This window comes from Mercenaria mercenaria, chromosome 3, assembly GCF_021730395.1.
Source record: "Mercenaria mercenaria strain notata chromosome 3, MADL_Memer_1, whole genome shotgun sequence".
NCBI lineage: Eukaryota > Metazoa > Mollusca > Bivalvia > Venerida > Veneridae > Mercenaria > Mercenaria mercenaria.
In genome coordinates, this window is record NC_069363.1 from 78,825,408 (window position 1) to 78,969,586 (window position 144,179).

The 144,179-nt window shown below is 34.5% G+C and overlaps 3 protein-coding genes across 6 annotated transcripts in view; all 3 read right to left on the bottom strand.

Annotated features, from left to right (window-relative positions):
* Positions 1-6,766: 6,766 nt before the first annotated feature.
* Positions 6,767-115,396, bottom strand: LOC123524233 (ATP-binding cassette sub-family C member 4-like). Of its 3 annotated transcripts, none has more exons than XM_053539009.1 (28): positions 114,141-115,396; positions 63,705-63,819; positions 60,400-60,510; positions 55,889-56,009; positions 54,179-54,394; positions 53,103-53,192; positions 47,826-47,989; positions 41,040-41,165; positions 40,356-40,605; positions 40,024-40,137; positions 39,638-39,727; positions 38,510-38,701; positions 37,073-37,254; positions 36,432-36,528; positions 35,677-35,789; positions 34,491-34,593; positions 32,973-33,148; positions 30,384-30,661; positions 29,555-29,634; positions 28,086-28,236; positions 23,256-23,486; positions 22,041-22,141; positions 20,993-21,178; positions 20,703-20,858; positions 17,443-17,532; positions 15,282-15,454; positions 12,649-12,754; positions 6,767-11,753 (listed from the first exon to the last, which is right to left on the bottom strand). In XM_053539009.1, exons 2-28 carry the CDS (start codon positions 63,776-63,778, stop codon positions 11,484-11,486), a joined length of 4,041 nt encoding a protein of 1,346 aa, XP_053394984.1. In that variant the 5' UTR covers positions 63,779-63,819; positions 114,141-115,396; the 3' UTR covers positions 6,767-11,483. The 3 variants fall into 3 exon arrangements, with proteins under 3 accessions (XP_053394984.1, XP_045158220.2, XP_053394983.1); XM_045302285.2 differs by lacking the exon at positions 114,141-115,396 and adding an exon at positions 85,587-85,736; XM_053539008.1 differs by lacking the exon at positions 114,141-115,396 and adding an exon at positions 75,281-75,924.
* LOC123525646 (uncharacterized) lies at positions 104,608-105,333 on the bottom strand. Its single transcript, XM_053539784.1, has 2 exons — positions 105,191-105,333; positions 104,608-105,067 (listed from the first exon to the last, which is right to left on the bottom strand). Exons 1-2 carry the CDS (start codon positions 105,331-105,333, stop codon positions 104,608-104,610), a joined length of 603 nt encoding a protein of 200 aa, XP_053395759.1.
* Positions 115,397-139,333: 23,937 nt separating the features above from the next.
* LOC123523390 (toll-like receptor 4) overlaps positions 139,334-144,179 on the bottom strand; it is a 10,923-nt gene continuing 6,077 nt past the window's right edge. For both annotated transcript variants that reach the window (XM_045301071.2, XM_045301070.2), the window contains one exon: positions 139,334-144,179. This exon is cut by the window's right edge and continues 597 nt beyond it. In XM_045301071.2, coding sequence (XP_045157006.2) covers positions 142,542-144,179 — 1,638 coding nt within the window. In that variant the 3' untranslated portion in view covers positions 139,334-142,541.

Here is a 144,179-nt window from a genome sequence, read left to right on the forward strand (position 1 = left end):
ACATTCTGACCAAATTTCATTAAGATTTGAACAAAAGTTTGACCTCTCAGTTTTAACAGTCAAATTGTTGACAACGGACGACAACGACGGACGACGGACACAGGGTGATCACAAAAGCTCACCTTGAGCACTTCTTGCTCAAGTGAGTTAATTAACCCTCATTTTTTCCTCTAATGGCATTTCTGCTTGTAAAATGGGGACTTATTTCATTCGCAGAATGTATTTTCAGTAAAATAAGTCAAGTTTCATGTTAAAGTTCATGTGTTTATGGCAAATACAAAGACAAAACTAAAAAAGAGCTGTTTACTGTGCGACGCTCTCAAGAAAGCAATCCACAAAGGATTAGTGGATTCAATCTGGCGCCGTTTCACTCCAAAGACCCCATTTACTCACAACGGTTCATATTTTCACACCTTATTAATTGCAGTAGCGATTATATATTGGTTTCAATGGTTTGAAATTCTAGAAAATATAGTCTTGTATGCGACATTACGGTCTCATGATGGTGAACATTTGTGCCAAGTTATTTCAAAATTCCTTAATGCATAAAGAAATTATGGCACTGACACGAAAAACAGACCGTTTCACCTTTAAGTGTCACTTTAAAAAGAAAAAGGAAAATGATAAGATGGACATTAACAACATATGGCCGATGTTTGTATGTAAACTTTGAGAGAGGTGGGTGCAATAGCATCAAAGTAATTGCACGACCAAATATATGAGGACACATATACAAACAGACCCAACAGACGGACCGCCTGGTGACTGTTTTATACCACCCTCCTTCAAACTTTGTTTGCGGTTTCTAAATATGAAGAAATACTACAGGAGCATAGGAAACGCCGATATTTTATAAATAAGTCACTCACAAACAGGCATACAGTCTTTTTACCAAACTCGCAAGCACTTGTACAGTAATTAAGCAAGTGTGCATACAGTCAGGAAATAACACCGAATCTTCTTTCATTTACGGTTATAAACAAATTGGAGAATTTATCAATGGTTTTATTTTATTTTACCAAACTAGTATTGTTTCTTTATCCATGAAACAGTGGAATTTACATGTAGGTCATTCTTCAAGCAAGAAAATAAGTACTTTTGACGCCGACAATGTACAATTTCTGGACAAAATCAGTGATCAATCGAGTTTTTTGCTATAATTCTATCTGTCATCAGGCTAACACATTATACACAGAAACAAATCATGTTTAGCTTCCAATAAAATGTAAATATATATACCTTCAAAGCAAATCTGTCACTTTAAAATGCTGTTTTTCAAATTTTCGCTGTCAGTTTATTGTTTTGATCACTCGCAAGAGGAAGAGGGGAAATACAGTCGTTTATAGGGTGTGGTTAGGTTAACTGCCCGCCGTTAAATGACTAAAATACTGTTGAAAAACGGCGTTAAACCCAAAACAAACGAACAAACATTGGGTTAAAATCATACGTTCCCCATCAGGGTTTTTTTATTGCAGCTACAAATTCTGGAAAAAAACAAGTTGCAGTTTTAATATATTTCGAAACTTTCGAATTTCATAGGCTGATGTATTCACACCTCTCAACGTACAAGGTTATTACTATACCTGTCCATTATTAACCTGTACTTGTCCATTCTTAAAGTATCCATTATTTTAAGAATTGACTCGTACAGGTTAATAATGGACAGGTATAGTAAAATAATCGTGTGTATAGAGTGGTATCGGTACAATAACCTATATAATGGACAAAACTAACAAAGGATTACATCACAACCGTGTTTTAAATCCAATTATACTAAAATTACCTCATATTTCAGGCCCAATATTGAATAATATTCCAAAAATTGGTTTACCACCATTACCAATGCCTTCTAACACTATACCATGATGCTGAAATGAAATAAATGGAACTAATTTAAATCAATTCTTATGTTAACTGAGATAAAATGTTACAAAGACATCAAGAAATATCATTTAATACGATTTAAAGCATTGAATATGCTTTTGTTTTGAAGAAATAGATTTACGAATTTTTTGTCGAGTTTTGTTCCTTATGCGCTTCCTTAAAAAAAGAAATTGAAAATGCGTCACCCATTTTCGCGATTTTTTTGCAATTTCCGACTTAAATTAGGATAAAATCATGCATATCCTTATTTTTATGGCTTACTTTTGCTCTTCTTAACAAAATTACATACCGTTGAAGTGTAATTACCACAAATACATACATTTGTTTGAATAATTTTTCACTACCGGTCACGATCACCTCTACCGTGATGATTGTAAACTTGTAAAATCAAGTGAAAATCGCGTTAGTTTTAGATGAATAAACTCTATTTCTTGTTTACTCCGACAATTCAATTTTAAGGTTAAAACATGTTTCTTCTCGAATGACAGCCTGTAGGTCTTTTCTCACTGTTGCTATGTAACGACTGTTCACATGTGGTTGTTTACATACATAAACCTGTTTAAACCAAGAAATTTACTAGGAATTGAAAAATCAGAAACAAATATTAATAAGTTCCTACCTTTTCAAAGAATGTCTGATGCTAAGTCCTAGAATATTAATAAATATCGTTCACGATTTTGCAGCCGAATTTTTAGATTCTTTTACCTTGACACCGGTTGTAGTATGGTGAACGATAGGGTACATAATTTATTTTTGGAAAATCGTCGAATTTTGAAATTATATTTTCTACATGTTGAATGAAAATTTCTTTGAAGACTTTTTGTATGTTGTACCTACATGCATATACTATTGTTGGTGTAGACAAAGTTTCTGTTGGATAAAGTTGAACGTATTTCTCTTAGTCTAAAGGGGCCTCCGTGGCCGAGTGGTTAGAGTCGTTGACTTCAAACCATTTGCCCCTCATCGATGTGGGTTCGAAACCTCATTTGGGGCGTAGAATTCTTCACGTGAGGAAGCCATCCAGCTGGCTTACGGAAGGTCGGTGGTTCTACCCAGGTGTCCGCTCGTGATGAAATAGTGCATGGAGGGGCATCTGGGGTCTTCCTCCACCATTAAAGCTGGAAAGTCGCCATATGACCTAAAATTGTGTCGTTGCGACGTTAAACCCAACAAAATAAATAAATAAATTCTCTTAGCCTAAAGTAGCGTGTGTCAGTTTTAATGTCGTGAAAGAGGAGTTAAAATTCAATTTTGCGGTCTTTGATCTATATGATAAACCAGATTTTTCACTAAATCAAATACAGTAACTTTTGTTCATTATGATATTAAGATAATCTTATATATATTTGAATATTATAATGAATATGGTAATATAAAGGACCTCGGACATTTTCCTATTCAGATTGCCTATCAAATGAAGTAAAAACTGACCTAGGGCTAGACTTCTGAAATAGCATAATAAAGATAGTCAAATACCCTTTCTTGATATATTCGAATGAATTTTACAAGTTTGTTAACAAAAAAGATGATTTTGTAGACATTTCGTATTTTCATTTCTATTGAAATATGAACATTAATCATATTTATGTTTTAAACATCTTTCCCACCAGTGACGCAACAAAATATTTCACATGCCTTTGTAAATGATTATCATGTACGTATGTTGCAAAAATGGTACTTGGTCACAGGGGGGAAAATGTTAAAAATTGAAAAAAATACATACAGGGTGTCAGCAAATTAATTTTACACAAGATATTTTGACTCTTATTGCATGTGTATCCTACATCTTAAATATCTACAGCCTTATTGGTTTTTGTCAATATTTCAAGCATAGAAAAACACAATAGTAAATAAAAAGTGACATAGAACTTCAAGACTGAAAGCAGACTGATCTTGGTATGTACATCTTATGAATTTTTCAATCAGGTCTGCTGCCTCTTGACAGTCGAAGTCCGTCGATTGAGTGTCATGAGGATTGCGGCAACTGCGTCTGTCGCAAGTCATGAACAAAGCAAGTTTCTTAGACATATATAATTAAATGTATGTGTCTTCAACCTAAACATGACAAAGAGATATAGACGAACTTCTGTGGCTGTGGAAACAGTGCCACTGTGGTGCAAATGCCTTTTACTCATTGTAGGATACAATTATGGCACACTTAGAATGCATTTTAAGAACAACTTTTGCTTTGATTCGAACCAAAGAAGCACTGTTTCCAGAATCCTCAACTCTTAACAAAACTACACTAGACACCGACTCCTGAACTTACCCGAGTGCCTTCAGAACTAAAACGGACGCCCCCATAACTAACACTGGCGCCTTCAGAAGTAACACTTGACACCCCAGAACTAACACTGACGCCTTCAGAACTAACACTGACCCCACCAGAACTAACACTGACACCCCTAGAATTAACACCAATTTAGCCACAGTCTGAACTGAAACTTATTCCGAATCCGACAGAAATATTGAATGCATTTTAAGAACAACTTTTGCTTTAATTCGAACCAAAGAAGCACTGTTTCCAGCATCCTCAACTCTTAACAAAACTACACTAAACACCGACTCCTGAACTGACCCGAGTGCCTTCAGATCTAACACTGACGCCCCCATAACTAACACTGGCGCCTTCAGAAGTAACACTTGACACCCCAGAATAACACTGAGGCCTTCAGAACTAACACTGACCCCACCAGAACTAAAACTGACACCCCTAGAATTAACACCAATTTAGCCACAGTCTGAACTGAAACTTATTCCGAATCCGACAGAAATATTAGTAACGACCCCAAAGGAATATCGACATTAATGTTGATACTAGCTAATGAAGTTCTGTTCCATTGATATATTGTATCAGGCGGTATTTGGTTACTACATTTTATTAGTATGTTGTTTTGTTTTTGCATTAGAGTAACAGAAAGCACATTTAAATGTTTGCTAGGCATTAAAAATATAGGCTAAATGTGCATGACTCTATGGTGAAACCGCCATTATTTAAGCACAACAGGACTGTGCCTGCAGATAATTTCGGAAAATGAAAAACCAAACACACTAAAAATGCGATACTAAGGAACCTTGAAAAGAGCAAACGATGCATCTAGATTGTATCCAAATGTGTCATAAAATGCTAAAACCCAGGCACACCTGAACCCTCAGTGGCCTAGGCAGTCTCCTACACCCCTCCGCTATAACTGCAAAAGGCCAGCTACGCCAATGTATGTAAAACAATTTATGTATGCTAACCCTGCCTATAACGCCCAGACAGTATTGTACATGTGTACCGCAAGTGTCATTATACAGTATAGTAATAGATGTATAGAAAACTTTTTTTTTTTATTATTTTTTGCTTTTCAGTTATTTTTAAAAATGTTAATAAGACTGATAATTTGCATAGTAAAACTTTATTTTTTGTTCTAAAACACTTTATAATAGATATACCTTAAATGCATATGCTTATTTCACTAAAGATACACATTTTACATTTTTCAAAAAATATGACCCTCAGTCACAAACTACTGAAATTTCAAGACAACGAATATGAAATAAAATTATTTTTTGTGACAGTTTGATAGGTATATTACTAATTTATGCGTAACTGAAGCCATTAAATAAAATTATCAGCTATTGAAGTCATGAAATGGCATTGAAATTTGGGCAAAATCCATAGCATAATGTCCGATTTCCTTTTGTGTCTGCAAGTAGAGACACGAATTATGGAATGTTTTCTTTTATATCAATATTCATGTTTGTAGAATATACGGTTACTTACAAGTAATATGAATAACGTTTTGATCAATTCACCCCGAGTGGTAGGATTGTTTTCTTGCGGGGTTTTTCTTGCATGAAAATGAAATATTTTATTATTTTGTTTACCACAACCATTATGATATTTATAATAAATACTGAGACTGTTGCAGGTAAAAATCTTTGTTACGAGATTTTTGCAGTAACAAAAATTACCTAATCGCTTTAAGGTTTACATCACGATTAAAACTTTGAAATATACTGGCTAGACAGTCCCGGGGTATTTTCGCAGAATATATCTTTGAAAGCTTGATAAAATATTCATTAAAATTAAATCCACCAAGAAAATAACACAGAGTTTTCATCAGACAGCGACAATCAGTTTTTACCAGGAAGTAGACCAAAGAAACTGGGCTTCAACAAAATATATTTGTACATGGACTTAATCTTATGTTATTCTGTTGTTAATATCATATTAATACTGTGCGATATCTATACTTAGTGACAATACATTTTGAAACATTTAATTGCGCACCACTCGTAAGGTACAATGTACATAGGAGGGAAAGTGTCAAGCCTTTGTCGACCGCATCGGTAGCCTTGTGGGAGAACACCCGCTTGGAGTGCCGGATGTCGCATATTCGCTCCCTGATCGGGCCTTACCAAAGAAGTAGAAATGGTACTATTGGATCCCAAATATAGCATCCTTGTTTTGCACGCAACATTGAAAAGGAAACTGGTTTTACTTTTGTCATACCTTTAGAATTGAGGTGTAGGTGTTGGCAGTGATCAACAGATGTTGTAGAACCTGCTTCACAATCGACCGAAAACTAAAATGCATGTACCGGCTTATGTGGAAATGTAATCTCCATTTGGACCATGCTTTTTGTTCATATATCCAAGAGTAACAACATCATTCTAGCCATTGTAAGGGACGAAATCTATTTTTGTTAGTGTACCTTCAAGTAGTTTTTTTACCAAAATAAATTCAGCCGTACATACAGACAAACATTTTACCTTCAAGAGTCTATCTCGAATAATGAACCTACTAGGAATAACTATACTTTCTGTACAGAATAATTTACACCTCAAAGCAACGTAACTAAAAAAGTAATAAAATATGTTGAACATACTGAAATAGAATGTCTGATTTTATTTATACATAAAACTTACCATCTAAAATCTAAACATACATTTTCATAATGCAACAAGTCATTTCCGGCTTTTCAAATCACTATAAGTGTTAGAGTCAAATTCATATGAAAATGACCAGAACATTGACATATAAGCAAAGCGTTGTTTATATCAAAATTGAACGGTATAACCATGTTTATTTCGTTATTAAAGAATTGCCATTTTACAGGATTATGCCTCAGAGTAGCCATATACTATGAAATCATTAATATTCGTTGGGGACTAATTTTCGTGGATTTCGTGGTTGAGTCAATCCACGAAATTTAACCCCAACGAACAAGTAAAATTCCCACTCATTTTATGTTCAAAAGTTGAAATCCACGAATTCATATCCCCACGAAATTGCCGTTTTGACCAAATCCACGAAATTTCATGCCCACGAAATTAAATGATCTCACAGTAGTCTAGACTGTCCATCCAGAGGTCTGGGGTTCGAATCCTGGTGCAGGCATTTGAAATTTCTGAGATTTTCTTGTGTGTCTCCCTCTCAACTAGGAGGAAAAACGTGTATCGGTGCTTTACAATAAACACATGTCTTTTCAGTGAAAGCTAGGCTAAATTACTCGGACATGCCTTATTTAAACGATTTCTCTCTCTGTTCTGGGGACTTTCTCCCGCTTTTGTCCGCCGGTCAGATTGCTCTGCATTTGTACTGGTAGAAGATTAATTTAAAATCGCTGCCTTTGTTGTATGCAAGGCACCTTGAAAAGGTGTGCTATGAAACTTTGGTATGAAATAAAAGTACTCCAGGAAGGGGTCACACTTCTAGGTAGTTCAAAGTTTTTTAACACGATACTATTGTCTTATAATTGTAAATTGTATATATTTTTATTTGTTTGAAATAATGTCAAAACATTAAATTTGAAAAACATATAAGATTTCCGTTGATTTAGTATTTTTTATTATATCATAAAAAGTTGTTCCTTTTAAAATGACATTTATAAAGAATTAAAAAAATAATATTTTTTCAAAATTGCTAAAACTGGTGTTGACTTTCTGCAAATGAACATTTTTGCAAATGCAGCAAAACGGATTTGTGTAACAGTTCTTTCAAAATGGTGTTTTAAATATTGAACTGTCAAGAAGATGTTGCCCCTTCATGCATACATTTTACAGAATTCACGAAATCAGTAAATTGATAATCGTTTTGCAGAGTAAAATACTTGTTTTATACGATGTTCAAATGTCATGTAAAACAACCATTTCTTCTATGATTTTGTAAAGTTAGAACTTGCTGAAAGCAAATTTCTACCCAATCGTTATATAACTTGATGCATATATCGTCAAAGTTGCCATAAAAAACAACAGCTTCCTATACCAGTTAGTATACATTGATTAAAACTACTCACAATATAAATTATTAACGACTTATAGGTTCACAATATGTTGTAATGGTTATAATTCATTTTCAACATTAAATATCTGGACTCAAGGTTCTATGGTTACAGATTTAGAAATAAAACCAATTTTATTCTCACCACACAGTAATAAAATTAAACAGAACATGTTGTACCATACGAAATATTATATTTATGCATCTAAAATTTCATAATGCTCCAATTTTACAATTGTGTCAGCTGAATGCGATCGCGCTTATTCGAGCATAAACAATTACTCTGTTCAATACTATTCTACTGTACGGTACAGGGATTAGGAATAACACTGCAATCTATGTAGCCTATGTAGCAAGACGCTCACAATGTAAGTTTTCAAAACCAAAATCATAAAATGTTGCTACAGCTACCAATAATAATACACATGCAATTTTTAAAGACTGTTGATGAAATTATCTAAAGACATATTATATAACAATAGACTCAATAAATTGTACTTCTCCACTCAACAAAATTCACGCACGAAACTATATGCTTTAATAAAACGTTCAAACTCACTAACACACTCCATACAATTAGGTAAATTATGAAATCGTATTTTAAAACGTTTTATTCTATATTTTTACAGAAAATTACTTTGAAACTAAAAGTCTGAATAGTAGCTACATCGTAGAGTAAATTAATACCACCCCACCCTTCATGATTAAAAATGTATCATTACCTTCACTGCACTTGAGCTATTACTAAATGTGTTTCATATCACCACTCAAATCTTGATTTGAGAAAGGTTAATATTGACAGTACTAAATAATACCCACAATCAAAATACCACTCACTGTAACTTTTATTTCAGTCCTGGAGATACATGTACTTTAAAATCTATTCAAGAAAATAATTGCTTTTCTTTTAATTTCATTTTATTTATCAATTATCAAGTTACACGGAACTTCTTTTCTTGTCATCGACGTTATAGTGTTAAATAGAAAAGTGAAAAAATAAATGCAAACAGTTTAATTTACACAACAATAACAATAACAGTTATACGATAAATATTCATGACAGAGTTATGGTTTTTCTGTTCATCCTTTCTGTGTATTCTAATCTTTTTACTGTGTAAGTTCACAATCAGTTTTCTTTTTATAGTCACTGTTATAACTAATAAATTAAAAGATGTATAAAAAGCAAATATGTTTAACATTATTCAATGGAGATTTATGGTTTTTGTGTCTTTAAAATCTATGTTAATACACGGAAGAGCGATGCCTTTGAGTGATAACAGCCTTGGCAAAGTGATGATAGTCCAAAGGCTACATATCACATGTTTATCTATAATGCAGTTATAAAGCTAAGTATTCCATTTTTATTTACACTAGCCTTTACTGACTGATAATGTTCAATCTTTAAATGCTTGTAGACCCGAGTATTCTAGTTTTTGCAATTCTTATTTTACATGCATCTGTATAAAACTCAAATGCTTCACAGTTGTATTCTGTGGCTTAAGGTTAAGTACTGGATTGAATATAAATTATTTCACGTAAAAATACATGGCGTTACAATTCAGATAATAAAACTAAAACTGAAATGTACCCGTACCTTTCACTGTACTATGTAAAGTCACATTAAAATACACAATTTATATAAATTTTGATATAATAGGATAAAGGTCCCAGGTTTGCATGTTCAATCAAATGCATGCATAGGTTTTATTGAAGAAATTTGTAATTTATGACTTTTTCCAAGTAAAAAATAATTATTAGACCCTTTATGGAATCCTTACAACACGTTTTAAAACTCAGTGCAAAACCATATTAATTTCAGAAAAGATTAAAGAAATCGACAACTTTGATTAACTTTGTAAGTAAAAAAGGCGAAATAATTTGTCAAAATAAGTGGCAGACTTACGGAACTTGATGATATGTAAACTATTTAAAGGTTTCTCTGAAGTTTCAGTCAAAAGCATAAATAGGTTTCAGAACTAATAAAGGAGATATTAATTGTAGCACATTTACAAAGTGGAAAGGGGGAACAATTTCGTAAAAACAGAAAAGAGGGTAAAGCGGTTACGTATATAAACCTGTTTTATGCGTCGTCTAAACTCTTTTGCAATTTTGAAAATAATATCTATACGATTTCCGTAGAACGGACTGATCATGCTACTCTAAAGGATATAACCTATTATGGGAAATTGTCTCTTGATCCATAAAGCCTGTTTTAAGTTTAAATACTGTATATTATTTTCAGTTCTAGAGACATTTAAGTGGCAAAACTCGGAAGGGACGGCATAAAATAATTCCTTTATTTCACTTCCCCGAAATTTGTTTAGTGGTGATATAACTTAACCAGCAATATATGTAACATTGTGATTTGTTCTTATTGGTGCTGTATGCTGAGAACAGGTTCTCCGGTAGCAGTGGTTAGGTTAATTGCCCATGTAACGTAAGTAAAATTATGTTGAAGTCCTCTCATTTGCAAAAATAAATCTGGATGCTGTAATTTTTATGGACCATTTTACACAAAGTTTGAAACATTTTGAAGAAGTGTGGTTATACTAATGCCATAACAATTAGTTTTATTTTTTATTTTAGTAACCGATTATTCCCATCTCTTTAAATAAGAAGTTCCATAAAAAAGTGAAAAAAATTGTAATATAAAACTGTCATGAAATCTTAATTCATAGACCACCATTAGAATTTTGAGCCTAATATTTGAGCTAATTTTGAAGTGTCTGTTTGACTGTAAATATTTTTCATGCATTCAGCACTGATAATGTTCTTCAAGAAAAGATAAGTTACAATTATTTAAAAAGAAGTCTTAGTGTATACTGCAGTCATTTGAAATAATGCCGTCCGAGTAATTTCTGTTTGCGGATATTAAATGCTGTGGTGTACTCAGATACCAACCGGATAATGTGTACCGTAAGTTGGAAAACTTTATATTTTGACTTTTACAATTTGTATGCATTTTCTATCTCTTCAAACGGATCAAATATAGTTCTAGAAAACAACTGAAAAATATAAAAAATATGTTTCACTGCGGTGAAAATACAGATATCTTTTTCACAGCAGTACAAACTAAATACATTAAGAATATGAGTTCTTTTTCATCAATATTTTTAAATATTTGATTACAAGGTATATCACTAAGAGTGTTTTAGTGTTAACTTTGTTTCCGCTCTTTTTCAGCTATAAGAAATGACAGAAAAAGTGTTTGACTGGTACATTTTGTCTTCAATGGCTCTTTGTCGAACATAATTATTGGCAAACATTTTATTTTCCTCTCACTGGCAAAAACTTGGCTTCATGCATTATTTCTTTATTAAGTTTTCATTCAAAGAAGACTAGTATTTTCGTCCACTTCTTGACTTGTCTCTAAAACGATGTTTTCCTCTGTTGAACGTTGAAAGAGGACATCATCGGATTCTTGGTCTTCATCTGCATGAGCAGGTTCGTTTCTGTCATATGCAGATTTAGCAGTCTTGAACAGATATGAGGCCATTTTCTCTCCGGTCTCTGCAACCATCTTCCTCAATAAACTATTAGTGTTTTGGAGAAGGAGGAACGGTACATCAAACTCAACAACATTTCCGTCGTCTAGAACCTAATAAACAAAAACATAAATGAGTTTCGTTCACTATAATTGTTATAGTATTGTATTATTATGTATCTATTACAATGGAAGTAAATGTGAATACATTTAATGTTTTTCAGAATCCTTATAAGTACAAGGTGAGGTTAAAAATGGCGGTAGCATTGAAAAATCCAAGGCAGACAATCCCCCACATAATCTACCCCAAACCTTGTCAACATTATGCAGCGCAGACATATTGGAAAATACAGAAGTCATACGACTTAAAAAGTCATCAACAAAATATTTTAAAAAGAAAGGATGAAATACAAGAGGGTCAGTATAACCATGCAACATAGCATACACCAAACATATAACTCCAATCAGGCCTCGCTTTTAGAATAAATGGGAAAGAAATCTTTAAACAACATAAATGTCATACAGGAAACAATTATTTGTAATATTCTTTCAAACAGAATGCAAAAATGGGTTTCATTTCTTAATTACAAACGCAACATTTCCCGTGCCATTTTATTCATGTTCAGCAAGGTGTGATGAAAAAAACTTGAAGTAGTCGTTTCAATCGACATTTTACTCAGCAGCGTGAAAATGACATCAAAGTGTACTGCAGTTTCTGTTTTCTTCTTTATTTCTATGCAAGATGGCTATATACGTATTAACAAATGTAATGATTTTTCTTTAACTTTGTCTGCACTTTCAGAATTGAAATCAAACCTATGTAAGCAATGATAATACCTACAATTTTATGATTTCTACATATGCATGTATATTTCACGCTCTAATTTCCAATACTGATTACTGGCAAAAGAACTGCATAAAGAATTTTAGCAGAATAAAGGATTAGGGAAGAACATGTATACATATACATTCATGAACAAGTGTTCAAGTGACATACCACGCGACCTACCAAAATTCTGTCACAATCCATGACTGTAAGAAGTCGATGAGCAATAGTCAGAACTGTGCATCCACGGAACTTCAATCGAATCACATGCTGAATCACTTCATCTGTGCTAGAAAATACATGTAAACAAGTGTTTATTCAAATAATTTAAGACTATAAAAATAACAATACGAACCTTTTGCAAGAATCAAAATTACAACAGTAGTTACAATTAGCGTAGTAAGAAAGAATTGAACTAGGACTGTATTTTATGAAAACCGCATGTCCTCTCATAAATGATCATTGTTTCTGATAGTCAAAATATTAATATACACTTCTGGATGAACCAGAGGGGCTTATAAGATTGAGGTCAGTAGAGTAACCCACAGTGAGCGCTATTGAAATAAATAGTTAACAATGCTACTAGCTGATCATCGTTTACTTTCGAAGTATGATAGTAAGGCTTATTTATTCAATGTTTTCAAATGTTGCAACCTAACTATTGCACAAATATATATACTATAAAGTGCAGAAGAAGTGCAGCTAAATTTCATTTCTATCATCAAGTTCACCAAACCAAAGTTAATACATTGAAAAAACCTTGTGTCAATTAGACAAGGACTATAATATGTATCTTCCCTTTAGAGTGGTCTTACAGAATATCATACAGAATATTTGTAACATTTACTAAAAAATATCATTGTTCTAATAATAGAATCAAAGTATGATTTGTTGAGTTTGCTGCCTTCACACATAAAACTGATAACAAAAACAAAAATAATATATATATCTAGCTACATCTAAGAAGAGCATAAAATACTTGTCTAATATTTCAACATATTTTGGTGTAAAGATATCTGTAGCCCAGTTTATTGACAGTTTTTACAACAACAAAATTTATACATATGTTTTATGTATAGATGAAGCATAATAATTTGATTTTATCAAATTATTTTATGTTCCAATATCAGTTAATCAAAATTACAGGATTTTTAAGTAAAATGCGTTATTTTATAAAAACATGAAGAAATGATCACATTCCCTTGATTGAACTTTTTGATACTGATTTGTGATACTGGCAGCAAAATCAAATTATCGAGTTTTCGGTATAGTTAGGACGTTCAATGGATAACTTATAGTTGTAATAGACATTTTCGGCGTACATGTGTTAAGTACTTCGGTCAGAAGTTCGGGGTTTTCTCAAGACACCAACGAATAACATATCACCAGTTAAATTATTATATAATCACCAAATAACCCACTACTTTTAATTCAATTCTTACTTAAACCATTCCGTAATTGCCGATGAAAATAAAAAATACAAGGTAGTTCTCACGGCGGATAGTGAAGACAGCTATATTACCACCGGCAGAGTACCTGCGCTTATATCAAGGAATATTGCATGTAGATTTGAATGTTATTGAATCAAATCGCCGAGGAAATGGTTTTCTATCTTTTTTGTCAAGCGGATTTATAATTTAAAGTACGGCCTAAAATGTGCTTATTGAGAATAGGTATCCGACTACCAACTGCACTTCGGTTGAAACCTTCACTTGTCAGCAACTTAAAATTAGTCGTTCATGTTCAGCAGGTCACAAAAGTCGGGTATAAAAGACTTTTAGCCTTTGTTTTCCCACTTTATTTTATAATGTTTGAGATTTTAAGTGCTATTTTTATGCAGGTTGTGTATATAATTTGAAGGAGGCGTATTGACTTTTAAACTGTAACTTACTAACTTTTACTCAGGCAAACACATGCCTATTTTGTCGGAAATTTCAATTAAGGAAAGAATTTAGATCAGAAGCTAGGATGATTGGCATATTAGGTTACTGACTTTATAAATTTTAGTTTATAAGGTTCTTCTACAAAGAAATAAAAGTCTTTTATATATTCTTCGACATACCTGTAGATTTAAATTTATAAGACAATAACATTATATTTTCTATATTTCTGTAAGATTTTATACTTCGAATCTGTATCCATGTGAATCTCACGTATCGGAAAGCGATCTGTTATGAATTTAGATATTTTTCATAATGCACACTTTCTCTACGCCTTAACTGTATCATCGCAGTCCAGTATATTTTCAGAGAAAGAAGCGTACATATGGCTTCTCTGGTCCCAGTCAGTTAGAGAGACTAAAATGTAAAAGCTGACTTGTGAAACATAATAACAGGGATTTGAGTATATATGCAAATGTTGAACCAGTTCCAAATTGTTTGTGGAAAATATGCGCTTGTCTGAACCTCGTTCCCATCGAAATCAGTCTCTAACGATTGTATGCCGCTAATCTTATCTATGTTACACTATATGTTTCGACACAGGTTACAGGTTATGTCATTGAAAATCAAATTTAAATCTAAATAAGGCTGGATCTGGAAAATATAAGTTAGGTGCTTGTGATGAAAAGTATCTAAATCAAAACCAAAACTACTGTCACAAATAGGTAAACCAATGTAATTGTCTTTGTTTGTTGTTAACTTGGCCCATCAGGTTTTTATTTCATGCTGGCTATATGTACTATTTATTCTGGCCTTTAAATGAATGCGTATACTGTTAAAATATGGTCCCAGCCACAAATATTTAGGTCACGGTTTTAGTAAAATATAGCTTAATATACGGGCCGCTGACTAGGTTTTACAAAAATATTAAAGTACCTGCAATCAACATTAGCGGTGGCTTCGTCAATAACGATTATTTTCGTATCTCGTAAAATAGCCCTTGCAAGACAGATAAGCTGACGTTCTCCAACACTAAAATTACTTCCACCCTCGGACACCTCCGTATCCAGACCTTGGGGTAATTCCTCTATCTTTCGTTTGAGCTGAACCTGTTGGTGAAATTTAGCAATCATTCACTGCATATATCAGTGTATAAAACGCACTTCGTAACTAAGTAGAACTGTGTCTATATTTGCTGTCTTAGCTTGTTCAACGGTTTGGATGTTATAACGAGATATATCTTACTATTTAAGTCGAGTTTAGCATGTCCAAATGATAGTAATATTATAACTGATTTAATTCATGCAGGATATTTGTTTGTTTCAGTGTACGATTTTATATTTTCACAAGTGGCAAAGCCACGAGTAAAACTATAAAATATGGTATGTATGATTGAAAAATCACTTGATGTTACAAATTTCCTTTTTACTTTGTTATGACAAAATTTACACCAATAATTTCAACCAACTAAAATAATTGTGATTTAAAGCCACACCTACCCCCACACCCCTCAACAAAAAATCATTTTGACCTGATCAATGACAATTACCATTTGCTTTGAAGTAAAAGCACATTTCCATTTGCTGCTGACATACATGCCTAAAAAGGTCCGCGTTCTGGGTCGTCTTTTTTAAGTGAAACATGCATAAGAGTACGGGTTCGCGGGAATATTTGAGAAATGTCCTAAATATTCGAATTACCTTTACTCTCTCTAATTTCATCAGAACTAGCTACTATAATCAACTACATTTTTGCTGCCTACTTGGCTTAACCACGTTTCATATCATATGATGTTTTGTACAATATGTAGCAAATACATTTAGTCATATTTGATCCAGTGAATCGCATAATTATTATAGTGACTTGCTAGTAACAAATTAAAACTTGGACTTAATTGTTTTATAATGCTTTTGGGATAAAATGATGGATCGTTATTATTAATGGTGGACGAAGTAAGTGTGGCATATTGTGTTTAATTCCAAGATTCTGCAACTGCTCATCTTGATTAGTGAGAGATTTTTCAATCGCAGGAGATTACTAAATGTATCCATTCATGTGGCATTTGTTTTTAGTTTGGTGACAATACAGTTTCAGCAGTTTAGATAATGATTTTATACTAATATTGCAATCCATTTACATGTATATGGTGAAGCATTATTCGATAAAGTATAAATGTACTGGTATTGTTTCGACATATTCTAAACTCACAGCTACGTGCCCTCCGCCTTTGTCTTACACGAAAGAAATTATAAAACCCATAATTTCTACTTTGTACCAGGTTTACGTTTGTAGTGATATTGAAAAAGCTGACTTCTATCTATTTCACTCTAAAGCTGACAAAGAGGCATAGACCTCTTCTCGACATAGAAATTCGAAGGGAATAGTATCGTAATTTGTGGTTATAAGAAACATCGTTTTTAATGAAATATTCTGTGCATGCAAGAAGATGCATTTTCTTTTGGAAGCAGTTTAAGGACTAGTAGCTAAAAAAAAAAAGATACAAAAAGAAAACATATTGTTTATTTAATTAGTTTTAAATATGTATTCTACCAAACTATGTTAAGAACAAAAAATCTGACGGAAATCACTAAATAGAGTAATCGTGAAATCAGCGGGCCAGACGTTTTTTGGAAAATTTATGATAATTGCTTCTATATCTATGCGTAAGATAGAGTACGGGTTTTAGCTGCACCTCCTTGTCTGCTGTAAAATACGATAGGTAGAAGTTAAAATTTCAAAGAAGCAATGATACAAATGAAATAAATGAAATAAATTTCAAAGCTGAGGGATTTCACGGCATTGCTTTTACTGACTGAAAACAGGGTGCATATTTCTGTCAGGTGTTATAAAGATAATAGCAGGTGAATAAAGACTAATTACTTGTATACTTGCACAAAATTACAATCAAATTGTCTTGTCTAAGTGTATAGCTAAAATAACAATTTATGATAATAAATGTGTCAACTACTATGTTGATACTTCATTCATACAATAAAAGAAATACTTATCAAATCCAAACTGAAACAAATCCACAAATAATATCAATGATAAAATCAGACAATACATCAAATTATAAAATTAGAGTTAATATATTGACCTCATCCAGTGCGTTCCAAATTTCTCCATCTTCATAATCACCGAATCGATCTATATTTTTCCTCAGTGGTCCGGTAAACAACACCGGTTCCTGCAATTATTAAAGGTTCACTTCACGCTATCAAAAACCAAAACGCAAGAATTAGTATTATACAAGTCCGTACATAAACTGTCAACATAAGCTGAATGCTATAATTTTAAGTCGTGACTGTTTTAAATAAAAATCATCTAACCGTAACATGAAGATAATATGCGCACTCTCTTGAGAGTAAAACATCCGAATATCTGCCAGTGGTTGCTTAGAAATATTTCTGATTAGGATGGCGCTTAAATTTACTATGTTGAGTAATCAAAGGGTAATTACTCAATGGAAATCATCCAAACGGAACAAGAAGATAACATGCGCATCTCCTCTTGGAAGTGAAGCATCCTTCCTATTAAGTTTTAACCAGTGGTTGCTATAGGAATACTAGGGACAAGAAACGGTGCTATAGTATCATAATGTCGAATAATCAAAGGGCAATAATGCAGTGAAAAACCATTCGACTGGAACACGAATACAATATGTGCATCTCCTCTAAATAGTGAAGCATCCAATGAAGTGTGGCTATATTTCAACCCGTAGATCCGGAGAAAAGCTCAGGAAAAGAATTGCACTGGAGTGTACTATTGTTCAATACTCAAAGGGTTATAACTAGATGAAAAATCATCCTGCCGGAATACCGCATCTCCGCTTGATAGTGAAGCTTCTCATGAAGTTTCGCTAAATTTAGTTGCTGAGAAATACTCCGGACAAAAATTCGGGACAGATTTTACTTGTTCGTTGGGATTAAATTTCGTGGATTGACTCAACCACGAAATCCACGAAAATTAGTTCCCTACGAATATTAATGATTTCACAGTAAATGAGATCTTATCTTCAATAACGCGGGTATTGATGAAAAAAGCATACCTAAAACCGCAAAATAATAAGCGAAGAGAAACCCAATTCTGATATATACAAATAATAACAGAAGTAAAAACCGATATTTACATGAACAAATAATAAAGAAGAAAATCAATTCTAATATAAACATAATAAAAGAAGTAAAATTGATTCTAATATAGGCAAATAATTAGCGAAGTGAAAACCGATTCTAACAAAGAAGCCCGATTTTAACAAATTATAAAAGAAAAGAAAGTCGGTTCTAACATAGACAAAAGAAGTAAGTCTAAGTCTAATATATAAGTTTAAATCGATTCTGACATAGATTTGTTTGCTCTTGTTGGGTTTAACGTCGCACCGACACAATTTTAAGTCATTTGGCGACTTTCCAGCTTTGATGATGGAGGAAGACCCCCAGGTGTCCCTCCGTGCATTATGTCACCACGAGCGGGCACCTGGGTAGAACCATCGACCTTTCTTTAGCCAGCTGGATAGCTTCCTCACATGAAGAATTCAACGCCCCAAGTGAGGCTCGAACCCACATTGGTAAGGGGCAAGTGTTTCAAAGTCAGTGACCTTAACCACTCGGCCACAAAGGCCCCAATCCTGACAAAGATCAATAACAAATAAAAGGAAACCCGATTCTGACATAGATAAATAACATACAAAGTTGAAACCGATTCTGACATAGGCCAATAAAGGCGGAGCGAAAACCGAATCTGAAGAAGACAAATAATGAAAGAACGGAAAAAAGATTCTAACATAAAAATAAAAGAAATATAAACCGATTCTAAGATAAAGACAAAAGGCCCGAAACCCATTTTGACATAAATGTAAGTAATAAATATTTAAATTCACTTTACACTTGATTAGACATGTCCTTAAAAGTTAGGCTCTTGGTCCTCTGACTTCAAGTTGTTGAGTATATTGGTGTACTTATATCTCAGATTGGCCAATTTTATATATTTTACTTATTATAATATATCTGGGTTATTTTTGTTTGATTTAACGTCGCACCGACACAATTATAGGTCATATGGCGACATTCCAGCTTTAATGATGGAGGAAGACCCCAGGTGTTCCTCCGTGCATTATTTCATCACGAGTGGGCAGCTGGGTAGAACCACAGACCTTCCGTAAGCCAGGTGGATGGCTTTCTCACATGACGATTTCAACGCCCCGACTACGGCTCGAACCCACATCAGTGAGGGGCAAGTGATTTGAAGTCAGCGACCTTAACAACGCGACCACGGAGGCCCGTAATATATCTGGTATATTGTTACTAATATTAGAGCCTTTCTTAGCAGGAAATAATTTTATTTACTCTGTCTTCTCCAACTTGTTGAAAAAGGGTAAGTGCGCGGTTGGCATGTCCTAAACATATAGGTTACTGACCGTTCCGAAGTGGTGCCCCTATTTTTTTTTTTTTTTTTTTTTTGACCTGAACATATCTTATGTAGATTTTCTTGTTTGTTGTAGGTGTTTCTCTCCATATCCCCGTCCCTTTGCTGTTACGCCCCACTCTCATTTTACTATGAGTGAGGTTCGGTGCCCATCAGTTCTAACTGTGTTGTTTCTTTTTCTACTTGTCTGTTTTGTTCTGTTTGTGTGTGCGCGCGCGTGTGGGGGTGGGGGATGTTGGATCTTTAATGTCTACATTTAATTAATAATTTACTATAATGAATCATAATGCAAAGATGTAAAAACAAGTAAAGAGCCTTATTAATCCTCTTAACTAGAGCTATAGTTATTTTGGTAATGTGTGTAAGGTACATACTTTATGATTTCATATCTTTTAGTGTAAGATGTAGCTCTCTCGAAGACAACCATGTCTTCATTCAAATTTCAGAGTTTGTTGTTTTGTTTTTTTTTTTTTTTTGCATTTTTTAGTCACAACACCACATTTTTCGAGCTTTTAATGAAGAAAGATCCCGAAGTTTCCCTTTTAGGTCGGATACCTAGGTAGAACCACCGACCTTCCATAAGCCCAATGAAGCTTCCTCACATGAAGAAATATATACCCAACCCGAGGTTTTGAAATCATATCGATGAGGGACACGTGATTTGAAGTTGGTGACCGTAAACTTTTCGCCACGCAGGCCCGTCAATTTTCAGGAAAATGCCTTGCCAGTTAACTGCCTGAAGAAAAAAGGTGACACTATTCTCCTGCAATCTTCTTTGCGAAAACCAGGCAGACAAGAGCAACATTGTTGTATCCTGTGCACAAAGGTATACTACTTTGAGCTGTATGCTACTACGAACTTATAGAAAGATCGATATATATATTTTCTCTTTTGAGCAGACGTGCAATATTTTAGATTTTAGATGCTACGTACCTGCAGAATGATAGAAATACTTTTTCGCAGATCATGAACTCCAATTTCCTGTATGTTCACGTTGTCGATCATGATACTGCCAGTGGGTTCCACCAAGCGAAACAGCATCGTAACCAATGAGCTTTTACCTGCTCCCGTTCTTCCAACAATGCCAACCTTAGGTAAGTATAAATTATAGTACAGTGTCATTTCATTCGTATTTGTTTCATGTTAGATCCTGGATATCACTAATCATGTAATAGTTGATAAAAGGAACATGTAAAGCAAAGGTAAAAAGGATAAATACTCGCCTTTTCTCTATCTCTGATTGTGAAGGATAAGTCCTTCAGAACGTTCGGTAATTCACTTGAATATCGCAGACTTACTCCTTGCACGGTTATCTCGCCAGTCTTAGGCCATTTAGGTGGAGGAGCTGAACCTTCAGTTGGCTCCGGTAAAAGTTTTTTGTATTCTAGGATTCTTTCAACCGCTATCATCTGAAATTAGAAAACCTTTTTTCTTTGCTTAAGTTTTATTTTTAAAAAAATCTTGTTACGGTGGTAGCCTTTTTTGACCTTGACTATTTAACCTGAAGTTTATTTTGAAAAGGAAGAGCTCCGCAAAGCGGTCAGAGGAGGAGTCAGTAAGTTTTAGGGAAAAAAAATAAATCGGGATTTTGGTTGTAGGGGTTATGTGGCGGTGAATGGGACTTGAGCTTTTTCATGCGGCGGTGGTGACGAAATACAAAGACCTTCCTACATGCCAAGTGTTCAGTCAATGCCTTGAATGATTATCGAGCAAAGCTGCAGATACGAAATATGAAGGACGAACGGAAAAACGCACGCGCCATCACATAATACGTCAATGGATTTTTTCTAAAACTGAAGTATATTATATGACTAGAATTAAGAAATCTTAAATGTGTGGTTCTACTCAAGCAGGTATCCGCCCATGCCTGGCACTATGAAAAGGTGGAAGGTCGCCATATCAATTATAATTGTGTTCGTGTGATGCTGAACTCAACGAAATCAAATCAAATACGTTAGGCAAAAGCATGTCAATTTCGTTGTATAGCCAAGTCTGACTCACTTATTTACATGAAGAACAGAAGAGATAAAACATATTAACCTATTTTGTACTTAATATTTGGCTCTGGGAGGTTTAAACTTTCAGTATAAAAAACTGTGGTAAATACACTTCTCTCTCGAAATTACAAAGTAATTACAAGTGTCCGTTTTGAATTTTGGAAAGAAATCAACAAATATCTAATGTATAGCCTAATCCTGTAAATTTTATAAACACAAATCAGGTTATGGCTTAAATCATGGCTTAAAGGAACCATAATCAAAAAAATTGTACCTGATTCTCAACTTCTGCACTTTGTCTTACACACCATTGAAACAGAGCCATTAATGACATTGTATATGTGATAGATAGGCCAACCAAACCAGCGTTTAGTCCTGAAAAAATAAAAACATCATTATTTTTAATCGGACAGGTAATTTCTACAATAAGCTTAAGTGATAAGATCTAGAAGGTTCTTTGGAAGCATACAATGCAACTCAGATTCTGTTTGTTGAGTATGTTCATGAGATGTAATGGGAAGTGCAACATCCCTCACGCAAAGTAGCACCGGCTTAAGCGGAATTCTATTGAATGTACTCCATGATCCCAAAGGACCAGAAAATATACCAACACGGAATCCAATTACGTGGAGACATTTTACGGCATCCAAAAGTCACTTAAAGATTGCTGTGGGATATTAAATAAAATATAGGAGAAGATTCTTTTGAATTATAGAATACAACCAAGCAAAATAAAACAAATATCTTGTGAATCTACAAATACCGCGACATATGTCAACTCTCTTTCCTTTTTATGCGGTTTTTAACTACAGTCAAACCTCTGTTAAAGACCACCTCTAAACAGTGACAACCAGGCTCTAACGACCACATGTTTTGTTTCCCAATTTAACATTTACAGTGTATTTTAACCTGTGAGTAAAGTCCACCTCCAAATAAATACCATATTTTGGCTCACCTAAGAGTGGTCTGTATAGCAAAAATAATATTGCAATATATCCAGAAGTGCGCGAAAATCGTGTCGCGAAACCTAAAAATATTCATGTCGATATAGAAATGTTGGTTAATATTTATATTGTGCACACATCAGGTACATGTAGATGCAAAAGCTGTGGTTTCATGTAAAATGAAAAAAAGCCTTCATTTATTATATCAAAGGAAAAGGCACAACAATAAAGCAACAGTCGACATTCGACGAAAGAACATAAAAGCATGTAAGACAAAAAATATGAAAACAAGGTTCGAAGTTACAAATAACTTGATCATGGTAAGGCTGTTTTCTCCAAACTCATTATAACTTCTGAACTGATATTAACTGTTGCTTTACCTACATGATAAAATTATTATAAGGCACATATGTTTCTCATCCTAATTGTCACCAGACATATGTTTTCATCATCTTATATGGAAATGATTTCTTGGATCATATATAGCGTTTGTGAACGTGTGGTAGAAAAGGATAACATAAATGCATCATATAACGAAAACTTACTATCAGCCGTTAAAACACATGAAAATGAAACTGCATTGACGAATAAGGCACACAGTAGGTCGAGTCTGACGGCAAACCAACGTGCTGACGTTAGAGACATAATTGTAGTCTGTGTGTGCAAGTTCTGAAGATAGTCGTATTTTTCTATCATCTTCTTCTGCACACCGAATGCTCGAATTGTGCAAATTCCCTCTTGCGTAACCGCTACATGGCCGCTCACTGGACTTAGCGCTAAATGTAATGTAAAAATAAAATGCTGTTATGATATTTAGACGTTTAACCTTTTATCGGCGTTAACTGAAATTAAACTATAATTCTATATTAACTGTATTTTTTGACATTTTTTACGAAATGGATACAAGAAAAATATTGCTTTTCGCAGGGAGCAGATTTTCACGTTTATAATGGTACAATATTCTTTAGAAAAGCCGTGTTACCTTAGAAAACTTCAAATAAGAAGAAATAAAAACTTAAGGAGATATAAAACCTATATAACAGTAATACGATTTTGAACGATTCCATATATTCATGTGGCCCGCCCGCTTAGCTCAGTAGGTAAGAGCGTTGGTCTACGGATCGCGGGGTCGTGAGTTCGATCCTCGGGCGGGGCGTATGTTCTCTGTGACTATTTGATAAACGACATTGTGTCTGAAATCATTAGTCCTCCACCTCTGATTGATGTGGGGAAGTTGGCAGTTACTTGCGGAGAACAGGTTTGTACTGGTACAGAATCCAGGAAAACTGGTTAGGTTAACTGCCCGCCGTTACATGACTGAAATACTGTTGAAAAATGGCGTTAAACCCAAAACAAACAAACAAACAAATATATTAATGTAATAATTGCACATCTTAATACAGTTTTCTTAAGGGTTGTCACTCGTATAAATTTAAGTAACAGCTCAGGGTTGGTCTGAGTACTTCGATACTCGAGTATTATGAGTACAATTGTCATTTTTCATGGTACTTGCCAATACTCAATATTGATGAAAAAATATTGGTACTCGTACTCATGACTACTGAGCACCTTTCTAAAATACTCAGTACTTAGGAGCTTTTGTTCAGTGCTCACAAATATTTGTTTTAGCTTTGAAAAGTACTACTACTAATAATAATAATATGACATACATTGTATTTCAAAAAGATTTTGTGAAATATTTCATTCTCACATAAATCAGTGTCATTATTACTGTTTTCCTACAATAAATTAACGTCTTTTCAACTATATTGTATCATATAAAGAGTGAATAAACAACAGTCATGGCATTCACATGCACAGATTAACAGATTATCTTTTATGCTGAGATTGAACACCTGTCAAACAACAATCACATTTAAATCACAGGTTCAGAACTATAAAAGCAGCCTTGTACTGATTGTCATATACTAGATTTTGGAAAATGTCAAAATAATCAGTATACCAACCTTTTAACATACAGGTTGATATCCTTGGTTATTTGAAGTAATTGTTTGAAATTCTTTGGAGTTGCCGAACAGTCTGCCTATACATGTTACTATCCGACGTCAGGACAAAAATCGAGATCACAAAGTACAATAGCTAACTTTTGAAAGTTCTCAAGGATACAATAAAAAGTGTTTTAAGACGGAATCAAGAACCGGAACATTTGAAACTTGTGAGAGTAGGACAAAACCCGCTTCTCTATTTAACCCTGTTGACAAGATCCGCCTTTCAGTTTTGTTAATTTTAAAACAGGAACGTAAGAATTTAAACTAAAATCAACGGAAGTTTAGAAGTAACGATTTTTGAAGAAACAGATGATGTGAAAAATGTGATATAATTGAAGGAAATAAATTTTGTTAAATTGCACTGGTGTAAGAAATTATCAGAAAAAATTGAGCAACTACGATCATTTAAGAGTAAATGGTGTAGAACTTAGCAACGAAAAAGTATATGCTCGTGACCATTTTAGTTTGATAAGAAAGTCACTGGTAAATGTGAATCTATACTGCAGTCCTCATAAAGTACTCATGAGTACCTGGAGTACTACTCAAGTATTACTCGCGTATTTTAGCAAAATCAGTACTAAGAACTCACTACCAAGTTGCCCAGTACTCGAGTATTACACTCAGAACTCGACCCAACCCAATTACGGTTATGACACTTGCCTTATTTTCTGCCAGATATTAATAAAATGAACAAGAAAAGGTTTCATTACGTATATCTAGATCCTTAATTTTATCTCTACATTTAAATTTTGAATTTTGATTTCACTTTTAAAGGGCTAGACATTTATTCATATTTTGAAAAGAATTTCCCTTTCAAACTTCCATTTAAATGTTTTATGGGTATTTCAAACTGAAGTAACAAGGTTTTCTTTTAAATCAGTTAATATCTTCAGAATTAATTCATTTTCAATATATCGTGTTTTCGCTAACAAGAGACACAAATCGAGGAAGTATTAAATTTGTGCTACGCATATAAATTTCAAAGCAGTTATTTTGAAAATCATTTCTATCAATTCTTGATGTGTATGTTAAATAGTTATATCTTTGTTCGCCGGTAACTTGCAACAGGAGCAGTTAGTGGCCTACTTTTATCACCTACTATTGAATTTGTAATTTAAGTATTTTAGCAAACTGCCAGTAGTAAACGGATATGACGTAATTCTAACGATAGTTCCAATAGTGGGTGAGCGTTGTAACTCTAGTTTCAAAATGGTAGGGAGAGGTTAAAAAAGGTTGAAGGGGTTGTAGAATTACAACATTTTCATTGTTTTATTTTAATTCTTTTTGTTCATTACTGTCCTAAAGATAGATTGAACACATGGAATGTTGAGTAGTGCGTCTGGATGGCAAAGTGGCCTGTTAAATTGCGAAACAAGTCAGAAAAGTTTCTTCGGGCACCGCCATATTTTGTATAACTACTTTTTCACCTCCATCATTAGACAGCATTACTGTAGTAGCGGCTGAAGTACGTTCGGCCATGCGTATGTGAAGAAACATTTCCTGTTTCTCATTGTACTATACGATAGGCGTATAACCTAGGCCAGTAAAACATACATGCACTTCACATGCTGAGATGGCCTGTCGGAGGCGACTGTGAGTATAATTGTTCAGCCAAACATTTTTACGGGGATGCCAAGGGTGTAGGGTCATATAGGTTTGTCGTTGTCTGTATGCTTATCCGTCCGTCTTTTATTAATGTCGAACATATAATAAAAAGTACTTGAACTAGAGTCATTCCAACCTCATGGAATTATTAATTAGCATGTAAAGTTGTGCACCTGCGATTATGTTTGGAATTTCATACAGCGGTTTCGTTTGGGATTGATCTCAGCCAGCCAAAAAGGATGACTACCCGCTCGCTTAGCTCAATAGGCAGAGCGCAGATCTACGGATCTCGGAGCCATGAGTTCGATCCTCGGGCGGGGCGTATGTTCTCTGTGACGATTTGATAGAAGACATTGTGTCTGAAATCATTCGTCCTCCACCTCTGATTCATGTGGGGAAGTTGGCAGTAACATGCGGAGAGTTGCAGAACCCAGGAACACTCGTTAGGTTAACTGCCCGCCGTTACATAACTGAAATACTGTTGAAAGACGGCGTAAAACCCAAAACAAACAAACAAAAAAAAAAGAGTACCCAATGATTTTGATAAATTTGAACAATATTAGAAGAGGGTCACCTAACGATCAATTATTCTACAGCTGAACAATCATTTTCTGACGAGAAGATTTTTAAAATTTCCACTGTATTTATACTGAGAAAAGTGACCACGCCTCCTAGTAGCCATATTTTATGACAAATCGTAAAAAATTGTACAATCTTTGCAGACGGTCACCCAAGGAACATATCTATGAAAGTATTTGATATTGGTGCAGTGGTTTTAGACATGTCGTTTGAAAATTTTTATATTGTTTGCTCTGGTGGCCTCTATGCGTTACCTTGCGGAACGTTTTGGAGAACTTTGAAAAAGAGTACCGTCAAAGGAACATTCAATTTCTATCAATTTCTTACTAGAAAATCTTGTCATTCTCCCTTACGCTTTACTTTATTATCATTTTGTATTGATTACTCATTGTTAACTGTAAAGATTGGCCTAGTTTTGAGACATCATGCATGTGAATAACTTATTTATATTCTATGGGTTTCCAGAGTGTTTACCACAATATTGATAAACTGGGTGTTACAAATATTTTTAAAGTCTGGATTGTTTCTGGGTTTTCCAGAATCTTCTTTTTATTCTTTGTGATACATGAAAGTTCTGAAACCTTCCATGATGCTTTAAATAGGAAGCTGTCTGATGACAGGGTAGAACCTACAGTAAGATCTTATTGAAAAACTGTTCTGTATTTCTTAACAACAAATTATGGCCAGTTTGGACATGTAACATTTAAAGGATTACATTAACATTGTGGATTTAAAAAAAAAATATTTTAAGGAGAGGATTTATAATCTTAGAACAAACTAAATTCAATTTGGATTTCTGAAAAAATGGAATTAATACTGTTTGGACTTTTATTTTACCAGGACAGGATTTGACCTATTCTTACATATTAGATTGGGCTTTACGGCTAATTAACTTTTAAAGTATATGAATTGGTACTTTTATAAAAAGCAAATGCTTATTTTTAATAGTTGCTGGTTTGTTTTTCTTTAACTTATAGAATTATAAGTAACAAGCAATTGTTACCCTTAGACGTAACAATATCGTTCGAAGAAAATATTGACGGACGTACGAGGGATGGATGTTGGACGGGCGGACGTAATGGCAAACTGTTGGTAATCTCAAATGCTTCGATTGACCATTTTAAAGTTAAACCGACGAATTTACTTAAAAGTCTTTTAAGTAATCACTCAATTTGTTCTTACTCGTGCTTTGCAGTCGCCGAATATGGTTAGCTGTTTTGACATAATACCTTCTCAGAAGCACAAACACAACTGTAAGGGGAAGTAAAGCAATGTACACCCATGGCACAGCCATTCCTGCAACTATTATTACACCAAGGACAATCAACGCACACTGAAACAAAAGAACAGTCTCTGTAACAGTTCGATAATCTTTATGACAAACTATAAGTTTGATACACACTAAAAATGTACATCTTTGTGTAATGATGCTTAGGAAGCATGGAACGCTATCAACGAAAATAATAGCAAAATAGAACAGGTGGAAACTCCACAGGTCGCTGAACACGACAAAAACGAAAATGTTGCAGGCTCGGTTTGATTGAGCCTGTTCATGGACGGGAGTGCAAATGCATGCTACCGTCCACGCCCTCTAGCCCCGGGTTAAGCAAAACTCAAGATTTACACATGCTACAAGTACAAAATCAATTTAGAAACATCCGCAGATGTATTCATACAGCGGTGGACATGGTACCTTCGATAATACACTAGCGTGTAATTCCATGAAAATCGGCGTATGGTCCCCAGTTAAAATAATGGGTATGCCCTGAACGAGAAAACAATGGGCAGAACTAAACAAACTGGAATTTAGAAAGGGGATCTGAGGCTACGGAGCCTGCATATCACAGGAACTGCCAAAAGACAAAATTAAAAAGCAGGCACCATATCCAAGGGGTGATTATACATTACCCAAAGCTATGAAAGCGGGAGTATTGGAACCACCCAGGCCGAAATGTTCAAGCTGATAAACGAAAAAGTACCAATAACACGACATAAAAGTTGTGCTGAACCATCTGAGATGATCGAAATACAATGTATAACAGCCCTGATAAGTCGGGTTGACTGAACCAGTTCATAACAGGTAATAAGATATGCAAACTGCTCTAGGCCACCTAGCACCAGACGTTTTTAAAAAAATGAGACACGTTCACAATTTCCATATTTGTCTCTCATATTTATCCTTTCATTTTCTTTTTATATCATCTTCATTAGAAGATATGTCTTGGTTAAAAGAGTTCCGTGATATCGGGAATAAGGGATGTTGCACATTTCATAAACTTTCGTGAACATACCTATTTAAACCGAGTCTGAAATTGTTTTTCTTTCTTTTGTTCTATGCTTCTAAAGGATATTCTTACAAGTTTTATAAGATAGAAAAGTCGACGCTTTCTGCAGGCAGTTCTTTTCTTGGACATACCAGAGACATGAGAAACGGACCTCTAGCGTCTCCGAAAATGACAGAAAAAATACGATTTTTGAGAAGCTGCAAAATACAACGACAAAGATCGAATAGGTACAGCCACGTTCAGAGAACGAACCTCCCCAAAAATATTAACCCTACGTTCGCATCAATTTACACTCCTTATATTCAATTCAAGTCGCACCTTTTCACGCAAGAATTCAATTTTTATCTATAAATAACTTAAAATTACCTGCAGAAATTCGAAGAATGTTTTCGGTAAGGAATCGTCAAGCTGTCTTATATCTTTCGAAAATCTGTTCAAAATTCTTCCTGTAAAACAAACAAAGAATTATCGTGCATGTACGAGTGTTCATGGCAGGTAAGATTTCTTTAATGCAAATGTGTAAATAATTACAAGTGTAGCATTTTGTTAACTTTGTTTCTGTTGGTTATTTTGATAAACCCATTGAACGATCAATGTTTAAGGTATACTAGATCAAATAAAAAATATAGTATATAGATCTAATAAACATAAACTTAAGAAAGTTCTAGGAATTAAGTTTAATACAGTACGCATTTACTACATGTATAGCCTAACACATTATAAATTTGTCCTACCATTAAAAATAAACGTTTTTTCAGGTGACTTTACTGCATGACATTTAGTTATGAATGTAGCTCTACGTACACTGTTATTTTTTCTATTTAGCCAAGTTAGATACATTTTATTAGGGTTTCTCAAACAAATATCTAAAGATAAAATATTTTCTTGGGCAGCGGGTAATTTTAAAGAAAATGAACTATTGATATTTGACACGAAAAGCAAAATTGACTCAAAGCTATATGTTTGTTGCATGTAGCCATTTTACAGTGATACGTCGATGTAACACTATAAACTTTGTCTGATGGAGACGGTCAGTATGAACAGATTGAAACAGTCGGCTAGAAAAATATTGCAAGCCTGTCGACTCTATTTCAAAAATTGCTTGATCGCGTGCTAGATAATTACACATACCAAAATAAAGGTATTTACATAACGATAGGCTGTTATATGGCTTCATCTACTTAAATTAACTGACCTGTGGCCTGATTGGCATCAAAAAATCCTATCCGAGTTCTCAGCACACTATCAAACATCGAGTTATGAAGATTTTGTGATGCATCTAACGCCACTTTAAAGAACATAAGTGCCCGCAATAATCCAAAAATGAAAACACCGCCGGTGATTACACTGAATATGGCTATATTGAATTGCGTATCTACTCTCGGTATCATGACATGTGTTTTGTTGACACCATTTAATGACAAGTCTGCGTCCCTAGCCATAGCAGCATATTTATCCTCCTCTTGGTTTGTCCTATAATGAAACAAAACGCTGTCCTTCAAATGAAATTTAGTTCCAATATAAACACTCTCTACATTGATTCTTCAATGAATTTTATTCTTAAAGGCAAAGGAAATCTCCTATATAAGTGCCCCCCCCCCCCCCCCCCCCCAAATACCAGACTTTTTAATCCCCAATATACAAGATCCTGTCTGGTCCAGTCTGATAAGGGTCCATAAAACCCCTGTAGACTTGACATGTAGCCTAATTATTGTCAGAGAATCATAAATTTTATTGCCTACAGATAAATTGGTTATTTCCTGTGTTTTGCATTTTATTAATTGAAATGCTGTTGTTTTTTTTTTTAGTGTTTTCTCAGCATGTACACAAAATCATTTTAATTGATAAGATACTAATTTTGATTGCTCAGTCATGTTGAGTAATGTCCTGGCCAATTAAATTATAACTCTTATAGCAAAGCATTTCTCACTATAAAATAATTATTCAAAACTTAATAAGAGAAATTACAAGTTTGTTTATTCAATGATTATGATCTTTTTATCAAAAGTAACAAAATAAAAACGAAAATAAAAGATAATTGCTGGATTTTATTAGAAATTAAAGAAGCGTTCAGTTGCATTTTTAATAGATAAAGAAGGTATATAGACAGAAGGATGTTATATATTAAAAATGCTTAATTCTTCTTGTGTTGTCTAAATAATGTTAACTTTCTTTAATGTATAATAAAATCCAGCAATAAAGATATATCATTGTTCAAAACACACAATAATTTATTACTTCTAAAAGCTATGTGCCTGAATGCATTTTTTTTATATTTTTGATAACAGCAATAATGAGATGTATAGTTAAAAAACTTACTTTATTGAAAATATGATAAAACACTGTTGTATCTTATCACTTTGTTTATTTAGCCCTAATTCAATCAAGCTTTCTAAACTCGTTATAAAGGTGAGAACTGATTTGCTATAAAGGTGAGAAATATCACCTGCAATTTATGTACTGCACAGTAGCTATACAGTAGCTTATTATGATAAACAGAAGCAAGTCTACCAATAGTCCTGACTTGTGTATTGGCCCTTATCGCCAATACGCAGACCTTATCATCTCCATAGGCCACATACCAGGCATACCAGAATCAGTGTCTTTAACAAACTTAGATTGCTCATAATGTTCATAATACATGACAATTACTTTTCAATAGTGACTGGAGGATATCAACGAACTATACTTTCGCGAGAATATTTCTAAATTAAGAAAAAGTTCGTTAGCTAGAATATTCACGATTTATTACTTACTTTATTATATAAATTCTGTTAAAACTAAAGCTTGTATTCCACAAAAACTATCCGTATTTCACCTTTTGTATTGTATGTTGCCGGACTTCTTTCATTCAATATGCATGAACTGACAGGTGGAGGTATATAATAAAAGGATCATTACAACAGTAGCTAGATCTGGGATTTTGTATTCTCATGGACTTTGCAAGGTCGAATCACACTCGGTGCGCAAGTGCCTCACGGGACCGGATCTAGCAAAATCCACTCGAGCAAAATACAGCATCCCAGATCGAGCTACTATTGTAATAACCCTACTTAATGGCCATCGCTTAAAGTATACAGGAAAGTATAAACAAAATCAACACTTTTGCCAATATTTCTTTTCGTGAATTCAAATAGCGAAAATAGGGAGATAAATCTGTGGTGTAAATTTCTGACTTTAAGGTATTTCATTTCATTCGTCATAGCAAAGATTTCAAGTTGTGAAGATGTTTTCCTGGTCTCAAAAGTTACTGCGCCTGTAAAATTTGGAAACGTAAAAAATTGCATTTGCATATCTGTTGTGGCAGATAATTGAAAAGGCATATTTCAAGATATTGAAACATCTGTTACCTAGCTCTCAGAAGATCCAAGATGCAAACTGTCAATAAATAAGTAAGTAAGGTTTCTAAACTTTTACAGATGTTAAGAACATTCGATGCGTTGTTATAATTATCATGCGTATGAAAGTAAGAAAATATATTTGTCATTTCTGTCAAAACTGATTTTGCATATCTGTTGTGGCAGATATTTGAAAAGCAAATTTCAAGATATTGAAACTTCTGTTACCTAAATCTCAGAAGATCCAAGGTGCAAACTGTCAATAAATAACTAAATAATGTTTCATAAGTGTTACAGATGTTAATAACATTCGATGCGTTGTTATAATTATCATGCGTATTAAAGTAAGAAAATATATTTGTCATTTCTGTCGATAAGAAATTAAAAGTTCATTTGAACGTGAAATCTTTTGAATATATGTCAGAAGAGCAAAATATTTTACTCACCAATAAGAAAGCCACCAGTCACAAAAGATATAGCTTCCTTGCGTTGCTAAAAATGCAATTGTCATGATTATTATTGGAAATAATCCAGCCCCAGCTTTAAAATAGTGGCTATATGTAGTCGCTTTTACTGTTTTTTCACGCCTTTCTTCTTCCAACGGTACCTGGACAGGTTCAGGCTGAAAATAAAATGTAAAATTGTGTTTTTGTTTTATAAATATATCGGATAGACAAAGGTACAGAAAATACTCAAGTTCAAGGATATATCTTTGGACGTCTTTGTCTCTTTCTACTAAGGATATTAAATCAATACATGGGCCTCCAACCAAACAGGTTAATGTTACCGATTTAATTTTGTAGTCCAGTTACTTACTGACCTGTGAAAGAGAGATCCGATCCCTAACAACATCCTCATCATTATCAACAACAAAAACAACAATATTTTTATAGCTGATAAGCATTATAATGCCTCTTGCTACATTACAAATTATAGTGCAGAGATATACATGTAATAAAGTGAGAGAAACTTTAAATAACGGCAAGTTTTGTAAATCGGTTCAAGCTATAATGTGATAAAAGAAGTAATTTAAACTGTGAACACTAACACCAGATTTGAATATACATACTAGTTTTCAATATTCTGTCTGAAAAGGTGCCTTAGATAAATGTACTTAGATAGATAAAAAATTTATCTACAGAAGCATGACCTCAGGAATAACTTTCTAATGTCTTTATAAATCCGAAATACTTATAAAAAATGATACTCTCTATAAAATTTGAACTACACTATTGTTCTGTCTTCCTTGTGTATACTATTATAACGATCTCTTTAAAATGCGAGTTTATGTTAGGAAATCCTAAATTTTGAAAGAGCTATTTTATGCTTCTTTATTCTGTAGAAAATCTAAATTAGATTTAATAAATATTTAAAACGAAAGTAAGAATCAAGCCAGTGAAAGTTGTATATGTTGCTATACCATGTCTGTGTAAATTGCCATTTTTAATTACATGAAAGTTTTCTTACACAGTTTGACTTGATCTGTCCACTTTTTGCTATTATTGAAATTATTAATGGTATGTCTGCGACCGTTTTAACATTAGAGGCATTTTCTCCATTAAACTGTTTTCATCAGAGTTCAATATTTCAACCAGTATTATATAATGTGTACTTTTTGTATTACAATAAATGGAAATATTCCAAACACAGACCTGACTTTTTTATGCATAGACGCTTTCGTAAGAATTTGGTATGAAGTATTTCTATGAAGTACCTTCATCAAATCCTACCATATGCTTCTTTCTTATTTCAATGACTGAGGATGGCCACATATTATTTCAGCCCGGTCCGGCCCTTTTGTTATAACACAAACAGTTGTCTAAATGATTTTCGCACAAAATGATGAAACAACCTTACACATTTCAAAAAGTGGCAAAAAGCAAATACAGCCGACATTAAAGGACCTATTATGGTTCTTCAGTAAACATTTTTATTCGCCACTGTATTAATACTAGTTTGCCTACCTTGAAGTCTGGACTGATCGAAGTAAGAGACAGCTTAGATCTACGAATTATTTCAGAATCTGGCAAATCTTCTTCGTGCCTATCATGTTGTCTGCGGGATCCACTGTGGGACGAAAACGTTTAAAAATACATATTATTTTCATGCGGGGCATAACCAATTCGGAGTGATCAAAAACTTAAAATTAAGTTTCTGCTATATATGTCAGCGGATGTCTCTAAATTGTTTTTTTTTTGTACCTGTGACATGTGCAAATGTACAGTTATGCTCAGTCTGGTGCTTAAGGACATGGACGATAGCATGCAATTCCACAACCGTCTGTGGACAGGCTTAATCAAACCGAGCCTCGAACATTTTCATTTTTGTCATTGGATTCTGCTTGCCTAATTTATATGTAATTATTAGTCTAAGAATTATATGGTAAACCAGATTAGAATAATATATAATGTACAGAAGTCCCCTATCAAGATCAATCCAGTAGATCTAGCGTGTATTCTATTTACAATATATGAAAATTCACTATGAAGAACAGCTTTTCTGTCTGTACATAAAAATCAGAAAAAGGTCGTACACAAGAGACGATTATTATATCATTTATCATGTTTTGTGTCCTTAGCTTATTGATCTTATCCAAAATTATTTCTGTCTTCATGTAACTGTGCCTTGACCTGAAAACTGCCAAAACTCTTCCAGAGGTAAGGAAATATTAATTTACACATCATTCTCAAACTAAATATCGTTGAAGAGAAATTCTAACATGACCCGACGTATTTCTCTGTTAAATAAAAAAGACTGAAAGTGTGTGATATTATGCAACACATAAGTATTTATACGTCACAATTATTACGCCATAGCGTCTAAAATCAAAGCGGGGCGCTGGAAAAGAAAACTGTTGTACAACACAAAACAGGCACAAATTTGGTGAATATCTTCAAAGATGTAGATAAAAATCCCTAATTTCGTGTTATAATCAAAATAACATTATCTAAAACAGTGATTTGCTCTTGAATAAAATCATCGTTTGTCGTTCAGATGCGTTATATTATATCACTCGGGCTGTGCCCTCGTGAAATACTTCTTTCGCAACTGAACCAAAACAATTGTTATATTCAACGCCAAATCACTGTCCGTGATGTATTATTTCAGAATCTTAATTTTCAGAAATGATCTTGTTTTCAAAATACTTACGTATCTTGTCGCGCATGTGTCTCACAATGGCTTTCTGACTGTTCATTACTTTTGTTGTATTGCTTTATTACAGGTGATAACTCCTGATATGTCCCTTTACCAACCATTTTCCCCTGCAAATTAATTCAATATGAGATATTTCCTAAATATAATTTGTTGGCACATATATATTCTATATTCAGTTTGAAAATCATTCATCTACATCTTAAATCCTTTAACAAAGCTTTAGTTTTTCATGACATTTTGTCGAATGGATTAGGGAGTTTACAAGTTATTGAAACCAAAATATTAAAAAGAAAATACACACGTTTTAAGACAGAATGCTGTTTCACTGTTTAAATTTACCGCTATGTTAGGAATAACAGCACGTGACACAATACAAACGTACATACAGATTATATGTTATTCACGTAAGATGTTATTATATTTCATCGAGTGAGCTTCGAAAATAGTATTTTCACTCGTGGCGAATCCATAATACTTTTTCTTCTGTTTCTAGTCATGAAAAGCGGATAGCGAGGCGGAAGCTAAATCATTTATAGTTCAGTAACTCATACGAAACCAGAGTGTGAAGCACAGGAATTCGGGCGACTGGAGCCACGGCGGACATACCTAATACTATACATGACGTAGCATATAAGACAGTGCGACCAAAAAAAAAGCACATTAACAACTAAGACACACTGGAGGATTTATACTATGTGGGGAGCAAATGTGTTAAAGCATCTACCATCATTAGGAAAATTATCTCTTACCTCATTTAGATCAATTATTTCATCAGAAAATCTCAGGAACTGCAACTGATGAGTGACCAGAACTATTGCTTTTCCCTTTAAAATGCCTTGTATAACACTAAAACAAAAACTTATATAATTCGAATGCTACTAATGCTTATAATGAACACAAAAAATCTTAAGAGGGCGTGACAGAGTAAATAAAACAAATCATTAATCCCCGCTCCAATGAAAAAAATCATAATTGCTCATGTAGTAAATGATATTTAATAAAATGAGAAACAACATAATCGAATTAAATTCTTCTTCAAACTTAAGAAGTCTTGACAGAAAATATGAATAAAACTATATATTTTATATACAATGGAGGTGACAAACCACAATTCCCTGTTTGTCTTTTCGTGTATATTCTGTTTTTTAGGTTTCTTTTTACTATTCATTTCATACAAACATGATAATTTTGAATACAAATTAAAGGTATCATATATCTTGTAAGTAACGTGATGCAATACTTTATCATATGAACTACTATAACTATATCATGAATTGTAGTATTACTGCAGACTACACTAAGATGACCTTCTTCAAATTAAATATTAAAACATTCAATTACAATTATTAAATTATCGTAATACTTTATACATTTTTAAAGTAAGAAATACTTTTCAAAAATGTGTTGTCCAACTATAGAATCCACAGCACTAAGCGGGTCATCAAGCAAGTAGATATCGGCATCTGTGTATAGTGCACGTGCAAGGCTAACACGAGATTTCTGACCGCCACTTAATATCACACCGCGGTCACCAATCAAAGTTTCATCTCCGTTGGGCATGACGGATATATCCTTAAATTATGGAGAATAGTCTAACTTTAGATTTTTACTAGAATGGTATATTCAATATCTGTTGAGATTCGACCAGAAATAACAGTGACTTTCAAATACCTATTTTACGCCTATCAACCCAAGCAAAATGATTCTGATATGGTAGTGGCAAAGGTCCTGCTACCCGCTACAAGGATCACGCTTACATCGATTTTACAGCGCTTCGAACTAAGCTCAACCTGAATTATGCAAGTTTCAAGATAACCTGTGGACATTGAGATTGCCTGCATAGTTAGTTTCAACGGGAAAATGTGGAAGACATTATTACCTTTTTCCACGTTTAAACGTATTTATTCGTCATCTATCCAAAATGTGCGGAAAATCAGTATCAACTGATTAGTATATTTGATCGTTTGTTTCGAAGTCGATTCTGTGATATATTTTACAAAAGGCGTTCAAATAATCACGTTTGCATCGCATCGCGCTCAGTCTTATTCTATTTACATGCTTTATATTTCACTTTTTAAAACAATTCAATTTCCAGTTTAGACTTTAGAAAAGAAAAAAGTATTGAACATTGAGTCAGAAGGCTGCAAAAATGTTTTGAATGACCTCATCATGTCCGAGACTCATCAAACTCTTTTGTTTTGCCCCAGCAGATAAATCGGCAACGTTAACATTGCCAATTCAATATTGCAGTCATCTTGTAAAATAACTAAGCTATGTATAGAAGTTTAGTGTAAAAGACAAAATGTTTATTAATAATAGACTCATTGAATGTTATAAACATGTTAATGTCATCTTTTCAGAGATAGGTTGAAAACAAAATATATTTCGTTTACAGAGATTTTTGTTAAAGAAAAATAAGTGATACTGAGAAATTACAAAAAGAAGTGAATACCATTATTGAATTCTTGTTGAAAATCTAGTATGTTAGAAATTGATCTAGAAATATAGATCGCAAGCGAAAAAATTAGCAGCGTCGGATTTGTTTGCGTTTGTTCTAGACAGATAATGTTATAATGTTTTGAACAACTTTCACTCTAGCACCCTGTTGATTCAAAATTCGTGCAAGACGCTCTACTTCTTTTGAAACAGTATTTTTATACTGAACAGGGGTTCTTCCATAATTTGAACTGGCACTTTTGTTTTTTCAAATGTTAACTTTCACAAAATATAACTCTGAACAGCATTTGGATGAAATCTACCCACAGAAAACATGTAGGAAATATAGGATCATTTAAAATTGCAGATGATAGAAATATTGGAATCTTACCCTATCTAAAGCACAAGCTTTCAGTATTCTGTTGTATTTCGGCCTATCAAATTCGTTTCCAAAAGTAATATTTTGCTGTACAGTTCCTGAGAATACCCATGGCTCTTGGCTAGCATACGCCACACGACCGGAAACATTTATTTCTCCATCAACCTCTGGGAGCTCTTTTAATATTGTCAGCAATATCGAAGACTAAAATTTATAACATCAAGGTAACGTTGACTGACGATTAAATGTTTTGACTTCAGACTGGACCCATGTGTAAGTTTTTAAAGCATCCGGAATGACTGTAAAAAACACCGTTATTTTAAAAAAAACTCAAATAAATTCGCGCCATTTAATTCGATAGAGTACATGGTTGTCGCAACATGGAAAATTTCGTCACCACTTAAAAGTATTAGTTTCATTTGTTCAAAAACAGCGGATAATAAAAGACAACAACAAGGTACATTGTCCAACTATACAAAAGACCTAACAAAATGATTGTTTCTGGTAACATGATAAGGGAAGGTAGGTCGGTATTTTTTTTTTTTTTTTATTTTTTTGGATTATTTTTTTCATTTAGTGGGACTTTTCGTAAATTGTTTTTGTGTCAAAAATTAATACAAATAATAGGGTTATGCTTTCATAGCACCAGCGAGTCTATTTCAAACATCAGTTTTGCAACTGTTTGTTAAAACATTGAAAACGAAATCTCCAAGGCCATAAAAACATTAAGGGTCGGGTCAAAAATTTAGGGTAGGCCGGGATACCGGAAACAAACATTTTTTAGGCCTAACTACTAAGTGTCGATTTTGTAAATATTAGTAGTAAATTATATTTACAAGTTTTTGTTCTCTGCATTCAAAATTGTGTTTTATATGTTCCATTTATCATTTCACCAACATTTCACAGATTTTACTGTGAAAAAGTTTTGTTTCAAAAACTGTGCATTATTTTTTCTTTTTATTGTCATCATGTCGTTCGACAAAGCTAAAAATGTTTTAAAGGTAAATGTTTTTTTCTGAAACAAGTTGTTTTAAACATAAAGTACGAAATTACGTCAAACTTCATAGAAACAAAAAAAACCAGAGACATTAGTTTCGCGTATATATGGTATAAACCGATCGTTGTAAGTTCAAGTCATACCTTTCCAGCACCGACTGGACCAATGATAGTCAACATTTTCCCAGTTTTTACCCTGGCCGACACGTCCTTTAAAGTCAACCGATCACAATCCTGTACAAAAGCAAACGAAACAGATCACTGTTTAATATAGCAAGAGTCAACTTGACAAAACATTGCATTCTATCATGAGAACATATTTGAAAACCATTTCATCAAAACCACAATTTCAACATCATCATATACAGCAGCAAATGATTACTTCGAACAACTGTGTTAAAATATTGTTTTGTATCACTGGTAGTAAATAAAATCAAAAAGAAGATCCTTTGGAAGCATATAATGAAACCAAGCAAAACAATAGTGAGTCGGTTTAGAAAATAACTTACTCGGTTTAGAAAATAACTTACTCGTTCCCATTTTGCACTTTTGATATTGAAATCAACATAACATTCTTCCTCTTGAGTGTTACGATCTGTCACTGATTCTGTTCCGCCAAATATTTCGTCAAGGAGTAGAAATTTCTGAAACGATATTACAGACCAATTTATAAAGATAGGTAAAAAAACATAAATAGTTCATACAGATGTTTGTTTTTATTAATAGCATAATAAAGTTATTGTAGAACATAGCAATTGTGTATTGGATACATCAGAAAATAGAAACAAGAGTATCAATAAATATCAATTATGTGTGTTTGCCGTTCATTTTAACCTCACATTTTAATAATTTCGTTACTTACCTGGATGCGACTTAGGCTGACTTTTGTTTGAATCGCCAACGTGTAAGCGCGCACCATTCTCCGCAAGACAGTGAGTCCAGCGTGATCATAAATGCGAATGGCCATAAAGACTGTAGAAGCACGGAGGTCTATCGAAGCCAACATCATCCATACTACCACAGGTAAGAGGAAAAGTAATTTTGAAACGAATGTCAAAGTGTCTTGTACAAGGTGTATATGTAATAGTTTTCTTTGCTCGTCCACTTCAAGCCTATTAAGAACAATTTCAAACATTCATCTAGAGCCGACAACATTTCACGTAATAAAAAGTGGCAATACGAATAGTTCCGGATTTAAATGACGCATAATTTATGTATTCCGTAAAATTGTGTATCAAAAATGTCTTTTTTATCTAATAGAAATTATTCTTTTTCATTATTATTACTTATAGTTCTAAGAAAAACCGTATTAATATGTATTTGTCTCATTGTACCATTTCTGGTAGTGAATTTTATCACACGTTCCAATTATTCTTTTAACAGATGTATAGATGTTTCATTGCAGCAATTCTATTTTCTCCAACAAAGCGTTAAATTTATGAATATAATTAATATTGTAATACATTTTAGTAACAATAATCGAGAATAGAAGACATACGGTAATGTTGTGCCTGTCTTGTCATGCTAAATGATCGTAAAAGTTTACCTTCTTTCCTTTCTTAGTAGATCTCCAAGCGGTTTCTCCCAACAGTACAATTTTATGACACGTATTGCTTTTATGAACTCATTTACCAAGTGGATACGTTTATCTCTATATTCGGAAGACGTTTTCCTAAACACACGGACAAAACATTAACATTATCGTAACAGAATTGGCTTTTATATAATTATTGAACATTTGTTCAGGCTTATCAGCAGCATATTGTTTTAGTTTTTACACGTTAAATGCTAGAAAACTGTTAATGCACGTTTATTTCTTGGGGTCTACCTTTATTTACATATTTCCATTTATAACATGAGATGAGACAAGTAGCAGCAAAAAGTAATTCGAAGGAAGGTCTAAGCTTTTTTGTAAAAAACAAACAGACATTTTTCTTACAGTATAAGTAAAACCTTGAGGATACGTTGGTGACTGACGAGGGAATCAATCCTTATGGATTCAACAGTTGTAATTGCTTGGAATACCACTTAAGTTATATCTATATGTTAACCGTCACTGTGGTGAAAACAAAAGACTTCAAATTCAGATATTAAGTTGAAAATGCATCTTGACAAACTTGGGAAGTAACAAAGTAGTAAATAGATATTTGCACAAGTTATAGTATTGCATGTTAATTTTCATTCTTTAGAAAATGGTTTTCTACTCAACAGGGTTCTTCGCAAACATATGTGTCAACAACTGGGTTGGTGAACAAGACTTCCGTTGTAAAAAGTATGGTGGAAATTGTAGTGTTCGTATCAAAAATGGAGAAAAGACAATAAGTGCGTGTCATAGGGAAGTAAAAACCTATAAGTGACGTATAAAGTTAGAGAATGTATACATATCGCTATGGGAGCAATCTGATTGGAAATATTTCCTTAACATTGACATTTCCTTATATGTACTGTTAATCCTTATACCACCCACCGTTTGAAACATTCGTGTCGAGGACGATAACACCGGCTCGGAAAAAAGAACCAAGCCTTTACCTCTTGGTAAGGACTAGCTTAAAAAGTACAAAAAATGATATTAGCGAACAAATTTCTAATTTCGGTGAAACCGAGGGCAACAGTATATTAAAGCGATTGGAGTGACTCCGAACTAGACACTAGTGGAAAAAATAAACACGGTCGATAAACTGACGAACAAAGATCTCAAAGAAATCGATAAACTTTTAGTTAATGAAATAAAGGCCGATGCCATACATGAGCTTAATAATTAATTCTAAGCGACTATTCAACGGAATTGAAATCTCCGTCATACAAGAAGAAAACAATGTCAAATTCTGCATTTCTGCAAATAGATAAAGTTGAGCAATATGACCGTGATATGTGTTTCAACATGTCTGGTGTACCTGAAGACACCGGCGATACTAAGGAAGGTTTTGGACCATCTTACTAAACTCAAACTTCGCAAAAGGCAGAAAATTAACATCACGGCTCGGGATATGAACAGATGCCACCGAAACAACAGAAAAGAAGTCGTAAATTTTACACATTCTAAGGCCCGCAAGAGCCTTTATGAAAACAAGAACTTTCTTGGAACAGGCCTCTTCGGACAGGAGTATCTGACAAGACGTAGGGAGCATATGAGGCTCGTCAACTTATTCGAGATAAAAAATTGACATATTGCATATGTGACAATCGACGGCAAGGACAAAATGAAGATCAATATAACCTATATAAACACAATAAAAAAGTCTCCAAGACGGCCACCTGCCAACAAGCATCTAAATTTCAATGATGAATGTTGACAGTTACACATATGATGTACTTCTTTATGACACTGGCTCTCGTGTTTACAATATCGAAAAACTAAGGTATATATCTAATACGTTAAATGTAAACAGTATCACAAATATACTTCAGTGTTACTTGTTTCTAACTTGTAAAGTATTGTCACTTACAAATGTACGTTTCAGACACCATGAAAAACACCCACACACAAATCTTAAAATTATTGTACATAGTGAAGACGAAAACTCTATGCTATTACACATGATTGAAAATTGCATTTATTATGTTAATTGCATAACGAGTAGAAGGGAAGAAACTCTGGCTTATTCGATATATCGTTGTTAAGAATTTATTCCCCTTATTCAGGCCAAAACTTCTTTTGTTATATAAGTCTACCCGGTGCATACGATCGCTTCATCCACTACGAACTTTTTAGCTATTTGTTCGACTATTTGATTTTTACGTCTTATATTATATCGAAAATTATTCATATTCTAAAACCGTATGACAAAATCTATAACAGTTAAACGATTGATGTAGAAAACGGACGAAGGTAAGTTGACTTTCAGTTACAAATATCATCGTATTAAAATCAAAATTTGCAGTTCACACTGTTGATTGCTTTTATGTAAGACTCAACAGACGACCATGTTATTTGTTTTCGTTGTTAATTCCACGCCGTGGCGGAGGGATTATAGGAATGGTCTGCGTCTGTCCTTCCGTCCGTCCGTCCGTCCGTCCTTCCGTCCGTAACAAAATCGTGTCCGGTCCATATCTCCTAAACCCCTTGAAGGATTTTCATGAAACTTGGGTCAAATGATCACCTCATCAAGACAATGTGCCGAACCCATGAGTCAGCCTTGTCGGTTCAAGGTCAAGGTCACAACTCAAGGTCAAATGTTTGAGCCTGCCATTTTGTGTCCGCTCTATATCTCCTAAACCCCTTTGAAGGAATTTTATAAAACTTGGGTCAAATGATCACCTCATCAAGATGATGTGCAGAACCCATGAGTCAGCCATGCCGGCTCAAGGTCAAGGTCACAACTCAAGGTCAAATGTTTGAGCCTTCCATTTTGTGTCCGCTCTATATCTCTTAAACCCCTTGAAGGAATTTTATAAAACTTGGGTCAAATGATCACCTCATCAAGACGATGTGCAGAACCATGAGTCAGTAATGTCGGCTCAAGGTCAAGGTCACAACTTAGGGCCAAAGGTTTGCACCTTCCATTTTGTGTCCGCTCTATATCTCCTAAACCCCTTGAAGGATTTTCATCAAACTTGGGTCAAACGATCACCTCATCAAGACGATGTGCAGAAATTATGAGTCAACTATGCCAGCTCAAGGTCACGGTCACAACTAAGGGTCGAAGGTTTGAGCCTTCCATTTGGTGTCCACTCTGTATCTCCTTAACCCCTTGAAGGATTTTCATCAAACTTGGGTCAAATGATCACCTCATCAAGAACTCATGAGTCAGCCATGTCAACTCAAGGTCAAGGTCACAACTGAAGGTCAAAGGTTTCAGCTCTGTATCTCCTAAACCCCTTGAAGGATTTTCATGAAACTTTGGTCAAATGATCATCTCATCAAGACGTTGTGCAGAATTCATGAGTCAGCCATGTCAGTTCAAGGTCAAGGTCACAGCTAAAAGCAAAGGTTTTACCCTTTCACTATCCATAGCAGTGGCGGGGGATTTAGCTGTCTTTCAGACTGCCTTGTTCTTATTGTTTTGCTTATTATATTACTATAAGGTAGCCTTGTGTGTCTTGATTAGTTTGTTCGTTTTCATTTTAGTGTGGACTAATTCTAATTTATTTTAGCTCGATTGTGATGAAAGCTTCAAGCTTAGACTATTTGTACCACTCTACGCTTCCTGAGAATAAAACAGTACCGGTGTCATATGAGAAACATGGTCTTGACGCAAGTGGGGCTTGAACCCACGAACTCCTGGTTGAGCTGTCAATACCTTAACCACTAGACCCCCTCTCCTCTGCCGTTTTTTTTTTGCTGTTTATATTATCGCATGATTTTCATTGTGATTCACGAGTTATAGCTGATAAACTTATAACATGAGTCATGATATAACATGATATTCACATCATCCTATAACAGCATTGAGTTTGTTCGATGTTTGGATGTTTATATTATCACACACACATATCGCTGCACATAATATTACATGATACCTTTTGGATACATAATTTACATCGCTTGTCATATTATCTCACATGATATTTTTGTGATTCATTGGTTACACCTCTGTTTATTTAATCACATCATATACTTGGGATTCGTGAGTTTTATTTATTATTATTAATATTATTATTATCATTATTATTATTATTATTATTATATACTAGTACTACATTTATATAGCACTTTTTTCATATAAAAATACGTTCAAAAGTTTTATCATCGTTCATATTATTACATTACATTTTGGTGATTTATTAGCTATACCGCCGTTCATATTATCACATGAATTTTTAATGTTTCATGAGTTATATCACTGTTCGTAAGGACGCAAGATAGTTTAGCGACTCTTGAGTCGTTTAATCGGTTTATATTACTGTACATGTTATCCTAAGATAGTTTTACGTTTCTCTGTGTCCGTGAAACATTTTTTTTCAACAATTATCTAATGTTTTAGTTAAGATAAAATTTTACTTGCTCTACTATCAAAATGAAAATAGCTGTTGTTTCCACGAAAAATCATATCATTATATATGATTTAAAATTCCCCACATAACAGCGTTATAGGTTAAATTTTATCACACATCACTTACTATTTGACTTTCAATTATTATAAGATAATGCTGCTAAATTGCTTATCTGTGCGCTCATGTGTCCTTTTCGCGTTTCTGTTCTGTCGTTGGACCCCCGGTCAAGTTACTTCTCCTAAAAGAATCGCGACTCACGCATTTCTATTAGTATCGTTGTGCTTTTTGTGCTTAATTATTCTAAATCGGTTATATGATAAGTGAGTGGGACTAGTCTGTAGCTTTTATACATTTAGGTCTAACTAGACTTAACAAAACGTTTCCTAGAAACCAGTTTTTGCAAATTGACGTAAACTTTATTTTTGCAAAACTGCTTTCATCCAGTGTGATGTATTCATATGTTTGTCGTTTGATATTAAACCTAATCAAGAACAAGACAAATCTAAGTCATCCTTTTCTAGCAAGTCTCTTCAGTAGGTGTGCTAAATTGTGGTGTAACAGTAATGTATCTAAATATTCGAAGCCTTCGCACCAAAATTGACATACTTGAAATAGAAGCACAGGCAAACCACATTCCTTTTTTTTTTGAAACTCGGTAAACACCAAAAATCGATAATCAAGATCTGAAACTCCATTTATCATGTCCTTTTAAAAAAGATAGAAAAAGCAGAACTTGAGGAGCCGTGGCAATATATCTTCGTGAAATATTCATGGTATTTCCCTCCTTTTTGGAAACTGATTAGGTCAAATATTTCTTTTTCGTATTCGCTTAGGTTGCATTTTTTAAAGAATGACATTTTTTGAAAAACAATCATCAGCGGCCAGCTCTGTACTTTTGGCGAAACAGAAATTGCTACTCATTACCTTTTATCCTGCCCAATATATGCACTAGAAAGGCAATCATTTGAAAGGACATGCCATGTCCCTTGACCACTACCAACTTATTTTATGGAAATGAACTTCTAACAGTTCACCAAAATACACATGTATTTATGAAAACGCAACAATTCAGTGCTGCCTCGAGGGACTTCTTTGCGTGACTGGCATGGTTGTGGCGCCGACCTTGAACACTTTACTGCACATTCTTTATTCTGATCCATCAGATGTTCGTCAAAATACCGGGACGAACCGCTGATTTATTTCTTTCCTTTATTTTGTGAGCATGCACACGCGTTTCTAATTAGGTGAGTGGTTACAGCAAATCATTATTCGCTATTATTCGGCACGTCGAATTTAAACTTCATACAACATCTAAGCAAAGTACTTGCTAACAATAAATAAAAACGATATTTCCTATTAATAAAGATTTATTCCTTAACATTTACTTTAAGAAATAAAAAAAAATATTCCTCGTAATTCGGTATAGAAATCGGAAAGGACTAGGTTACTATTTCCACGGCCGATTTTGATCGGTTCGCGAAGAGTTGTCGCGAAACGTTGCTGATTGGCTAAAACTTTTTACCTGCTAATCAAACTAAGAATATCGGCGAAATACGCCATATATTCAACTAATAAAACCATGATACACCTCTGGTATGCGAGACTGCACATTCTTGGGTGTCATGTACTTTCTTCGCAGAACTTTTGCCTTAAGATCTTATACAAACCAGCTTAAGAGAAGATTTAATATTTAGAAATAGTATGTGTTATTTTTGTTGTTCTCTAAAAAGCTAAAATTTAAATATATCAAACTTGTTATATATCGATTAAGCCATGCATTTTGCACAATACTCGTATATTTATTCTTAGAGAAATGAAATGAAATTTATATAAATTTCTACGAAAGCTTGTTTTCACATCCTTGGTAATACGAAATAAAACCTGTTTAACCCAAAAATTGGATCTGAAAGGCCACTTTAAAAAATTCATGTTTTGGGGAAATGTTTAGTTTTTAAACGTTTACACGTTCAACGACTCATGTACGACATAACAAAATGGTAACAATAGATGGTCGTGCAAAGGCGGTTAAGTTTCCATTAACTTAAAGGCCCAGTCATGCGATATATTGTAAGTTCCTTAACTATTCAGTGCGACACAAAGTATAAACAATAGGATCATGCCTTAAGAGATAATGAGCTAAACTGATTGAAATAAATGCAGTTATTGTTCATAGTGTAGGTTTATCAAATGCTTTTATTTCCCTTTTTCAACAAAAATATTAACATGGTATATGGCTTGTCGTCGTTTGGTTTTATCAACAGCATCTGTAACAAAAGAACCTCTATATCTAACATTCATAACATTCATAACAACTATCATCTTTTTAACATCAAAAACTATCGAACTAGAAAAAGAAGTTAGATGTAATAGTAAGTTTTTATATAACACAAAAACAAACCTGTACTTCGATATCAGCTTTCCAATCAAATGTAAAAGAGGAGCCATCAAAAATATCACCAGAAATCCAGCTATCGCCGGTGGACCTATTTGAAGCCATAATATTACCAAGACTGCAATGACCTCACATGGGCCGATCCACACAAAATGTAACATCGTCATCAGCTAAAAATTAGACATATATTTAAGGCTGATGCATGCATTTGATGTGCAATTCAGTCTTATTACTTTAAAGAATCATACAGGTCATACTGTCCGAATGTGTTTTGTTGAATGAAACTATACACGGGTATTGCATTCTCATGAAGTCAATCGACCTCTTAGGTAGAATGTTCCAGAACCAAAACGCTCGATTGGCCAAAATTGTCTACATACTTCACTTAGTTATATAAGATCAGCCAAATGTGTCTACATACTTCACTTAGTCATATAAGATTCTTTCACTGGTTGTAGGCGCAGATAGGAATATCCGGCCTCGAAGGTAACTGTTTAAGGTGGTAACGAGGTTCAGCCGTGTTATCGCGTAACAGTTACACGAGAGCCGGATATTCCCATCTGCACATACAGCCAGTGACAGAATCTTTTTCTTGCATACCATATTCAAGAAATAATTATAACAATAAAATCAAACGAATGGCTTTCTTTTTAGAACTAATTACTTACAGCAGCGTATTTAAACAAAGCGCGGAAAATCAACGTCCGTAAACAGGAAAGACGTCATGACGTTTCAAAGACAAATAACAATGTTTAGGTCAGGTGTTTTTATCACTTGCAGCGTAACGTTATGTATTTTTGATAAACTTACATTATTTGAATCAAGAAATGTACTATAAGGAACAAAGAGGAATTATCAAGGTACTGGATTGTTATTGTTTTATGAAATATACTTTAAATTACTACATAAATCTTCTATATATATATGTAGTTCGCAATCTTCGCAATACGTCATTTGCAGCACGAGAGTCATCTTACACCCCGGGTGTAAGATGGAGTTTTCCAGCACCGGTGAAATACCGGAAATCCCCGTCTGGTATGCTAGAATATGCTATTCTTGTATTTTACCGAACGTTGACTTTGGAAAGAATGCGTTATGACGCGACATTAAACCATTCGAAAATCTGGCCTGTAATTTTCCCAGCTGCGGGAGTGTGCAAAACTGGATCGAGAAAAACAATGTGAATGACATAGAGAACAAATCTGTAAATAAAAGACATGATTAGCAACTTTAGGGAATTACATTAGGTCATGAAATTTATATATTGTAGTCGTGTTCAAAGACCTTACGACTTCCGATCGTTTTCAACACTTCAACATATTTCATAAACAAATGAAAACTGCTAACGAATTCTTAAAAGTACGAGGCATCGTTTGATTTTGCTTATTCGTGAAAGGTGATTAATTTGCAACACCTGTAACTATTCTAGCACCAGTTTACGAAGATTTCTGTCATCAATTAATATTAAATGGACACAAGAAATAATGACAATAATTAGTCAGATATAATATTTTATGGCCACCATATTGGACTTAAACAATGCTGTTGTGACGGTGTACCAAATATATGAGAGTATACATGTGCTTTTCAATACCTTTGTACGTATCAGTTATTGCAAATATTTTTGAAAACCATTACAGCTACTTTAACAGAATTATGCAAGTATAAATATCATACATCGTACAAAATTCATGCAAAAATAGTATTAAATGATGAAAAATACAAAGTTTAAATAACAAGGTTTCGACATATGAAAACAAATCTTAGATTTATCTAATAAATTGTAAAAAAGTACTCAAAAACCTAATTTCTTCTTCTGTCTTTAAAAGACAGAGGTGTACATTTAGTTACAAACGGATCTACTTTGAGCAATGATCAAAGGTATTGTGGTTATATTAGATAAAACTTAAATAAAAAATACATGCACATTTCAGTTTAGCACTTGGATCTTTATCATCGTTGTTTTCATTGTTCTCAAACACACTGCTCCGTTTGATATTCAGTTACAAATACTTATGATACATGTGATCTGTGTTTTGAGAATGAGTGCCGTGTGATCTTGTTTGTGCCGTGTGGCGGCCGTAAAATGTCTCCCCGTACATTCAATCAGAGCTGTTATATTTCGATCTTCTCAGATCGTTCAGCACGACTTTTATGTCGTGCTATTGGTACTGTTTAGTTTCTGAACATGAGCATTTCGGCCTGGGTGGTTCCAATACTCCCGCTTTTATAGCTTTGGGTATTGTATAATCACCCTTGGATATGGCGCCTGCTTTTTAATTTTGTCTTTTGGCAGTTCCTGTGATATGCAGGCTCCATAACCTCAGATCCCCTTTCTAAATTCCAGTTTGTTTAGTTCTGCTCATTGTTTTCTCGTTTAGGGCAAACCCATTATTTTAACTGGGGACCATACGCCGCTTTTCATGGAATTACACACTAGTGTAGCATTGAAGGTTCCATGTGCACCGCCGTATGAACACATCTGCGGATGTCTCTAAATTGTTTTTGTACTTTTAACATGTGTAAATGTTGAGTTCTGCTCAACCCGGGGCTAGAGGGCGTGGACCGTAGCATGCATTTCCACTACCGTCCATGAACATGCTCAATCAAACCGAGCCTGCAACATTTTCGTTTTTGTTGTGTTGAGCGACCTGTGGAGTTTCCACTTATTCTATTTATTATCACAGCAGCGTTGTTTGTGCCGTGTGGCGGCCGTAAAAAGTCTCCCCATACATTCAATCAGAGCTGTTATATTTTGATCTTCTCAGATCGCTCAGCACGACTTTTATGTCGTGTTATTGGTACTGTTTAGTTTCTGAACATAAGCATTTCGGCCTGGGTGGTTCCAATACTCCCGCTTTTATAGCTTTGGGTATTGTATAATCACCCCTTGGATATGGCGCCTGCTTTTTAATTTTGTCTTTTGGCAGTTCCTGATATATGCAGGCTCCATAACCTCAGATCCCCTTTCTAAATTCCAGTTTGTTTAGTTCTGCTCATTGTTTTCTCGTTTAGGGCAAACCCATTATTTTAACTGGGGGCCATATGCCGCTTTTCATGGAATTACACACTAGTGTAGCATTGAAGGTTCCATGTGCACCGCCGTATGAACATATCTGTGGATGTCTCTAAATTGTTTTTATACTTTTAACATGTGTAAATGTTGAGTTCTGCTCAACCCGGGGCTAGAGGGCGTGGACGGTAGAATGCATTTCCACTACCGTCCATGAACAGGCTCAATCAAACCGAGCCTGCAACATTTTCGTTTTTGTTGTGTTGAGCGACCTGTGGAGTTTCCACTTTTTCTATTTGTTTCAAAATTTACAGATACTTAATATGCATTATCGATATATTTCATGTTTTACGTTTTGGAATCAGTTGCTTCGACAGATACTTATAGGTTACTAGATTTCTATCGAGAAATGTGCAGGAGCTCTGCAGCTGAAATATTGCGCGACTTTAGGATATATATTTCTCAATGCAAATCTAAAAATCTTTTTATTACATACGCATCTACACTTAAAATTATTATATAATATGGTTCAAATTTGTTATTAAGTCTGAGGGAAATTGAAAACATCGTCGTTAAAAATCTTTTAAACGCGACGGTATACATGAAACTGACGTCACCAATGGCGTCACACATCCGATATGAAATTTATAAGTCAATATGGAAATATATTGACGTTTCAGGTTCCAGTGAGACTTAACGGATGTTTTAAATGAGTATGTAATAAATGTACTTATGATGCATTATCGATATATTTTCAAGTAGTGGGGGTATCTAAGATCATCTGAAGACATCTCTAATATTAGCCTGTTTTGCAGACTTAAAGGAAACATCCTTTATAGAAATATCTTATTGCACTACGGTGCCTTTCTTCACATCTTATTAAACTGAACTCGGCACTGATGCATCGTAGCCTTCTATAAAAGCCATATAAGTTCAGCTATGTTATGTGAAATGCAAGCTTGAAAAGACAATTCCGTTAGGACGGTGTAGAAATAGTTTGAGGAATGTCTGCTATATTTACATTTTATGTACTTTTGAAAGCAATGACGGGACAGTAAAGATGTATGATCTGTTTTGAATTTTTTACTAGAGTGATGTTTTTAATTGTATACGTCTTTTTAGCCCGTAATAAATGTTAAACTTTCTTTGATTCCGACGCAGACATTAAAAAATTATTCTCATCTAGATGACTAGGAGATATACTAAGGAAATATCAGAAAGGGGGGCAATTCAAAAATATGATCATATAGAGTTATGGTTATAAGTTACTGCACTTCCTCTCGAAGACTTAAATAAATGTGTTAAGTATTAAGTCAATTAAGAAATAATAAGTTCCCAAACTTGGTTAATCGTAGAATAACCCGTGTTTTGAATTCTTATGCGTAAGAATATATCACGAAGGCCGTAGGCCTCAGTAATATATTGTTTCGCATAAGAACGAAAAACTCGGGTTATTCTACGATAAATCACACTTGGGAACTTATTATTTCGATTCTAACACGGCATACTAGTATCAACAGTGTTAGAAAAATTTGTAACTACTTTTTAAGACCGTGCTACGCACCAGGATCGGATAACGTCATTGCACGCGAGTGGTATATTGCAGAATAACCCGAGAAAGATTTTGCTCTACATGTATGTAGGTTATTTGCTGGTCGTGTTAGAATCCTTTATATAGTTTTCAAGTTATTCTCCGGACAATCTATACATGAGGGAGATAATAAAAACAGGGTGATCTAAAGTTATTGTTTATATGTACTGCACTCACCCTCATTGTGTTCTATAAGAATTTAAAGTTTGAAAACAGTACCTCTTATAGTTAAGGAGAGATGCTCTGAACAAACATTTTAACACAAAGGGAGGTAATAAAAATGAGACCAGCTAAAGGTATGGTTCTTAGTTACTACGCTTCATCTCAATGACCTCTATAAATGTGTGAAGTATTGAGTCAATGATTTTAATACGGAAAAATTTTCATATATAAAGGGAGATAATTCAAAAACTAGGTAAGCTAGATTTATTGTTCTTTGAACATGCACTTCTTCTCACTGATTTCTATGAATATGTAATGTATTAAGTTAGCCCCTCATACAGATTTCAAGTTATGCTCTGGACAAGTTTTTTCACATAAGGGGAGATAATCAAAATTTTAAACCTGGAAAATCAACAAACCTGATATTTAAAACATACAGACGATAACTAAAGTTGTTTAGTTTGTTCCAATATGCTGATTCCAAAGTTAATCGGTTTAACTGATATAATGACAATACCTGACTGAAATTTCTAACGTCATTTGCAAGAAAATTGACTATCTTTCCTGTTGTTGTCTGTCTGCGACCTTCGCTGCTTAACCTCTGAGACTGTAAGGCAAGACAATTATATATATATAGGGTTGTAAACTTGTATCAAAACAACAAAGGGAAATAAGCCGACAGGACAAAACAGCAAACTGTTACACGAAAGTGAGAGGGAATGAAGTCTAAGTGCATATATAATGAAGCCGATATACTTTTTTTCGCTTTCACCTATCTAACAGGTTGAATCTTTAAGTTATTGCGATAATGAAGTTTACAACATGGAATTAAACGTGGTTAATCAGATTTTGATCAGGAAATAGATTCGATCGAAAGTTTATTTGTGTTCACTGAATGTTTAAGACCCGCTCCATTTTCACTGGAAGTATTTTTAAATTTTGAGTTCTCTTCTTGGTTCCCCAACAAAGATAGAGTTCTTTTAGTATATGTATAAGTTAAGTAATTATACTTTTCCGAAGGAATGATATAAATATAATAAGTATTGAATTATATTTGTCAAAGATTAACATTTACAAATTAATATTTAGTCGAAATTCATTAGAAATTCCAGTTTGTAAACTTGATATTACCTCCCTTTACCTATATTGGTTGCGCAACTAGGATTGATTGGAAATCTATGAATAAGGAAGCTACACACTATTTTAAAACTAGCCTTTTGGTTCAAATTATTGAAAAATCTCAATACATTTCAAAAGCAAATGTAAAACTATAGATTATTTTGAAACCAAATGACATATTAGTATACTTTTGAATGCTTTCATATCAAAGGGGAGTAATTACAAAATACTTTCATTAGAAATAATAAAATATACATTTCTAATAGGGATCTAACTCTATGTAAAGGTTTTTTTGTTCATTAAATCTATATCTAACAGAATACACTAAAAATGGAAAATGTAATTGAATGTTGCTTAAATGAATTTGACCACTTTTAAAAGTGATTTTATTGTATATTCTCGCTATTTAACAAAACAGTTTTGCAACAAAATTTATGATATGCATCAAATTTTCCGTGCTCATCATTATATAACCTTTTTGTAAATAAGAGAAGAGCATGCTACTTTCATCCTAATTCCTATCATCTGAACGCCAAGGTAATAGGGATGATGTGTAAAAGCCAGAATGATAGCACAAAACCCAACACCTCCAGCATACATATAACTGTCTGCGTTGGACACAGGCGAGTCTGCAGTAAAATATCGTATCAGTCCACTGAGCAGTATTGGTTGAATAATTATCGTGGCTTCCTGAAAGAAAAAAAAGAAGCCACTAATTTTTTGCTTTTTTGTGGCACTGTTTTAGTTATCACTTACCTTTCATATGTCTATGTTAAAATCTAATGAGACAGTGTAACCCTCAATATTTCCGTTATATTAATAAATGAATAAAGGGAAACCTTTGATCGCTTCATATGCTGTGTTTTCTTATTATCTATTATTACATGGCCCAGTTACGGCCATTTCTAGCCGAGACAATATTATACACTTCTAAAACGGCCTACAGATTCTAAATGGTTATAAGCAAGTCCACACGAGGGAGTAGCCCGAGTGCCGATATGGGTTTAGTCATGCTAATAACCACATAAGGAACGCCACTGCCGTTTAATGAGTTGTTTATTCCCTAAACCCTAAGCACAATTACTATTACCATGTTTGAATCTGTTAATCTTATAAAATGTCTACTTTTACGATTTTTTCTTCGCGACGACACAGGGTGTTTTGTTACTATTCATAGAAAGGTATATAATAATTGGTCTGCATGCAAAATATCTGACAGGTCTGTAATGACCCGAATTATTTTTGTATTGCACGGTCTGGTACATTTTGTTCTCATGAAGTGTTATTCCTACGGCACCGCCACATATGCCCGTAAGAATATAAATTGCGACTGACATAGGTATAATTTAGAACATTTTAAGGTGATTATGTAATAAAATTGTCGATAAATATATGCTTTTACAATGGCCATGTTATAGATCCTCGATCAGTCGGAGCAGCCTCGGGCATAAATGATGTACCTTGTATCTATTACACAATCATTTTGAAAAATTATTTCTTTCAACATTATTATAATGGGGAAAAGGGATGTAGCATTATTAGAACTCTTTTGAAAGCAAGTACATTTTACAGGGGCTTATGCCAGTACATCATAAGATATGTCTGTTCTTGTTTGTGTATAAAATGCGTTATACAATTCTTTATCAGTTTTATTAACGGCGAACACTAAATTTAGCAGTCGGAACGTAAAATGAATAAAAACTTCAGCATGATTAAACTTACAGAGCTGTTCTAAAATCTATATGAAGATCTTCGGGAAACATAATAATAGTCTGCAATAGTTTGTTGATGAGAGGTAAAGAGATGAGTAACTACACTCCTGATACCCCTAGCACCTTTACTTTTAATGAAATAGTTGTTTATGAATAGAAGGCACCCATCTTGTTGCGAACAATCATAAAATCATCATCCCAATTCAGTTTTATTATAACAGAAGTCCGCTTAATTCAGTGCTAAGAGCTTGAAGGTAGTTGCACATTTCATAGCCTCGCATGAACAGGCTCAATCAAACCAAGGCTGCTATTATTTTGCTTGGTAGCGTTTCATGCTTCCAAATGATCTTCTAACAGGCTTTATTACATGTTTTTATCAGCTGCAAACTCCCTTAGTTAGCTAGTCAGAAGATACACAAAAACAACAGACGTACAAAACATGTCAAGAGGACGAATATAAAACAAGTGTTACCTCAAAAAGGAGCAGAATTCCATACAGGATGTAAGAGAATCCAAATGTCCTAAACAATGACTTGAATAGGCAAGGGTTCTTTCCGGAATCTTGGTATCTTCGTGTTTCCTTCTGCCATTCTCTGTAAATATAAAATGATTTTCTACGACTGATTTGAAATAACACATACAAATAAGTAGAAAACATTCGCACTTTTAGAATAGTTGTTATGGCACGGAAGCATATTATATTACGCAATCAATACAGTATGAATCTACACAAATAATTAAAGGTAGTTAGACAAGGTTGGTTAACATTATGTCTTAACCAATTTGTTGCTTAATTTCTTGACACAATATGACAAAAAACAAATTAAAAGGCGAAATTATTCAACGTAAACAATACAACATAGGTTGGAAAAATAAAACCCGTTTGAGCAACTCAGGGAAATTATGTTCTATCTTAGTTTTATCACATGTAGTGTAACGTTATGTATATCGCTCTTTTCAGAATCGAAAAGCTTTCTTTAAGAAACAAAGTAAAATTATCAAGTTATTGATTTTTACCTTCCCGAAGCAGATAGTGTTCATGGTGTGTGTTTTTAAGATCATTGGATGTTCATCATACGTCCGTCCGTCGTCGTCAATTGTTTACAACGACATCTCCTAAATACAGATTAATTTCAACCAAACTTCATGGGACTTTTTCTTGATTATCCTCTATCAAAGTTGTACAAAGAATTCCATTCCATGCATAATTCTGGTCGGTTTAGAACCGAACTAATTCTCAGAAATCTTTTTCTCATAACACGGCACAGTTCAGAGCTAAGATAGTTGGTATGTAGCATTAGGTAGTAGCCCTGTACCAAATTTGAATTATGCCACTTTGGTCAAAATTGACCCGCCCGTTGGTTCACTTGTTTAACATCGTCTAAAAACATATCAGGTACACTCTGAAGATTTTATATTCTAAAACGTCAAGGCCTCAATCTTAGATACTTCTATTTTGCATACAGCACTGTATAGTAGTCTTCTACCAAGTTATTAGAATTATGCCCCAATGATCAAGATTGGCCCCGTTCTGGCGTCCACTTGTTTAATTAAAAATAACCTTATATGGTAAAAACTTAAACAATCTTCTTGTCTAATTCTGTAATAGCCTGAGCTTAGATATTTGAAATATGGCTGCGTTTTGGGTACTCTGTGCTTCCGGGAAATCTACCCTTACGTTTTGTCTTTTGTGCAGTGGTCCTTTACCAAGTTTGTTCCAATCATGCCCCTGGCGACAAAACTGGTCCAGCCCTGTAGTTCAGTTGTTTTGCATTACCTAATATAAAGAAACCTTTAAAAGTCCGCAAGGCTCAGGCTTGTACATTTGGCATGTGGTATTGCGTACTAGTCCTCTACCAAGTTTGTTTAAAGCATGTCTGTTGGATTAAGAATCATTTCGGCCTGGGATTATATTGTTTTACATAGCTGATATAAGAAAATCTTTAAGGATTTTCTTGTCTAAAACCTTAAGCTTGCATGTAGATTCGTCGAGTCTGTTAAAATCATGCCTTCAGGATTAAAATTGGCCATTTGTTTTATATAGATTAATATAAGAGAAATAATCTTCTTGTCTGAAGCTGCAAGACCCAGAGCTTAGATAATTAGTATGAAGTATCCTACAGTGTACCGCTATCAAGTTTATTCACATTATCCCCTGAGGTGAAAACTGGCAACTTCTCATAGTTCTCTTGCTTTCTATAGACTTAAATAGGAAAACGTTTTAGAATCGCTTTGTCTAAAAACGTAATGTCATGCGCTTAGATATTTGGCATTAGCATTGTGTTTGCTTATATCATGCCCCGTGGGTCAAAACTGACAAAGTCCTGGGTTCATGTAAAAGGTTATACAAACATTGCCATAGACCAAATTTACCAAAATGTCTGTATAAAAAGAAATTTAATCAATCAAAATTTCATAATTATTATAATCCCGAAATGATTGGAAAATAAATCTGATGATTTATTTGAATTTAGAGAGTCTTCACACAAGTAAATGTGGAAGTCATTGAAGTAAATGTCACGCAATATGTCTATATCGTAAAATTTAATGCCATGAGGTAAAGGGGGCGGATGGTACAGAATGTCTCAAAAGGGCCCGTGCCCAGTTTGAGGTTACCCCATGGATTAAAGGAGAAGGTTCACTTTTGCCTCAAAATGGCCTTAAAACTGAAATTTTCTAAATGGACTAAAGAACACGTTTTCTTTCATCAAGTTAAAGAAGCTGGACCTATAGTCAAAATATTTTTGTGGTCCTTGGGTGTGCTCACTACTAAAAATATTCCTATGTGACCTAAATATGGCTAAAAATGCCCATTTTCTTGAAAATATGCTATTTCAGCTATATTCAGTGATATGTGTTGAACAAAATGCTAAATCTGTTTATAAAAAACTTTATTCCATACAGTAGATAAACATTTTGGTAGCAAAAAATATATAGTTTTTCTAATTTTAGCCAATTTGAAAATTTTTAAAACTGCATAGGCCATATATGGCTTAAGTGAACTTTGTCCTTTATCTAAGTCTTTTACGTGTGTTTTAGGACTTATATTCCAATATTTATGCATGCCGCTCACACAACGTAGGTTCTTATAAGTTTTGTATAGCGTACAAAAGTAACAGGTAAACTGGTTTCTGTATTGTCTCGTAAAAGATACGTATAATAGAATTAATTTTATCCAAGTAATGTTTTTTTGGAGAAGTAAATAACCAGTCGACCCGGCTAGTGCACAGTCTAAATGAATATATATAAAACCGAGAGTTACATCTCCAGGCTCTTGAAGATAATATAACGGTACCCACATAAACTATATAAAATAAACATATAATTATTAGACATGGTGAGATATTCCTTTCAAGATCATACGGTAAATATGCAAACTATTTTTTTATAATCCACCAATACCACAAAGGTGGCCATAGTTAATTTATAAGTGCGGCTGGTTTAAATTACTGCATTATGTTTCACGGTAATTGGCAACTTTATTAGCAACTTTAACTTTTTTATTTGACTTAGAATAATATATATATTCATGATATTCACTTATTTCCTTGTTTATTCGATTGATAATTATATATGTTTATTTACATTTTATTGATTATCGGTTATTTATTTGTCATATTTCCTAGTTAGTTCCCACAAGAATGCTTATATTATTTAAACACTTATTTACTCATTCATTTTGATTGATTTGTAATCTTTTATTCATGTATTAATTCCTTCATTCTTACATCGAATCAGTCAATCAATCAGTTAACTTAATGTATCAATCAAGCTTTGATTTTATTATTCATTCAGTCATTCTTCTCAAGTGTCTATTTCCTTAATAAAATTTAGTTAATAGAATTATTCGTTTAAAGAATGACTTATTTTTAGTCGATCAATTAGTCAATTAGTCAGTTTATCAATCAATCTATTCATCAAACACTCGTACAGAAAATGTATTGATTTGTACTCAAAACATTTAGGTCAATCTTATAACGTTTCACTTCCTATCATTTGTACTTTTCAGTCAGTCGGTTGGTCGGTCGGTCGGTCGGTCTATATTCATTTAATTAATTTTCGAAATATTCATATAATGAGTCAATTATTCATTCAAACAATCATCCATCAATTCAAATAGTCTGTCTTATAATACTTTATAAATATTTATATGAATAAAATTTATATTACAACTACTTTGTTATTCAATAACTTCCCTTATATGGGTCAAAATTTGAAGAAATCATAGCCATCACGCCTCACATGTCCGACACACGGTTGCAGTTTTGTACATGTATCGTTTGGAACAAAAATTAATTTCAAGTTAACGTATGATATAAAATTTACTGGAAGTTACGTTGTATGAAATGTACCTGCATTTGAAATATACTTAAAACAAGTTTACTTCAATTTTACATGCAGTAAATTGGAATTATATTTTACACATGAAATCTAAGAAAATTTTATTTAGAAGTAAATTCCAATTTTTATGCAGTGAATGCTTATTGTTTTGACTTAATAGGTATATTGAGTACTTCAATAAAAGTTATGAATATTTTACCATTTAACCCATTCAGCAAAGTTACCATAACCATAAGTTGCGAAAATACTTTACTGCCTTTTACCGCATAATCCAGTTTGTTAAAAACAGTAGAAATTTAAAAAGACAAATTACAACCTGATACTTATTGGAATGTTATTTAATCGTTTTTGTTATTACAATTTTCATGTGATATTCGCCGACGGTAAATTTCGAAAGGGCTATGATCATTTAGACACATCTAATGTTTCTTGTTCTGTGTGACATACCCATTATACAGTTGATTTAGTTTTTCCTTTTATTGTGAAAGAAACCATGACTCCTTAGATGAGCATTGACACCCCAATATGACAAGTGTATAAAAAGTATAGGGAGGTATTTCTACCTGTTCTCCATTTATTGACTTCTTTACAGGCGGTAGTATAGGAAGACTAACATCAGATAATATTATGTGTAATCTCTACCTTTCCAGTTCATCTCCAAGGTATTTCGAATCTTCATCGCGAGTGACGTTGTACATATCATCTTCCTCCAATCGTCTTGTATAGCCTTTCTTAAAGATGGGGTTCATCCACCTGTAAAACGTTTGTAACATAGCGAGTGATATATATTCTAATGAGAACATAATTATTAAGGAGATACTATTGAATTGAAAATGAGCCATATTTTCAATAATTGTTTCAATGTACTTTTCTTTCAAAGTTATTTTGCTATCATGTTTGCATTGTGTCGTTGGTCAATCAAATGTTAAACAGATTTCGATTGGTGGGTCAACTTGTCTGAGTACATAAATCTTCTCACTGATCTCTGAAATATTAATTAAAGTTTCAGGATTTCAGTCGTATGATACAAAGAAAATGAATAATCAAGTTTCTAAGTTTTTTGTGTAGGTGGCAGAAAATCTTCAGTATATCATGCACTTATACGCAGTTTTTGTTGTAATATTGATGACGATCTTTTTCACAATCATTTACGTGTTATTGCTTTGATCGAGTTGAAAAATGTATTTTGCCAAGAACTACTTTGCATCGTTTGACATATTCAGTAACGCACAAAGGTGAATTAAAATATGAACTGTAGCTATATGTAAATTAATGTTTAGATATAAAACTATTAAGTTCGGTTGGCTATGCAACACCTTTAACCATAGTTTTGGTAAATATACGTCACAAAGACAAACCACTGTTTCCATTTGTAATTTTAAAAAATGAAATTACACATAAATGCCATATCTTCACAAAGTAACTCTCGAAAAGATATACAACAAAATATCGCTATAGAAACTAAATATATAATGCCTAATCAATTCACTTCTACAAGATGAGAACGACACATGTGACGTCGTAAGCTGTTATATCGTCACCGAGACTATCGTGCAGTCTATTTGTCGAGTGACTACTATTTTGGTAAATGTACGTCACAAAAACAAACCAATGTTTCCATTTGTAATTTTAATAAAAGACATTATACAGAAATGCCATAATAGAGAGTAAAACAAAAATATGTAAAATGCTGAGGAGTTACTTGATAAGTAATATGAGCATGTAAAGTAAAGATACCATACATGAGTCATAGTACTAGACAACAAATGAAGTACATGTAATAAAATTACAAAATGTCGAAATTCCTCATACAGCCAGTCTGGTGTTATGTATAGCATACTATTATATACTGCAGCATAGAAAATGTTCCTTCGAACGCACGTAATTCAAAAAGTTAGAAGTAAAGTACTGTGAGGTATGGGCATGGACATAATGTGCATAAACACCTCTGAGTTTTTTCAGTTTGCGCACTATCTGCAGATGCACCTCTTGTTCTCTCGCGGACGTAGCCCCCGTCGGACGGAAAAATTTCGCTGTGTAACCTTGACATTTTAATTCCGCGTGTTTAATAGACTCCTGAAGAACTTTTGCAACTGATGACGCACGGATGGGGGCAAGACAAGAGTACAGCTCCGTTTTCGGGCCGTTTATCATTGGTTCTATCCAAATAACATTCAAGAGCGTAAACAGGGTCTAACTGTCTATTATCTGCCCGTGGTAGAACAACCTCGAGACCTGTACGACTTATATAATTTTTTATACCAAAGAACGTAAACTAAGCTTTCTACCTGGTTTCTACTGAAACAAATCTGGTCAACACGATCAGGTACAGCGACCTGCGCGATGTCAGTCGTAATTGCCGCTAGCTAAGCTCTGCATTGTCTGGCCAACTTTCAAATAATTCATAGAAATTCTGAATTGGCAAGACTTTTGAACACACCATAGGTGCAACAGAACCGAATTTAACAAGTCCGACCACTAACAACAGTATCTCAGGGCAATTTACAATGCCACTTATACCTGTAAGGTCGTAGAGGTGACCCAAAGCAGCTAATGTAGTCCGTAATAAAGAGTTGGACCTGTTTGAACTATCAGAAGTTTCACGCAGAAACTCGGCCAAAACGGCAGCGCTATTCGGGGGAAATTAAAAGCCTAACGACTTACAAAAATCTGCACAACGACCTATCACCTAGTTATAGGAACCGACCGTGCTCTCAGCTAAGCAATACTGCATCCTTCGCGCTGCATCATCTGACCAACCATTACTCTTTAAATGTTCATAAACTCTCCAGGCATAAATCAGCCATTTCCGGTTACGGCACGGTTTCAGGGTTGGACCCATTGCTGGAAATACGCTTGGACTGTTCGGAATGCGCAAAGGCGTTGTGACTGTCAAACTCCGGAGTTGACGAAACCAAGCCTGAGCCTTCCACATTGGCGCTATTATCGTTGCGTAAGTGTTCTTTGCTTTTATCACATCTAAAACTTGTGGAATTTTCACGGGAATTCTCAAAATTGTTTTCGGATTGCTAATTCTTCTAGGCCAACGCATCGACGCCCTCTGATAACGGATCCCAGTACCGACTCTTGTATCGGAGTAACTGAGCGAACCGATCTATCGTGTGTGGTCCGAATAATCTGTTGATGTACCCAAAAAGTGCTGGATGCAACATCCAGTTGTGTTTGTGTGCTACTATATTGATTTTGCCTGCAGTATGAGCGCAACGAAGAGAGATTCCATGATCTATCGCTTCGGCCCATAATCTTATGTTATTCTTTTGTTTGTTTACATTTTGAAACGCAACAATACTGTGCGATACAAATGTACCTATATATATAGTGAAAAGTTGAAGATTAAATTTTATTCACAAACAATAACCGCCAGTACTATAATAATGAAAAGGTCAAAAAAGTGAGTGATCTTACCTTTATGTGTATAAACAATACTGCTAAAATATGAAATTGATTTTATTATTAACGTGCGAGCACCTTTATTGAAATACAACATAACAGAATGTGTTTTATCTATAGATCTCTATACAGTGTTTTACAGTCCGCACGATTAGCTCAATAGAGAGAGCGCAGATCTACGGATCGAAGGGTAGTAAGTTCGATTTCGGGGCTAAACGTATGTTCTCCGTGACGATTTGATAAAAAAAGCAGTGTATCTGAAATCAGCCATCCTCCACTTCAAATTCATGTTGGGATGTTGGAAGTAACTTGCTGAGAGCAAATTTGTACTGGTGTACAGAATCCAGCAACACAGGTTAGGTTAACTGCCCGCCGTTACATAACTGCAATTCTTTAAACTCCCAAAAACAACCAAACTAGATAGAATTTAAAGTCGCTCAAAATAATATGACACCGGTTTATTTGCTTTCCTCATTCCATTCAGTATATTAATAAATATATTGTGTTGATGGAATCTGGTCATATGTTATACTCACCAGTAAGTCAATTTTGAAAAGACGTTCGCCCGCAACCTGGGAGTCGGGTTGTTACACCTCGGTGACCCGTCCATTGCCGTATATATATATAAATCTGTAGCTGTCGCTGTACAATCTGATGTATAAACGAATGATTTTGTTACATGTCTTTCAGTGGATTATTGAAATAAAAGAGTGCAACACTACTGTTATTTTCACTGTGAAAAATATCAAATATAATTTTCAGTGGTGGAAAATAACCCGGGGTAATGTTAGTTAAAACATAAAGTAATAAAATCTTTAAACGGATCCTTTGGAATGCTAGCATTTACTCAAGCAGAATGATAGCGGACTTGGTTTGATTGAGTCTGTTCACGAGAGGTAAAGGCATGTGCAACACCTCTCATTCGCCCGAAGCACCTCTTAAGCGGAACTCTATTACACATCTATTGAATGGATTCAGTGATCCCAAAGGACCGGCAAATATAACAACACTCGTTATGTATGATAAAAAGTAAAAAAACAAATAGTAGATTGACTTTTTCTGCCCATACTGATTATATAATTATTGTATATTTTAAAATGAAAACAAATTAAACAACAATTAATATCGAAAATAAATAACATGTTAGTTATAATAACGTATTAACAATTTAATAAAATTTTAGGGTTAAAAATATCTCACTGAATAGCTCATATTTATATTCTATACAAAAAACAATATATATACAAGGACTCAAGAACACCTCAAGCAATAATGGTAAATACTACTCCCATACTGTTTCTACTATCTAAATTGATCATGTTCGGTATAATATCTGAGAAAGTTTAGGCATTGTACATCAAAGTTAACCGAACTTTAAATGATAAAATAGTGAGTTAAGTATAACTTTGCAGTGAAGTTAATATAATAAATCGGCAGCTTAGTGTAGTCACAGGCGGTGCAAAATATCATCGAGGGTAACGAAAGCCAAATCATGTCAAATGAAAAATATTTATCTAATTTATTATCTTGTAATTACAAGATAACTTTCTCGTAACTGCTTGAAAAGATCTCGTTATTACGACATCAATCTCGAAATAGTGCAATTTACAAGAAAAACATTTCGTTCTTACAAATAAGATCACTTATTCCTAAAACGATCGTGTAATTACGAAATAATCATCTTGTTACAGTGAGAAAAGATCTTGTTTTTACGAGAAAAAATTTTCTTTATTCACATAATTACGAGACAAGATTTGTTAGTTGCTAGAAAAGATCTCAAAATTACGATGTCATCATCTCGTAATAACGATGATAGATCTAGTTAGGGCATTGAACATTGTAAACTGGTTTCCAGTCAAAAACATCTAGAACCTTCAGTCTTCATTGGTGAATAGATGATTGCTATCAAATTTTGTGCTAATTATTTAAAAGGCCAGGTCACAGGGGTCTGAATTAAGAAAACTGTTTCAGATCAATAACTGATGAAAGCCATATCGTGTCAAATGAAAAAAGAATAATCGAATCTATTATCTCCTACCTGAGAGATAAATTTCTCGTAAATTTCAAACTTCACTGGCACATTGGGCTTCGTCAGTAAATGAATCATATCGCCCTGAATCGTGTCAAATGCAAAATTTTTAATGAATAGATTATCTCGTAAATACAAAATGTTCGTCGTAATAAGGAGATATTTTCTCGTAATTACAAGAAAGTTATCTCGTTATAACAAGAACATCCGTATCCATTGAATATTTTTTCAATTGAAACAATTCGGCTTCCTTAAAAAATGCTATGCTTTTTAACTACTGTTAAAACCGATTAAATGAATATTCATATTATTATGATTAAACAAAATTGTTGCATTTGAATAAGGAAATAGTTACCATATACATGAGACCTTTTTAAAATTCCTTTGACATATTTATTGATACTAGGAAGAACAGTTTTACGAGTTGCGTGTAAATGCAACTCACATATTTTTATCTTTCTTTTTCTGGCTAAATAAGGTAAAATTTCATTACATAATTTTGAATTTAATACATGTGTACAGTCAAAAGTGTCTGTAAAGATCAACCTTGGGATAATTGAAAAATGGTCTTTGTTGGCAAATACGGGAAAATCCTATCTTACAAGCAAAACAATAACAATTTCAACATCAAGAAGAATGGGACAAATGCTCTGACAACATTTTCTTCAGATTTTTTTGTATTTCTAGAAAGTAGATTACAGATAATGCCTGTTACAAGGGATTTTGGTATATTTTTCTTACAAATGCAACTTTCTTTCTATGAAAATCACTTTTAACGCTGACTGTTCTATACGCTCTATCACAGAAAGAGCGTGTTGTTTCCAGAGTATATTTCAGAATAGACAGTGTTGATTCTATAGTCTTTGGACTCAGTATTGCTATATTTTCTGGTCCTTTGGGATCATTGAGAACATTCAATGTAACTGCAAAAGAATTCCGCTTAAGACGGTTCTAGAAGTGTTGTATATATCAATAGAGAGTTTGAGATTTCAACCTTCGCCTTCCCCTTCAACGTCTCTTGCGAAGTTAACGTATGAAGTTGAAGTTCGATTAAAATTCCTTGAGATTTCAAACATTAGAGTGAACCTTACTTCTTTTAATCCGCCCATTCAATTTATCCGTAATTATGATCGTTTTTTTCGTGCATTTTGATACCAATCGTCCGAAAGGGCAGGAATTTTACAAGAGGTTTTAAAAATGAAAAAATGAAAATTAAATAAAAAACATTTCATTTAATATAATCATCGCATGGATATTAGAGCGATTACCAAATGAAAAAAAAACAAACAAAAAAAAAACAAACAAACAAAAAAAACGATAAACGATAAAACAATGTGAACAATGTAAAAACTCGTTAGTGTTGCTCCAAACATTTAGGTTTTATATAGAATTATGTCAATATAGTCAGTATACAATGCACGATTGTAAATCATACATGAGAGGAAATAAAAATGATTATTACATACCTAAAATTATTTTCCACTGGATTTCAGTGGACCGCGATCGTGCAATATTTTTCCATATCATGACGTTGAACGCTTTCATTTCGGACTAGTCCCAATCCGTGATTCTAGTTACCTCCCCTGACGGTCCGTCCATTGTGGATCTCGTTTCTTTAGATTTTTGTTGCTATTGTGTGTTTGTTTAATATGTAATTTATGCAACATTTTGTTTACTTTTACATTTTGATTAATCTGACCTATTAGATACTGGCACGTAGTAATTTATCAGACTGAAATGAAATGAAAGTTATAATTACGTCATGAGTTGGACTAATACAGGACGTGGAATGTTTTCTTAACGTTGTAATGGAAATAATCGCGTGACGTCCATGGCGTCCACGCGCACGTTGCGATAACAAGTTAACGTCATTTTCGCGGGAAATATTAATGCGCGTCAGTTTGATTTGTTTATTGCGTTTTCGGAGATTTTTTTTCCGAATTTTTTCCTGTCTTTCGTGACAGAACGATAATTTAGAAATAAATTAATCATTTAATAGTGGATATGTAATAAAAAGGTTATCAATTTTTTATGTGGATATATACACTCATTCTTTCGCGGACAATATAGCGCTCCTAAAGTCGCGCAATATTAACGCTGCAGAACTCGTGCATATATCCACATACAAAGTTAATAACCTATAATGATCATATCAACGTGATAATGACACTCTGTATGGCTCTGTATAATGCCAAACTCTCAGGCAGCACAATATGATTTTAATATACTATCCAGGAATTTTGGTTAGAGGGACACCAAAATTAAAGGGCGGGTCCCCCATTTCAGGGCAGGGGGAGTAGGGTCACACCGAGTTTCAAGACCGACTTTCTTTGTAAAATGTAAGAATCAAAGGGGGAATTAACCCACAATGTCCCTCTGCCAGGCTCTGGTTCCGTGCATTTAAAGAATGGAGTTATCCCATACGGCTAACAGGAAACATCTCTCATCATGATATCATAGATCTGAAATTGTCTGATACTTCAGAAGAATTTTCCGCCTTACTAGTACCATATTATATTTATAATTAAAACGCAATTGTCGTATTAAGCGTCCGAGAGAAACAGATTGATTTTATTTGGATGTGAAAATAAAATGTTCCGTCAAATGATATTCGCGCGTAATTATTTATTTTTCAAGTAAAATGACTGTCATGCCATGTGCCTCCATCCAGATTTCAGTCTTTGATGCCGAGTATGTGGACAGAGTAGATGTAAAAAGAATGAAGTTTCGACTTTCGTGATATCACATCTTCGGACGTTCAAAACTTCACTTCATACGACAAAAAGGCCAATCTGGTTTAATCGATACCGCCTGGGGACACAAATATGCTGTAGAAGTTAAAGTTTGAACAAAATCTCAAAGTTTCTCAAAATCAGTTGATAACTTCATACTTCCAGGTTCAATTCAATGTATTTAGTTAAAATCATTAGCCATACAAAACTTTATTATTCTTATACCTATTGATAGTGTTCCGCATCAAATTTAGTCTAACTATATATATGGATAATCAAATAACTTAATAAGCAGAAATCCTGAAACTAAGCTTTTTATTTCGCATAGTAATAAAGAGAAGTCTTAGGCTTACGTGATATTACATGGAAAACTTTAGTAGCAACGTGTGATATAAATAAAATACACGCATATCGGTGACGTTTTACCCAAAATATATATGAGAGACGTTGAAGGGGAAGGCGAAGTTTGAAATCTCAAACTCTCTATTACTTCTGATGAACAGACTCAATCAAAGCGAGTCCGCTATTATATAGACTGGTTGCATGCTATGCTTCCAAAGGATATTTGCAATGATTTTATTTGTATTTATCAAAATATAACGTGTTGGAATGAGTTAGACACTAGTGCAGTAACATGAAGTATTCTGTTTATGTGTCTGTGACAAAGAATAATAGTATACGAAATATGAGAATTTATATTTTATTACACTTTTCCTTAAAATGCCAGATAATTCAATTAGAAATTGCTCAAACAGTAGTGTGGCGGTTTTTTTTCTATTTTTATATAAAAGATACCTACTATTTCATACATATCTGGAAAAAAGGGTGAAAATCTCTTCATTTACAGAGAAAACTATATGTCTTTTCCTCCTGCTGTCATTTTAGTAATACTATCTGTGTTTTCATTTATTTTGTCTGAATATGAAGAGAGATCATTTGTTATATTTTTGTACCAACATAATATGTTAATGATATATCTCTCTATATCTGTGGTAAAATACTGGATAAAAATATCGGCTTTTATCCCTTTGGAAGTTACTCTCTTAAATGTTATATTTATGTGCGATTTGACATTGGAGCTTCTGAACTCCGACCTATAGTTAATCTGACGATAAACATTTCGGAGGCCTTAATCATTTGATAATTCTCATACGTTTCGGTTTGTGTCAGCTGAACAAAGAAAGAAGTCTACCGGATGTGTTTTTGTTATAAACAACGAATGAAACTCGCACTTGTGCAAGAACATGGCGTTTATAATTTAAATTTCCACACGACGCCCGGTTGTTGCTACCCGGATGAATGAAGCTATCAATATACTTTTATCTTAATATCTAAATGAATTTGCTAGAATAAATGTAAGTAAGACTTTCTTGGGCCATACCAAATTGATTAATAGTTCTTCGGAAAATTTTCAAAAAAAAAATGGGAGCGAGAGAGCGAAATTATTATCATTTTTTTTTTTCTCAATTTTGATTTTTTCAGCGGCGGGTAGATTTTACATGGAGCGAGCGGGTATTTTTTCCAGCTTGGACACTAAAAGGGGGCATAACCATTAATGATTATATATGAAGTTAACATTTCTTTAAGAATAACACAGAAATAAAACATTTACAGTGTGACTAACACAGTAGATAGCTTTTCTATATGTTTTAAAGACTACATGAATGGTTTTGCAAATAAATTCTTGCCAAAACTCACTGAATCAGTTTGTTTTTATTTTGTATTTATAATTACTAAGGGATGAGTGTCTTATTTTTTAATTTTGATTGTTCTACATTAATCTGAATGTGTGCCCATTTAACGGCAGAGGATGAGGAATATTTAAGACAAAACGGGCATCCAAGAGGAATAACATATCTTCTGAAACCCAGTTATATGGCTTCGACACATGAGCAACTTTGTGTCCCTAGTGAAACTCCAAACGGTAGACTTTGATTGACCAAGAGTTGGGAAGGTCTTTTTTTTCAGTTTCTTTCTTTCAATCAATTCACAACCAATTAATATACAAACAGGGAAAATTGGGGTTACAATACGACAGAAATTATCTTTATATCTACACTACTTATTTGAAAAGCTAAACATTTTTTTAAAATTGAATATATACATTTTTGATAGACTAAAGAAGTTACGTTCAAAAAGATTTGGGCCCGAGACAATTAAATTTAATGTGATGGATCAGTCAGGATCTGTGAAAAAAAACAACATTTTTTTTTAAGAAAGCACTTTGCTTTGGCTCTAGATCTAACATATTGAACTAAACAACTGATAACAAATAGTTTGAAAAATTTTATCTAAACAATATTTCTATGTTTAATCCAAATATTTTTAATTGAATCCCGGTGCACGTCTTAGAAGTCGGGCTCTGTTCTTTTGACTGAATTCTGTATTGAACAATCGTAGAACGTGCCTACTTCATCAGTGATCACCTACCGGCACATCGAAGGCCAAGTGTGGCATTAGCACAGACACTCCAGATTTAAAACAAATGACGAACAACATCATAATTCCTGACTTTTTGATTTTGAGTCATCAGCTACATGTATTACGAACGCATGAATTCCGATCAATATCACTCTGACGCATTAAAACAGCGATAAAACCTGTTTTACCGTTATCATTCCGGACCGATTTTTACGTACGTGCGGGCGGGTGATTTTTTTTTCTTTTTCTCGGGAATGAAATCATTGATGCGGTAGTTCCGACGAACGACAAATCAATTTGGTATGGCCTTGTGATTTTTTATCTGTCTTTCCATGATACGTCACTCAGATGCTAAGATATTTAAAGGTCCAATACTAAGGAAAGTGAACATTTTAATTTCTTTTAAAAAGCACAGAAACTATTTCATTTTATTGGAAAATGAAAGTTGGTATGTAGAAATTCGAAATTAATCGCAGTATATGTACAATTATTTTTCTATGAAGTATGAAGAAAGTTAAAAAGACCTGGGGGGTCATTCTGTCGATTCATTGAAATTTCAACATAATACACATACATTTCTTTGAGTTCCAAAGACCTTCTGTAAATTTTGACCTGCCAATCTTCATTATTTAGTGTCTTGCAGAAGTTTATGCACTGGCTATGAAAAAAATTGCCAACTCACTTTCCCTTAGTAATGGACCTTTAACAACATGTATATTCTATATTTTGCATATTATTTAACCTTGGGCTATATGGTTACCATGCATATAAATCCACCCGATTCGGGAACAAATGAAAACGAAGATGAACACAAATTGTCAAAGTTTGAAGTTAGTTTGGATTTTGCCAGTTCAGGAATATTGATAGAGTTTCAAATTTCCTACTGTACGTATTTATCTGTACCATAAATATCTAGTGCAAAAGATAAATGGAACCGGCTTGCCATTTTACAGATTTTGCGCGTGTGTCCAGAATCGGGGAGTTCAGAAATCAGGGGAGATAATTTCGAGATTGTTATTTCCTGATTAATCCTATACTCATTACAAATTCAGTTGTTTTATAATCCATAATTATACCTGAAATATTTCTCATTTCAGATATTTCAATTCAGGAAAAAAGTATGCTTGTATATAAAAAAAAAAGATTCTGAAATTACAAAAGACTTTCCAAATATAGAAATACAGCACTGATTGGAAATTTAGATCAATATTCCTCTTTTCGAAAAGGACATTAGAATTTCTATCTTCGATTTTGACAAGTGCCTTTCCCCGTATTTAACATTACAGTTAAAATTTGTTAAAAACACGTTTTTTATTATGTAATCAAAAACTACTGCGTATTGAATTCGAATTAACCTGAGCCAAAACATGTAATCATTGTTCTTGATAGTTTTTTTCATGACATGTTTGTTGTAATTTTATCTATACAAATTTAGACTTTGTAAATTGTAAATCATTAACCTTTAAGATCTGCCATTATATAAACAGTCATTCAATAGTTGTATGAAAGATTTTTTTCCTGTAATAAAATAGTCCGAAAAAAAAAACCAATGCATCGATCACAAAGAAATACAGTATATTACATGATTGTCTTTACATACTGAATTTATTAAACGAGCCTAGCATTTCATCATTTTTATTTAACAACTTTAATAAATTCAAAGTGGAAGAAAAGCACAAATGTAATATTCTTTTTATCATTTGTAAGAGTTTTAGTTTGAAAAATCAAAAATTCTTCTCTTTCTTTCCTCATTATAGACGAAGCCAATTGAACCAACGTCTCCTATACTTAAACGACGTCAACGTTTGAGCATCATTATACTAGCGTTATAATAAAACATGTCATACAAATGTGTGTGTGTGTGTGTGTGTGTGTGCGTGCGTGCGTGCGCGCGCGTGTGTGTGTGTGTGTGTGTGTGTGTGTGTGTGTGTGTGTGCAGAAATACAGCATTGATAGGGTTTATAATTAAACTTTTGACACTGTTTGAACATATATTTTCTCATACTCTATATACATATATATTTTTTTTCCCATCGTCTGCATTTGATATTGATTCAAATTTACAAAGTCCATATAAAATATTCTTTATTTGGCTAGATATGTGAACTAAATGCAGAACTGCAATCTTTTTTCACGTCATCTATAAATAGCCGTTTGTTAAAATATTACATATTCATACTGTGTTCACGTACACATATGTAGTATTCAAACATAATTAATTAATGTGAGTACTGTACACACAATCACATTTATTCTATATGACGTCGAGCACAAGGCTGGCATAACGTGAATCTTGAGTATTTTGCTTTTTGTTACCTTCAAACATTAAAATTGTCATGTAACAACGTAACATCCAATTGCTGTCGTGTTGATAAAAATATTGTGAATTCTAACACGAACCGTTCTATCTACCTGTTAAACAAAGGGGATGGACAAAAACTGTGTGTTATTATGCTACATGCACTGTTTGAACGCAATAGCGGTGCGCTGGAAGAGAAAAACACACAAAACACGCAAATATTTGATAAAATTCTTCAAAGATGTATATGATAATTCTTGATAACATGTATTATTGATGTATATCTGCACCTCTGAGGTAAAGACGCTGGAAAAAAAATCTGCTCTGTAAAACAAAGTCACAGAAACTTTTAACTTTAAGAAATTACAAGTGTTAGTGTACATAACTTCTTAAAATCCCGACAAAATACTTTTACATCTTCTCTAAATTAATAAAACATCTCTTTTTCTTTCTCAAAAACGTCTTTCATTATTCGTTTCTAACATAGCTCGATATTTGTAAATTGATCAATTGAAAAAAGATATGTAAGGATTAAATGTTATATTTTTGTGCGATTACAAAGACATTAACCTCGTTGGGACTTATCGTACTAGTCTCAATTTGTCACATACGAGTTTAAACGCACGTATGATATCGTTCAAATGCCAGGATATTTAACTGCGCTTCTGAACTCCGACCCGTTGTTAATCAAACGATAAAAACGCGAAAGACTTCATTTGATAACGCTTACATGTTTTGGTTTGTGTCAGCTAAAAGTCAAAGAAATCAAGCGTAATGTGTACCTACGATAAACAACGATAGACACTCAAACCGGTGAAAGGACATTATGGCATTATTTATTACATCATAAATATTTCATGACGCCCGGTTCGTTGCTACCTCTCGATTTATCCTAATATTTAAATGAGCATTTAAGAATAAATATTAGCAAAACTTTCTAAGGATTTATCTTCTATTTCATCACAATTCGTCAGATGCTTAGATATCTAACTACGATGGCGAAATCAAGCACATCTAACTCTGAACCTTAGACACTCATTCACAACTCGGTATACAGTCAAGCTTTCATGGAAATAATATTTATTGCCTACTCATAATTTTGCTGTCACCATGTAAACTGGGCCTCACACATTTTTTGACCTCGAACAATAGGATTACATTGTGTGTAAATTTGCCTGATTTGGGAACAAATGAAGTTGAACATAAATTAGTTTGAACTTTGGCAGTTCAGGAATATCGACATTTTAAAATTTCCTACTGTACGTTCTTTTTCTAAAACAACTGTAGCAAACATATCCAGTGCAAAAGTTGGATGGGACTGGCTAGCCAATTTACAGATTTTGCGCGCTTGCGCAGTATTTTCAAAAATAAGTGTAGGTAATTTCATTCCTGATTCATCCTTCACTCGTTGCAGATTTAGTATTTGTTTGGTTATCCTGTGCCCGAAAGATATGTTATATACAATAAACTATAACACGTTGATGAAAACCTATGGAACTCAAATATATGAATTTTAAATAACTAAATGTAGTTAACAAAGTTATAAATCATGACACTCCAAGTTTAATTAATAATAACCTATATAACATATATTTTTAAATCAAAAACGTTTTAAAAAATTTGGATTTCAAAACACAAAGACGTAGAAACATTTAAAGCGTAATCGTTCTTTCCCATTCTTGATTTAATTTGATAGCTCCATTCTTTGAATTAATAAAATAGTTCAGGTAATTATTACACTTATAAATAGCTACCATTACCATTTCTAAACTGAAAACAAATACCTAAAATATTTGTCATTTTGATTTTTTTTTTTATTTAGAAAAGAAAGTATATTTATCCTACCTTCATGCAAAATAAAGGCAAAAATCAAGTGGTCAGATGAATTTTGCTTTATCTGGTCAGTGACTAGATAAAGTTTGGCGGACTACTTTTTTTTTTTAAACGACGCTATCTTGTTTTTGAGAATAACTGCTAAAAGACATATTTATGCAATTATTTTCATAAACGCGCTTTTATTAGGTACGTGAGATCATGTCACAAATGTATAATGTATGCATATCGTATTTGCAATTACTACAAAAAGTTTTTATGACTGAAACGCTCGGAGAAACGGAAAGTGACTCATGTATAGCGTTTGTTCAGAATTTTAGCTTTCTACATTTCAATCTAGGAATATATTGCATCTGGAATGGAGTGTTATTGAATAAAATCATCGAGGAAACGGTTTGCCTATTTGTTCTGTCAAGCGGCGATATGGCGTTTATATAAGTCTCGTCAGTCGTTTGCTTGGTGAAGATGGGTAATCCGGCATTCAACTGAACTTAGGACAAAACTTTACTTGGCAGCAAATTAAAATTATTCTTTTATGTTCAGCAGAACAGAGAAGTCGGACACAAAGCAAAACAAGGTTAGCCTTTGTTTTTCGGCTCTTATTTTGTAATATTTTTATTTTAAAGACCTGTTTGTGTAATGGTGGGGCGTATTAATTTCCGTGCAAGTGTGACAGGAAAGGCCGTACCGGCGACAGTAACCATCAGAACAAATCAACACCATTTACAATATTTACATAAGATGATTATTTACAATGATAGATGATATGAAGAAAAAAAATTAAAAGTTCAGTATTACCAGATACACAGTTCGTATAGTTCCATTCTAATGTGACGTGGTACAGTTCTTTAATTTAATTGCGAACTTTAAGTAGCACAAACAAAACGTATCTCTAAATCCAGTCCTTTTAAACCGTGAATACGTTGATTCCGTGTTGGCTCCCTATGGTGGTAGGTGATTGCATCCCTGAGCTGACTTCAGAGGATAACAAAAATCAGCGTCTTTGCGGTTTACGGCACAACCATGGGACGAAAGCTCTGCGCTGGGAATATCACATCCAGGCGAGTGAAGACAAGTGAACCTCGGGCATTGTACTTCCGGGTTATGACATCACCAGGAAAAATCGTCTGGCGGAAGAAGCTTAAATATATAACAAATGGTAAGCACCATAGCAAAACAAATAAGTCAGGGCATAAAACTGCTCCTTTGGGTACACCATACCTCCGTAGGCTCCCATAAATAATACGTGCTACTTATACAAAACATATGTGCTACTAAGTTCAAACGTCACATGATTAAAATACGTCACTTATTACTTCCATTATTACAAAGATTACTTACTTAAAAGACTAAAGTTAAAGTATGAAAAAGATATGAAAAGTATATGATGAAACATTATAGATACGGACATGATAAACTGCAGCTGTTATTTACAACTACAAATTAACAAAATTCAATATAAACCAAACGTTATATCATAGTTGGTATCGATATAATATCTAATATAGTACATGGTACTAGACTTGCCATATGGATTTATACATAACAATACAATGCAGTAATGGCGTTCCATAATTAACAAAATGTTTGACATAAGTTTTTGAAACAGTGCTTTACAATTATCACGATACAAATTTCAGTATAAATCTAACATCTTATATATAAATGAAACATTTTAGATTCCTCTTTCTAAATAATTTACAAAAGTCTGAAAAATTTAATGAATTATCCTGACATACCGAAACTAGCCAAAATCATGTGCCGAAAAGTAAATGTTACAGAATTCTGTAGAATGAACAAAAATTTACCAAATAAAAATCGTAATGCAAAAATCATACAAAAATCTAACAAATAAATTTCTTACCTCGATCGAGCATAAATTTCTAGCAAGAAAATAATTCAGACATAGATTCGTCTATAATGTCGGAAGGTGGTGTGCGCAAGGCATATCTAGTCCAGTCTATTTAAAGGATAATGTCCCGCCAAATACTAAATTTCATGGGATTCACGGCTAAGCCGTGGACTCCGACTATTGTCATTTTCACGGGATTCACGATATAGCCGGGAAATCTAACTACTTTGACGCGGATTTAAATTGACAATTTGAGGCCCATTATAGTGGTTTTGGGGATAAAAACTTGAATTACTGAAGTTTATAAAATATCAACTTTCTTATTACTGAACAGAATTTAATGAAATTTACATGAAAATTTAAGTTATGAAATACAGAAAAACATGAGAGGTATTTTATGCGTGAAATCTGACATTTACCTCAATAACTCAAAAATTTACAAAAATATGATGCAATACCTGCATTTACACTACAGATAAAATAAGGCCCGTATGTCAATTTGTGACAGCAAGACAGATTCAGATCTAGTTGGTAAATTTTGAATTATAATTAAAGAATGATTTTAGATCAAAAGGTAGGATAAATAGAACATTAGGTTACTGTCTTATAAATTTAAATTTATTAAGTTCGTCTACGAAAAAATAAAAGTCTCGGCAGAGCCTCGACTTTTATATTGTCTCCGACTCACTTAATAAATTCAAATTTATAAGACAGTAACCTAATATTCTCTCTATATAAGTATAACAAAACTCTGAAATTACAAAGAAAAGCTTTCCAAACATGAACATGCAGCTTTGCCATTGGTAGGAATATCAAAATTCCCCTTTCCGAAAAGGATTTTAAAATCTCTTTCTCAGACTTTGTCAGAGTTTTACCCGTATCAATCAACATAGCGAGGAAGATATGGAACAAAGAATGGCAAAGATGTTCCCATTGTTGAAGAAAGCACCAAATTTTGCATGAAATTACTTTAAGGTATCCCAAATCCTAAAAGAGGAGGAGACACGCAATATCTGCCCTGGAACCTCATTTTAAATCAGTTTAAAAAGGGAGGTAAAAATGTCTTGAAAAAAGTATTGTTTTCGTTTAAATTGAAATTTATGTATAAAGTAATGTTTCATATGATCTAAACATGGATAACATATCACTAGCATAGACAAACAACCATTTGGTATTGACAAATATACAAAGTTTACTACAAAATACTCTTATTTTTCAAGATACATACTAAAAAGGGAGGTAATCAGATTTTACTGTATGTTGTTTTTTCAAAATTGCGTGTGAAAAGATGTTTCTTATGAAGAAATCAAGAGAGTTTTTATTTAAGTATTAATAAAGTATACTGGATCAGAAATGGACTACATATACGATTTTTTGGCTTGAATAGACCAAAACATGAGGCCCCAAAGGGGAACTACCTTTTATTTATTTCAATTAAATTTATCTAGAACAATTTCAAAAATGTTAATTCATTACCATAACCAATTATAACCCTTGAAACAAAATTTACTCAATTAGATTTTATACGCATTCAATATACATGACTCAGGAAAAATAATACGAGGTCCTTCAAGGGAAAATTGTTAAAAATCATATTTTAAGGGCAAATTAGTTTATATCATTCGTTAAAATATCATATTACTGAACTTAATACAAGTAAAGAAACAAAATTCATGGATCTTATATATAAAATACAAAAATATTCACATGTTTATGTCCATGAGGTAACCTATATATATACAAATGTATATGGATTTATTAGGGCAATAGATTTATATAAAAAGAGAGGCCTTTTAATGGAACATTTTTTATGTTACATAACAGTATATGAAATAATCATGTTTTCAAATCAAATGACTCATCCTAAAACCCATAAAATACACCCATTCAATAGACCTATATCTAAGAACTGTAATAGGTTTTCCAGTATTTCTCTAATACATTTGCTTGACAAGTTTGTATGTATATACATTTGTTTAACAAATTTATATTTATATAAATGTGTTATTGCACTGGTATTTGGTCGGTTCTTTGAAGTGTACACAGTGATGAAAGTCAAGTGTCATTACTGGTCAATCCAGATTCAACAGAATTAGTGTATGTGGTTCGGGTTTAACGTCTTTTTCAACTATTTTTCAGTCATATAAACGACGGTGTCTACTTGTAACAGTGAGCACAATGCCCAACTTTATAGTGCTGCCTCACTGGTGCTGCCTCACTGGAATATAACGCCGTAGACACGTGACATGATACCCCACCCAGTCACATTATACTGACAACGGACTGACCAGTCCTAGCACTATCCCCTAAATGCTGAGCGGCAAGCGAGGAAGCTGCTAGTACCATTTTTAACGTCTTTGGTATGACGGGGCCGGAAATCGAACCCATGACCTCCCGCATTCGAAGCGGACGCTCTACCACTAGGCTACCGAGGCAGTCAACAGAATTAAACAGAATTAAGCAATGCAAGGGTCACAATTTAGGTATACAGAAACTATACAGAAAACTGGCGCGGAAAAAAATCATGGTAGTCGCAAAATGGCGCATTCAAAAAGTCCTCCTACATTGCTCTGTAGAGCTTTATTCCTTTCTTTCTTACATGTTTTTTTTTTTTTTTTTTTGCTGAAATTACATAATAGATCTGTCCTTGACATATAGGAAGCATTTTCGCAATTATATGATAGCATGAGAGATTTATTATGGAAATGTAGGTCATGCAATTTAGTTGATATTGTAGTTAAGTTTGTTTGACTGAAGTACATGAGCCCCAATATTCGTTTGATGTTTTTTTCAGCACTGACAATGTTCTTTAAGAAAATGTTAAAATGTTAGCTCAAGACATTTAGAACGGGTCCTGCTTTGTGTTGTAGCCTTTTGAAATTTGTCAGTTTATCTAGAATAAAGAAGGCCAGCTATTTAGTATGTTCATACCTTAATGTCTCTCCCAAAACATGACTTCGTATATAAATATCAGAAATGTGAACTTCAGATGATTTAGATGTTTTCATGCTGTCTATTTCCTGGTATCTGGCACCATTTACTGACTTACAGCTTGATACTTTTGTTTATAACATGGTCATGTATTTTTCTTAAAGTTTGAAGTCACAACATGTGGTGCACTAACTGGTATGCGACATGGTACACATTTGTTTGCCGCAGATACATAAAAACAAAACTGCAAGGGGATAATCTTATGGGCAACCAACACTGATACACACTGTTATTTTCTATAGTAAAACAGTTTGCTAGTTGTAAGCTGTAGCTTTATATGCATGCAAAGAAGTATCAAAACAAGAACTGTCAGTTGACAGCTCGCTCGACTTTTCTCAGTGTTTGATAGTATAATATAAGTTATGAGTAAAACTTTAACAATACAATAAGCATATTGTAAGTCGAAAAGGGTACCATAATTCAGTCAAAATGTTTGATAGAGTTGCCTCCTCGTTTTTACAGACTGGGGTCATGATGGTAAACAAGTATGCAAAATATGAAAGCAATATCTCAATGGACTTTGAAAATATTTGGGGTGATACGCAAACTTTAACATTACAATAAGCATATTCTAAGTCGAAAATGGGCCATAATTCAGTCAAAATGCTTGATAGAGTTGCCTCGTCCTTTTACAGATTGGGGTCATGATGGTAAACAAGTATGCAAAATATGAAAGCAATATCTCAATGGACTTTAAAAATATTTGGGGTGGTACGCAAACTTTAACATTACAATAAGCATATTCTAAGTCGATAAGGGGCAACAATTCAGTCAAAATGCTTGATAGAGTTGCCTCCTCCTTTTAACAGACTGGGGTTATGATGGTAAACAAGTATGCAAAATATGAAAGCAATATCTCAATGGACTTTGAAAATATTTGGGGTAATACGCAAACTTTAACATTACAATAAGCATATTCTAAGTCGAAAACGGGCCATAATTTAGACAAAATGCTTGATAGAGTTGCCTCGTCCTTTTTACAGACTAGGGTCATGATGGTAAACAAGTATGTTAAATGTGAAAGCAATATCTCAATGGACTTCCAAAATATTTGGGGTGGTATGCAAACTTTAACATTAGTGTGGCGCTCACGCTCATGCTAACGCTAACGCTCACGCCGACGCCGGGGCGAATAGAATAGCTCCCCTGTTGTTCGAATAGTCGAGCTAATGAAGCCGGAAAATATATTTTCTTAAGCAGTAAGACGTAATGAAAGCAACCCCCTGAGAGTTGTTCACGTATGTAGCAAATAACATTATTTCGAGCAGGTTGTAGACAGGCATTTAAAGCGTACATTGACACGGCAAATCCTGTCAACTGGAAATGGTCAAGAGAACTGGTACTTCGCTTTAATTATGCAATATGCTTCGTAATTAGCTGCTATAAGTTGGGGGAAACTCATCAATGTAACTACAAGAATACAAACAAAGTCAGATATAAATGAATCAAGCCAGACCTGTGTACTTAGACATTTTGAAGACATGTGTGCTAGAAAGTGAAATACTGGCAAATTACAGTTTTAGTTAAATATTGAAAGTGTTGTTACGCATAAAATTAAAAGTTGTTTGTTTAGGGTGACCTGATCGTAACTTTTCTTTCAACTTTTGTAAGTTTATCAGATATATGAAATTATTATATGGGCCGATTTGTAACCTAAGACAGAAAATACACTATTTCGTTATTTATCAAAAGGCTTAATATGCAAGATAACTGAAGCTCTGAATAATTTAAGGAAACATTGTTTATAAAATAATCGATTAAACTTTACCTTAAAAAAATTTACATCTAACTCTGTTTGGTATGACTTTCTTTATTTCTGTATTATATTTTCCTCTTAAACATATTTTTATATGTAACTATTTGCGTTCTTGGGGTGCCTGCAGGCTCTGTGGAGTGGTTCAGCGAGAGAGACCGTCTAGTAGTAAAGGTATTGTCAGATCAATTGGAAGGTCGTTGATTCAAACTTCGTTGGAAGTTATTCGTTTTAAAAAGGTTTAAATATTCATTTCTAACATAGCTCGATATTAGTCAGTTGATCAAATAAAAAAAAGATATGTAAATGATGCTATGTTTGTGCGATTAAACTGATTCTTTTATTTCATTTTATTTTTTTTATTTTGCAATAAACAACGATTGACACTCAAACCGGTGAAAGAACATATTGCCATTATTTATTACATCATAAATATTACCTGAGGCCCGGTTCGTTGCTATCCGGATGAATGAAGCACTGAATTTATTTTAATATTTAGAATAAATATTAGCAAAACATTTTTATGATTTATCATCTATTTCACTACAATTCGTCAGATGCTAAGATATTTAATCACGATAGCGAAACCAAGCAAATCTGAACTCTGAACATTTAAATTTCTATGCACGCCGACTCAGATCTAGTTGGTGGTAAATTTTAAATTTTAATGAAAGAATAATTTTAGATCAAAAGGTAGGATAAATAGAACATGAGGTTACTGTCGACAGAGCCTCGACTTTTATATTTTCTACGACTCACTTAATAAATTTAAATTTTTAAGACAGTAACCTTATATTCTCTATAGCTCTTTGCACCATGCGAAATAAAGGGCAAAACGTAGGGGTAGAATAAATTTTGCGATATAAGGTCAGTGACTTAAACTTTAGCCGGACATCTTTTATTTTAAAACGACGCTATCTTGTTTTTGAGAATAACTGCTAAAAGGTATGTTTATGCAATTTTATAAACGCGCTTTTATTAGGTACGTGAGACCATGTCACTATTGTATACTAGTAGCGTATGCATACCGTATTTGCAATTACCACAAAAAGTTTTTATAAAGAAACAATCGGAGTAACGAAAAATGACTCAACTATAGTGTTTGTCCAGGATTTTGGCTTTCTGCAGTTTAATCAAGGAATACTGCATCTGGAATGGAATGTTATTGAATAAAATCATCGAGGAAATGGTTCCTTTTTTCTGTCAAGCGGCGTTATGGCGTGTGTAAAATTTAGTCCCGTCTTGCTTGGTAAGAATGGATATCCGACTTGCGAATGAATTTAAAACATTAGATTTAGCCTTTGTTTTTTCCACTTCTATTTTATAATATTTGGGATTCTAAAGACACATTTCAATGCAGTATGTGACAGTGTGTATTAATTTGGAGGCCGTATTAATTTTAAATGAAAGGCAGACACAGATCTAGTTGATGGTAAAGTTTGAATTTTAGTCAATTAAAACAGATTTTAGATGAGAAGGTAGGATAAATAAAAAAACATCAGTTTACTGTCTTATTAAATTTACTTTATTAAGTTCGTCTATGAAATATATAAGCCTCGTCTAGAGCCTTGGCTTTTATATTTTCTTCGACTCACTTGATAAATCTAAATTTATGACAGTAACCGAATACTCTCTATATCTATTGTAAATCACTAAGCGTCTAAGATTTGCCAAGTTTAACAATCGGTATTTATCTTAAAGATATTTATGCCTTTCTTAAAATGATCTGATAATACAAACACTCCATTGATCATAAATATATTTAATATTTTCAAAGTAATATAATTCATATCGTCTGCACAAGATATTGATTCCCCATAAAATTCATTTGATTTGAATAGATAGGTAAACTAAACTAATGTCACCTGTGTAGAAACCGCAACGAAAATCTGCAAATATCCGTTCAGGGCCGATTTTGACGCTTGTTCAAGAGAAACCAAGAGCTTCCCCGGGGTGACCAATATGCCGGGTCCGCATGTAAGGACCCCTCTGAAACGGCCACTCGGTGAGACCCCAGTATCTTCTACGGATCAGGCCGGGGAATATCCAAGGAATCTACTGGTGAAGGCAAAAAGCGTTTTCTACCGTTCCTTACAAAACACCCCCTCCCATCCTTGCTCGGAAACAAGAGTCTTCACAGGGTGGCCACCACCTGGGCATAGTTGGCGTCCACCATCTCTACAACGGCCACCCGATGTCACCTCAATTTCTTCTACGGTTATGGGACTGGAACCGCAACGAAATTCGCAAATATGCGTTCAGGGCCAACTTTGTACCCGCCCAATCGGTGGGTTCCCGGGAGTAAATTTTAATTTATTTAGCTTTTTTTTGTTCTATTTTCATGATAAAAAACACTTGAATGCAAATTTCATCTGCGACTTATATGTAAAGTTATTTTCCGGGTCAGTTAACTGCTGAAACTGCTGAAGACTGTAGCAGTTAAAACTGCTGTAACTGCTGCAACTGTTAACTGCTCACGTTCCATTGCATAGATCCGATATTTTGTTATTTAGGAACGCCATTCGCCCTTGGATATTGTTGCTTTGTCTCACAAGCTTTGTCCACAATGGCGGACATAAAATGGTATTTCTTTTAATATATAATTTAAATCTCCTAAAAATCAAAAACCGGTCAGATCACGCGTTAAAAGAACCATTAAATAATTATTCCGAAGGTTACATTAATTATTTAAGTAAAGCTGTTAAATGTCGATGCTAAAGGTAAGTGAGGTCTTTTTATATATGAAAATCGTAGGATTTGTTTATAACTGTAGACAGACATTGTACATGTACAATACACATTATCAAAGAAAAACACGACACTGTTGTATTCCTGAAAAGAGGGATTAGTCTACTAAAACATTTAATCTACAGATGAAACATGATCTATTATCTTAAATCAGCTAAATATCTGCTCGTTGTAAGTTTTGCATGTTCATGATATGTAGATTTTTTACCCAGCTGATTATGATTCAAAAGTTCATTCATTTTTTTTTTTAATATTTGAATAAGTGCCAGTATATAATTTCAAGAACATCATTCAATTTAAGAAATAATAAGCATGATCAACAATTAGGTTAAGTTCGCCGTCTTATCGGTAAAATTCCCACCTCCCCCCTTGAAAACGCTTAATGATTAGGCGATATCGATTTTTTATCTGGTTGAAATTTTCCAATAGAAACAAAGAAGGAAATTTTTGGAACAAATATTGTTTTCATTTGAATGAACGCATAATATTTATTATCCTATTGAAGTGTTCGTCATTTTTTTCTCTTTACAAAGATAAAAAATATTATTTATCTAAAATGAAGAATTAACGCTTCCCTTGGCGATTAAAAAACACCACTATCAGTCTCCTTTTACGGCATACAGTTATTGCATAAAAGAAATTAAAACCTGTGATACACATCTTATTCTTTCCTCTGTACTCACTTTATTCATCTTTTGAGAAAATTTATTAACCCATTGAAGCATTCGGACGATTAATTTTTTTAATATACCTTTTATTTTGAAATTATTTTAATGTCTTCTTGCTTCTCTAGACGTTATAAAGTTAATGATTTTTGTTAATGTTCTTCATCTTCTCGTGTTCGAAGTAGTTCCTAATGCGCGTGGAAACATACTGTCTCTACCGAAGTTAAGCTGCCGGTGACACAGAAAGAGCTGTTTGTTACCACAGAATATTATTGTTAATTGGTAATTCAATATAAAAGGAAGAAAGAATTGAATTTAAAATGTACTGTTTGTTTTACACATTAGAAAAGAAGCTAGAGTATATAAATTATGTTTAATTTTAAATGATTAATTTTACCAGGGGCTATTGGCTTGAATAGTCTTCTCATCCTGATAAGTAACTGTTTAATATATGACACAATATAACTTTCTAAACCACTGCAATATAAAAAGATATTGAATATAACAGATTTTGCTCGCATGTGCAGAGTTGGGAATTTCAATGGAATTAATTTAAAGATTCTTTTCTAATTCATCCTACACTCGTTGCAAAATGCAGTTGTTGATTTTGTTATCCGGAGTCCAAAAAGATATTGGATGCTTTGAAGATAAAAAGAATAAAATGGACATGCTTGAAATACGAGTTATCCGATGAATTGTAAGTAAAAATAAAACACATTTCTAATAAACGAAAACGCATTACTGAACACCTTGAAGTTGAGAAAGTTATAAATTATGATACCATTCAATTCAATTCAATTCAATTGACAAAGTTAAAAATTATGATACAAACCTAAAATTATGGCCAGAGGGTGACTTAATTTGACAGTCCGCTTCTTTGTTTAATTATATGAAATTGTTCATTTAAGCATTAATTTGAGGTCTACATAATATTAGTTTGTTTTTTAAAAAAAAATAGAAAAGAAGATATGCGTATAATAAAAACCTTACCTTAAATTATTGCAGAGAGTTGATTCAAATTGACAGCTTGATTCTTTAATGTATGAAATGCACTACAACTATACAAAATAGCGAATTATTAAACTAAAGAAGTACCTGAATATAGTTCTCCTTTAAGTTTTTTCAATATCAAAAAGAAAACAAAATGCGTGTAATAAAAACTCGGCAATTACAAAGAAAAGTGTTCCAAAAATACGAATCCAGCTTTGATTGGAAAATCAAATATATAATTCGATTTTAAACATCTTAAGGTTGTTCTGCAAATGTTTTCCCGTATCTAACAACAAATAATCTTAAAGTCATGAACAATGTCATGTGATCAAACCCTATTACTAAATATATCTTGTCGTCATCGTTCCTGGAAGTCGTTTCCGTTTCCTAATAATGAAAATCAATGCAGCTATTGAAAAGCATGATACGGTTGTTAAATTTTTACATATTCAAAGTTAAAGGGGTACATAACTAACAATGGCTTAGGTTAGATCTGTCAGTTATAAACAACCAAAGTTTGTTATAAAGGGTTGTTGTTTTTATCTCATAAGTACGGAAGCGTATACAGACCCCCTTTACATATTTATAAGGTTCAAAATAGTGTATGAAGATATAATGAAAATATATTTGAATGTGTTTGTAACACTTATGTATATATTGATACATTCCAGTGTTTTGTTTATGTATTCTATTTTTAGCACAGTGTCAATACCATTTTACTAAGATTTCTGCAAATACTATTGATGTCATCAATTATTTATTAGGTAAATCATTTCTTTACTTACTATTGCATTATTTTAAAGTCAGACTGTCATCATATTTGTTGTATTTTGTAAGTTATTACATTTTAAATTGATAACAGCGCAGCATCCCTGTCTGGCTGCAGCCATTTTGCCCCATTGCATTCTGGGTAGTTACCCTTGACAACCTAGTAGAATTCCAGGAATTATTCAAACTGTCAAAACAATTCTAAGCTAAATTTCTTTAATTTAAGCAAAGGATCAGAGTTTTTCAGGTAATAGTCATTTTATTTAGGAATTATACCTTTGATTTATGTCCAGTTTTCATGCAACTTAATTTATTTTAGTAGTTTAAAATCTGATTTTTATGATTTAACCATAGTTTTGGCTGTTCCGTGTACACATTGTTTTGATGTGTACATTCTGCACACAGTTGTACATTCACTCAGAGTTTGGTTATGTGCACCCAAACAGTTGGTGTGTGCACACATGTTTTTGGTGTGCACTTGGTCAGTATAAAAGCTTTTTGTAGCTCCATTGAGGGAACTCCAGACTTCGAACTTCAAGAGCTGAACCTATCTTTGGTAACTGCCAGTATTCCATTTTTGACTTTAGAATTTTTCAAGACTTGATTATTTTTGGCTTAAGTAAATAACTTTTAACAGTAAAATAAGATTACTTTTAAGATTTAATACTGAGGTTTATAGGCAAGCATTTGTTTCGTTTAAAGATTCTAAATATTTAACATTGTTTGTTGTTAACTGAGATGTTTTGCTGATACATTATTAGTATTTATTTAGAGTCAGTATTTTATATGCATTGTCTTAATTTTTGTTAGGGATAAAAAAAATAAATTTGCAATTTAAATTTATTTGATCTTAGTGATTTCTTATTAGTGTTAAGTAGAACTTAAGTAAATCTTGGTAAAATAAGTAGTCTAACTGGAGTAAAATAGCCTTAGTGAATCGGCCACAAAGCAGAATTGCATTCGAACCCAATCTGTTCTTAACCACGAAACCGGAAGTCGCAAGCCTACATGATAGTCCAGTTTACGTAAACACATAGCCAGAGTTCGAGATCCCAGCCCGGTAAATCCTACTCAACTTCTCTTGCCGAACCACAACCAGTCCCGAAACCATTCGAGCTAGCCAGAGCGCAACACTTTCTTGATGGCAGCGGTGGGATCCTTTCAAACAATTCAACAGAGAGGATCCAGAGATTCGAACACAAGCCTATAGACTAAGAAACGCTACCATGGACAGATTTTCTCCAGTTGATAGTGAAGGAGTGGTGTACTTCAACAGAGGTCCCGGTTCAGAATCCCAAGGCAATCATCTCAACGATAGATATGTAGATCCAAGCCAAGACTACCAAGCAGACCTACAGGATGTAGATCATCTTTCAGTGCATTCCGAGCCAGCTTACAGACCATTTTCGTTAAGAGATGCTGAAGTTAACACATCATTCCAACAACAGAACAATGATGAAACCGGATTATCATCAGATGTATTGAGTAACACCACTGGAGTACTAAAGGAGTTTGTAACAGAACTACGTAATATAAAGCAGTCTCAGACAGCATCATCTGAGAATTCAAGGCAACAAAGCAGTTTGAATAATATACCAACAACCCAGAAGTATACAGATTTGCAAAACCTGTGTAGGCAACAGTCCACTAGAGAACCATACAGTGCAGTTAGTAATGATTTTTCAGGTCCTGTTCAAGGCAGATTTATTCAAAGGCCATATCAGCGTCAGAGTATTCATGAACAGCCGGCAAACAATTTCAACCGTAACTCCTATAATGTTCAAAGAATACCTGTAGTTGAAGAGAACAGTCAGTACCATATTGCCAGTGAAATACCAACCAGTTCAAGTCATGGAACATATTACAATACAGCTATGCAACCCCAGTGGCAAAGATCTAGGATCAATGACAGCAAACGAGTACCTGCTTTTTCTGGAAAAGATGATTGGGCAGTATGGATAGCTCGTTTTGAAGCTATCGCAAGTCGCTATGGTTGGACTGATGAAGAAAAGATAGACCAGCTATTACCTAGGATAGAAGGAAAAGCAGCAGAATTTATGTTTTCTCAACTGCAACCTAGAGTTTTATACAATTACAGAGAATTGGTTCAAGAGATGAACAACAGATTCATGGTCATTGAAACAAATAGGGCTTTTGCTGCAAAATTCAGCAGAAGAATACTAAAGGCTGGTGAAACAGCAGAGGACTTCGCAGCAGATTTGAAGATGCTTTATGATAAAGCACACGGCTACAGAGATAGACACATCCGAAACGAGGATTTGGTGAGAAGATTTTTAGATGGACTGAGGGATGATGAATCACGATTCGAGATGGAATATCACAAAGAGCCATCAACTATAGATGAAGCTGTTTTTCATGTAGTCAACTTCATCCAGACCAGAGGTTCTGTTGGGTATGATAGAAGAAATGGTAAATATGCCAGAAGGACGGTAGATAATTCTGATGAAAGGAGAGAAGCAACCTTCAGTGAAGAGAGGGCGTACCGGATACCAGAAAGGAAACAGTCTGAGAGAAGGCCTGTGACTGAAATCGATAGTAATAAATCAGATTGTGAGTCAAATAACAACAGCCAAGAACAGGCATTGCAGAAGATACTCGAACGACTTGAGAAGCTAGAAAAGGCTAACAAGGCAGATACTGGTAGAAGAGGTTCAAACCACAAGAATAACACAGTTGAATGTTTCAACTGCCACAGAAAGGGTCATTATGCTAGGGAGTGTCCTGATAAACAAAGATCAGACAGAAAGATGGGAGGTCATAATCAAAGTAGAGGGAACCATACATACTCCAACAGTCGTAGTGGGTCTTTAAACTACCAGGGACCAGCTCTTGTGGCCAAAGAGGGGTCCGCTTAGAGGGAAAAGGCCAGTGTGAAGACAAGATAGATCAGAAAAATAAAGAGGAGAGTAAGAAGAGGAGCCTTTGTGATGGAGTTTATGTGAAAGGTGCTGTTGAGGGTTTACGTTTATTATTCACCGCAGACACTGGGGCTTCCAGAACCGTAATTCCACAAGAATTTACGAGAAGATTGCAGAGAATGAAAGACCACAACTAAGGAGGTCTATGTGCTTAAAAGGGGCAAGCGGGTCGCCTATTGAGGAGAGGGGAAAAGCTGAGTTTAGGCTTGAAATTGGAAAGTATGAGATCATCAGTGAGGCCATGGTGGCCGAAATAGAGGATGATGTTCTACTGGGTTTTGATGTTTTGATGGGGAGTGAGAAGGGACCAGCTGACATCTTACTGAGCCAGAATAAGATCATTCTTGATGGAATTGAGATACCGACTGTTTAAGTTGGCAAGCACAAGAAGACTAGAAGGGTAGTCCTGGCAGATGACATAAGCATACCTGGTCAAGCGGAGTCACTTATTGATGTTTATGTTGAGAGGTTGGAAGCTGATGACAGGGATGATCACGCAGACTACGTGGTAGAACCTACAGACAAATTCAAGGACAGGTATCAGTTGATGATGGCTTCAACACTAGTGGACATCAACAAGGCTACCACCTGTAAGGTACGAATACTGAATCTTTTTCCAAGTGAAGTTACTCTGAAGCAGGATGCAGTGATAGCAACAGCTGAGAGAATAGAGAGGGTTGTTAGCATTATAGCGGAGGAAGAAAATAAAGAAGAGAAAAACCAAAGCAGTATAAGAAGACTTGACGTACAGCAGTCCCAGAACCGAAAGGAATTTTACCCTAGCTGATGAAGAAGCTGTTCCAGAACACCTCAGAGATCTGTATAAAAAATCAACAGAAGGAAAAATGGATCATGAAAGAAAAGTGTTAGTGGGACTTCTTGTTAAATATAGTGACAGCTTTTCCAAAGATGAATGGGACATTGGAGTAACCAACTTAGCTGAACACCCAATCAACACGGGGATGCAATACCAGTCAAACAACGACCGAGAAAAGTCCTATTAGCTTACGCAGCAGAGGAAAAAGCAGCTATTGAAGATCAAACGAAGAAGGGGGTTATACAGAAGAGCACTTCTCTATGGTCAAGCCCGATAGTATTTGTACGTAAGAAGTCAGGAGAAATAAGACCATGTGTTGACTATAGGAAGGTCAACGCACTTCTTAAACCGGATGGATTTCCACTGCCCAGAGTACAAGATTGTTTGGATGCGGTATCAGATCTTAGTTTATTCAGCAGCCTTGATTTAACTAGCGGGTATTTTCAGATTCCACTTAAGACGGAAGATATTCCCAACAGCGCATTTTCTTGCAAATTTGGTCAATATGAGATGACAAGGATGCCTTTTGGTTTGAATAATGCCGCAAGTACCTTTCAGAGGACAATGGAGTTAGCACTTCAAGAACTGCAGTGGATAAGCTGTCTCGTTTACATAGATGACATCATAATTTTTGGAGCTGACTTTGAAGAACACATTAGCAGGGTTGATGAAGTTCTTAGCAGAATAAAAGATGCTGGACTAAAGCTAAAGCCAGAAAAATGTCACCTGCTACAAACAGAAGTCATTTTTCTAGGACATGTTGTGTCAAAGGAAGGTATCAAGCCAGATCCTACAAACATCTCCAAAATAGTGCAGTGGCCTAGACCAATAAATGCCAAGCAAACGAAACAATTTGTCACTACAGGTTCTTATTATAGACGGTTCGTTAGAAATTATGCGAAGATTGCAAGACCATTAACAGAACTGACCAGAAAGGACAAAGCGTTTGTGTGGGATGAACACTATGAAAATGCCTTCAATGCAATAAAAGAAGCTTTGATCAGTCAGGAGGTTATGGGCTACCCCATGGACAAAGGCGGAGTTTTTCTCTTGGATGTAGATGCGTCGGGATAAGGAATAGGACCAGTACTACAACAAATACAAGGTGATAGGGAGAGGGTGATAGCTTATGCAAGCAGAGCCATAAACAAAGCAGAAAAAACTATTGCATAACAGAAAAAGAACTCCTTGCAGTAGTCTATTTTGTTCAATATTTCCATCAGTATCTACTAGGTAGACATTTCACAGTAAGGAGTGATCATCAGGCACTAGTTTGGTTGTTCAAGTTAAAGGAGCCCAGTGGAAAGATTGCCAGATGGATTTAGATCCTTGCACCTTTTGATATCCCATAGAATATAGAGCTGGATGTAAACAAGGACATTGTGATGCCTTGTCCAGATGTGAAAGTCCGAGAGATTGCACCTGTCATGATGTCGACACAAGTGAGTCATTAAAATGTGGTCCATGCAAGAAGTGTAGAAAGAGGGCAGATGATATGATGTTAGAGCTAAAAGAGACACAACAGCAACACATAGAAATTAAAGCAGGAGAGATCACAATGAAGATCAAGTGGAGCAAACAACAGAAGTTCGTAGTGTTACAGATCAAACGTCACAACCTTGTGTTTCAAAAGACATCACCGATCTGAGATGGATGTACATCAGCACTGCAGGCGAAATTGCTAAACTGCAAGCAAAAGACACCGATATTGGACCAGTTTACAAGGCAAAGGTTGAGAACTAAAAGCCTAACAGTTCAGACATGGTGACAGAGAGTCCGGCCTGCAGACACTACTTGGTAATATGGGATAATTTACACCTTCAGAATGATGTCTTATACAAGAATTTCAAAAAATTGAATGGTACCGGGGAGTATAGGCAACGCATTGTACCACAACAGATGAGGAAAGAAGTTATACACCAGATGCATGATACCGTACTATCTTGACATCTTGGAACCAAAAGACAAAAGAAAAGATTTCCCAGAGGTATTATTGGTTCGACATGAAGGAAGATATACGTCTTTATATCATGAGATGTGACATCTTGGCAGCTGATAAGCAACTTCAGAAACCTCCTAAGGCAGCTATGGGACACCTTAGAAGTGGAGCACCAAGGGACACCTTAGCTATTGACTATCTTGGACCATTCCCGGAAACACCTAGGCAAAATAAGTACATTCTGGTGATGACTGATTTATTTACAAAGTACGTAGAGATTGTGACTGTACCAAGCCAACATGCAGATGATTGTGCACGCCGAATTATGAATGATTTCATCTCAAGATGGGGAACGCCTTTGTCTATTCACACAGATCAAGGGAGGACATTCGAAAGTAAACTATTTCAAGAGCTTTATAAACTTTTAGAGGTGCGGAAAACTAGAACAAGGCCGAGAAATCCAAAATGTAATAGACAGACCGAAAGATTCAATAGGACACTTTTGAAGATGATTAAGGCATATATAGCTGACGGACAAGATGAATGGGATTTATATCTCGGTTGTCTCGCAGGCGCATACAGATGTACACCATGCGAATCTACCAAACTGACGCCTAACCTACTAAGTTTAGGCCGAGAAATTAAGCTTCCAGCGAATCTGTTATTTGGTTATGCTGTAAACTTTACAAATGTGCCATCATACTGTGAGTATGTGGAAGAAATCCGAGCCAAAATGATGCATGCTCACAAGATTACAAGGCAATATCTCCAGTCAAATGCCAGGCGGAGTAAAATCCTCTATGATACAAAAACTTCATACCACAACTACAATGCTGGGGATTTCATATGGTACCTCCATGAGTCAAGAAAAGTAGGAGTTAAGCCAAAGCTGGAAAAGAAATTTGATGGACCTTTCGTAGTTAAAGAAAAAATGTCAAATGTGAATTTTGTGATACAGATGAACAGAGAAGGCCAAGAGAAACTGGTACATCATAACAAGTTGAAACCGTATTTTGGTACAAATATCCCTAGATGGATTCAGAAGATCAGCAATAACATCAAGAAGCAGCAGTCTCAGAAGTCAGTAAAGTAACAATGATGTCCTGTGGTTATGTTGTTATAGGCGTAGCTGTAGTTTATTGTAGTCTAAAGTAAAGTGCATGTATCAGCAAAACACGTGAAAATTATTGTATATCAATTTTAAGATGATCATCTGTCAACGACCCTCCATATCCATGTATTACTATTGGTCACATTCATAGAAGTAAAGTTGGTCAAAATGGGTCTCGTTTCAGGTCAATATGAGTGAGAAGGTTCCTAGACGTGGCAGGCTATACAAGTGTTTACACTGTGAGAAGGCAGGAAAGGTGTACATAGAAGTGAAGTACAGAGTCACTGGTCATGTTTGGAAGCACCACTTTCCACTGTCAGATTCGCCGTTCTATTTCACCCTTTGTCTGTTCAGGTCAACAACAGAGGAGGCACTTAGGAAACATGTAAAGACTTACCGAAGGCACGTTCTGATGCGCAAGGACATGGGTACAAGGGTCAATGATAATCGATACCTAGTGTTTAATACAGCACCACGTGATTTGGTAGAAGGGGTTGATTACAGAAGGGAGACCTTGAGAGAATGCTTAGCTGGTACCTCTGCAGTCGAAGACCCATTGATGCTGGATCATGAGGATTACTCGTATGAGAAGACTCCCGAAGAAGATGGTTTGATAACGCTATGTGTTACTCCAGAGGTCCTTGCTGATTTTGTTTCTAGACTAAGACTGACCGAAACATCCGTAGTACTTCAGCAAACATTTCCTTTTCCTAGCTGCAGCTCATCAACAGTAAGCAATCCAGTCATGACTCAACCATTTATTCAGCAGCCACATCTTCTATTTACTGCCACCATACCAAATACCGAAGTAGAAGCAAATACCACCACTAACACCATTTTAGCCAATGTCAACGAAACCGTAACCAGTAAACAGTTCTCACCCTTTAATTTCCTAGAGGCACTCTGCTCAACGCCTACTAAAACAGCAATGACCTACACTATGTCCACATTGCAGACACCAATCTTACAGCCACAAGCAGAGGAAAACATTTTAGACCAGATACTACCAAACCAGGAGATGAGTTTTGGAAACTTAGATTTGCCCCTTAGCATTCCTATCATGAAGTCGCACGAAACTGAACCACAAACAATGAAAGTTGAAGAAACACAGACAGAAGAACATCAACGGAAAAGGAGAAAAACACAAGATCAGGAAGGCGAGAGCAGAAAATTGGAAGAAACTTTAGAGAAGATCGTGTCATCAGTTGAATCCAACAGAAGAGCTATCCAGGGGGTAAGAAGATCAGTAGATCAGGTTACAGATGTTTTGGGTGTACTGCAGAAGACAATGGAAAGTATCAGGGATGAGATTAGGAACGGTAGGAGGGAACAGGAGAGAAGAGGTGAAGGTACAGTCAGTTATACAGATAGACCAAGTAAAAGAGAAGACGACAAAATACACAACAGGAACGATAACAGACAACATAACAGAGATGACATACCACGCAACAACAAGGAGGACAGACGACACAACCCAGGAGACGACAGATCATATAACAGAGGGGATGACAGACAATAGAACCGAGGAGATGACAGATCATACAACAAGGGAGACGACAGACTGCACAACAGAAACGATAGACCACACAACAGGGGAAACGACAGACAACTCAACAGTAACGACAAAAAATCAAACAATGAGCAGTCATACAAACACAACAACAAAAGACAAACAAGCAGAGATGACAGGGAGGATAAGGAAAACAGACCCGCATTAATGTCTGTAGTGAACAAGAAATGAACATTTTACAAGCATTTGCAGTCAATCCAATTTACATTCATGGACATTTATAGACAACATTGGTCATTTATATGTAACAGTTTAACGAAAAATGGATGGACCATGACAGGCAAATATGGAGCTCACGATCTTCAAGTTCGAAGCAACGTATCAAAACTTTGAGGCATATTGACGCTTAAATCGCGATAAATCCTGGTTGTCGATGAGGAAATTTCATAACAGAGATACATTCATGGAACTTTTATAAACAGTCAGTTTAACGGAATTACAAACTGTGCTTCTGTGAATATTAGTTTAAAGTGTGATAGACATTCTGTGATATGTTATGCTTTATAAGCATAATTCTGTGAAAATGAAAACAAAAAATTTGAAGTTATAGTTTATCTAATTTAATATTTGTGTGTTTAATGATAGACACTGGTGCTACTTATTACTTAATAATATAGCAGTTTTATATGCTTCCTTTAATATTTCATGTTTAATGTTTAATAAATGGGATTTTTGAAACTTAATGTTAAAGTAATTGTGGTAAATTTTTACACATTTTGTCAAACTGGTGTACTTTAATCATTTTACTCAGTTAATTTTTATTCTTAATGTCAGTTGGAACTTTGACATTTGACATTTATGTATTCTATTTTTAGCACAGTGTCAGTACCATTTTACTAAGATTTCTGCCAATACTATTGATGTCATCAATTATTTATTAGGTAAATCATTTCTTTACTTACTATTGCATTATTTTAAAGTCAGACTGTCATCATATTTGTTGTATTTTGTAAGTTATTGCATTTTAAATTGATTACAGTGCAGCATCCCTGTCTGGCTGCAGCCATTTTGCCCCATTGCATTCTGGGTAGTTACCCTTGACAACCTAGTAGAATTCCAGGAATTATTCCAACTGTCAAAACAATTCTAAGCTAAATTTCTTTAATTTACGCAAAGGATCAGAGTTTTTCAGGTCATAGTCATTTTATTTAGGAATTATACCTTTGATTTATGTCCAGTTTTCATGCAACTTAATTTATTTTAGTAGTTTAAAATCTGATTTTTATGATTTAACCATAGTTTTGGCTGTTCCATGTACACATTGTTTTGATGTGTACATTCTGCACACAGTTGTACATTCACTCAGAGTTTGGTTATGTGCACCCACACAGTTGGTGTGTGCACACATGTTTTTGGTGTGCACTTGGTCAGTATAAAAGCTTTTTGTAAATCCATTGAGGGAACTCTCCAGACTTTGAACTTCAAGAGCTTAACCTATTTTTGGTAACTGCCAGTATTCTATTTTTGACTTTAGAATTTTTCAAGACTTGATTATTTTTGGCTTAAGTAAATAACTTTTAACAGTAAAATAAGATTACTTTTAAGATTTAATACTGAGGTTTATAGGCAAGCATTTGTTTCGTTTAAAGATTCTAAATATTTAACATTGTTTGTTGTTAACTGAGATGTTTTGCTGATACATTATTAGTATTTATTTAGAGTCAGTATTTTATATGCATTGTCTTAATTTTTGTTAGGGATAAAAAAAATAAATTTGCAATTTAAATTTATTTGATCTTAGTGATTTCTTATTAGTGTTAAGTAGAACTTAAGTAAATCTTGGTAAAATAAGTAGTCTAACTGGAGTAAAATAGCCTTAGTGAATCGGCCACAAAGCAGAATTGCATTCGAACCCAATCTGTTCTTAACCACGAAACCGGAAGTCGCAAGCCTACATGATAGTCCAGTTTACGTAAACACATAGCCAGAGTTCGAGATCCCAGCCCGGTAAATCCTACTCAACTTCTCTTGCCGAACCACAACCAGTCCCGAAACCATCCGAGCTAGCCAGAGCGCATCAGTATTTTATATTTATTTGTGAATTTAAACGGTATTTATATTGCTCAAGTAACAGTTTTATGCTTAACCGCACACATAGCGAGTAAGATATGGAACAAAAAATGGCAAAGATATTCCAGTTGTTGAAGAAAGCACCAAATTTTGCATGAAATTACTTTAAGGTATCTCAAATCCTAAAGGAGGAGGAGACACGCAATATCCGCCCTGGAACCTGATTTTAAATCAGTTTAAAAAGGGAGGTAAAAATGTCTTGAAAAAAATATTGTTTTCGTTTAAATTAAAATTTATGTATAAAGTAATGTTTCATATGATCTAAACATGGATAACATATCACTAGCATAGACAAACAACCATTTGGTATTGTGACAAATATACAAAGTTTACTACAAAATACTCTTATTTTTCAAGATACATACTAAAAAGGGAGGTAATCAGATTTTACTGTATGTTGTTTTTTCAAAATTGCGTGTGAAAAGATGTTTCTTATGAAGAAATCAAGAGAGTTTTTATTTAAGTATTAATAAAGTATACTGGATCAGAAATGGACTACATATACGATTTTTTGGCTTAAATAGACCAAAACATGAGGCCCCAAAGGGGAACTACCTTTTATTTATTTCAATTAAATATATCTAGAACAATTTCAAAAGTGTTAATTCATTACCTTAACCAATTATAACCATTGAAACAAAATTTACTCAATTAGATTTTATACGCATTCAATATACTTGACTTAGGAAAAATAATACGAGGTCCTTCAAGGGAAAATTGTTTAAAATCACATTTTAAGTGCAAATTAGTTTATTTCATTCGTTAAAATATCATATTACTGAACTTAATACAAGTAAAGAAACAGAATTCATGGATCTTATATATAAAATACAAAAATATTCACATGTTATGTCCATGAGGTAGCCTATATGTATCTGGATTTATTAGGGCAATAGATTTATATAAAAAGAGAGGCCTTTTAATGGAACATTTTTTATGTTACATAACAGTATATGAAATAATCATGTTTTCAAATCAAATGACTCATCCAAAAACCCATAAAATACACCCATTCAATAGACCTATATCTAAGAACTGTAATAGGTTTTCCAGTATTTCTCTAATACATTTGTTTGACAAGTTTATATTTATATACATTTGTTATAAATGTGTTATTGCACTGGTATTTGGTCGGTTCTATGAAGTGTACATAGTAATGTCATATAAACGACGGTGTCTACTTGTAGCAGTGAGCACAATGCCCAACTTTATAGTGCTGCCTCACTGGTACTGCCTCACTGGAATATCACGCCGTAGACACGTGACATGATACCCCACCCAGACACATTATACTGACAACGGACTGACCAGTTCTAGCACTATCCCCTAAATGCTGAGCGGCAAGCGAGGAAGCTGCTAGTACCATTTTTAACGTCTTTGGTATGACGGGGCCGGGAATCGAACCCACGACCTCCCGCACTCGAAGCGGACGCTCTACCACTAGGCTACCGAGGCACTCAACAGAATTAAACAGAATTAAGCAATGCAAGGGTCGCAATTTATGTATACAGAAACTATATACAGAAAACGAGCGCGGAAAAAAATCATGGTAGTCGCAAAATGGCGCATTCAGAAAGTCCTCCTACATTGCTCTGTAGAGCTTTATTCCTTCCTTTTTCACATGTTATTTTTGTTGCTGAAATCACAAAATAGATCTGTCCTTGACATATAGGAAGCATTTTCGCAATGATATGATAGCATGAGAGATTTATTACGGAAATGTAGGTCATACAATTTAGTTGATACTGTAGTTAAGTTTGTTTGACTGAAGTACATGAGCCCCAATATTCGTTTGATGGTTTTTTTCAGCACTGACAATGTTCTTTAAAAAAATGTTAAAATGTTAGCTAAAGACATTTAGAAAGGGTCCTGCTCTGTGTTGTAGCCTTTTGAAATTTGTCAGTTTATCTAGAATAAAGAAGGCCAGCTATTTAGTATGTTTATACCTTCATGTCTCTCCCAGAACATGACTTCGTTTATAAATATCAGAAATGTGAACATCAGGTAATTTAGATGTTTTCATGCTGTCTATTTCCTGGTATCTGGCACCATTTACTGACTTACAGCTTGATACTTTTGTTTATAACATGGTCATGTATTGTTCTTAAAGTTTGAAGTCACAACATGTGGTGCACTAACTGGTATGCGACATGGTACACATTTGTTTGCCGCAGATACATAAAAACAAAACTGCAAGGGGATAATCTTATGGGCAACCAACACTGATACACACTGTTATTTTCTATAGTAAAACAGTTTGCTAGTTGTAAGCTGTAGCTTTATATGCATGCAAAGAAGTATCAAAACAAGAACTGTTAGTTGACAGCTCGCTCGACTTTTCTCAGTGCTTGATAGTATAATATAAGCTATGAGTAAAACTTTAACAATACAATAAGCATATTCTAAGTCTTAAAGGGGCCATAATTCAGTCAAAATGCTTGATAGAGTTGCCTCGTCCTTTTTACAGACTGGGGTCATAATGGTAAACAATTATGCAAAATATGAAAGCAATATCTCAATGGACTTTGAAAATATTTGGGGTGGTACGCAAACTTTAACATTACAGTAAGCATATTCTAAGTCGATAAGGGGCAACAATTCAGTCAAAATGCTCGATAGAGTTGCCTCCTCCTTTTAACAGACTGGGCTTATGATGGTAAACAAGTATGCAAAATATGAAAGCAATATCTCAATGGACTTTGAAAATATTTGGGGTAATACACAAACTTTAACATTACAATAAGCATATTCTAAGTCGAGAAGGGGCCATAATTTAGTCAAAATGCTTGATAGAGTTGCCTCGTCCTTTTTACAGACTAGGGTCATGATGGTAAACAAGTATGCAAAATATGAAAGCAATATCTCAATGGACTTTGAAAATATTTGGGGTGGTTGCAAACTTTAACATTAGTGTGACGCTCACGCTCATGCTAACGCTCACGCCGACGCCGGGACGAATAGGATAGCTCCCCTATTGTTCGAATAGTCGAGCTAATGAAGCCAGAGAATATATTTTCTTAAGCAGTTAGACGTAATGAAAGCAACCCCCTGAGAGTTGTTCACGTATGTAGCAAATAACATTATTTCAAACAGGTTGTAGACAGGCATTTAAAGCATACATTGACATGGCAAATCCTTTCAACTGGAAATGGTCAAGAGAAATGGTACTTCGCTTTAATTATGCAATTATGCAATAGGCTTCGTAATTAGCTGTTATAAGTTGGAGGAAACTCATCAGTGGAACTACAAGAATACAAACAAAGTCAGATATAAATGCATCAAGCCAGTCCTGTGTACTTAGACATTTTGAAGACATGTGTGCTAGAAAGTGAAATACTGGCAAATTACAGTTTTAGTTAAATATTGAAAGGGTTGTGACGCATAAAATTAAAAGTTGTTTGTTTAGGGTGACCTGATCGTAACTTTTCTTTCAACTTTTGTAAGTTTATCAAATACATGAAATTATTATATGGGCCGATTTTTAACCTAATACAGAAAATACACTATTTCGTTATTTATTAAAAGGCTTAACATGCAAGATAACTGAAGCTCTGTGTAATTTAAGGAAACATTGTTTATAAAATAATCGATTAAACTTTACCTTAAAAAATTTTACATCTAACTCTCTTTGGTATGACTTTCTTTATTTCTGTATTATATTTTCCTCTTAAACATATTTTTATATGTAACTATTTGCGTTCTTGGGGTGCCTGCAAGCTCTGTGGAGTGTTTCAGTGAGAGAGACCGTCTAGTAGTAAAGGTATTGTCAGATCAATTGGAAGGTCGTTGGTTCAAACCGTACAAAGGTTAATCTATCATACAATACCAGTGCTATTTTCGAGAAAACGGAATTTAGACTGATTCTAAAACTTGAAATCTTAATCAAATTCAAATAAACTAGTATCATTGAATATAGAACGAATTAGCAATAATAAATACAGCATTCTAACATGGCTCGGTTTTATTTCCAGTTAAACAAAGAAGGCAGTCAAGCTCTCTATATTCTGCGATAAACAACGGTTGACGCGCGGACCGGTAAGACAGCATTATGACGTCAATTATGACGTTAAATTGCCGCATGACGTGCGATACATTACTCCTCGCGTAAATAAAGTCCAGCATAATATCTATTAAAACATATCAATGAGCATGTCAGAATAAAAACAATCAAGACCGTCTTGTGATTTATCGTCTACTTTACCGCGATTCATCGTGTAGATGCTTCAGCATTTATCCACTCGGGCTAACGCCCTCGTGGTTCAATTCCTACGCATCTGAACTCTGAATTGTGGTAAATTAGACGATAAACCACTCGAAGGCCTTGATTATTTGTTAAATACATGTCATTTAGATACAAGTGGAATTTAAATACAAGACGTTGTGTGGTTTCTTACAGTTTACTTCTGTTGCTTTCGTTTGACTGCGGAAGTACATTTCTTGCACACCGGACTGGCGTATCCGGTGATTTTACCCATGCCGGCAAAACCCATCTGGCACCCCCATGCCAGATGACTCGCGTGCTGTTAATGACAACTAGTGGTTCATGCACTGATTATATATTGTTTATGTAAAATACGAAAAAAGAAGGCACCTTGATAGTTGCTCTCCGTTCCTTAAAGTATATTTCTCGATTCAAAATACGTTAGTTTACCGTAAAAACCTTACATTACGCTACAAACTATAAAACTAAAGTGGAACTTTGTTATTGTGCGTAACGCAAAACAGCATGACGTCACGTCTGCTTACGGACGTTAATTTCCCGCGCTTTGTGTTCATTCTCTACTAGCTCTATAAGAAAGAGTGCTAAAAAGAAAGTATTTCTACAATTTGTAAAATACGGTATGCAAGAAAAATAATCTGCCAGAACAAAATGCTTATGTATACGATATGCAAGATAAAATATCAGTCATGTGTTTACAAATCGGATGGAAATTTCCGTCCCTCGGCCACCTGCGCATGGGCGGTAATTCGGCAAGCCTCATTACCGCCCAATGCGCAGGTGCCCTCGGGACGAATATTTTTATCCTATTCGTAAACACATGACAGATAATGTTAATATTAACAAGTTACGTCAAGGACGTCATACATAATAATATGATAAACCGCGCCACGTAAACGTGACGCCAAGATTAGCGCGTCAACGTGATAACATGTATACTTACATGACACTCCGGGGCCGGAAAGTAAAATATCAGTGTAAAATACAAGAAAATCATTATGTATCAAATTGCACTCTTGAAAATTACTAAGTCCTGTTAAATGAATCACGCGTTTAAAACCATTCTACGGAATGTCATTATAATTGTCTTTCACAGTCTGAATATATCTCTAGTAACGGAAAATGGTCTCAATTATCACTTAATTCTAAACACAGTCTCTCTTGTCACTGAAATTTGAACACAGTCTCTAGTCTCTATTACCATCGAAATCTGAACGCAGTCTATTTAATCAGCTCAAGCGGATAAAGTTTTGATATAGGTCTGGTGATGATGCCCTTTCTAGATTTGACTCGTGCTGCACGTGTACGTCCGTCTGCTCCGGTAACAACATCATTAATAACACCTAAGGACCACCTGCTTCTGGGTAATGTGTCGTCGTGAATCTGGACTACGTCGCCAAGTCGAATCAGATCACCTTCGCCTCCTAAACGTTTGTGGAACTCTCTTAACGATGTAAGGTACTCGTGCTTCCACCAGAACCAAAGATGTTCAATTGTAGCAGACTTGAAACGGTATAGCTTGTCTGCTTTATCACGTGACATCGTATGCTTCAGGTTCTTCTCGGTCGTCTGGATAGATAGGTGTTGTGATTCTTCGTCCGTATAGCAAGTGTGAGGGCGTCAGGGGTACGTCGTCTGCTGGACCTGTTGATGAATTGGTCAGCGGCCGATCGTTAATTATACATGTACACTTGACTTCGGTAATGAGCGTCTGGAAGGTTTCTAAGTTGATTAACGACTTTCCAAGGACTTTCTTCAGACTGGTCTTGGTGAGTCCAATGAGTCTTTCCCACCAACCGCCATACCACGGAGCGTGTTGAGGGATAAACTTCCAGGTAATGCCATGTGGGTTCAAAACTTCTTCTTTCATAATCTTGACCATAGCTATAAATGTCAATGCGTTGTCGGATATGAATACGTTTGGTGTGGATTGCCTGCTGATAAATCTGCGAACAGCTAGTATAAAAGATTCTGTCTTCATATCCGTGACTATTTCCATGTGTACGGCTCGAGTGTTTGCGCAGGTAAACAGGCAGATGTATACTTTCACGGTAAGTGCTCCAGTGAAATCAATGCCGGTTACGGTAAACGGAGATGCGTGTTTGAGTCTGTCAGTTGGTAGAGGGGGTGGATCTGGTACTCGGTAAGGCTTTGCCGTCACTTTACGGCACGTGACGCACGTGCGGATGATGGTTCTCACACGTTGACGTATACTGGAAATCCAAAAACGTTGACGTAAGTATGTGACTGTACTCTCTAAGTCTGCGTGAAGTTGTGTTTCGTGAGTGTCTGTAACTATCAACTTAGTAAGTTTTCCTCTAGATGGTATCAGTTACGGGAATCGTGTTTCCCCAGGTAATGGTGCGTTGGCAATACGTCCTCCACAGAATAGTATTTTGTCTATGTCAAGGTACAGGTCTAGTTGCCGCACTAATGCTAGTTTAATGCATCTAGAATTGGTCTTCTTATCTAATACATCTGGAAACCTCACGTACTGTGTATGTTTACTCCTGCTGAGTCGAGTTCATGTGGCTGTAAATCTCCGCCATATTTCTTTTGCTTCTCACACTGGTCTACAAATCGAAAAATGTATGCACACACTCTTAAAACCTTTTGGTAGGAGCTGAATCTCTGTAAGACTAATATGTGTAGAATACCCGGAACGAATGGGGTTTCTTTTACAAGGACGACAGTATTTTCGCCTTGGCTGTTATGATTTACGTGTATTTGTGATATGGTACTCTTCACTGGAAATCTGACTGTGTTTGTCAGCCAATCTGGACCATGGAACCATAATCTGCTGTCATGGAACTTGTCATATGATAGACCACGTGACAGTATATCTGCGGGGTTGGTATCTGTAGAGCAGTATCTCCACTCGTAGGAGAATCATCTGGGAAATAACAGCGTGGAAACTTCATATCTGGATGATGATTCCTTCAAGATCTCTCTTTTGGTCAGTAAGTGGTCATTCTGCATGGACAACGTACGTTGTGGTATATACAAGACATCTGTTTCAGAATTCCAACACATACCTAGTGTTTTGATTTCTTTGCCTTTGTCATCTATTCCGCCGGATTTGAATTTGGTACGTAATGCTTCACTATTAGAACTCCACGATCGTAGGTTGAAAGACGCTTGCTTGAATATTTGTCGGCTGCTATCGAAGAAATCATGTAACTTCTGCTAATCTTGGACGCTGGTAAGTATATTATCTACGTATAAGCCACTCTTGATAAGATCAGTTAGTTCGCACTGTTGTCTCTCTAGGTGCTTTAGAATCGTCGCATTCAGTATAAATGGAGAGCAAGTTGCTCAGAAAAGAACGGACTTGAATCTATATGTCTTTAGAGTGCTGGCTGGATCGTCTTGGTCTGTCAACCAGTAAAATATTGTGACGTCACGGTCGTCTGCGTGTAGTCCAACATTCAAAAAACGCTTTTTTATATCTGCGCAAATGGCGTATTTGTTGTATTTGAATCTAATTAAAATTGTAGTAAGATCAGTGAGGTGAGGAGGGGTGTTCATCAAGCAGTCGTTCAGGCTCGGAAATTCACGTCCGGATCTGCAGCTACAATCATAGACTATGCGAATCGGAGTTGTTGCTGAGTCCTTTTTTACATGGTGCTAAGGAATGTAATGTAACTTTCTTGTCACGCATATCTGGTCGGCCGGCACCTCTTCTATAAATCCTCATTGTTCTTGCTCTCTGATTATCTCCCCATATGTGTGTAGTAGTTTAGGTTCTTTCCTCTGTCGGTTGATTACATTTTCAGTTCTGCGCCGGCTGATCAATTCATTGGTCGGTAATGTATCGTGTTCTTCTCTCCAAGGTAACTTTGCTATGTATTTACCGTCGTTGTAGGTAATGCACGTATCTTGGTAATGTGTCAAGTACTGTTCATATTCCTGTTTCTTGGTGACTGGTTCGACTCCCATGGATTCGATTTTCCAAAACTTTTCTAAGTCAACCTCTTCCTTGCTATGCAGCGTAAACACATTCATCATGGATACGGGATTCGGCGTAATGTTTCTAGATGTTGGTACATTGAGAGGTCCTGACAAAAGATAGCAGAGTTTTGACTGTATGGCTGTAGGTCCTTTGCCACGACTTGCACTATAGTCCAATACAAATCTGCACCAACTAAAATCTCTGTGTTAAAGTCATCACTTGTATGCACCTGTATGTGCCAGTTTTAGTCTCTTTAAGTATGGCAGTTCTCTAACTTGGTTTGTGTACGTTGCTAACGGCACGGAAATCTCAGGCACGATTTACACTTTAACTGGTATATCTTCAGGGGTCGACTCTAAATAGATAACTGCTGTATCAAGATGTCGTAGTCGTCGTTCTTTGTCGCCAAATCCTGAGAGTGATAATGTTTCTTGTCCAGTCGGTTTTATTTCAAGGTTTCTAGCCATGCTTTCCGTAATAAAAGAACTCTGGGAACCTACGTGGAAGAGTATATTGGCGATAAATGATATGCTGGTAGACTTCACTGTCGAAACGGCTGTTTTCAACTAAACTGGTCCAGTAGAAATCGTCTGCGTAGAGTGCAAAACTGCTGAATCAGTTTCTTTTGCGTTGCATTGTTGGTTGGTAGGTGTTTCAGTCGATGGAGACTCACTTCTGGTACAAATACTTGTATGGTGTCGTTTGGAGCACTTCTTACATTTGAATCAATCTGGATCTGCAGTCTGACAATTTATGAGCACCTAGGCAGTTAAAACAGAACTTATTCTTTTTCACTATGTCCATTCTCTCTTTATAATCTGTAACATTTTTGCATTCTACGCTTGAATGATGTCCTTTACAATATACACATTTCTTCTCTGTATAACTCGTTGGTTTTCGCTGTGTAGTGGAATTGCTTTTCTCCGTTTTGTGGGAATCAGACTTCGTGAGAAATATGGCGGTCGTAGCTGTGACGTCATCTTGTTTTACGTAAGGGGCTCCGCATCCAGAATAGTAATCTCGGATAGTAAACATCTCAAAAGTTCGGGTAAGCGCCACGACTGTGACCCGTGCGCACGTGTCATATTCTGTCTGACGTCGGAAGGTAGTTTTTGCAACATCACTTGAGTAAGCAGAGAACCATAGGTGGATTCTGATTGGTTTAACGAGTCTAGCGCTCTGATGTAGGTTTCTGTTGCGTCGTAGAATACGTTTTACATTTATTTACATTAGTTATTGAATTTACAAGAAAAATACAAAATAACCCCTTCTTTAGCTACACTTTTGAATGCTTTAGGATAATATTCATAGGGAAATTGAACTATCGGTACTCCATGTAAAGTATAAGTACTGTAAAGTTGTTTATATGAATTACAGTAAGTACCTATACGTGAACTTTTTTTATAAAAAACCCTCAATGAACCTCAAAATGTAAAGAATGCTTAAATAATATTTTGATATAATTAAATACTAAAATTAGTTTTGTTTACCCAAGTGATATAATATGCACACTTAAAAATAAAGTCATCCTGTAAATGAAATTTTGAAACAATTTCCCCCCTTTTAGGGCCTCATCTATGTCATTTGTCAGTGTCCTATATATAAAATGTGTATAAAATCTAACTAAATAAATATTATGTCAATAATATTTACTTATCTAGGTTATAAATTAACCTTTTGGACATTGCTTACAAAAATATATGATTAAAATAAACAAAATATAGGTCTCTTTTTGGGGCCTCATTTTAAACTAATTGAGGTTAGCGAACAGCGTGTCTCCTCCTTTTTTTGGATACAGCATACTTCAAAATAGTTACATACAACGTTTGGTGCTTTCTTCACAAAAGGAAACATCTTTTCCCTTCAACCTACTCACTAACATAACTTATATTTGTTAAAAACATTATTTAGAACATGTTATCAAAAACTAATTGGCAATAAATTTGAATAACCTTTCCAAAAATGTGCAGCCATTATTCAGTTCACATGTTTCCATATCAGGATAATCAATTCAGCAATTGAAAAGCATGACAGGCTAGTTATTATTATATATATTGTAAGTCACTAATCGTCTAAGATTTGCCAAGTAAAAACAATCGGTATTTGTCTTCAAGACTCTTATACCTTTCTTAAATTAATCTGATAATAAAACCAGTTCATCGATCCAAAATATACCTATTTTCAAAGTTATTAACATCCTCTGCACAAGATATTGATTCCCCATAAATTATATTTGATTCGGCTAGATATGTGAAATACATGCTTTTGTACAGCTATAATCGAATGTTGACATATCACCAATGAACGACTGTTTGATAAAGGGATTCCAGATTTTGGCCAAAATGATTTTTCTTTAAAATTGAAGTTTGGTCGTATTATGACCTTTAGAACATAAGTATTTGTCTTAAAAATGCGAAATAAAGCAAACAATACATGCCCGGGTCGGGAATCGAATACCGACCGCCTCGACAGTGCCCTAGACCAATACACCACGGAGGAAGTATTTCGTAAAGGACGTTAAATATAGTATTATGATATAGGCAGTATACCCCCGGTACTCCGTTACAAATGTATTTCAATTTTAGATTGACAAAAAAAGTAAAAACAACTAATTCTCATATGTTTCCATAACATATAATCTGACAGTAACTAAGTTTCAAAGCCTTCTTAAGAAATAATGAAATAATTTCTTGATATCTAAAAATTGTCCGTTTTTGTTGTACAATCTTGTGCCTTTGATAAGACTTTTAGTATTTTACAGGCATTATATATTCATATGTAGTAGTCAAACATAACATAAGTACTGTTTATACACACAGACACATTTATTCTATATGACGTCACACAAGATTGGCACAACGCGAATTAAACTCCTTTCGTAGATATGCTCATGACCTAATTCCGGCACATGCATGTTTTTACATCAAAAATGCTCAAAATATTTAGAATTACCATTGAATATAGATACCAATTTATATAAGTATGCCTCAAATATTTTGATTCAGATTAATGTTACCTTCAAACATTAAAAACGTCATGTAACAACGTTACATAGATGATTAAAAATAACGGTAAATCAGTGTTTACGTCTGTTTCTCACTGTATTGGACTGTAAAGATTTTATACGGATGCCTTTGTAAGACAGGGTTTCCCCAAACCCCCAGGGACAACGTGGATTGGAAAACCGAGCTAACGAGATTATAGTATTAATTGAATAAGAGATAAAAGTTCTTTTATGAAGTGTTGCCTGAGGAATTTGCTCACTCTTAACCTCATCACCTCAGCACATTTCAACCTTCAATCCATCAGTGGCACTTTAATATGGAACGCCGGGACTGTTTTGGTATGATAAACTGTATTTTTATTATGTGAACATACAGTATTAACTTGTTTAAAGCTGTGTTTTCTTGTTAGTTTGCTGTACTGTCTTGTCTACTGACCATATTATCTTGCCAAACGGACATGCCATTATGTTTACATACAATATTAACTTTAAGTTTAAAGCTGTGTTATTTTGCCTGCTTGCTGTACTGTCTTATCTAGTTATGTTTAGTCCATTTGCTATACTGTCTTTTCTACTGACCATATTACCTTATCGAACAGACACGCCATTATGTTTACATACAGTATTAACTTGTTTAAAGCTGTATTATTTTCTCCGTTTGCTATACTGTCATGTCTACTGACCATAGTATTTTCTCAAACGGAAATGTCTTTATGTTAACGTACAGTACTTATTTGAGCCGTGCTATGAGAAAACCAACGTAGTGGGTTTGCGACCAGCATGGATCCAGACCAGCCTGCGCATCCGCGCAGTCTGGTCAGGATCCATGCTGTTCGCTAACACTTTCTCTAATTGCAGTAGGCTTTAAAAGCGAACAGCATGGATCCTGGCCAGACTGCGCGGATGCGGTGGCTGGGCTGGATCCATGCTGGTCGCAAACCCACTATGTTGGTTTTCTCATGACACGGCTCATTCGTTAAAAGATGTGTTATTTTGTCTGTTTGCTATACAGTTTTGTCTACTGACCATATTATCTTGTCAAACGGACATGCAATTGCGTTAACTTACAGTATAAACTTGTTTAAAGTTGTATTATTTATTCATATTATCTTGTCAATTTGACGTACCATTATGTTAACATACAGCATTAACTTGTTCGATACCATATTAACTTGTTCAACGCAATGTTGTTGTTGTTAACACAGTGTGGTGACGTCATCAGTCCGTCTCATAGAGTGCAAAAATGGACTCCATTTCGCGAAATGGACTTTTCGTCTACGAAATGGGCTTTTGTTTTTCTTAATTGTGACTTTAATAGCAATGTCATCTGTATTTTCTGAAATAGTTATGAAAGATGAGAGGTAGGATTATATGTTGGTCGCTTTTGATAATTTATTTATCTAATTTATAACCAAAAGATTGCAATTTATGAAGACCGCGAACTTCTCAATGGAGATTTTCATGCAAAACTTCTACGAAATGGACATTTATTTACTTAACTGTGAGTTTAATTTCAATGATATCGGTATTTTCTTTAAAAGTGTCAATTTCGTAGCACGCGGTCTTAATAAAGTGTAGCATTTCGGTTATAAATTAAATAAATATATCCTTCAAATGACCAACATGTAGGTCTATCTCTTATTAAATATATCTATTTAAGAAATTACAGGTATCTTTGAAATTAATGCCGCAATTAAAAAATAAAAGTCCATTTCGTAGAAGTTCTTGAAAGAAAATGTCCATTTCGTAGGATGCGGTCTTATTAAAAAGTAAGATTTCCGTAATACATTGGATAAATATATTATTGAAAATGACAAGCATGTAAGCTTAACTCTTATCTTTCATATTTATTTAAGAAAATACAGATTTCGTTGAAATTAAAGCCGTAATTTAAGTAATAAATGTCCATTTCGTAGAAGAAAAGTCCATTTCGTGAAATGGAGTCCATTTCACACTCAATCGAGACCGACTGATGACGTCACCACATTATATAGCTGCATCATACCGTACTGTGTCAGCAACAACAACATTGCGTTGAACAAGTAAATATGGTATCGAACAAGTTAATGCTGTATGTTAACATAACGTCAAACTGACAAGATAAAATGGTCTGTAGACAAGACAGTATAGCAAATGGAAAAAATAACACAGAATTAAAGATTCAGTTAATACTGTATGTAAACATAATGGCATGTCCGTTTGACAAGATAATATAGTTGGTAGACAAAACAGAATAGCAAACGGACAAAATAGCACAGCTTTTAACAAGTTAACACTTATGTAAACATAATGACATGTCCGTTTGACAAGATAACATGGTCAGTAGACAAGACAGTATAGCAAACGGACAAAATAACACAGCTTTAAACAAGTTAATACTGTAAGTTAACATAATGGCATGTCCGTTTGACAAGATAATATGGTCAGTAGACAAGACAGTACAGCAAACAGACAAAATAACACAGCTTTAAACAAGTTAATACTGTATGTAAACATAATGACATGTCCGTTTGACAAGATAATATGGTCAGTAGACAAGACAGTATAGCAAACAGACAAAATAACACAGCTTTAAACAAGGTAATACTGTAAGTTAACATAATGGCATGTCCGTTTGACAAGATAATATGGTCAGTAGACAAGACAGTACAGCAAATAGACAAAATAACACAGCTTTAAACAAGTTAATACTGTATGTAAACATAATGGCGTGTCTGTTTGACAAGAGACAAGACAGTATAGCAAATGGACAAAACACGACTAGACAAGACAGTATAGCAAACAGACAAAATAACACAGCTTTAAACAAGTTAATACTGTATGTTAACATAATGGCATATCCGTTTGACAAGATAATATTGTCAGTAGACAAGACAGTACAGCAAACTAACAAGAAAACACAACTTTAAACAAGTTAATACTGTATGTTAACATAATAAAACTACAGTTGATCACATCAGACAGTCCCGGCGTTCCATACTTTAAGATTACAAGATTTTTATGACATATAGATAGATAGAGGGCAATATAAGTGCGTGTGTGTGCCTGTCCCGTGCGTGCACCTGCCTGTCTATCCGTCCGTCTAATTTTTGTTGTCTTACATTGGAAAATACTATATGCTTGCCTCAGTGAGATGGATTCCTGTAAGCATGACCCTTTACCAACTCACACAGCCAAGTGTAACATGTATCTTTCAGATAGAAATATTATGTTTGATCGCGAGAATCCGTCTTACTGAGACAAGCATAAAGCACTTTCCAAAGGTACGGCAAAGTTATAATCTGAACAAAAAATTGGACGAAAGGACGGACGGACGCACGCACGCACGCATATTGCCGTCAAGAAAAAAACCTTGTTATATAAGGATGGACTCTTATGGATTGAAGGTTGAGGGGTGGAGGTCAGGAGGTGGGGTTAGAGGGAGCAGTTTCCTCGTAACTATTCACAACTATTATATGTTTTGACAGGTATCCGAGGACAACTTATCCTGCAGAAATCTTATTAAACCTTATTGTTAGGTGCAGATTCTTGTTCGGTGTGATACGCAGCAATAGAAATGTTTGTAGAGCTGCAAACTACAAAATGAATTGTGATAAAGCGGGGACAACGCATGGTTTTTGCAAAGGGATTGGTCAGTATACTATTGGGTTATTGAACGGTTTTTTCTTTTTACTTTTTTATTTAACGTCAGACCGACACAATTATAGGTCATATTGAGACTTTTCAAGGAGGAAGACACCGGGTAACCTTCCGTGTATAACTGCATCGCGGGCGGACACCTGGATAGAACTTCTGACCTTCCGTAAGCCAGCTGGATGGCTTCCTCGCATGAAGTATTTGAACCCACATCGGTGAGGGGCAAGTCATTTGAAGTCAACGACCTTAACCACTCTGCCACGAAGGCTCCTTGTTTGTTTTTATTTTTGTTTTGTTTAAGATTATAAGCCACAACAACACAATTAAGGTGACATAGCTGTCATGGTGGTTGAAGGTCTTATATGTATGCCCTCCTTTTTTCAAGTATATGCCGGCACCTGTGAAGACACCGCAACGAAACCACGCAAATATCCGTTCAGAGTCGACTTTGACGCCCACTCACGAGAAAACAAGTATATGCCGGCACCTGTGTAGACACCGCAACGTAAACGCGCAAATATCCGTTCAGGGCCGACTTTGACACCCTCTCACGAGAAAACAAGAGCTTCCCCGGGGTGACCAATATGCCGGGTCCGCATGTACGGATTCCTCTGCAACGGCCACTCCGTGGGACCCCAGTATCTTCTACGGTTACGGTCAGGGAATCTCCAGGGAATCTACTGCTGGAGGTAAAAAGCGTTTTCCATCGTTCCTTTCCAAACACACCCGCCTATCCTTGCTCGGAAACAAGAGTCTTTCCAGGATGGCCACCACCTGGGGATGGTTGGCATCCACCATTCTCTACAACGGCCACCCGATGGCACTCCAATTTCTTCTACGGTTATGGGACTGGAAACCGCAACGAAATTCGCAAACATATACGTTTAGGGCAAGCTTTGTGCCCGCCCAATCGATGGGTTCCCTGGAGGATATTTTTTCAATCTATTTAGCTCTTCTTTGTTAATTATCATGATAAACAACCACTTGAATTTCAATGCATGTAAAATTTATCTGTGACTTATATGTAAATTTAGTTCCCGGGCCAGTCAACTGCTGAAACTGCTGACAATTGTAGCAAATAACTGATGTAACTGCTGCAACTGTTAACTGCTCACTTCCCATCGCATAGATCCGATTTTTCCGGTAAGGAACGCCCTTTGCCCTGCCTCCACAAAGGCGGACATAAAATGGTATTTCTTTTTATAGACCATCTATATCTCCTAAAAATCAAACACCTGTCAGATGACACGCTAAAAGAATCATTAAATGATTATACCTAAGGTTACATTAATTCTATAAAGAATAGCGGAGAAGTAAAGCTGTTAAATGTCGATGTTAGTAAGGTCTTTATATATACGAAAATCGTAGGATTTGTTACATTTGTTTATTTTGGGACCACGCAAACTGTAGACAGACATATGGTACATGTATGATACACGTTATTAAAGAAAATCAGACACAGTTGTATTCCTGAAAAGAGGGATTAGTCTATTCAAATTAAATCGACAGTTAAACACATGATCTATTATCTTAAATCAGTTAAATATCTGCTCGTTGTAAATTCTGTATGTTCGTGATATGTAGTTTTTTACTCAGCTGATTATGATTCAAAAGTTCATTCATTTTTTTTATATTATCGATTAAGTGTCATTATATAATTTAATCAATATCATTCTATTTTATTTTAATATCATGGTGTATTCTGCTGGAGACTCGAATAACACTGTTCACTACCACATTATTACGTTGGAAATCCTGCAATTTTTGCGTGTACCTGCTGAAGAAAGCTGCAGTTATAGCGTCCTACATTAACGAAATGTCCCGCGGTTTGAAAAGATTAAACTAGTGTCAGTTGGTATCATGGTTGTAGTGTCACGTGCTGCAAACGACTAAATGAAGCAGCTTGATTGTCACATCGGTGCTAATCACAAGAAGAATAAGTTGTTATGCAGACAACATATTCACCTTGGCCTTTTGATCTCCGTGAATATCACTTTTGTAAGGGCTTGGATATTGATCTCATCCACTGTAACTTTTTGATATTCGTTTGTTCGTATTCCCGTTCCGGGTTCTTTTTTGTTCGTAATATATATACGTATATATATATAAATATTAAATTGTACAGATTTTGCTCGCATGTGCAGAGTTGGGAATTTCAGTGGAAGTAATTTAAAGATAATTATTTTCTGACTCATCCTATAGTAGTCGCAACTTGACCGCGATGGTTGACCTTAGGCTGATTATTCATATCGATTATTTCATTAGTACGAATAAGGGGTACTTAGGGTATCCATGTATATTTATATGCAGTAAGTTTTATACAATGCACTCCTTTTCAATAATAGGTTGTGCCTCATTATGTATTATAATACAAAGGTCAACCATCGGGGTCAAGTTGCGTCCACTATACACTCGTTGCAAATTCAGTTGTTGATTTTTGCAATTCGATGTCCTAAAATATGGAATGCTATGAAGATAATAAGAATAAAACGGCCATGCTTGAAATAGAATTATCCGATGAACATCATTGTAAGTATAAAACAACATTTATTACGAACGAAAATGCATTTCTGAAAAACTGGAACTCAATTATTACAACATGAAGTTGACAAAGTTATAAACCATAATACTTACCTTAAAATATGGCAGGAAGTTGACTTAATTTGGCAGCCCGCTTCTTTGTAAATTGTTTATTTAAGCATTACAGATATGCCAAAATGCCAGAGCTTTTAACTAACAAATACCTGAATTTATTTCTCCTTTAGGTTTCTTTTAATTTAGAAAAAAAAATGCGTACAATAAAAACCCTGAAATTACAAAGAAAAGCTTTCCAAACATACAAATCCAGCTTTGATTGGAAAATCAAATATTAAATTAAAAAAAGATCTTAAACATCATTAGGTTGTTGGCAAATGTTTTCCCGTATATTACAAAATGTTATGTGATCAAAGCCTATTGCGTGTTAAGTTAAACAATGACTAAATATATCTTGTCGTCATCGTTCCTGGAAGTCGTTTCGGTTTCCTAATTTATAGCGAAATCAATGCAGCTATTGAAAAGCATAATAAAGTTGTTTAAATTTTACCTAGTAAACACAGTTAAAGTGTGTACATAACTTTCCATAGTTTAGGTAAGATCTACGTATCATTTATAAACAGCCACAATTTATTGTAAAGGTTTTTTATCTCATAAAATGAACTGAGAACGATCAAAGATAAATGTATTTCTCAAATCTTCCACTAAGATAATTATTGTATCATAAATCTAAACAATCCCTATAGGATACATTTAATTTGATAAGATATGTAAACGTTATGCGTTTGCACTTTTACATTCCATCTATTAACAGCCGATCAGTAGTGTTCACTTACACATTTGAACTATTTAAACGTGACTTAAGTACTGTATGAACAGATTACAATTCGCAAGTATTCTAAGTTTGTTTGTTTGTTTGTTTTGGGTTTAACGCCGTTTTTCAACAGTATTTCAGTCATGTAACGGCGGGCAGTTAACCTAACCATTGTTCCTTGATTCCGTACCAGTACAAACCTGTTCTCCGCAAATAACTGCCAACTTCCCCACATGAATCAGAGGTGGAGGACTAATGATATCAAACACAATGTCGTTTATCAAATAGTCACGGAGAACATACGCCCCGCCCGAGGATCGAACTCGCGGCCCCGAGATCCGTAGACCAACGCTCTTACCTACTGAGCTAAGCGGGCGGGCAAATATTCTAAGTGTAGTACAATTGAAAACAAATATTGTTTTTAAAACCTGATTTTGGTTTTGATAATGATTTTACTGTTTCCATGTTAGATATGTTTAAAATAGGTCACTTTTCATGATACTTCATTTTTTAATTCTGCTTTTAAATGTTTTGTTTGATCACCTATAATTGTCCTTGGTGTAGCAGTTGTATTATTTCCAACTTATGAAATGATAAGTTCAATTGTTTTCAAATCAATTTCTTGGGTATAATATTACAACTTAATTACCTAAGGCAATGTTTTAACATTGACAGGGTTTACGGCATTTTAGGTATATTATTATCTGGTTTTATTGTTTTCTTTCCGTTTTGTACTTGCTATTCTTTACATGTCGAAGTGCAATTCATAAACAAACTTTCTGGTTGAATAGTGTGTTGCATACTTTAAAGAAAAGAACATGTAAGCAAGACAGCCATGTTATCTCAAAGTTGCCTTTTGTGACACTAAAGACAAATATTCTAAAAAGGTTCATTTATATTTCTTTATAACATTAAACATGAATAATCATTGACTAATTTTTTATTCAACATTAAACATGAATAATTAACGAATGAATAATTCAAAGGGCTAAGTCTGCCCTAAGAAATGCTAACCTGAATATGACAAGGGTAATTTGAAGTTATTGATAAAAACAATGGATCTTTCAAATACCGTGACAAAGATAGAGACATTCAGTCAAATTTATGTAGAAGACGTAATTTGCCTTCACTGAATTAAGCTTAATGGAGTAATAGCCAGGGAGCCAGAAATGCGAAAAGTGCCTAGAAATCGAGTTTAGTAGTCCGGTCATGTTATAGTCAGTTTCTATACATATTATGAAAGAACGATGTCTTGCGGATTAAAAAATTGTGCCTGCAATACAAACGTTTTTGCGAAATTCATTAACTATTATGGGAGATTACCCTGTACAGTTGCTGTTTTTTAAAGTTTTGAAATGTCATTTCATTTAAAAAAAACTTAACAAATCTTTCCTGAAATCAGTTCAAATATGTATTTTTCAACATTAGTATTGCGTACAAGGTGCAAGCTATAAAATTATGTAAAATGTACTAATTTCGGACACAATTTAACCTAAATTTGACACTTCGAATACAGTGGAATAAAATAAAGATATTAATGTTAAAATTACAATATGACGTAATTACAAAATGTACCTTTAAAAGCTCTCCTTTCGCAAAATCATTTATTATAACCGCTACAAATATGACCGTTTGACTAGAACATTATCTAAATACCCTAGTTCAATTTTGGCCAAGAAATACGAAAATCAGTCACTGTGATATTTTAGTAACCCAACCCACTTTAAATAATGGCAAAAATGATGTGATAAAAATTTCGACTTTAAGTTCTTTAAAGTATTTTCTATTTTTTTCTGGCGGCCCCTGAATGGTGCCGAGAAAAACGGAATAACTTTGAGAAAGAATCCTACAAGGATGCTTCAGACCAAGTTTGGTGAAGGTCCATTTGTTTAGAAGAAATGGAGCGGACACACATATTTGACCTCCAAGTATGACCTTGATCCGGGACCTAATGACCTGGGTTGTCTTCCTTGTGTGTCTTCTTTAGGAGGCAAGCAATTGGTGCTAGTTTTATGAAACTTCTTCTTATAGTTAAAAAGATATGGAGCGCATACAAATTTGAGCTAATTGATCTTTAACCTCTAAGTATGACATTGACTATGGACCTATTTAACTGGGTTTATGCACTATGCATGTCGGAGCGGGAACGAGTTACTGGCGGATGGACTAACGGACAAACATACATGCGTGCATCCAATATAGCACCCCATACACATTTTTCTTTGGGTATAACAGAAATGAAGAATATGTTACATTTCTGTTAATAAGATAGTTTATATAATTATATGTTTCTATTTATTATCAGGTTGCAATTTTAAGTTGATATGTTATAGAAATCTTAATATAACTATCTAGTAAAAAATCATCTCTCAAGACACCAAACTTTTGAATTTCAAAAACTGCAAGTTTGACTAGCATATTTTATTCTGTCACGTTCTGTGATAGATCTATATTTTATTGGAAATAGTTTAATATGTTTACACCAGTTGTAAACTGTTTACTGTAAAGTAAGCTTCACTCCCAAGAGGAGATGCGCATGTTGTCTTCAAGTTCCGGTCGGGTGATTTTCACTGAGTTTTTGGCCTTAGATTATTTAATATAAATGTGCTATAGGACCATTCCTCGTCCGGAGAATTCCCCAGCAACTACTCGATGGAATTCATCGAAGCTCCGTAGGAAGCTTTTCTTTCAAAAGGAGATGCGCATATCATCTTCATGTTTTTGTCACAGAGTGACTGCCTTTTGATTATATTACAATAGTATACTATAGCACAATTTTCTATCCGGAGTATTCCTCAGTAACATTTGGCTGAAACTCAGTGAACCTTAACAGGAATCTTCACTCTCAAGAGGAAATACGCAGATTATCTTCATTTTCTTGTCGGATAATATTCACTGAGTAATTGCTCATTGATTATTCAACATTTGTATACATTTGTATACCATTATTTGTCCGGGGATATACCTCAGCAACATCTTGCTGATATTCAGCAAAACTTCATAGGAAGGTACTCTCCTAAGAGGAGATGTACATATCTGGTGCAAATATTGTAGCAATCACCAGCTCGAGTTCTAAGAATTGTTTTGGAAGCTTCACTTCTAAGACAAGGTATGTGCTCAGTTGACTTGAAGAACTTGAATGAGTAAGAGTTTGGATAATGAACTGAAGAATCAAAGACATATTTCCCTTCAATTTAGAACTAGGTGGGTACAAAGATATCCCTTAAAGATAGTATTCACGAAATGGCAATTGGCAAATCACGTATTCTCTGTATACTTAGCGATAATAATGATATTATGAAAATTAATATAATAGTAAATTAGTTTTGATTGAAGGCTCACCTCAAAGCAAAACGGCTTTGACCATATTTTTATTATCACATCGTTTTTTCATCAACAACATCAGTATAAATTATCATCAATGTCATATACACGCCATTTATTTTATCAATGACAAAATTACCATGAAAACATCCTATCATCATAATCATCATCAATATCTTTTTTTCATTATTATTATTATTACATTTGTTTGCACTGTATATCTCAAAACTTATAAAAATTGCTTAGGTTTAAATACAACAGTACATATTACTAGTTGTTATTTTACAATTATTATGCAAGTCTAAAAACCATTTTATGAAAACAATACTTGCGCAGAAATTTACCCCTACCTTACATACAAAACACTTCATTAAGCAACCGAATCCATTGCGACATACATTTGTAAAGCTTCTTCCCAAACATGGGCATTGCTAAAATCATCTTGAGAGACATTACTCATATCAGATATATGTTTTGTTGAAAAATTATTGTGAACATCTCTGCTACGGCAATTGTAGAAGTTTGGCTGCCTCGCAAGGAAATGGTATGGAACAGTCGCGAGCACCAAAAAACAACACTGGCTGATGAAACATTACAAATATTTCTCATGTGATCATCTCAACATTTTTCTGTAACCTTAGTCTATGCGTGTTCCAGTACAACTGTATCAGATCTAGTTCACGCTACATTTGTTTAAACCAGTGTCGTACATTTTCAATATCGTCTGAAATTGGCGGGTTGAACAATTTTATGTATTCAAGGTTCTTTAAAAATTATTCCCCACTTATTTATAAACAGTTTTTTCAAGAAGATCCAGAAAGCTTTAATGCGTTAATTTTCAGTGGAACGGCCTACAATGCAGCATTACCGGCCAGCTCTTGCATCTGGATGATCACAACGAAATGCATTATGCAGCTCCGTGACCAACACATTTTCGGTGACTACATCGCATCGTATTATTTCTGGAACAGGCCGTGCTTCATCAGTAAATCAAAATAAATCTTTGACACAGAGTATGGTTTCTTATTAGATCGTACACATTTCAACCACAATACTTTTCTGGAGAAGCCGCAAATTGCTTTAGGAATAGGAAATCCATATGGTGTCAAATTGTATTTACCGTCAATGTTAACGATATGGTTCGATCCTTCATTTTCATACTGTCTACGGCCTCTTTATTAGCAGCACTTCATCAGGGTCTAAAATCTTAAGAAAGCGCCGAATAGTCTCTTGAGTAGCTCTCAAATCCATTTTCAAGTCGTAATGTCTTATATCCTATGTCCATAAAGCCTACTTGATGTAATTTATGTATCGCTACCAAAATAAGAAATTCTAGAGACTGAACTTTATTTCGACATAGCCCATGTCTATGAGTAATTCGTCTTAATCGTGTTTTGCTTATTTCTCTTCCCTGTGTCTCAATCAGAAATGCTCGAATGTCTGCACTAATGGTAATATCTGATAAGATATCTTCCTCACGAGCATCAATACCAGGAAAGCGGGGCTGAAAAAGTAAGGGCAGTTAGTAGTATAGGTGCATTTCACTTATGATACAAAACAGAACAACAAGTATGAAATTTTCAATGTTTTGAGGTACTTTCACCTTGACAAGGGCGTTATTTTAAGAAGGGGTCCGAAAAAGATGTATGATTAAAGCTGGTGTTTAATTATGCATGAGACGCTGTTTTGGTATTTAATTCAGTGCTTTGTGATATCGTGATATCCTTAATTCATTTTATGATTTATTCTTCATTTCCATCTGGCATGTTTAAAATTATGAAATTACAAAAATATATTTAATCATATCATGATATCTTAAATTAAATACAGTGATTTCAATAAATACACTTTTATTCAAGATATCACATAATAACATCGCACAATGAAATAACACTGTCACAAAATGAACTAAAGCTATCCCTAAATGTGATTCAAACCCCCATGAAAGCCTTGTTAAAAAATTATATTGGTAACAAGTTATAATACTCACTATTTCACACTGCACATTTTAAGTACAATCTGGGAGATCATTTCATCAATATTCAAGAGTTGCAGGTCTTATGCTTTTCACTTTATTGTCTAAAAATAATTGATAGGAAGTACGTAAGGGCTGATAACTTTATCATTATCCAGGTAAGATTAATGGTAAAAAGCTGTATCTTTCAATTTCTCTTAATGACATGTATCACTGTATCAAGATTAAAAAAAAATAATTCAGTGGAAGTTATGTCATAATCTTCCATAGTAAAAATGAGAAAGATAGAATACAACTGCAGACAATTTTTTTATGAAAATCAGCTATGGGACTTGTTCTTTTTGCTTAGCTTAAAAAAAATGTTTCAAAAAGGGCGATGACTTTATCATTTTTCGTGGCACAGGTTATTGTGCCTTTCAGTTCTTCTCCACAATGTTACATTCAATTTCCTTCAGTATCATTTTTGAAAATCAACAATAGGAAAAATTAAATACAATTACAAAGGGAGACAATTTTGTATGAAAAAGTAATCAAATTAATGGGACCTGTTATCTCAACTTCCTCAAGAACGAACAGGTAAATGTAAAATTCCAATGAAATATCTCCACTGGATTCAGAGCTATTTAAGGAAAATGATAATTTTGTAAACAACCGCGTGAAAAGTTCAAAAGGGGGAAATGAAACACATAGTCCATATAGAATGTGACGTGAGGTGTGTATTACTGTATTATGATCCAAAAAGAAGATGCGTACATTTTACCAAAGCAAAGAACACTTTAGGGACATTTTTTGTTGTTTCAGGGCTATTTAAAGAAAACAATAATTTTGCCATTACCCGTTTTGAAAGTCCAAAAAGTGGGAGTAATTCTGTCAAGTAAAAATAAAACACAGAATTCATAGGCTATATACCAATAAAAGAAACTGTTCTTTGTTTCATATAAAAGTCAGCAACTTCAGATCTAATTTGATACAGTTTCTAGATTTTCACTCCATCGTAGACCAATTTTCCACATGATATCCATACTTTTGTTGCAAGAAAACGAAAAGTAGAAGGGGTTGTAAATAGCATCCAGTTAAATGCAAGTCAGCTGAAGTCAGATACCCTCATATTGCCGCATTTCCTAAAGCAGTTTACAGAATAAACACCCTACTTTCGTTTTCAAGTAAACAACACAAAAACATGCTAATATAAGAAAGAAACATTCTTATTTTATGTCTTATTTTATGTAAAATACATTCAACGAGTGAAATAATGCACATGGTCCCCCACATTACGCACTAATGCACTAAAATAGAAAAAAAATATGACCTATTGTCTAGGGACTTTTTTCGACTTTTGACTGAATTATTGCTACATAACCTCATATGGAACTTGAGTTGAAGTGTATTTTATTGAATTATGATTTCGCATTGTGTGAAGATGCATAGGTGTTACTGAAGAAAATACCGGTAGCACTTCAATGACATTTTCAAACTGCAACAAGAGTGCCAGAATGTCACAATATACGCCCGTCACAGCAAATTTCTTTACCCTAGCACCTGTATTTGCAAATGGAATTTTAATTTTGTGATTGTTTAGTAATTAATTTAATTCTTTTGTTTTTCTAAGTCCACAAAAAACTCCTTACCAGGTAGAGATACCTTATAATACACCTAAAGTTTGAAAGTAACATCTATGTTGTACCACAGAAAAGTGGCCTTGGGTTTTCCCTACAGTCAATTATAAAAAAGTTACAATATAAGTTATATATATAGTAACAACTAAGGGAAGTTAATCTAAACATAAATTTTTTAAAAAAATTCAAAGTACACATAAAAGTCCTTACTAGATAGAGATAGGTCTAAATACACCTCAAAATTGGATGTAACATGCATGTTGTACTACAGAAAAGTGGTCTCGATTTTTCCCTACTACTAGTAATGAAAAGGTTACAATATAAGCTATTTATAGTAACAACAAAGGGAAGTAATTCTAAAGAAGGGACCTGCGCATGACACTCCGTCTCAAGATGGTGCACAATTGTGCCAAGTTACATCAAATACCCTCCATGCATGAAGAAGAAATGCTCCTGACAAAGTCGTTCTTGTATCTGACATTTGGCCTCTAAGTGTGACCTTGACCTTAGACATAGGGACCTGGCTCTTGCGCAAGACACTCCGTCTTGTGGTGGTGAACATTTGTGCCAAGTTATATCAAAATCCCTCCTTGCACGAAAAAGTAATGCTCCAGACAAAGTTTTCATTCTTGTATCCTTTGACCTCTAAGTGTGACCTTGACCTTAGACCCAGGGACCCGGTTTTTGCGCAAGACATTCCGTCTCATGATGATGAACAATTGTGCCAAGTTACATCAAAATCCTTCTATGCGTGAAGAAGATATGCTCCGGACAAAGTCATTCTTGAATTTGACATTTGACCTCTAAGTGTGACATTGACCTTAGACCTAGGGACCTGGTTCTTGCGCATGACACTCCGTCTCATGATGGTGAACAATTGTGTCAAGTTTCATCAAAATCCCTCCATGCATGAAGAAGATATGCTCCGGACAAAGTCTGTGGACAGCTGCCCGCCCGCCCGCTGGCCCGCCCATCCGCCCGCCCAACCAACCGCCTGCCAGGGGCGTTCCCATAATACGTCCCGTTTTTCAAACGGTTCTATAAAAAGAAACAATTGTGTCAATATTAAGGACGCTCGCTACAGTTTCGTAATTTTTTTCTCAATAATAGATTTTGATGAAATGTTTTGTATTAAAAGATCATGTAAATGAAATAAAAATAATAGGCCACCAGCTTTGTTTCAATTTAATTTGCCCCTAGATATGGTGCTATATTTAAAAAATTTCAAAATTTCTATAAATTAAATCCTAAAATATATTTCAGTAAAGTACAATAATCAGCATAAATTTGATATCTAAGCATTTTTATAACGGAAAACAATATATCTATTTGAAACATGCTCAGAGAAATCAAAAGAAAAAATGATTTTGTAAAGAAAGGAATACTTGTTCAGCAGACCCAAGGGCTATTTTTGCATATTTTTGTCACTTTGTAGTTGGTACTTCTGCTATTTTATCGAGTTTCACATAATAGAATTTAATCAAACTCTGCACATACCTTTGGTTATGTCTACTTAATCTAAAACAAAAAGAAAATTGAAATGTCACCATATTAGATTTCACTTAAATCAAATTACAACGAGGAGGGGTGTGGCGGGCATTTATACAACGCAGGTTGCTACGAAATACTATTTCAGTGTTTGAGCGAATGACTTGAGATATATCAAATTATCAAACGGCAGATTTCTTAATAAGCGGATTTAAAGGTGTTTCTGAAGCATTTTGATGTCATAGAACGATGAAAGTTTCCGCCTTTCTCCGAATAAAACCTATAGTTTACGAATACGGATGTACGGAATGGGTACGGTACGGGATTAGAAACTGCTGTGACTCAATGCAGATTTGGAGCGCTGGTATAAATTACAGACTCCAGTATATGTCGGATTGAAGCAATTTGAACTAAATGTACTTTAAATGTATATATTTTGTAACCACGGTGATACTTACCCTAACATTTAGTCAGTATATTATACATATTTTACGTTAAAAGCATGCGAAACATATAATAATTTGCAAATTTTTGCCGTACGCGACATTAGATAATCACTTCCGGGCATGCGCAGAAAACCGCTCCAACTCTGTAGTGAGCTACATCGATTAGAAACACAACCAAATTGGCACGGTGTTGGGGTAAATATCGACCCGTCCGGAAAAACTTTAGCGGGTGCCTTAAAGTGAGAATTATAGAATCTTAGATAAGTTTGTAAAGGAAAAGTCACAATTATAGTACCTGGTATTTGAACTTGTCTTATATTCCAGCAAAACCCTTATATCTGCATTGGTTCCATAGAAAGGACGAGGCAGAACGTGATCGGATCGGACGAAACAGAGTGATTCTTATGGAGTCATCCCACCTCACCTCTCAAACAATTCTGTGGGGGTATAATTAAGAAGCTCACAAAATAATGAATAATAACACCCTAATATGAACTTAGAATACCACAAAGGAGTGAATAAAAAGTAAAACGGCACACCATATTAGAGTTGGTCTTTGTGTCTTTATGACTGCAAAAAAGGCGGTTGTGGAAAACAGACTGAATTCATGTTAAGTGTTCACGTGCAGTTAAGCGTATACATCAGCTTGTAGCACAATTTATAAGAAGTGCCATGAGATTTGTTGCATTTTATGAAGAGCATACTCATAATTTTAAACCATAATTACGTCCGCTGCATGACAAACGAATATTTAAAAATGTCCAAATTTTCTATGCCAGTTATGTTTTTGTAAAAGTGATGGTAGCATACTTTGAACTTAAAATGCAAAGCCTTAAGGTTCAAAATTATACATGGTAAAACATCAAACTTCTATCATTTGGCACGTCACATTAAACCCGGATATCTTAGATACAGGGTGACACATGAATATTGTTGTCTAAATATGACCTAACAAATGTAGTCTAAAAATGCTGTGAAAAACGTTAGATTCAGAATGATATGAATACTTGAAAATGGAAAACAAGTATTTTAAGCTGTGATGTTCCTGGAGACACGAACATACCACGTGAAACAAGTGAATGGAGTATTACCATGTAATAAAAAAGCCCCTACTGGAACAAGAAACATATCTCAATTGCAGCATGATATAATGATTTGATAACATACAATATTGTGCAATATAATAATGCACTACGTATATGTTATAAAGCAAATTGTTTGAATTTGAATTTGCTATTTAAAAATCTGCAGTTGTTAATATCTATTATCTTCAATCAATGGTCATCAAAGTAATCATATTTTCGAAATATATTTCAAAAATTAACATGGTTCGTTTTGCGTCCCCACCATAACACTTCCATCCAACAAGAGATTTTGATATCATTTTGCACAAATATTGACGCGAAATCATTTTTCCCGTCCAATCTGTAACGTTTTCATCCATAAATTGATATTTGAAGAGCAATGCATCAATACTCAGCATTCATATGATTATAATTAAAACATTATTTTAGTGCTTTTACTTCAGAATTGCTTGCACCTTTTCATATATCGTATTTACAGCAGTCTTTTAGTGCCGTGTAGTGGCTATAAAAAGTTTTCACATACTTGTACTTAGTTTTGTATATTTCCTGGTCCTTTGGAATCATGGAGTACACGACTATTATAATCGAATTCCACTTAAGCCAGAAGTAGGCAATATAACCGGATGCGGGCATCTTCCCACCAGGGATGACTGACGTCATTTTTATTTTCATTCTCCCTGTATCGTCGCGATAAGAATCGTTATTAATGTCAATTTTTTATATGATTAACTGATTGAAACAATCAAATTATCGTTATTGTGTTTAGGTATATGATAAACAATTCATAAAATGACAATGCTAATTCCCAACGTGGTTATTACCTCGACTAAACCTAAATCGGCACAGGGCTACTCTATTGTGCGAATACAGGTTTATTTGTGCTTATACCCATTTAGGGTCCGCCAATGCTTTTTTGAAGTGTATAATTATACCCGGCCTAAAATGACCGTGGTCATGTAATAATAGATAATAAGCAAATACAGTATTTGAGGCAATCAAAGGTAAACCTTTACTCTGTTATCAGTAACATAGAAAATACAGAGGATTACACAAGTGTCTCATTAGACTTAATGGTAGACAAACGTAGAGTAAGTGACAACTAAACCTGATGCAGAAAAGAATGCAAACTCTCAGTTGTTTCTTCTTTCTTTTAGGAAGCCACGATAATTATTCAGCCAATACTGCTCAGTATTTACTACAGACTCGCGTGTGTCTAACGCAGAAGGTTATATTTATGCTGGAGGTGTTGGGTTTTGTGCTTTCATTCTGGCTTTCACACATCGTCCCTATTACCTTGGCGTTCAGGTGATAGCAATTAGGGAGAAAATAGCATGCTCTTCGCTTATTTACAAAAATGCTCTTAAAACTTGATGCATATCATTTGTTGGCAAAGAACGTATGTAATAAAAAGCACCTTTAATTCCGTGTTTTAAACTTTAAATACCGCAATAACTTAAAGATTTAACCTGTTTGAGTTATGAGGTGAAAGCGAAAGAAGTCTATTTTCTTTATCGTATCTGCGGGGCCTCCGTTGCCGAGTGGTTAAGGTCGCTGACTTCAAATCACTTGCCCCTCACCGATGTGGGTTCGAGCCTCACTCGGGGCATTGAATTCTTCCAGCCGGCTTACGGAAGGTCGTTGGTTCTACCCGTGTGCCCACTCGGGCTGAAATAATGCATAGAGTGGCACCCGGGTTCTTCCTCCAGCATCATAGCTGGAAATTTGCCATGTGACCTATAATTGTGACGGTGCGACACGGAACCAGTAGTCTGTGTTCAGACCTTATGTTTTGTTCACAGGAGATAACTCCTGAGGCAATACAAATTTTGTATCATTATATCCCTTTTATTCTCAAAACATACGGTCTGTGCAAATCTGGTTTGAGCATCTCCTGAATCCTCGAGATCGACCTTTATCTAAGGTCAAGCTATTACAGCTGAAAATGATCATGTTACATGACCTGGTGGTTCTGGGATATTTATTGCCATTCACACATGTTTTATAAACAACCCATTGACCTATAGATTACAGGGAGCACTTTGGTAAAAATTATTGAACTAGAAAGAATACCTAATGAATAATTGATATATAGTGGATTAATGCTGTTTTTTAACTTTTTATATATATTGATTGTATTCTGTGTTTAAATTTGAATGATTTTTTAAAAAAAGATGTTGCACAGATGAAAATGCTTCTATATAATAATTCATGTCTTAATTGCTAAAATAAGGAGATGCTGATTGTAATCTACAATGGATAAGAATACCAGGCAATAGGAGTTTTAAGAACAGAACTAACACCTTCCTACAAAACAGAAATCATGTATAATGTGGGAAGAAGTGAAACTGCTCCCAAGGGACAAAAAGAAACTGACAACAGTTGGCAACCAAAACAATGATTTAGGTGTTTTATGAAACAACTGAAAAATATATCTGCCTATCACTGATCTGTTTCAATTCATTATTCTAAAATAAATTTCTTTATTTTCAAATAAATAAGCGTGATCTGTAAATAGATAAAAATTGCTTTGAATTTCTCTTTCTTGGTTTTCATTGATTTATTATGTACTAATAATTCTGTATTATGTTTTGGTAAACATCCCTTTTAACAGTTAATGGTACTGTTCTAATTGAAAGATGGACAAGTTCATTGAACATGCTTGGCATCCGCGTAAAATATGACAGTATATACTGCTGTGTCAAAAGTGTAAATGCGTCACAAACCAGCACTAAATGATATTCGTTCCTAAAAAATATTTTTTTATATATATTGTTGTGGGCTTACTTTGCAAATGCATGGCTTTGAGGCTGTGTTTGTGGTGCTGTGCTTCCAAGAAATCTAACTTTACCTATTATCTTTTATAAATCATTGCTAAAACGTAATATAAATGAACATGGCGTATCTGTCGTGTTCTAACCAACATACAGAATATCCAAAAATACACAAATCTAACAGAACATAAAAAAAGAGAAATAACAGAAAAATCTGAAGTCTAACTGGATTTAGAACGCATATCACGTCAAACTATGTATTTCAAGCCGTTCCATTTCATTTCAAACCACAGTTTGTGGTTACCATATCTTGCCATCCAAATTAATTGCCTTATTTTTTCAGTTCACTTAGAGATACTCAACTTTAAGATATGTAAGTGCTTTTTTGCATTGTTTTAAAGAAAAGAAAGTAATATTCAAAACACTGAACTTAGCGCAAATATCGGTTAAAAACCAATAATTACCGGTATGTTGTTAGTACCAGGTAGATAAATGGTTTATAGCGGTGGAAGAACAATTCATCAGATAATAGTTTGTACTGTTTTTCAAGGAGTTTGTTTAATTTTTCAAAGTTTCTTTTCAAGAGTTTTACTTCAGTTTAGACCACAATTACTGTATGTGCTTGTGAACATGTAGAAAATATTATAAGTCTTCTTATAAAACAATGCATTGGATAAGGGGTTTCACATTCTGAGTACATTTTCATATGTTTTTATTGAAAAGGGGAAAATCTGGGTGAACTTGCCAATTTCACAATATATACACTACTTATTTGGCAGATGTGAAATAAGTACATGCATTTGTTAAAGGACGTGGCTTAAAGAAGCTGCATAAAAATTTTGGGTATTTGATCTTTTCAAGGAAAAATAAGTTTTCTAATACCACTTGCATTTGGTCTCCATTAAATGTTCATTAACATTAAGTCACTGTTAAATTTTGATTGGAAGATAGGTGCATTTTCTTTCGGGTGGTGATCAAATATTCATGCATTAAGGCTTTCATTGCCGGACAGTTACATATTGTGTGTGTTTTTGTTTAACATAACATTGACAGGAAAATGTGTCATTTGATGATTTTCCAGCCTTTCTGGTATTCTGGTACCCCCCCCCCCCCCCCCCCCCCCACTGTTCTTACGGATATACTTCCATGCATGGTACTAAAGGAAGACTCCAGGTGCCCAACCATGCATGGTACAAGAGGAAAACATTAGGTCCCCTCCATGCATGGTACTAGAGAAAGACCTCAGGTGCCCCTCCATGCATGATACCAGAGGAAGACCCCAGGTGCCCCTCCGTGCATGGTACCAGAGGAAGACCCCAGGTGCCTCTCCAGGCATGGTATTAAAGGAAGCCCAGGTGCCCTTCCATGCATGGTACTAAAGGAAGACCCCAGGTGCCCCTCCATACATGGTTCTAAAGGAAGATCCCAGGTACCACTCCATGCATTGTTTCAAGCACAACCATCCAACTAGATGGCTTCCTCACCCGAGAGTTCTGCACCACAAGAAAAGTTTTCAACCCACAGGGGTGAGTTTAAACTCGAAACTCACTTTTCTAACTCGAAACTCACTCGAAATGCACTTTTTTAACTCAAAACTCACTGCTCAAAAAACAGAGAAATCCTCAAATTTATTCGAGCTATAGGTAGTTCGAACCAACTGAATTTCAAATATAATTAGGTAAGCTTTCTAGAGAAACATGATGTACTACATATCTTACTTAGCAATTGACTAAAGAAAGTATGCAGATGCTATGAATTACAGTTTCATGCTGATTCAAAAAAATCCCATTAATTGTATACGGTATGAAGATAGAGGTTTTATAAGGGCCATAGGTCAAGAGTATAGCAGGCCGAGTTCGTGCAATTGAAGTTGAATGTACCATAAACCTTTATACCATGCACTCAACGCTTTTTATCCATAAATCCTTTTTTATATATACTACAAGACGGATATAACAGTCAAAAACATGTTTTTACTGTGTGTGGTTTTTTTTGCCCCTAAAAACTAACCAAATCTGGGAGGTTAAAATGTTTACTAACTAGAAAATTTTAATACAATATTCAAAAACACATCATAAAACGCATATACAGTATATTGCACATACTTTTTCAACTTAAAAAATCAAGAAAAACGAACATCATTAATTACGTTGTAAAACTTCTAATCCCTTCTCTATAGCTGAATCCATTGTTAAAATATTCATTCTGCCTATGACTTCTTTTCTTATTATGCACTGTGCTATTTGATAAGACTTACTGGTATCAATAGTATAAATAGTTTATACATATTTATTTAATTTATAACCAATAAGAAGACTATTATAATAATTAATATGATTTCATTTAGGAATTATTGTTTTTACATAATTATGATTGAAGACAAAGGGCAATTCTGCCCTTTTTAATTTTTTGGTGTATAATCAAAACTAGTCAGATTAAGGTTTAGGAGTATATCACCAAAACACAGAAATATTTTGTAAACGAGTAACATCGTTACCAATATTTTACTTAACCATTACATGTTCTGTCGTACTGTCCCGTACTGAAAATATTCTGAAAAAGTTGTCCCCCTTTGAAAATGAATGCAATTTGTAAAGAAATAAAAATAAACAATTGCTGAAAACTGTGTTCCACTTAATTATGTAAAATTTCAACACTCGCATGCGATTGCAAATGAATCAAAACTAACATGTGTAACAGTTCTTTGAAAATGGTGAGTTTTTTAAGGCGTTTGACTGCCCGGAAGTGGGTCCCATTTAGGAAGTCTTTTTTCGGAATTCAATGTTTATTTTAGTATACTGACACTTGTTGTGTTGTTTTTGTAATGATAGCGTGTATATTACTTATATTACTCTACAAAACAAGTGTAAGTATACTGATATAAGCATTGAATTCCGAAAAAAGAACTGTTTAAACAGGCCCCACTTCCAGACAGTCAAGCGCTTTTAAAAACTCACCATTTTCAAGGAACTGTTACACATGTTTGTTTTGATGCATTTGTAATAGCGTGCGAGTGTTGAAATTTCACATAACTAGGTGGAACACAGTTTTCAGCGATTGTTTATTTTTATTTCTTTACAAATGGCATTCATTTTCAAAGGGGGACAACTTTTTCAGAATATTTTCAGTACGGGACAGTACGGCAGAACATGTAATGGTCAGGTAAAATATTGGTAACGATGTTGTTCGTTTATAAAATATTTCTGTGTTTTGGTGATATACTCCTAAACCTTAAAATGAAAGACAAAATTAAACCTCAGCTCATGTGCTCACCACCTGTTAACTAAATGCTGATTAAGATCTCTATTCATAGGAGAAATTTATTGCAGTGTGCCATACTGTGTGATTGGTCAGCTAACGGTTTATCATGAGATATCGGTCACAAGCTCTGACCAGAGTTTACCAGACTAGATAATCAGAGCCAAGACTGATGAAGTCAAAATATATAAAAGAATTATTTTTTCTAAAAAAAAGATTATCTAGTCGGTAGCCAGACAAAAAACCCAGTAAAATAAAATAAATAAACTATGGTACCTTAGACCTTTTTCACTTTCATCCCCGTGTAACTGTTTGCTGCTGTGGTACAAATTTGCAAACCTAATATATAGGTAACTGTCTTGCCTTTTAGTCGCAGCTACCGCACGTTATTGCAGCAACAGCGGTATGGGCCGGTGCTTAGTCTTGCAGCAATTGCATGTCACGTCCACCGGCTAGTAGGTGCGGAATTGCGACAGGGACCAAAATGTCCTGCTGGTACCTAGCTGCATTAAGGTCCGGCCAACAATCACACTCTGGCCACGGAGCCACCGCCATACTGGTCTCGTTGTCAAGCCCTCTTGCGGTGAGCTCGATATAGCCGCCACTTTTGGTCTATGTGCGTGCGTCCGTCAGTCCGTGCGTCCGTGTATTTGTCCGATTTTGTCCGGACCATAATTTTGACATGCATAGACCAATCTTGTTTATATTTGGCATGAATGTTAACCTCAATGAGGAGGCATGGCATGCGCAAACCTCATGTTCCTATCTTAAAGGTCAAGGTTACAGTGGGATTTTGATGAAACTTGGCATGAATGCTCACCATTATGAGACGGAGTGTCATGCGCAAGAACCAGGTCCCTAGGTCCAAGGTCGAGGTCACTCTTGACAGCTGGCGGGCTCGGCATTCTGCCCGAGGGCATACTTGTTAAAACATACACGCGTCGTCGGCAGTCTGTACACTCGCATTCTTCCGTCGTTGCGGTACAAGTTAAACCGATTCTCGTTCGTAAACAAGACATTTGACCACTCAGCCCGTGTCATAGGCTGGTGTTGACGGGCCAATCGCTTCAGAATAAGTCCCCTGAATGGCCACCTAGCTCTTATTTTCTGTTCGAGGAGCCGCCTGACGGCTGTTTGACGACTTTCGGGTCTAGCATGCGTTGCATTGGTCGCCCTCGCAATGCATATTGCGATCTTGAAACGATTGTCGAATGCTTGAATATTTTTGTATACATTGCAGTTAACAAGGAGAGAATCTGAAATAAATTATGAAAGAATATGTTTTGCAGAATATTGGATTAAAATGATAGCATTATCTATCCAACGTAACTTCCGGGCTTACAGCGACATGTACCATAAGGCAAAGAAACTTAACAGCTATGTAACAATTTAATGATTTTCATTTAGTTTATAGAAACATTTGACTTAAGGTGACATTTTGACTATTGACATCATTGGGCTTTTCAATACTTCAACAGGAGGTAATTAGTCCATTTCAGTACTTTTATTGAAAAGGAAAATGTGAAATAGTAAATATAAATTTTGTATTCATGGCCATATACATAACTATAACAGTGTCTTTGTAACGAATGTTCTAACAAAAGAAGACCAAACTATGACATGTGACGGTGTTTATTGCCTATGAAGTGTAAGTGTATTCATAAATATTGTCTTTAATTTTGAGCCCCCACAAAAACTACACTTTGGGTTGGCAATTTTCATATATCTATGTTTATTTTAGCTACAGAATTTGAAATAAATCAGAATTAAATAGATAACTGCTTTTGCAAGACAGAACTGTGTGCTGCGTGCACCCCAGTAAAATTTGTGTTTACCAACACGCAAAGGGAGGTCAATTTGGAAATATATATGGATATACATACTTTTGACATTTGATTAACAGTACATTACATATGGTATCATGTTTTATACTGAGCTGAAAATAATTCTTATTTGTTCTGCAACTGATTGTAGTTGGCTTAAAAGCCATAGAGTTGCTACAAGGCTAACGGCGTAGTTTACCCTATCGTCATTTGTACTGTAAATCTTACGAGTGCACTTAATATGAAATATCTGTTCATTTTACAATACTTCTGCATTTCATGTTGTATATATTATATATATTAATTGAAACCTCAATATTTTAGCGATACCTTTCATAATTTTAACAATACGTTTATCAAAGTTTTAACACATTTAGACAAATACGCTATCAATAATTCATTAAAATTTCAATAAATTCAAATCGTGCAATGACGTCATTTTATCTTTTTTTAACAAGTCACAAAAATACGTATAAAAGTAATGCTTTTATGAAACGGGCAAATATCATTTATAAGGATACATAGGTGTATATATTGACTTTTAAATGATAGCTTGTAAAGAATTAAGCCAAATGTAGTCTTTGTTCTGAGATAAGACATTATTAGGATGCTAGTTTGTTTTTTTATTATATAATAAGCGAAGTTCGCCCATTTGCAACTAAAGGCAATAATGTGAATTTTGTGAACATGATACCATAGTATTAATCGATTTTGTAAAATTGTTTCTTGTGACATTTTTGTGACATTTTTTTTTCTAAATATATTAGAAATTTCAAAGGGGTACTTTCAGTAATATGAAAGATAGTTACAAAGGTATCAAGGGGTTGTTAGAAATTTCGTTCAGTGAATATACGTGCACCTAATAGATGGTGGTATAGAGGGGAAATATGGGCCTTTTCCTGTACAGCATTTACTGCTTAACTACAAGTCTCTGCATTTGAATATTATTTTTGAAACCAGTTATATCTTCGGAATTGTTTTTAATCTGTATGTCTCTCTGCACGTTGATCTATGTGGTATAACTTTGACGGGCAAAACATACAGCTTACCCGCCACAATAAAGGAATTTTACAATTGTAAGTACCCTTTGTATTGCACTGTTTTATTTCTATAATATCAAAACTAATTGAGATAAACATTTTAGTTCGAAACACTTTCTAATGCTGATCTAAAACATGTCACACATTTGATTTGAAACGGAACCATTTCCCATGTATAGTATCTAATAGTATGTTAATAAACGTCTTTTGTGTTTGATTGAATTCAACTGAATAGAAGATTTTTTTTAATTGGCTGTTAATGGTAATATGAGCCGTGCCATGAGAAAATCAACATAGTGGCTTTGCGACCAGCATGGATCCAGACCAGCCTGCGCATCCGCGCAATCTGGTCAGGATCCATGCTGTTCGCTAACAGTTTCTCCAATTCCAATAGGCTTTAAAAGCGAACAGCATGGAGCCTGACCAGACTGCGTGGATGCGCAGGCTGGTCTGGATCCATGCTGGTCGCACACCCACTATGTTGGTTTTCTCATGGCACGGCTCATATGACAATTTCATGATTACAGCTTTAGCATTTAGAGATTACAACTGAAGCCACTGTTATGCAAGTAAATAAGTAAATTCTTTATTTATAGAGGGTAACTCATTTAGCTGACGCTAAACGTCCAGGAGGCCCTCTTATAACACAGATATATACAAATATAGTTCAATCAAAAACAACAACAAATATCACCACATTGCTTCAGACATCACATGATGTTTTACGTTACCTATTATAAGAGAATGTTCCTAAAAACATAACAATTATGTACGACATGGATAAAAAATATAAACGAACACCAAAAATACAAATCATCTTAATTTCGAAATTACTTTAACATGTTTATTTCATGGCATAGTCATTCAATTGCTTCACTTTGATTTAAAACACTGTAGTGAGTTAGACGATTTTACATCGAACGGTAAAATATTCCAAAGAATTGGAGTAAAGTATTCTTGCATATCGGACTAGCGTTTCCGGATTTTTTACCCATGCCGGCAAACCCGAGATGACTCTCGTGCTGTTAATGACAACTACTAGTTTATGCACTAATAATATATTGTTTATGTAAAATACGAAAAAGGCAGATACCTTGATAGTTTCTCTCCGTTCCTTATAGTATATTTCTCGATTCAAAATACGTTAGTTTACCATAAAAACATAACGTATCGCTACAAACGACAAAACTAAAGTGGAGCTTTGTTATTGTGCGTAACGCAAAACATCATGACGTCACTTCTGCTTACGGAAGTTAATTTCCCGCGCTTTCTGTTCATTCTCCACTATAAGAAAGAGTGCTAAAAGAAACTATTTCTACCTTTTGTAAAATACGGTATGCAAGAAAAAAGTCTGCCAGGATAAAATGCTAACATGTATACGATATGCAAGAAAAAATATCAGTCATGTGTTTGCGAATCGGACGGAAATATCCGTCCCTCGGCCACCAGCGCATGGGCGGTAATTCGGCAAGCCTCATTACCGCCCAATGCGCAGGTGCCCTCAGGACGGATATTTCTATCCGATTCGTAAACACATGACAGGTATTATTAATCTATTTTTGTGTTTTAGGTATATAAAAAGATTGTTCGTGTTTGACCGTAATGTCAAAGACGTGTCATTTGTCCTTTCTTTTTGTTTGTACATTTCACATAGGTAGTTTGGTAACAGACTATTTGCGATTGATTTTGAATATAAAACATGCTTTCTGAAGCTGATCAAACCGTTGTATTTTGAGAAAATTGAGAGCTTGATTGAAGTCTGAGTAATTTGATCCTAATATGATCCTACATGCACGTTTTTGCAATCTTATAATTTTCTTTATATTTTTATTGACTGTGCTTCCCGATACTGTTGAGCAATAATCTATATGCGGTTGAACATAAGCTTTATAAAATAAGATTCTATATTCTGTATGTAGATATTCCTTTATTCTAGAGAGTTACCATATTGTAAGAGGATATATTTTACATATAAATTTAACGTGCGACTCCCAATAAAGATCCTGTTATATGCTAATGCCATGGGGTTTTTCATTCTGACTTTGTTGTAGCATTGTGTTGTATAGAAAACATTTAATTCGCTATTTTCAAGAAATCGACGCTTTTGTTGCGTTGTTATAAACATCACTTTTGTTTTCTCAGTATTGAACTGCATGTCATTTTCTTTGCCTCAGTTTTCTAAAATGGACAGTGCGGAATTTAGACTTGCTTGTAAAACAGTTTTGTCATTTTGTATACCATATAAAGTCGTGTCATCGGCATACAGATCTGCTGATGATACTATATTTCCTGCCGTAAATGACAAGTTATTAATAAATAAAAGAAATAATAGAGGCCCTAAAATAGATCCCTGCAGCGCGCCGCATGTAACCTTATTACAACTACGTGATAAGGAGTTACTGACTTGAACTAACTGATAACAGTTCGGTAAATATGATGTAAACCAATTGATACATGACTTATGACATTTATAGAGTTCCATTTTTTAAAAGAAAATCATGATCCACTAGATCTAATGCTTTTCGGAAGTCTACTATTACAGCCCCAACTAAACAGCTTTTAGCCCTGAATCAATCATGACTGTTTCTGTTGAATGAGATTTTCGAAATCCGTTTTGATTTTCGTGCACAAGATTGAAATTTGATAGATTAGGCATAAGAGAATCGCGTACATGTTTTTTTTTTTCAATTAGTTTTGATAAGGTGGGTAAAATTGAAATTGATCTATAGTTATTTACATTATCTTGATCTCCAGCTTTGTGTAAAGGCTTGACTTCAGCATTTTTCCACACACTTGGAAATGTTGAGTTTAAAATTCTACAATTAATGATAGATGTCAGACTATTTGCTATAAAAGGAGATGAAATTTTCAACAATTTTGGCACTATATTATCAAGTTCTGTTGATTTTGACATATCAAGGTTTTATAAATACGTTTGACCTTGAAATACAGATATAAGCGGGATCGAGAAGACATTTTCTACAGGAACTTTAGAATCTACAAAGGCTTTGACATGTGAAAAATCAAACAAAGGCACTGGGTCTTTTAATTTTTCAGCGATCGTAGAAAAGTAATCATTAAAATTATTAGCTGTTTCCTGTTTATTTTTTATGATTTTAAAATTATCGGTTATTTTTTCTATCCCTTCTTTATCTTGATTACTATTGTTTGTTATAAATTCTTTACAAAATTTCCAAATAGTTTTAGGATATATTCCTCCTTCTTTAATCTTGTTTCCGTACGATCGCTTCCTATGCTGTCTAATTAATGTTAAAACCCTATTTCGCTTCTCTTTTTATAAGGGCGATGTTTTGTCATGTGAAAATAAATCTCAGTCTCGTATCGCTTGTGAAATTTCTGCAATCCTTTACTCTCTTAGTTTGAGTTGGCGCAAATTTGTCAATGACATTTAAATACAAAATACTCCATTTTTCTAGCATTCATCAATATTTCACAATATTAAAAGTAGTACTTTTCTTACCATGTACTTATATAACATACTATCTGTTTGGACGGCTGATTTATATGTTTTAACATAAAATTAAAGGACTTATTAAATTAATGGGACTTTAGAATGAATGCATTATTCGTATTTCCATGAAAAAAACATTTAAAATATTACAAAGACATTTGTAAATATAACATTTGATGCATTAATTGTTGTAGAAACTACAACGCCAGGAAGAGGATTCATATAAACGGGTTAAAGAAATTGTCTTACATTCACATTGACAACATGGTCTATTGCAACTTCAATTACGAAAATGACACGGATGCTGATAAAACATGTTGACACTTGCTGCATAACTTGCCTTCTAGTTTATTTTGTACTAGACGTATGTTCTTACTAGTTTTATTTAAAGAACGTTTCAAAAATGTATACATCTTCATCAAAGTAAAGGCTTCCAATGAATGAAATTCAAAGTTAAAAATGAGATAGGAATACTAACATTAATCATACATAAAATTATACGGCCGTTCCATGAAAACCTGTATTAGTGACATGATATTATTATTGCATAATAAGTACTTTAAAATACTGGAAAATCACTGATTTTCTTATGTTCATGCAAAAATTAGAAACAAGTATACCGTAATACAGTTATCTCAGGCAAACTAAATTCTACCATATTTTACGAAGAAATGTTACTCGTGATGCCATGGCAACAGATATTCCAAAGCACTCGTGCATCATGAAAATATAGAGGTGTGTAGATAAAAGGCCCGTGATGAAAAGCAAAAACACAGACTGAGTTAAGATATTTTCAGTAAAATCATTTTAAACGGTTCCTAAATATTCAAAAGTATGATGTTTAGTAAGTGATCAGCAAAATTTGTTGCATTAATGCCTTGAAAATTACACGCCGTGCACAACGACGTCATACTGTTTTCATGACGTTGTTAACATCACATCTCAAAATGCCTTCAGTGACTACCTTAAAATCAGTGTAACTCTTGAAAAAGTGAAGATAATTACTGCAAATTTTCTGATTTGAAAGGTAAAAGAATGTTCTTTATGAATATTTTATTATCTCATTTTTTTTATTTTGTCACTAATACAGGTTTTCTCATGAAACGCCCCATTAAATTTAATTTAATTTATTAATTTATTATATATAACTGAATGCAAGCTTCACTTTTGAATGCCAATCAAAATGATAACATGCAGAGCATTTATAAGTACTGTGGAGAAACAAAAAAAAAACGACGAAATATACCAATGGATGATAGTATCCGAATATAAGCCAAAACCACCTTTTAGACAGAACTTTTTTTTTAATTCAGCGAGCATACTAATATGGAATCGATTCAATCAGTTTTTGTCGCGAAGCGATGAATGTCTGGATAGATCCATCTATGGACGCATACCAAATAAAACTACATTATCAAATGTGTACTGAGCGTTTACCTTTGGATTTTATGGAAGAAGACGCCTTTTCCTTGTGTCAATAAGCATCTTTGCAACTTGTCGAATTGCAAAGTTTCGCATACTGTAAACAAAGTAATGACCGTAGGGTTGCTTTTATACCAGATCAAATTGAAGAACAGAAGTAATTCTAGCATTAAATCTTGAATTTGCATGTTACCGCTTGCTGAATGGTGTTGAAAGGTGTACCGCATCAATGGAACGAAAACAAAAATGTAAAGTGGTAAACAATAGTTATTTCCAATGTAAAGAGGCTCGTGTACATAACGAACATAGCGGCCGTGCAATTGCGCTTATTATAGATCACTTATTATTTTTCTTGTCCAGATAATTCACCGACCCTCAGCTGATATGTTTAAAGGTTTCAATATTGGTGCTCTCGTGCAATATATCTATTACTTTAATTATTTTGATATCTTTTGTAGCGCTGCGGTAGGCTGTTTCCAAAACCTTCATTCGTACAATGTCCATTTTCGTCGTACACGATATCTTTACGCCAGTCATACATAATATTTATTTAATATTTATTTTGTGGGTTTAACGTCGCACCGACACAATTATAGATCATACATAATATACAGTAACAAATTCATTTAAGATACCTTTGTCTGAAATATAATCAAAATATACCCTGAAAAGAAATAATTTCCTCATACATTTTGTTGTTTAGCCTATTTCTTGATAAATACCACAACAAGCATTTAAGTCAAAAATCAAACACAAGACAATTTTCTGCCTGGGTTTATTACTAGAGTAAATAATGTCCTTAAGGTATGACCCACCTAATGGTGAATATTTCAAATGTTCAAAACAATGTTACAGCTGCATACTGTATCCAGTGAGAGACTTGTATGCAAAATTTAAACAACTTTTACCGTGCCGTTTTTTACAAATTTTGTATAATTCATGATGTTTCCTCAAGCTCAAGTAGAGACAAATTTCAAAGTGATGGCCACTGTCCAAAACGTTTGCAGAGAATTCATTTTGCCATTAATTTTGATAAAAGAAACATCAAACTTTTGGTAAACAATTATAAAACACAAAATAAAACTGTGAATATCATTTTTTTCAACGGCGCCTCAAGTAAAAGGATTTAATGTTTGTTTGTTTTGTTGGATTTAACGTCGCACCGACACATGATAGGTCATATGGCGACTTTCCAGCTTTAATGGTGGAGGAAGACCCCAGGTGCCCCTCCGTGCATTATTTCAACACGAGCGGGCACCTGGGTAGAACCACCGACCTTCCGTAAGCCAGCTGGATGGCTTCCTCACATGAAGAATTCAACGCCCCGAGTGAGGCCCGAACCCACATCGATGAGGGGCAAGTGATTTGAAGTCAGCGACAGGATTTAATGAGGCAGAATTCTAACTCGAACATTGAAAAATTAAGGTTGAGTCCTGTGGGAAGTTTTTAAATTTTGCTCACTTCATTCAAAAATAACCTTGGAGCAGAAATAAACCCTACCTACATTTCTTCACCAATATGTAATCTAAAAAGTTACAGTATTTTTAAAGATGTCTAACTTTACCCCCTTCTGATTCAGAGGTAAATTCACTTTGAACAGCAAGAAATCATTCATCAAATGAAAAATGTTCACTTTTGTACAATAAATCAATGATAATTCTTGACAAAAAATAAAAACTTACTAGAAAAAAAGGAATAAAAGGAAAAATAATTTGGTTCCAGCGGGGCTTGAACCTACGCCCCCTGAAAACTTTAAGTAAAAGTAAGTTTATTGTAGAAATTGAATACTCTTCAAAAGGTGGTACACTATTACATGGGTTATACGTTAAGAATATTGTCTTAACAAAATCTCTTTAAGCTAAGTTCGCAAAATGAAGTTTACATAGTGATAAACAGCTATACGTGAATGTTGTAAACCTACAATCATTGTCTTTATTTCTATACAGTGTACTTGAATACACGTTGTACGAAACGGAACAGTGAATACACGTTGTACGAAACGGAACAGTAAATACACGTTGTACGAAACGGAACAATGAATACACGTTGTACGTTTACGTTGTACGAAACGGAACAGTGAATACACGTTGTACGAAACGGAACAGTGAATACATGTTGTACGAAACGGAACAGTGAATACACGTTGTACGAAACGGAAGCAGTATAAGGCGACGACAAGTAATGGTGTATACATGTATATTAATGAAATAACTATGTTTGTACAGGTATCTCTATGTACTATTTTCTATGTACTATTTTCTACAAATACAAACTTTTCTTATTCAAAATTTGGGAACAAGCTATATTGAGTAAAACGATTTATAGAAAGCCGTACCCTTCATATCTAAAATAATATCAAAAGTTACAGTAATATCTAGTTTGAACACCGACTGTATATGTAGTTAACAAAACAAATATATCGCCATTAATTCTTTTGCCAGAAATTTAGTCTACGCATATAACAATATGCTATTGATAAGTTTTCGAAATTTCAAAGAAATCAAATTATGCTGTCATATGCATTCTCTCATTTTACGACTTCAAGTGACAAAAAAACACTAATTTAAAGACATTTAGAATTTACAAACCAGCAAAAAACGTTATGAGGGAAGAAAATGAGAGCGCATTTAATATGCGAGAATACTTTAAACATTTTCTATTGAAAAAAAATCAAAATCTACACTTGCTTATTTCTATAAATTGCATTTACTCATTTCCTAAAAGCGCTTCTTTATTGTACAATTTTGTGACTTTAAAATCGAGCTTTAGTATAAAAATGAATACAAGTATATTTGATCTGATTTAATAGTATTGAAATTTTGAAACGTTCATATTCAATTTGATAGATTGATCTAACTGTCCCCTTAATTTAAGAAAATAACAAAATAGCAGATGGCTGGTTAGCCATTTGGTTCAGTAAAGTATGCCATCACTCATATAAACTAATGCATTCCAGTTACAATTATTACTAACGGATAAAGTAGTATATACCATATTTAAAGTTGCCTGTTAATAAATGATGTGTGAGTGAGTGAGTGAGTGAGTGAGTGAGTTAGACTTTGCGACGAATCGAGTGAGTGAGTGAGTGAGTTTGATTTTACGACGAATCAACACAAAAAGGTCATTTATCGCCGAAAAGAAGTTGTTTTGGAAACATAAATTGTAAAGCATGTCTAAAAACATTTTTGTAAAATAGTATATACGTAAACAGTATTAAAAATCAGTGGCAAACATAATAATATTGCAAAAGATGTGAACAAAAATACAAAAGTTTCAATTATTTCCGATGAACATTGCTAAATGTATACTAGCATAATTCTGTTTTCTGGATAACAAGGTTTAAAGCTACTGAAAACGCGTTGCATATTCCAAGTGTGCAAACATCTAAAAATAAATATAAAAAGATACATTATATACATAAGTTAGATATGAGCCGCGCCATGAGAAAACCAACATGTGGCTTTGCGACCAGCATGGATCAAGACCAGCCTGCGCATCCAAGCAGTCTGGTCAGGATCCATGCTGTTCGTAAATGGTTTCTGTCATTGCAATAGACTTTTAAAGTCAACAACATGGATCCTGACCAGACTGTGCGGATGCGCAGGCTGGTCTGGATCCATGCTGGCCACAAAGCCACTTTGTTGGTTTTCTCATGGCGCGGCTCATAAATTTTCATCTGAAGAAGTTTATTGAAGCGAAACATGTTTTGACAAAATGTTGTTGGTTTATGAATTTACAATATTATATACAATTGTGAAAAATGTTCAATTACAGAGAAATATTATTTAGAAAAAAATCACAACATAATTATATATCATACGTTCAATTGCATTTGCTATCATAGAATTCCAGTTAAGCCGGTGCGAGGGTGGGGCGAGAAGTTATGTTTATGTTATCTTTACAGGAGATGATATTTCAGGTCCATTTGGTGTACTGAATTCCTATCTCAATTCGTGTCATTTTCTGCTAAATAACTTCAGTTTCGGTATGTGAAACAGCGAGTTTTAGAATGGAACAAGAAATTTGTTCGTAACCTGGCACAATTTCCTTTCGACCGTCTTCTTTCGTGATGAGTTTTGCTCGGGTATAACGTCGAAATATCTTAGACATCAAAGGTTGCATCCGTGTTAAGTCAACTTCCTCTTTGAAAATGAGTATAATTGGTTTGTTAAGCTCATAAGCTTCTCGAAGTTCCATTTGGCACCGATGGCTTTCACAGAAATTGTTTGAAACTATGCACACAACGACGCAACTCTCTGATATACACCGTACTATTTCATCCGCAATTGGAAATCCTAGATGAAAGTCTTTATCACCAAAACAGACAACTTCTTGCTTTAACCCAGTGGTTCTCAGTAATGCTTCTTCAAGCTTTTCATATATTTCATGTATATCGTTTCCTTCGTCCTCACTGGAATATGACAAAAAGCATAAAAACTTCTGTTGTAACAATCCATTTTCAAAATCCTCCAGAAAATTGGCATTCTTTTGTGCTCTTCTTTGTTGTCGCTTTCTGTATATAACAACTGCTGCCACTAATGATATGATGCAGAAAGCTGATATGCTTAGTGACACTGAAACTATCACTATTTTTGACCGTATACATAAAAACTCTGATTCTTCAACAGCGTGGCTATCGAGTTGAATTGTTTTGCCCTCTAAGGAACATACATAACTTTGCATTTCACTTGTTTTAACATAAGCGTTTAACCATGTAATAAAACGTACCGAATCACAACTACAAACAATTTGATTGTGAGCAAAACTTATGTTTGTAGGTATTGGCTTGTTTTGCAATAAAAATTTCAGATTTCTGAAATCAGTGCCATCAATATAGCGGACCATATTGTATTCCATGTTGAGAAACCGCAATTTAATAAGATGCATTATTTCAAAACTGATAGAAGACAATTGATTGTACGATAAATCTAGAAAAGTTAAGTTCAAGGTATTAGAAAATGTTGTTCTAGGAAGCCAGCTAAAATGGTTATTTGATAAGTCAAGATACCATAAGTTCTTGATAGCACTGAACAGATATTTGAATTCTGCAAGGGAGGCCATCCGATACAACTTATTGTGAGCAAGATGAAGTTTTTCTAACGATAAGATCGATCCTAATAAAAAGGGAGATAAGTATTCTAGGTCATTTAGAGACAGGTCAACTTCATACAAATTCACTACTTTCTCTGGCGACTGTATCGTAGCATTTAAATACTGTAAATTATTTGATCTTAACTTCAGCGATTTAAGATTAATATAACTGCAATGTGATAGATCCATGTACGTATTGTTTATTTTCACAGTTCTAGAAATTATACTATTCATTTCTAGACGTTCTACTTTATAAAACAAATAAGCAAAATCATCACTGAATCTTTCATAACAATGAGCAGTTTTTCTTCCTCCAGTCAGGTGCCAAAAAGAAAAGGCAACAAATTTAGAAGGTAGATTCGAAATGTTTAAAATCTTCAGTTGGGAAAGTACAGTAATAATTTGTCTCCGCTCAAAATTATCAATCCTTTCTCTAAGTGTTATGTTTGAAAAATCGGCAACATTCAAAGAGAATGAAAGCCCTTCTGTGTAGAAAGGACCCTTAACTAATAA

Excerpts from the sequence above, each read along its gene's own strand:
- LOC123525646 (XM_053539784.1), bottom strand. The coding sequence starts at position 105,333 with ATGGCTAGAAACCTTGAAATAAAACCGACTGGACAAGAAACATTATCA. Across the intron at positions 105,068-105,190 it reads GAAGATATACCAGTTAAAGT|AGATTTTAGTTGGTGCAGAT; the intron begins GTAAATCGTGCC and ends ACTTTAACACAG.
- LOC123524233 (XM_053539009.1), bottom strand. The coding sequence starts at position 63,778 with ATGGACGGGTCACCGAGGTGTAACAACCCGACTCCCAGGTTGCGGGCG. Across the intron at positions 30,662-32,972 it reads GACTGGTGGCTTTCTTATTG|GACAAACCAAGAGGAGGATA; the intron begins GTGAGTAAAATA and ends GTTTCATTATAG. Across the intron at positions 17,533-20,702 it reads GTATTTCTATCATTCTGCAG|GAACCGGTGTTGTTTACCGG; the intron begins GTACGTAGCATC and ends TAATAATTGCAG.